The 142,472-nt window shown below is 32.2% G+C and overlaps 10 protein-coding genes and 1 long non-coding RNA gene across 13 annotated transcripts; 4 read left to right on the top strand and 7 right to left on the bottom strand.

The window, feature by feature from the left end:
- Window positions 1-8,967: 8,967 nt before the first annotated feature.
- On the top strand, window positions 8,968-10,011 carry LOC129873449 (uncharacterized). Its single transcript, XM_055948548.1, has one exon. It carries the CDS (start codon window positions 9,157-9,159, stop codon window positions 9,910-9,912), a length of 756 nt encoding a protein of 251 aa, XP_055804523.1. The 5' UTR covers window positions 8,968-9,156; the 3' UTR covers window positions 9,913-10,011.
- A 2,936-nt stretch (window positions 10,012-12,947) lies between these two features.
- LOC129873067 (G-type lectin S-receptor-like serine/threonine-protein kinase At4g03230) lies at window positions 12,948-18,942 on the bottom strand. Of its 2 annotated transcripts, none has more exons than XM_055948068.1 (8): window positions 17,425-18,942; window positions 16,611-17,117; window positions 15,265-15,408; window positions 14,981-15,144; window positions 14,689-14,899; window positions 14,345-14,582; window positions 14,125-14,266; window positions 12,948-13,555 (listed from the first exon to the last, which is right to left on the bottom strand). In XM_055948068.1, exons 1-8 carry the CDS (start codon window positions 18,743-18,745, stop codon window positions 13,214-13,216), a joined length of 3,069 nt encoding a protein of 1,022 aa, XP_055804043.1. In that variant the 5' UTR covers window positions 18,746-18,942; the 3' UTR covers window positions 12,948-13,213. The 2 variants fall into 2 exon arrangements, with proteins under 2 accessions (XP_055804043.1, XP_055804042.1); XM_055948067.1 differs by having other exon boundaries at window positions 14,981-15,174; window positions 17,425-18,940.
- An 8,837-nt stretch (window positions 18,943-27,779) lies between these two features.
- On the bottom strand, window positions 27,780-32,473 carry LOC129875265 (uncharacterized). The gene is made up of 2 exons (XM_055950717.1): window positions 31,521-32,473; window positions 27,780-28,198 (listed from the first exon to the last, which is right to left on the bottom strand). The coding sequence occupies exons 1-2, from the start codon at window positions 31,806-31,808 to the stop codon at window positions 28,046-28,048; spliced, it is 441 nt and encodes a 146-aa protein (XP_055806692.1). The 5' UTR covers window positions 31,809-32,473; the 3' UTR covers window positions 27,780-28,045.
- A 10,405-nt stretch (window positions 32,474-42,878) lies between these two features.
- LOC129872671 (F-box/kelch-repeat protein At1g16250-like) lies at window positions 42,879-43,982 on the bottom strand. The gene has a single exon (XM_055947601.1). The coding sequence runs from the start codon at window positions 43,980-43,982 to the stop codon at window positions 42,879-42,881; it is 1,104 nt and encodes a 367-aa protein (XP_055803576.1).
- Window positions 43,983-49,225: 5,243 nt separating this feature from the next.
- On the bottom strand, window positions 49,226-53,176 carry LOC129875069 (protein GID8 homolog). 2 transcript variants are annotated; one of them, XM_055950498.1, is made up of 6 exons: window positions 53,030-53,176; window positions 52,598-52,757; window positions 52,391-52,497; window positions 50,163-50,294; window positions 49,753-49,909; window positions 49,226-49,596 (listed from the first exon to the last, which is right to left on the bottom strand). In XM_055950498.1, exons 1-6 carry the CDS (start codon window positions 53,030-53,032, stop codon window positions 49,475-49,477), a joined length of 681 nt encoding a protein of 226 aa, XP_055806473.1. In that variant the 5' UTR covers window positions 53,033-53,176; the 3' UTR covers window positions 49,226-49,474. The 2 variants fall into 2 exon arrangements, with proteins under 2 accessions (XP_055806473.1, XP_055806472.1); XM_055950497.1 differs by lacking the exon at window positions 53,030-53,176 and adding an exon at window positions 52,905-52,977.
- A 21,304-nt stretch (window positions 53,177-74,480) lies between these two features.
- LOC129873734 (serine carboxypeptidase-like 31) lies at window positions 74,481-78,831 on the top strand. The gene is made up of 10 exons (XM_055948901.1): window positions 74,481-74,825; window positions 75,404-75,511; window positions 75,611-75,706; window positions 76,156-76,248; window positions 76,329-76,411; window positions 76,993-77,280; window positions 77,512-77,645; window positions 77,729-77,824; window positions 78,223-78,328; window positions 78,429-78,831. The coding sequence occupies exons 1-10, from the start codon at window positions 74,522-74,524 to the stop codon at window positions 78,576-78,578; spliced, it is 1,458 nt and encodes a 485-aa protein (XP_055804876.1). The 5' UTR covers window positions 74,481-74,521; the 3' UTR covers window positions 78,579-78,831.
- Window positions 78,832-84,842: 6,011 nt separating this feature from the next.
- LOC129872251 (TIR-only protein-like) lies at window positions 84,843-86,288 on the bottom strand. The gene is made up of 2 exons (XM_055947170.1): window positions 85,780-86,288; window positions 84,843-84,969 (listed from the first exon to the last, which is right to left on the bottom strand). Exons 1-2 carry the CDS (start codon window positions 86,286-86,288, stop codon window positions 84,843-84,845), a joined length of 636 nt encoding a protein of 211 aa, XP_055803145.1.
- Window positions 86,289-106,462: 20,174 nt separating this feature from the next.
- On the top strand, window positions 106,463-111,883 carry LOC129872306 (COP1-interacting protein 7). The gene is made up of 9 exons (XM_055947247.1): window positions 106,463-106,745; window positions 106,871-107,047; window positions 107,583-107,704; window positions 107,885-107,937; window positions 108,029-108,081; window positions 108,172-108,324; window positions 108,863-109,065; window positions 109,419-111,109; window positions 111,204-111,883. Exons 1-9 carry the CDS (start codon window positions 106,687-106,689, stop codon window positions 111,390-111,392), a joined length of 2,700 nt encoding a protein of 899 aa, XP_055803222.1. The 5' UTR covers window positions 106,463-106,686; the 3' UTR covers window positions 111,393-111,883.
- A 2,027-nt stretch (window positions 111,884-113,910) lies between these two features.
- Window positions 113,911-115,347, bottom strand: LOC129871950 (uncharacterized). Its single transcript, XR_008762351.1, has 3 exons — window positions 115,271-115,347; window positions 115,020-115,063; window positions 113,911-114,148 (listed from the first exon to the last, which is right to left on the bottom strand). It is a non-coding gene; the product is annotated as an uncharacterized LOC129871950 (long non-coding RNA).
- Window positions 114,750-118,759, top strand: LOC129871949 (uncharacterized protein At4g04980). Its single transcript, XM_055946774.1, has 8 exons — window positions 114,750-115,074; window positions 115,294-115,389; window positions 115,487-115,607; window positions 115,721-117,299; window positions 117,397-117,562; window positions 117,644-117,808; window positions 117,919-118,071; window positions 118,176-118,759. The coding sequence occupies exons 1-8, from the start codon at window positions 114,862-114,864 to the stop codon at window positions 118,380-118,382; spliced, it is 2,700 nt and encodes an 899-aa protein (XP_055802749.1). The 5' UTR covers window positions 114,750-114,861; the 3' UTR covers window positions 118,383-118,759.
- Window positions 118,760-122,333: 3,574 nt separating this feature from the next.
- On the bottom strand, window positions 122,334-124,768 carry LOC129875070 (polyphenol oxidase, chloroplastic-like). The gene is made up of 2 exons (XM_055950499.1): window positions 124,255-124,768; window positions 122,334-124,016 (listed from the first exon to the last, which is right to left on the bottom strand). The coding sequence occupies exons 1-2, from the start codon at window positions 124,676-124,678 to the stop codon at window positions 122,545-122,547; spliced, it is 1,896 nt and encodes a 631-aa protein (XP_055806474.1). The 5' UTR covers window positions 124,679-124,768; the 3' UTR covers window positions 122,334-122,544.
- Window positions 124,769-142,472: the final 17,704 nt, after the last annotated feature.

The following is a 142,472-nucleotide window of genomic DNA, read 5'->3' as shown; positions in this document are numbered from 1 at the left end:
TTTAGTATAAGTTGAAATTTTACTATAGTGATAATTTTTCAATTACCTGACTGAAAAAGTAGCTAGTCTATGAAATAGATTAATAATCTATTTTTACGTAAGTAATGTTAGGTGGAACTAAAATTAAGTAGTACATTACATCATAAATCCCTGTTACTCGCTTTGATCTGAATTTAATCAACTATTAAACTTACTAATTATTGGGGTAAATTAGATGTGAATAATTATAAAAAAGAATCAGGATGATTAATCATATTCCATAATGTACTTTTATTTTAATAAAACTTAACCCAACTAGTAAAAGAAAAAAATATGAAAGATTATAATAAAGTGATAAGTATATTCCTCCATTATTAACCAAATATTTTAAATCTCGAGAACACCTTATTTCTCAAAGTGAAACTTTGAGTTACGAATTTGTATTAATCAAATTTTAAAGTAAGTAGGAAATATCATCGAATGGAATTATTTCAGTTTTAATTTCACAAAACTCGGCTATCATAGCAACTGGAATCTAGCCTCAAATATTGTCGAACAAAAAGGGACCCTTGATATAAACAAGTCTACATATCATTATTATTCATTTGGATCATACACTTTTGAAGATTACAAAATACCAGCTATTAGGTACCAAAAAGTTGAATTGTGCTTCATGATGTGCAAGCTCATTTCTTCTTTACATTTTTTTTTTTTTTTGGAGTTGGGTCTGGGAAAAATTAAAAAGAAAATGTGAGTATTCCTCTGTTTGAAAGTCATGTGGTACAACCGAAATTTGAAAGTCAAATTTTTAATTTTTATCATAAATTTAAACACAAATTGCATTATGTTTTTTGAAGTAAAATTTACGTATTTGAAAATTACGTAAAATATATTATATGTTATAATGATTAATAATTTAAAATATTTTAAAGACAAATAAAAAAATCACGATAAATTATTTTTAAATTTGACTCTCAAAATAATAGTACCTCTAATGGCCATTAATTATAAATGTATGTGACATTTGCAGAACAAGTATTTTCTAGCAATTATATTAGTTAATAATTGTCAGAGAGAATAAAAAAACCAAAGAGAGACACATGCATCCTTAGAAAAATTCTAACTTATAGAGAAACACATGTCAAGATAACTTTGGTCAAGTCTGATAAGATTCTAGGCAGACACATGCATCCTTGAAAAATATGAGAAGCTCATATTGTGGTTTTAATTGTTAATTAAGCCTTTTCATAATGTTGCATTTTCACTACATGTGGATTAAGATATCAAGATTATTATGATTTATGATTTATAAAATGGGCTAAATAAATACATGGTAGATTTAACTTGGATTGTGTTTATATATTAGATTTCTTGTTGGTTCTGGAGTACTGATTTTAGTTGAAAGCGTTTTACTTGATAAAGTGAAAATTCTCATGTTAAACTTAGATTAGTCGGACCTTAGAACGGATATCGAACAAATGAAAAATTAAAAAGACCCAGTATCCTATTCTGCGATTTTCCTAAAGTTTTATCTACCCATGTGTATTGTACTATGAAATGAACAAAATTGAATTTGACATCTTTTAATTAGATGAGATCAGATCTAAAATTTAGAATTGGATGAACTATAATATTTCAAATCCAAAAGTTAAAAACTCAAAGAACTGAGTTAATTCCGTTTGTCATATTGTTAATGAAAATCACGAGAAGGAAGTTTTTTTCCCTTGTTTTAGGTCAATAAAATGAAGAAAGGAACATGAAGCGGGAAAATAAATAAATATGTGGGGACGGTTTTGCATTTGAATTCCTTTTTGTTTAATTGCTGTTTCTTGCGTTTTATTGAAATTCAACGTCATCTACGTCATGGAATAAAATTTGACCTTGAAAATGACTTCATATGAAGGTTTTTTTAATCGTTCATCTTTACTTATCCACAATTATAAAAATATTTTATTTTTTTTTTGTAATTTTTAATATATCAAGAAAATACTATTTTTTTATTTTCATGTTTTACTTTTAACATTAATTACTTATTACTCTAATTATTTTTCAAGATCAAATACTAAACAACTATTAATATAGACATTATGGTAAAATCTCCATATCAATCTTTGTTTCTTAAAAGTGTAAAAATCCAAAGTGAACGAAGGAAATATCTTAATTTGACTAGTTAAATTTGCACTAATATATTAAAATCGTATGTTTATATCATTAGTTAATAAAGAATATCATCATGAAATAAGCGGTCAAATTTATGGGGGGTGGGGGTGGGGGAGGGGGCGACACACTTGAATATACTCAAAAAAAAAAATTTGACTTTAATTAAAGAAAACTAAGACGATTAGTTTAGCTAACTTTTAAAAAGAAATCTAGAACTATTTATCAGTTCATAACTAATCATTACATAGTTCGAATGATTTTTTTTTCAATAAAACAAATCATTAATTTTGAGGTAATTGGTTTTGAGCTCCAACCAAAGTACCAAACTACTATAACTATTAAGATTATTATCTTTGGCCTATTAATGTCAGGATGTACACATTACACTAGTTTCATATTTCACATGTACATGTTCCCTGGTTACACATGTGATAAGTGGGTATAAGGACCAAAAACATTTAACATGCTCATGCTCTTTTACTAATTGCAACATTAATCATGATTAATATGCATATCATGGAACAATAATCATTTCTTCAAAACAGAGTCAGGAAAATGTACCAACATAAACACATGAATAATGATATTTATTTGTCATAGGTATTATATGTACTCTATCACTTGCAATGGTTAACATATGCATCATATTAGATAAACACATTTCAGAATTTTGTGTCTCAATATGAATTTCAATAAAAAAGGTTAATTTAAATTTTGTGAGTAAAAATTATTATTTTACTTGCAGGAAAAATGTTTTTTTTTTTCATTTATTGTTTTTTGGAGGTAAAGTGGGGACATCTGGAAAATTCTTCCCCAAAATTTGCCATATTCCTCAAAATTATCAGATGTCCTTGAGGGGACAAAAAATTGTCATATTTTATAGCCAAGGTTTATCTATCTATTTAGTTATTTATTAACTATTTGCCTGATGTAACACTACCTTTGTAAGCTATATTCAATTTGTTGGGGTCACAAATTTTGTTATAATTGGCAAGTGATTCCTTACTTCAAATTTTACATGACATTATTTCATAGAGCTTTTTTTAAAAAAAAAAATAATTGGATGGTAGAAAAGAGATAATTGTAAGGATTTCACGTGATTATGAAAACATAAATAATCTAATAATGAATTCTGTCAATTATTCAAGATTGTACAATTACATAATTTTTACATAACATAAACTACAATAATTCAGTCAAGAAAACATACTGAATCCGTCATTTTATTTCTTGACTTAAGTGCGAAAGTGTTCCTTTTTAATTGTTCTTTACTCTTATTTTTATTTATTTTTTTCTCACCCTTTTTTCTTTTTCTGATTTTTTAATGAATAGAATGATGGAGTATACTATTCTCCTTCTAAAGGCAGAGAGAGACGACCCATAATAAATTATATGGGGAGTTACAACTTCTTTTAACCACTCTCCATCACGTAAGAAAAAAGAGTTACAATACGAATTCATTTCTCCATAACATTCAATTAATTTAGCCTTTTAATATTTATGAAACTGACTTTATTACGTGAGCCACAAATAAAACTTACATCCTCCCACTTGGCACACGCTCATTCATGTAATGTTTTAATAACTATTTCAATCATTATGTGCACGTTTAAAGACAAATTTTTATTTTATCGAAAACATCATTCATTGTGATTGAGTAAATAAACTAATGCGAGTCATGGCGTTTGTATATCACCTCTCAATATAATTTCTTCCATTTACTATAATATTAGTATATTGCCCAACACAATCTTTAAATATGTAATGGTCCAATCATAATGCTTAGTATATCTTCATCTAAGTCAGAACATGTTATCGTCATTCTCAGCATAATGTGTACAAGAGAAAACATAGTTGAGACCTTGTGTCAATTGCATAAACATAATGAAATCTTTACATAAAGTTATTCATTGCTATCAATAAGACCTATTCTTTCAACATGTTCAACAAATGTTTTGGGTGGCAATCCTTTCGTCAAAGGATCAACAATCATAAGCTTGGTGCTAATATGTTCAATTGTCACTTTATGTTTCTGGACTTCTTATTTAACAGAAAAGTATTTCAATTTCATATGTTTAGTACCTTTTAAATACTTATCGTTTTTTGAGAAGAAAACAACTGCAGTATTATCACAATAAACTTTCAGCGGTCTGAAAATATTGTCAACTAGTCCAAGTTCTGAAATAAAGTTTCGCAGCCAATTAGCTTGAACTGTGGCCTCAAAGCGTGCCACAAACTTAGCTTTCACAATGAATGCAGCTATAACAGACTACTTCGCACTCTTCCATGATATTGCTCCTTCAGCTAACAAGAACAAATATCAAAATGTGGATTTTCTTGTATCCACACAACTAGCATAATCTGAATCTGGATATCCAATCACATCAAGATGATTAGATCTTCTATAAGTGAGAATATGATTTTTCGTTCCTTGCAAATATCGCAACACTTTCTTTGCAGCCCTCCAATGGTCCATTCCTAGATTACTTTGATAATGACCCAGCATCTCAACAACAAAATTTATGTCTGATCTCGTACATGTTTGGGCATATATTAAGCTCCCAACGATTGATAAATAAGGAATATCTTTCATTTACTTACGTTTCAATTTATTCTTTGCACATTGATTAAGACTAAATTTATCTCCTTTCTGAATTGGATCGGGACTTGATGAGCATTTTTTCATTTGAGCATTTTTTCATTCTAAATCTCTCTAACACTTTATTAATATAAGCCTTTTAAGACAACCCCAACAATCCTTGTGATCTATCCTAGAATATTTCTATTCCAATCACATAGGATGCTTCGCCCATATTTTTCATTTCAAAATTGTTAGAGAGATATTTCTTGATATCATACAACAAATCAATATCATTAGTAGCAAGCAAGATGTCATCAACATACAATACTAACATAATAAACTTACTCCCACTGACCTTTAGATATCTACACTGATCATCGATATTTTTCGTTAAATCCAAAGGTGACAATAGTTTCATTAAATTTAAGATAACATTGTCGGAAAGCTTGTTTAAGTCCGTATATTGACTTCTTAAGTTTACACACCATGTGTTTCTTTTCTTTAATAGAACTCTTCAGGTTGATTCATATAAACTTCTTTCTCTAAATTTTCAGTTAGAAAGGTTGTGTTCACATCCATTTAATGTAGCTCTAAGTCATAATGAGCTACTAAAGCCATTATAATTTTGAGTGAATCTTTTTTATAGATGGGTGAAAATGTCTCCTTGTAGGCTGTAGCCGACATTATCTTTTTGAGTGAAGCCTCTGGCAACAAGTCTGGCCTTGTGACATTCGATGTTGTCAGTTGAGTCTCGTTTGGTCTTAAAAAGCCGTTTACATCCTACTCTTTTGCAACCTTCAGGTAATTTAACAAGGTCCGAAACTTTATTATGTTCCAAAGATTTCAACTCATCTTTCATAGCTTCTATCCATTTATCAAAATTCTTACTTTTAATGGCTTGTAAAATTGAAACTGGATCATTATCAATTTTCAAATCAATTTCATGTTTATGTAGATATATCAAATAATCATCAGAAATAATAGGTCTTTTTTGTCTTTGAGATTTTTTTAATGCTATTTCTTGTGGTTCATCTACAATAGATTCATTAATTATGACTTCATTGTGATTAACATGAGCATTAATTTGTTATTTTTGTTGATTGTTAGTTTCTACAACAATTTTAGGAACAATAATTTTAGAAGAAGTGCATGGTAGAGGAATATGTACCCTAAATTCTTTAATTTTTACATTGCGTGGTTCTTCACTCCCACTAACTTCACCACTCTCAATGAACCTAGCATTTCATGTTTCAACTATTCTCGTACTATGATTTGGATAGTAAGATCTATACCCCTTTAATTTTTCTGGATAACCAATGAAGAAACCACTGATTGTTCTTGAATTCAGTTTCTTTTCTTGTGGCTTATAAACTCTAACTTATGTCGGACAACCCCAAACATGCAAGTGCCTTAAATTAGGTTTTCTACCAGTCCACAGTTTAAAAAGTGTCTTTGAAGCTGCTTTAGAAACCCTATTTAGTAAGTAAACGGCAGTCCTTAAAGCATACATCCACAATGAAAAGAGGTAAAGATGAATTACTCAACATACTCCTAACCATATCCATTAATGTACGATTATGCCTTTCTGCCACACCATTTTGTTTTGGTGTGCCTGACATTGTGTGTTGAGCACATATGCCACGCTTTTTAAGAAATTTAGCAAATGAATCAGGGTGTTGTCTAGTTTCATCATATATTCCATAATACTCACCACTTCTATCTGACCTGATTATTTTCACCTTTTTGTCTAGTCGTCTTTCTACCTCATTGATAAATACCTCTAAAGTATTTATCGCATAGAATTTTTCATGCGACAAAAAAACATATCCATAACGTGAAAAATCATCAGTAAAAGTGATAAAATATTTTTTCTTACTGAAAGATGCGATATCAAAAGGACCACAAATATCAATATGTATAATTTCAAAAAGCTTTGTGCTTTTTGTGGCTCTTTTTTTGTGTGTTTTGTTTGTTTTCCTTTAATACAATCCACACAAATGTTAAGATCTGTGAAATCCAAATTTAAAAGAATTTCATTCTTAACTAATTTTTTCAGTCTTTCTTTGGATATGTGATCTAAGCATTTATGCCACAAGTATGCAAATTGTTCATTCACCAAACTCCGTTTAGTTCCAATATTATGATGTAAATTTAAAAGTGTTTCGGCAAATAAATTATCAAGATTTAAGCTATCACAAAGAGTACAAGTACCAATAAGACGATTTTGCTTAAACAAACTAAAACATCCATTACCGAAATTAAAAGAGTATCCACTCTTATCCAACTTAGACAAAGAAATTAAATTTCTCAAAAGAGAAGTTACATAACAAGTTTCAAATAAATATAAGTGACGCCCAATATCAAGGATCAAACGATAAGTCTCGATAGTTTCAACTAGAGCCTTCACTCTATTTTTCATATACACAATTTTTTCACACTGGTGTATGATTTGTGTTGTAAGGAATCTCTGTATCATATTAGAAAATGAACAGTACAACTAGAGTTAATCTACCAAGTATTAAAAGGAACGTTAGTTAAATTTGATTCGAAACATGTAAAAGCACAAGACTTACCTTTCTTCTCGAATCATGCCTTACGTTTCAGACAATCTTTCTAAAAGTGTCCAGATTTTCCCTAAAAACGACACTTATCATTCTTATATTCCTTGTTACGTACTTGAGATGAGGACTCTTAACATTATGTTGTACTGTTTTTCTTTAACATGCTTCTTTCCTTTCTTTTCAGCTCCTTGATGACTTACAAAGTTGATAGATTGGGTTCCTTGATTCTTCAGTCTTATTTCCTCTTGAACTAGTATTTCGTGCAATTGATGCACATTCCATTTGTCTTTCATGGTGTTGTAGTTAATTTGGAAAGGACCATACTCAGACGGTAATGAGTTGATGATAAATTGTATAAGAAAATTTTGTTCCACTTTCATTCCCAAAGACTTTAGTCTTGTTGTTGTGTTTATCATTTCAATGACATGCTCATGCATGGTACGTGAACCAGCAAACTTCATGGTGGTCAAAGTACCATTAATGTCCCAGCAAGAGAATTATCAGCAGTTTTAGAGGATTCTTATATATTCATAAAGATTTGACCGCTTTGTCGATTAACAAATCTCTTATATGTAATTCCAAGAAATATACGAAACGATAATTTTTTTTTAAAGTCACTGCATATTATGTGTATAATCCCTTTAGGAATGTAGTAGATCAATTAAAAGGTATTTAAATTGCTTTATGAGTCCATCAAGTATAATCACAATAAACTCCAAATAATATATTACATTCATTAAAAACAGAAATATGTAGTTCATATATGATTCTAACAAGTCAGATATTCACTATTAGTCCAAAAAAATCATAAGTAATAAATAAAAGACACGAGAACAACTTGTCAAGTTCATATTTCCGAAACCGTCATCTTTTCAAATTAAAGAAAAACATTACTTTTATGAAAAATTATTAGTTCCTCAACCTGACCCTTAATACCACATGTAAGGATTTCACATGATTATGAAAATATAAATAATCTAATAATGAATCCTATCAAGATTTCAGGATTGTAAAACTACACAATTTTTACATAACATAAACTACAATAACTCAGTCAAGAAAACATACTTGAATCCGTCATGTTATTTCTTGACTTAAGTGTGAAAATGTTCTTTCTTAATTGTTCTTTACTCTTTTCTCTCCCTTTTTCCTTTTTCTGGTTTCTTAATGAATAGAATGACAGAGTACACTATTCTCCTTTTAAAGACAAAGAGAGAGGACCCATAATAAATTGTGTGGAAAGTTATAACTTTTTTTAACCACTTTCCATTACGTAAGGAAAAAAGAGTTACAATACGAATTCATTTCTCTATAACATCCAATTAATTTTAGCCGTTTAATATTTATGAAACTGACTTTATTACGTGAGCCAAAAATAAAGCTTACAATAATGAGAGGGAATATTATAAGAAAGTCAGCAAACTCAGCTATTAATATTCTCGTTATTTGAAAATTTAAGATTCTAATATATTTTGTATATTAAAATTTGACTTGTTATACTACCTAAAACTTAAAAGTAGAAATCGGAAAATAAAATCATGTATTAATAATTACATATGAATTCTAGTCATTAAGCTTTTCTTAATCACTAATATGATGTTAGGAGTATAATTTTTTTTTGGACGAGAAGTTTTTATTCACTTATATTTGTTTTTTTGGGGCCACCCTTTGTACTTATAAGGAAACTATTTCTTCCTTCACATGAATTCTCACTTCATTGACTCATCATTTCTCTTTCGAGTCTTCTCCATTTTCAAATTCTTTCCCAATTATCACCGCCGTCGTCCACCACCATCGCCGCCGCCATAACCACCGTCACATAATGAAGTAACCTGTTAACCCCATTAGAGGTTTTTTTTCTTCTTAGCTACCAAAATGGGTTGTTGTGTTAGCAGTGGTAACAGCAAACTATTACCTCCGACTCTATCCAATTCTTCACAACAGAGTGAAGAAGAAACAGTGAAAGAAGTGCTCTCTGAAACTCCCAGAATAGCAAAATCAAATCTCTACGCTAATGAAAATAGCCCCAAAAAATCCTCACCCATATCGAAATTTCCCAATACTATGGAAGAAATTTACCATAAAAATCACATTATGAAGAAAACCATTACCTCTAATTTCAACCATCCTGATGATCTCTCTGAAGAAGTATCCGAGATCTGCAGCAGTACTCTCAGTGAGGCGGCAACGGTAACAGAGAAGCGATATGCAGCTGAAGATGACGCTACTGAAGTCCGGCAACGGTCACCGGCGAAGTACCGAAACGGTTCTTTTCAGAGAAGTGTTGGAAACTCGCCGGCGAGAAGATCCGATCCATCTCCGGGTCGGGTGAGATCCGGATCCGGAAGGGAATCTCGGGTACCGAGGAAGGATAATGGGGAATGCTCTAGTAGGAGATCGAGGTCACCGGCGATGAGGACGGAGAATGGAGGATACGGGTCGGGTTTAGGGAGGAGCCCATCGGTGAGGAAAACGGGTAAGTCGCCGGGAAGGGTGAGATCCGAATTGGGTGATCGGATCCGGAAGATGGATGAGAGAGATGGAAATGGAGAAAATAAGTGGCCACCGACAAATGGAAATGAATCACTTGAAAATCCACTTGTGTCATTGGAATGTTTCATTTTTCTTTAAATTAATAATTAATGTTGGTAGCTTTAATGTAATCTTTGGTGAAAAGTTGCTATAATATTAGATTTTGACATTAACATGATGCTGTTTATGATTGAGGAACACTGAGCTATTCGCTCTACAAAAGTTTGCGGATTAAATATAGAGGAATCGTTCAGTTGGCCATTCCTCTAAGTGTCTTTCCACTATGTTAAAATAATTCTAAAGTTTACTTGTTTTTTAGTAAATTAAAAATCAATTATATTTTGTTTTGAATAGAAAATGCTTTAATAAATCTCAATTAAATATGGCAAGGAGATGATCAATTTCAAAATCCCACATCAACAACATTGCCATTGCGGCATAAGATGATCTTGTAATGATAATTATTGTACTGAAGCGATTCTTATTTTACAACAATAAATTTAAGATATGAGCAATTTTCAACAGTTATTTTTGATATTCACATTTTTTTTAAAAAAAAAATACAGTTAGTCAGGCGTATTTTCAACATTCAAAAGAAGAATTGGGTATTCACTAAATATTCGTAAGTTTTAGAGAATGATAAAAGGTAGCTAGTTCATTCACGATTCTTTCACTAATTTGGCGGCACTGTCAGTGTCATTTTGAATTGTTTAAACGTGACATTTAACACGTACTTTGATGGATAAGTTTCTGAAATTTTAGAATTTAAAACATAAAATATTAATAACATTGATTTCCCATGCTATAGAAGTATATAGGATACACCTTAAAAAAGTATGCTAGATTTTATTTTGCACGTAATTATGCCTCCAATATATGTAAATAAATATATCAATCAATCATTGATCAGGTTGAAGTCCCAATTAGAACCTGGCGTTGCTTGGATTGGAATATTAGATTAGTTGTCCCCAACAGCCCTCATGGGGTGTCACATTATTACTCTACTCGTAAATACATGTCGTGTGATAATAATATCGGCCACCATTTCTTGGAATATGTGCAAGTTCATCAAAAAAATTAAGCATGTACCGTAAAAACAAAAAAAAATTACAGAGAACTTCAAATATTAGAAATCCTCAATGAGGAAATTACATTACATCAATCGAAGATTCAAATAGCCAACATCAACGTGTTTGAAATTAAGCATAGTTATTTTATTTTAGAAGTCATACATGCGAGACAAATCTAAAAGGTTGGTTGAATGGTTCACGCGATATATAACTGTTGATCGTAACATAACAATAATTCATAAATTTTAAATCTTAAATCAGATTGAAGCCCATGGAATGAAGTTTATCTTTTTTCATGGTTTTTTTTTATGAGAGGGGGTGGAGCGGGGTAAAGTCAAGTATAAATCTTCTTTGACAAAAAAAATATATTTATATTAGATGTTGAACCTTGTTTGACTTTTTTCTGTTTTTACGTCTTTAATAAAAATCCCCACTAGGGTGCGGAATGGTTTGGATCTATGGTCACAGTTTTGGGGATAAAAAGGTAGGTTTAATTGAGAGAGTGCCAACTGTTGTGGGGATTAAAATTGGTAGTAACAGACTTTGAATCGAAGAAGATACACATGCCTTTATGGGCTGCGGTTGTCAGCAGCTTCTTCATTTCCTTCACACATTCTCATGTGGGACTATTCAAAACCACTAATTAGTAGATGTTGATTTCTCAAATCTTGTAAGTTTTCAAAAATTGTACACTTAGACATTAAATTCAAACACGTTACCCCAAAATAGTAGTGTGGTATATTCCGTATCTATATAAGCTAAAGGAAAGTTGATATATGACTAATGCATGAAGACTATATACCTTGTATACGTACTGAAAATTGTTGGACTAAATTGACACTTGTTATTTGGCAAGTTGTATATAAAAGAGCAAAGTGGTAATGAAAGATGCATGTGATGAGAGTACTAAAGGGGAATGGAGGAAATAGGTTGTTGGGATTTAATTTGATAAGATTGTATATTTATGGCTGTAGACAGCTGGTTAGACCAATGTGAAACTTTGACCAAATCTGTGTACATATCCATGGATCTCAACTAAAACTGTTAATATATGTATGTATGGGGTTCACAAGACAGGATTATAAGTACCATATTTATCACAACTACCTTCACTACTTTACAGAATACATTGCTAATATTAACCAAGAAATATTTTGTCATGTGAATGAATGCTCGAACAAAATATCCAAAAAATCTATTGATGCAAGTAGTTGGAGATATAGAATTTAGATAATATTAATCCTAAGTCGAGAATCACAGGCTGCTGATTCACCTTATATTAGGTTCGCTCGATGTGAAACTTAATTATTTCGTCTTTTCCAAATAAATTCGAGAAATCCAACGAATCCCCAATTATGAATTTTTATTAGTTTACACCTCACTAATTTAGAACAGAACATGCAAAATCTCGAATATCCTAAAAATTGTAACACACAAAACTAATACTAATACAATACAATATAAGGGTCCCCATGGAAATGGCAATAGAGACACTATTATTTCTTCGCTCTTCAATAGTAGATGTTTATAGCCGTTAGCAATTGGACTATATAAACAGTGGTCCATATTTTTGCTATTTATTTATACAAAAAAACTCCTGAAAAAGATGAAGCCGTTAGTGTAATTTATCATTTATTGCTATTTGATCATATTATAGATATAATAAACAAAAATAGATTCCCATGTCAATGTAGAAGGCATTTCACCTTGGATCTATATATACCTTGGCACACAAATGTGCCCATACTTATGAAGTTGACTTGGCCTATAGGACCATTTCTGTGTTGCATATTCAATTTTCATGCGTTTTGTTACAAGCTGCAGTCTGCACATTGCAGTGGCGGTTGCAAAATTGAGATATGGAAGGATAATAGTATGGGTCTCATGATTTTATAGTAGTTATTCTACTTGCAACTTTCATGATAAAACAGGGGGGAAAAGACAAACAAATGGTTTTAAATATATGATATGGTTTCATTATTATTAAGATTCTGATACCATGTTAAATTCGAAGCCCAAAAACAATAACAAGGAAAGCAATGTTTTGGGAGAATTTTCACTATCTTCTCATTACCAATACTAAGTATTTATATACCAGAGAATAATTGTCTTTACTGTTAACCCTAACCTATTAGGCCTATAATTAATACTACAATATACAAATTACCATATTTACATTCAATATGTTATACTTGAGATACACATGAAGTTTGTCATTCTACGCACAATGTTGCAGAATCAAATTCACACAAGCTAGCCTTAGAATATGTATTTAACATGTCCGTTATCGTGCAAAATTTACTAGAATATGCTTCATGAATTACAAGTATCTATCGGCCCTGCACATCAGTGATGGTCAATTCATTGTTGGAGCCAGTGTATGAATTATAATAACTATTATTATAATTATAAGAAGAGGAGGAAGATGTGGTAGCTGCTGTTGTGTAATTTTTCCTTGTGACAAAAGCTGGTTGATTAGGTCTTGGAAGAGGCATGCTTTCACTCCCAAGCATAATTATCACATTTGACATGATTGGTCTATCACCTGGATCTTCTTGCACACATAAGAGTGCTATGTTTATGCACTTTACTACTTCAATTTCATTGAATGTATCTACTAGACTTGGGTCCATTATGTCCAATGCCTTATTTTCCATCCACAGTTTCCAAGCCTGTAATTATATTCTGTTTAGTCCATTAAAAAAAGATGGTATTTATATATATATATTTTTCTTCTTATTTGACTGATATTTAATGATATTATTAATATTTTACCCATGTTGGATCCCATTTATTTGCCAAAAAGTCAACAAAGGTGTACTCTTCTGTTTAAAAATTTATTTATTTTAAGAATAATTTTGAAACATTACAAAATCTTTCCATATTTTTAAAACTCATGCCCAACATTCAAACTACATTGTCACATATGTTGGGACGAAAAAAGGTACTTTATACATATATATGTCAATCTTCACATTTCTCATTTTACCTTTAGTGGTGATATGCTCTTGTAGCCACTAGAATGTCATTGACAAAGGGGCGGAGCTAGCTAGCATGGGAAGTAGACGTATAAGATAAAATTCAACGACTTTCATCCAAATCAGGTATATTTGTTGAGAAATCAACTAAATACGTACATATAGTAAACTTTAAAATTTATAAATTTGAATTTTGAATTTGTTTATGTCGTATCATGTTTAAGATCAGATATTGTAAATAGAGAGAGTATTTTGGTACTTACATGACCCAAGAGGTTTGTGTGTTCAAGAAAATCCAAGTTTCTGTTTCCACTAATGATTTCCAGTACAACCACCCCAAAAGCAAAAACATCAGACTTGATTGAAAAAAGTCCTTCCAATGCATATTCTGGTGCAAGATAGCCGCTGCATATATATCACAAGAAATTAATTTGCATGAATAACTAATGAGTACCACAAAACAAGACTTTTCAAAAAACTTACTAAGTTCCGGCAATTATTCGCGTCTTAGCATCAATAGTTTTTCCTTCAAAAATCCTGGCCAAACCAAAATCTGATATTTTGGCATTCATCTCTTCGTCTAATAGAATATTGCTCGTCTTTAGATCCCTATGAATGATACGTAACCTGGAGTCATGGTGTAGATAAACAAGCCCACGAGCAATACCCAATATAATTTCGAAGCGGATATTCCAATCCAACAACGGCCCTACACTGTGATCTAGTAAGACCAAACCAATTCATGAGCAAACACACGCGCTTCATAAAAAGAACAATTGAAGGTAAGAAGCCAATTAAGTTCTCAGGATAAAAGTAAGTAGACTCACTAAATATACGGGTGTCTAAGCTTTTGTTGGGCATGAGTTCATATAATAAGATCTTTTCGTTCTCCTCGATGCAGTAGCCCAAAAGTCTGACTAGATTTCTGTGTTGGAGTTTTCCAATTAGCATTACTTCGTTTTTAAATTCTTCAGCACCTTGACTAGAATGACTTGACAACCTCTTCACTGCCATTTCTAGCCCTTGAGGGAACTTACCCTGTACAATATTAGCTGTAGTTACAAACATGATTTTAAAAATGGTACAAATAAACTATGTACATGTGAGAACCACCACCACCTTATAAACAGGGCCAAATCCACCTTGACCAAGCCTGTTTGCATCTGAGAAGTTGTCCGTAGCGACTAGTATGCTTTCCAAGTTGAAAAATGGGATATCGATCCGTTTCTTATCATCTTCGGTTACCAAATATTTAGATGAACCTCCACTCTCGGACAAGTACTCTATCCCATTCCCCAATATTATTTTTTTAGCTTCTCATTACATAAAGTAAGTTCAAATTTAGCAGCAAATTCACAATATATATCATACATATATATAAAAAAGCTTGTGCTATTTGTTACCTTTCCTTCTTGCAACCTTTTTTCTATGGTACATTACATAGCAAATGATTATAGTTCCAGCAGCTAGACTCACAGAAATAATCAGGGCTTTCAGATTCAAGGATGTTGCCTTCTCTCCACTCCATGCTCCATGTTCTGTATGCTCTGAACCAAAAGAAATTGAAACTTGCTCAGGTGAATAAAATGGAGGATACAACTAAAAGGACTTGTGGGTGGTGATCCACACCTTCTTAGGTATGCAAACAAAGTTCCTCATTGATAGTTGAAAAGGAAAAGAAGCTACATATACAGTGTAGTGAAATTAATCATGGTGTGAGATCTTCTGCGGAAAATTCTACAGGCTTGGCCCAAAGAGGACAATATCACATCATGTTAAGAGTGTCTTTGGGTTGTTTTAGCCCAACAACTAGTATCAAAGCCAATGGCTTGGAGGGATGGGTATGGAGTTGGCAGAGTGATGGTGTGAGACCCGGCTTAGTGTCTTTTCCCATCTACAGGCGGATTTGATACCTTTACCTGTAGCTTTGAAGGTGCACACAAAAGAAGCCAGTAGTTTGGTGACCGTAAATACTCAGTTGATGTGGGTGATAACAGTTAATCTCAAAATTAACCACGAATACCCGATTGGGAGGGAGATTTGGGGTGTGTGAACAAAGTCTCACGTGAAAGAAGAGAAGAAAACAAAGCTACACAAATTGTTAGATACTCTTAATAGTATAGGGCCTTTTGGACAATACTACACAGTGTTAAGAGTACCTTTGGTTTGTTTTAACCCAACAAGTAATAAAAAGAGTCAATGATTTGGTGAGATGGGTATGGATATGGCAAAGTGGTGGCATGGGACACGACTTAGTGTCTTTGCACGTCTATGTGCCGATTTATTACCTTTACCCGTAGCTTTGGAAATGCATATATAAAAAATAAGCCAGTGGGGCTTCAGTAGACATAAATACTAGATTGATATGGGTGACACACATTTAATCTCCAAATAAGCCCATAAGGTGATGAGTCAAGTTAAACTAAGTTGAAGTGGAGATGATTGGGTGTTGAAATAAAGTCTCACATTGATAGCTGAAAAAGGAAAATAAGACATATAAGGTGTAGCGGTGCTCTTAATGGGGTGAGGCCTTTTGAGAAAAACCAAGCAAGTTTGGCTCAAAGTGGACAATATCATGCAATGTTAAGAGTATCTATGGACTGTTTAGCCAACAATCTGTTGAGCTTAATGAATTAAAATCGACATAGCTACTGAAAATAACTTAGAAGACTAACAACTAAAGACTCTGTAGACTTGTAGTCAAGCATGAATTATAAAACAAGGAGACGAGGTTAGTCTTTTAACATACCTCTGGTACAATTTAAAGCTAAATCATCCCATTTGTAGAATTGATTGCATAGACACCTTCTCTGACCTTGTCCCTCCCTGATGTTGCAACTTGAATTTGGCCAATCCACACAATCTGCAGAAGTACTGCATGTAGGCTCTGGTGGTGGTTTCCACATGATCTGTATTTCATTTCTAAATCCACCAGAACTGAGGATTTGTGATTTTCCTTCGTAACACCAGTTTGTACGATGAAAGGGCAATGACTGATTGAGCCATAAAACTTGAGTTTTGGTATCACATGAATTACCAGCATTTTCTGCATGCACTTGTATTACAAATGTTCTGTTTTCCTCAACTATGTCAATGACAGGATACGAGCCATTCAGTGTCCGGAAACGTGCTTCTCCAGTTAAATCATCACAAGAAAAACTATAATACAAAGGATCCCCACAATTTGGTTGACTGCTCAACGGATAAGGTATAATGTTTGAGCCGCAAGGCTTGCAATTTCTCCTTGTTACTGCTCCTGCAAAATGATAATTATGGATATTCTTGTTATGAACCTCAATCATCCTTGTCTTCACGTTATAGTTGAACAAGATATTATTCTACTTAATGATTTACTCACATTTTTCTTTTTTCTTTTTCGCGGGTTGAGGTGGAGAAAATAATTGGCAAAGGAAGGCCTGTTTGGATAAAAAATATCTGTACCAGACTACATAGGTTGTCCAATGAAGAAAAACCTCTATTTGTCTAAAGTTGATACTGATCTTTCTTATAGTATTAATATAAGGTATGGCCTACAAAGTTAGGCAAATTGTGAAAGGAAGTACCAATATCAGTAATTGCTACGCGGACTGAGAGGTTGAAGCCACCGGTATAGTTCTCCCAAAGATTGTTGAGATCACTCGTCCAAATCCAGCAACTAGGTACAGTTCCCGTGCTAGAAGTTTCTCTGTCTGCTGTTGGTTGTTCAAAATATGAATATGCTAGGCACTTACAGTTTCCTAGACACCCCTTTCTGCAATCTTCTTCACTTTTAGCCTCCACATATGGAATGTCTGGCTCCTCAAATTTCATCAAGCGCATATTTAAGAACATGTCGAATTGTGACTTCTTGTTGCAACTACTAACTGACTTTCTCGAACAACCATCAATATAATTCCCAGCCATCCAATCATCTGGAGAAGAAGGGTCAAATCCTGGCAAACACTTGCACAGTGACATAAACCCACTGTTACAAATTCCAAATTTCCCACACTTTTCATACACACCGCATGGATCTTGCGGTTCTGACCACATCTGAAACCACCCTCTACTCTCGTTACTCCAGCCATATAATTGTATTTCCCCTGAGTAATTCATTAGTAGCCTTATGTAATTAAAGACTGACACAGAAGTAATAGTATCAGTCCTTGTGTTATTATAAGAAGTATTGTGAGACTCCCCACTCGAACTGTTTAACATTGACACCACAAAAGAGGGAATTTCCCTGAAACTAAAGGGATTGGCATAAGCAGCAGGAGCAGAGCCTTTCCAGTGGAGGATCGTATTTTGGAATATGGTGTACTCGGAGTTGGCTGCTTGAGTTAGCCGAAACGTGTAATTTCCAGTGCTGGGATCCTTTTGGGTAATCCTCCAAGCATTCAACTTCAATGCAGCGTTCATTTTCATACCAGGAAGGAAGGTGTCAGTGGGGTTGTCAAAACTTTGCCACAATCTCTTGCCTGACATATCATCAAGTAAAACCAAGTTTCCAGAGTCAAAGAGCTTTGCTGTACGCTTAAAAGAAGATGCATTAGCGAGTTGTGTTGAGAAATATGTGTTCCTCGTTGAGTCCAACACTTTGAGATTACCATCGTCATCAATTACAAGTACCAAAATTTTATCTGATATTGGAATTGGTTTGTCCCTATTGGCTACCCACACAATGGTTTTGGGACTCTCCCGGTACCATATGCCAACATAATTTCTAAATTCTCCATCCTCAGATGTAGTGTTAAAGAGTCCAAGCTCGAATATCTGTCCAACTGACACAAGAGTTTCCCTTTTCTCAGATAATATGTTGCTTGAAGTTATGATGTCCCTAGAATCACATTTCAAGTGACTCAAATACACCAAGAATGCAAAAAACAAGACACTAGTAGCCTTCATGTGGCTAGCTAATAAAACAATGGCTATGGAATATTGGTATAAGTACTGAGAATAATATGTGGTGCTGAGACATTCTGTAAGGAATACTCAAACTGGAACCAATAATTCAATATAATTCTAACTCTATTATTGTTTTCCTCCTCCTAGTCAATTAATTTATCAAGTAAACAGACTTTATTTGGTATGGTCTTCCAATTTCCTCATGTCTTGTTATCAAAATGTTTTGGAAAATATGGATAACAACTTCCTTGAAAATCAGAAAAATAATTTTTCTAGTAAAAGCAAAGAAAACAAATTTCGTAAATGGCATTCTATCCTATATACTCCCTACATGGTTGTTTGCTAAGATTATATGCAAATGCTATTAGTTACGATGTTTCTACTTACTTACCAAAACACTAGAAAATAAGTAAGTACATTATGCAGAAGTAAAAGGAGGCAATGCAGAAGTCAAAAAAAGGGGCTGCCTGCCAGCACCCTTTTTTTGACATTGGTTGTTGAATGTATACAATTTGCTGCCAACAACTCTTACACGTTTTTGAAAACGCGTATACGCGTTTTCATTCTCCTATAAATAGAGGGCCTCTTGCCCTCATTTAAATCATCCCAAAAAGAGAGAGTAAGAATACAAAGAGAGTTTTACACCAAGATAAATATTGTAGTCTTGAGTGTCCTCTTTAGTAGTTGTTCCTTTTACAAGAGAGAAGTGTTAATTGTTGTTTTCTCCTTGTATTTGAGAGCTGTGTACTCCACAAAATATAGTGAGATCCTTCTACCCCGTGGTTTTTCCCTTCTATCATTTAGAGGGGTTTCCACGTAAAATTCTCGTGTCCAATTTATTTTCAATATTTTCATCATATCAAACTTTAGTTGTGGTGCTTCCTCCCCCCAACAGTGGTATCAGAGCCCTCGGTTATTCTGTCTATTTTATGCGAAGATACTATCTGTGAATAGTAACTTTTCGTGAATAGTAAAATTCGGTGAATAGTACTATTCACGTGAATAGTAAATTTTGGTGACGGTACAGTTTGTCACGATTGTTCGCAAAAATATTCAGAAACGATCTAGAAGGGTGTGAAGCAAATAACAATGTCGAGTACAACAAAGTTTGATGTTGAAAAATTCAATGGGACTAATTTCTCATTGTGGAAAATGAAAATAAAAGCGATATTGAGAAAAGACAATTGCTTAGCTGCAATTGAAGGCAGGCCCGCAGACTTTGCTGATGACAGCAAGTGGAATGACATAGACAGCAACGCAGTTGCTGATTTACACTTGGCACTGGCTGATCAAGTGTTGTCTAGTGTAGCGGAAAAGCGGACGGCGAAGGAAATATGGGATACTCTTACAGGATTGTATGAGGCCAAGTCTTTGCATAATAAAATCTTCTTAAAAAGAAGATTGTATACTCTTCGAATGGCAGAGTCCATGTCAGTTACTGAACATATCAATACTTTGAATACTCTGTTTTCGCAACTTACAACAATGGGTTGCAAAATAGAAGGTACTGAACGTGCGGAGCTTCTACTTCAAAGTCTGCCTGACTCGTATGATCAACTCATCATCAACCTGACGAACAATACAAACAGTCTAGTTTTTGATGAAATTGCAGCCGCTGTCTTGGAAGAAGAAAATAGGCGCAAAAATAAGGAAGACAGACAAGCAAGTTCGCAGCAAGCTGAAGCTTTGATGATGGTGAGAGGAAGACCAACGGAACGTGGCCCCAGTGGGAGTCACAATCATGGCAGATCTCAATCAAGAAGTAAGAAGAATATCAAGTGCTACAACTGTGGCAAGAAAGGGCACTTCAAAAAAGATTGTCGGTTCAAGAAGAAGAGTGAAAACCCTGAGCCATCAAATGCTCAAGGGAATGTTGCATGTACCTCGGATGATGGCGATATTTTATGTAGTGAGGCAATATCAAATAATGAAGGCAGAAAACGTTTCGCTGATGTCTGGATCATGGACACAGGAGCAACATGGCACATGACTTCCAGGAGAGAATGGTTCCATCAATATAATCCTATCTCAGGAGGATCTGTGTTCATGGGAAACGATCATGCTTTGGATGTTATTGGTATTGGGTCCATCAAAATAAAGATGTATGATGGCACGGTTCGCACCATCCAGGAGGTACGACATGTAAAAGACTTGAAGAAGAATCTATTGTCTTTAGGACAACTAGATGATAATGGATGTTCGTATAAGACTCATGGTGGAGTCATGAGAATATCCAAAGGAGCGCTTGTAGTGATGAAAGCAGAAAAACTTGCTGCAAATCTATATGTGCTTAAAGGTGAAACACACCAAGAAGGAGAAGCATCAACCGCATCAGCAAGTTCACTTGAAGAATCAACGATGATGTGGCATCGTAAACTTGGCCATATGTCGGAACGAGGTTTGAAGATTCTTGCTGAGCAAAAACTTCTTCCAGGGCTCAAAAAGGTTTCACTACCCTTTTGTGAGCATTGTGTTACCAGTAAGCAAAATAGACTGAAGTTTAGCAGTTCCTCTGCTAAAAGCAAGGAAATACTAGATCTGGTTCACTCTGATGTCTGGCAAGCACCGGTGGAGTCTCTAGGAGGAGCGAAATATTTTGTGTCATTTATCGATAATTACTCTAGGAGAAGTTGGGTGTATCCAATCAAGAGGAAGGCAGATGTTTTTCTAGTTTTCAAAGAGTTCAAAGCGCGGGTGGAACTTGAATCTGAGAAAAAGATCAAGTGTTTGAGGACAGATAATGGAGGAGAATACACTGGTGATGAATTTAATAACTTCTGTAAACAAGAAGGTATTAAACGGCAATTCACGGTGGCATATACTCCACAACAAAATGGAGTAGCAGAACGGATGAACAGAACCTTGTTGGAACGGACAAGAGCTATGTTGGCAACTGCAGGGTTGGAAAAACCATTCTGGGCAGAACAGTCAAAACCGCCTGTTATGTGATCAATCGCTCACCATCAACCGCAATTGATCTGAAAACGCCAATGGAGATGTGGACAGGAAAACCAGCTGATTATTCTCGCTTACATATATTCGGAAGTCCTGCTTATGTTATGTACAACACCCAAGAAAAATCAAAATTGGATCCAAAATCCAGGGAATGCATTTTCTTAGGGTATGCTGATGGAGTCAAGGGGTATCGCTTGTGGGATCCCACAGCCCGCAAGGTGGTAATCAGCAGGGATGTTGTATTTGTTGAAAACAAGATACAAGCAAAAGAAGGTAGCACTTCAAAAGAAAAATCAGAGACTACTACAGTTGAAGTTGAAGAAATAGAAGAAGTTCCAGTTTCTTCTGAAGCAGCACCAGAGCACGAAGAACAAGAGCAAGCTTAGATCGAAACTTCAGAAGTTCGACGGTCAACTAGGGAGAGAAGAGAACCAGCTTGGCACTCAGATTATTCTATGGAGAGTAATATTGCATACTGTCTATTAACAGAAGATGGAGAGCCTTCAACCTTTCAAGAAGCTATGAAAGGCCAAGAATCATCTCTGTGGGTGGCAGCAATGCAAGAAGAAATTGAAGCTCTTCATAAAAATAAAACATGGGATCTTGTTCAATTACCACAAGGAAGGAAGGCCATTGGAAACAAATGGGTCTACAAGATCAAACGCAATGGTAATGATCAAGTGGAGAAATATCGTGCAAGATTGGTGGTAAAAGGATTCGCTCAGAAAGAAGGTATCGATTTCAATGAGATATTTTCTCCAGTGGTTCGACTCACAACAATTCGAGTGGTCCTGGCGATGTGTGCTACATTTGACTTGTACTTGGAGCAGTTAGATGTCAAAACTGCATTTCTTCATGGAGAACTTGAAGAAGAAATTTATATGCTCCAACCAGAAGGTTTTGAAGAACAGGGAAAAAAGAACTTGGTTTGCAGGTTGGACAAATCTCTATACGGTCTCAAACAGGCGCCGAGATGTTGGTATAAGAGATTTGATTCCTTCATTATAAGCCTTGGATACAACAGACATAGTTCAGATCCTTGTGTTTATTACAAGAGATTTGGTGATGAAGACTTTGTTATTTTGTTGTTGTATGTTGACGACATGTTGGTAGCAGGCCCCAACAAAGATCGTCTCACAAATTTAAAGGCACAGTTGGCTAGGGAGTTTGAAATGAAGGACTTGGGACCAGCAAACAAGATTCTAGGGATGCAAATTCACCGAGACAGAAATAATAGGAAGATTTGGCTTTCTCAAAAGAACTACTTGAAGAAAATCTTGAGACGCTTCAAGATGCAAGACTGTAAGTCAATTTCTACCCCACTTCCTATTAATTTCAAGTTATCCTCAAGTATGAGTCCTAGCAATGAAGCAGAGAGGATGGAGATGTCTCGAGTACCGTATGCATCAGCAGTGGGAAGTTTAATGTTCGCCATGGTATGTACAAGACCTGACATTGCACAAGCAGTGGGAGTGGTTAGTCGATACATGGCTAATCCTGGTAGAGAGCATTGGAATACTGTTAAGAGGATCCTGAGATACATCAAGGGTACCTCAGATGTTACAATGTGTTATGGAGGATCAGACTTTACTGTTAAAGGTTATGTTGATTCAGATTATGCAGGTGATCTTGATAAAAGCAAGTCCACCACAGGTTATGTGTTTACTCTTGCTGGAGGAGCTGTAAGCTGGGTTTCAAAACTGCAGTCTATCGTGGCTACATCTACGACGGAAGCAGAATATGTAGCAGCTACACAAGCTAGCAAAGAGGCAATATGGATGCAGATGTTATTGGAGGAGCTCGGGCACAAACAAGAGAAGATTGCTTTATTTTGTGACAGTCAGAGCGCTTTGCATCTTGCAAAGAATCCGGCATTTCATTCAAGGACAAAGCACATACGAGTTCAGTATCACTTTGTTCGTGAGAAGGTGGAAGAAGGCAGTGTGGATATTCAGAAAATTCACATTAATGACAACCTGGCAGATATGTTTACAAAGCCGATCAACAGTAACAAGTTCATATGGTGTCGATCTTCTATTGGCCTAGCAGAAACGTAACATTGCAGTAATTGGGTAGAAAGGATGGTGTGAAGAGTCAATTGATTCTCAATTAAATCTTCAAGTGGGAGAATGCAGAAGTAAAAGGAGGCAATGCAGAAGTCAAAAAAAGGGGCTGCCTGCCAGCACCCTTTTTTTGACATTGGTTGTTGAATGTATACAATTTGCTGCCAACAACTCTTACACGTTTTTGAAAACGCGTATACGCGTTTTCATTCTCCTATAAATAGAGGGCCTCTTGCCCTCATTTAAATCATCCCAAAAAGAGAGAGTAAGAATACAAAGAGAGTTTTACACCAAGATAAATATTGTAGTCTTGAGTGTCCTCTTTAGTAGTTGTTCCTTTTACAAGAGAGAAGTGTTAATTGTTGTTTTCTCCTTGTATTTGAGAGCTGTGTACTCCACAAAATATAGTGAGATCCTTCTACCCCGTGGTTTTTCCCTTCTATCATTTAGAGGGGTTTCCACGTAAAATTCTCGTGTCCAATTTATTTTCAATATTTTCATCATATCAAACTTTAGTTGTGGTGCTTCCTCCCCCAACACATTACTAATCACACCCTGGAACATTACGATACAAACACTGAGAAAAAAATAGTATATTCCTCAGAGAATGGCAATTTTTTCCAACTGGCCAGTGGTAATGTAATTCTGCATTTTTCTACTCCCCGTTTTTATTATTTCATTTTCATGTCTGCTATAAAGAATTTGACTAAAAATCTAACCCCCAAAAAATATCTGGCTAAATGAGCAACAACAGCCAGCAGCTGAGGACGTCTTTTTAATTTGTTTTCTGTCTCCTCACTGGTCCCATAATTGGTTCCTCCAATCATGTACGTACGAGATATAGTATCCAGACGAAAATTAACGATTGGACAACATCTTTTTAAATTTTGCACAAAATAATAGAAAGATGAAACATTAGATAATTTCTTCATATTTGTTCCAACTTTGGTGACAGAGTTATTTGATATCTATTGATGACAAAAAGTGACAGATATTCATGAAATTAATCGAAGTGCGTGAAAATTGACTTGCACACCAAAGTTATAAAAAACAAAATAAAAAAAAGAAAGAGAAAACACCAGAAACGAAGGACCCCTCAACATTTTTTCTATTTTTTTCTTCTTCAATCAACTTCATTTTTTCTTAATGACACATTAATTAAGGTCACATTAATTAATATTGTAGATAAAAAAAATAGTGATGTAGATCATAAAAGTGGAGGAAAAATTTAAAATATTTATCGCCGAAAAATATTTTTTCGCTGAATAAAATGGTGACTAGTAATGATCATCTCCCTCTTCATTTTTTTCTTTGACGTTTTAGTATCTTTTCATCATCTTTATCGAAAAAAATTAAACACCAACGACAAAATTTATTATAAATGTAATGCAAGAAACATCTCTTTGTCGCCGAAAAATATTTTTTCACTTGATAAAATGGTGATCAATAGTAATCATCTCCCTCTTTATTTTTTCTTGTCATTTTTATTACCTTTTCATCATTCCTATTTTAAAAAAATCAAACATGACAAGGAAAATTCCTATCAACTCATTGAAGAAGACCGAAAAAACAAAGAAGTCAATAGAAAAAAAAATTAAAAAAGGAAAGATTGGTAAAAAACAAGGAATTTTGAAATCACTAAATAAATAATCTAGGAATTTTAAACAAGTAATTCTTCATAAAAATATTCAAATAAATCCGTAGGATTGACATAGATAAAAATTGGTAAAAAAGAGAAAATTATTATTTAACTCTTATTTTAAATTTAATTCCTTACTTTTATTCTTTTGTGACTATTACATTTTATTTTATTTTCTCATACAATTAAACAATAACATACATCCTTATCTCATCTCAAATTCACGGAACACAAGTAATAATTAGTTGAGTTGCCTATTTTAATTCATTAACGCATGCGTTATACGAGATTAATATGCTCATTAATAAAGTTTTAAATTTTATTTTTTTAATCATGGTGTATAATAATCTTTCTCCTACTTTATCATCCATTAAATAAATTTAATTGTTTTCTTTCTAGTTTTTATAAGAAAGATATTTTAAGTATGAATTTCAAAGTTTACAATTAATTTTTTTAATGATTAATTGACCTTTAATATCATTGATCCATTATACAATAGTATAATTAAATAATATAAGTTAACGTTCATGAAGTGGTTTGTATATCATGGTTCAGTTTGAACTTCAATTGAAGTTTTTATGTATTTTACGAATATATATATGACCATAAGTATTCAAAATTGATGGCATTATAGTAAGTGTTAACAAGCTATTCTTAGTAGAAAAAATATAGTATAAAGTTTAAGTAAGGTAAAAAAAAATTAAGCATGAGGCTTAATAATATAGCATGCCAACTAGGAGAGAAGGAGACTTTGAGGTGTAAAGTATTTTTTGAGGAAAATAGTGATAGTTAAATGTTATTTGTGTCCTAAATAAAATAAAAGTGATATTTGAAGGCAATTCCCAAAACATGAATAATCATTTAGGGAATTAACGCTTGTAATTATCTTAAAAATTCATTGAATATGTATTCATTGCTTCCTTTTGCTCCGATTAATATGATGCTTTTTGTTTTTCAAGATCCAAATTATGTTAAATTTTGATTAATATTTTTTTTTAATTATATTGACATGAGAGTTGAGACAAATTGCAACTTATAGTATTTTTCATATAACTTTTTTAATAATATTTAAATTTAAATTTTAAAATACTGAGTTGATCTAATCTAGTTTAGCTTCAAAGACTAGTTAAATTGACTCTTATGAAATAAAAATTGGCACATAAATTGAGTCAAAGAAAATATTAATAAAGAATCCAGTTATTTAAAAAAATTAGAATTGAAAATCCATAATTTAAACTTCAAATCATTCTGTCTCTAACTTTGAGTGGACATTTAGTTTTGATCAGAAGCGGATTCAAAATTTAAACTTTATGAATTTGTAATTTTAATTTTTTTTTTTGTGACGACATTCTCAAATATTACTAACTTAATTAAAATTTAATATTAACATATATTTAATGATTTATTAACACACATGAAGATCTAGCTTAGTCCAGCTCTGCTGGAGGATTTAATCTTTTTATGATATGCCCAATACAGAGAAGGAAGCGTAAGAGCCCGTTTGGATGAGATTAAAAAAAGTAACTTTTATGTATGAAATGCTTTTAGAACTTTAAAGTGCTGAAAGTTATTTTTATAAATAAGCAGTTGAGTGTTTGGATAAAAGTGCTTAAATGAGGAAAATGATGTGAATTTTAAGGTTAAAAGAATAAAAAGGGTAGTTTGAAAATTTAGTTAAAATATAAGGGATACAAAAGTAATTTCCATGGTCAAAGAAAATGACTTTAAGTACTTAGAAAAAAAAGTTAGGAATCCTAACTTTTCATTTTGGACTGACTTTAAGAACTTTATAGCTTAAAGTTAGCATTAGGCAAACACGTCCAAAAGTTTAAAATGGGTCATCCAAACGGGCTCTAAGAGAATAAACCCTGGCAGCATAAGATAAAGGCTTTGGTCTAATAGAAAAAGTGTGACACTTTGATCTAAGGATTAATCTTTACGATCGTTGCTTTCAATAAATACCCAAAAACATGTATAATATGTAAATAATTAGTGGATATACATAATACACTAAGTATACATTGATTATATATTAAAATGTATATAATGTGTATATATATTGTATACAAAGTGTGTATAATTTAAGAGTGTTTTGTCTCTAACCTTAGACTTTGATGTAAGGATTAATCTTTTCGATCGTCGCTTTCAATAAATACCCAAAAACATGTATAATATGTATATGATTAGTAGATATACATTATACACTAAGCATACATTGATTATATATTAAAATGTATATATAGTGTTTATATATTATATAAAAAGTGTGTATAACCTGAGTGTTGTCTCTCTGACTGTAGGTTTGCTGAGATACTCCATTATAATACCATGATGTAACTTAGGAAGAGCACTTTTTCCAACTTATGAATTCATGCACTTATATGTAAAAGGACAATAATTGCCTTCCCAATTTTGAACAATTCAATGCTGGAGAATGGACCATATTGACAACAAAGACAAGCTAACACCTCTTTAGCTACATTTCTTTACTGAAGAAAGGGGTACAAAAAAGAGCTAACCAGCTGAGAAAATTCTATGTACATAACCCAAAATCCCAACTGGGAAACTCAAAATGCTCAGGTTACCCTTCATAATTCCATAAAACTGTCATTTCCGATGTTTGCATCATCAAGTTAAGAAGAGCTAGGACGACACGTTTGAGTTGGAAGGATTCTGTTGATGGGAAGGCCATGGATTGCGTTCCGGTTGACAAGGTACAGGAGCAGGATTAGCAATAAAAGTTGGAATGTCATTTCCTGGCATCAAGACTGAAACTTCTCTGGCATTTGTAGATACCTGAAGCAATCAAATATTTTGACGTGTGTTACCTTCATAGAAGATTTAATACAGAGCAATAATATATGTTCAGAGGATTGCTCTCAAGCTCAAGTTCATAGTGAAAGAAAACTAGATGATTAAGAGGTATATAACAAATTGCAACTGATAAAAGAGTTGTTATCGACTTTTTTGCATCTTTCTATTGTCAGATATCCATACTGCGATTTTTAAGATTTTCACTCTCTGAGTTATGTTATCCAAGAGGGACTAGGTGTTTGATCTTGGATATGTATGTGTGTATTTTTTGCTAGAAGCAAGGAACAAGAAGAGTTGAACATCCTAGTCTTTCGAAAGATTATCCAAATGCCAACCAAACCATGAACCATAGCAAAATTATTCGATGTTCTTCTTGCTTTATTGGGCACTAAAACACACAATAATTGTAGGCCAACCTAACTCTGAACATCACTATGTGTGATAATACAATATGTTACCATCTGACTCACTTTAGCTTTCTATATTTTATTTTCCAAAGGTTAATTGTACATGCTCATCTATGATTCCTTTACATTTCACATTATGTTTGGTTGGTGGAATCCAGGCTGAATGTTTTATTTTATGGGGGATAAATATGGGTAGCAATGAGTGCTTTCCAGCACATAAAAATGCCATCACCCCCACACACAAAAGGTCAAGAGAGTTTCTCAAGTGAAAAATCTTTTTCCACTCATACTATTTTTTTTCTTTTCAAGTGAAATGCAAGTTCAAACACTACTTTAACTTCAAAAACCAAATTCCAATCAAATCTGCATCCAAACACCTACGTAGTTTCTAAACTTGAAGCAGGTTAAGCATATTAAGCCTGTTTGTGCATCGGTAAGAAGTATAAGCAGGGACTTAGAAGATAAATCATTTTAAACGTTGTAAAGTTCCACACAAAAAAAAGCACCAGGATAAAGAGAAAGGGGACAAAATTCCCAGTAAAGGAAAAACTTTGCGGATGGTTTAATATAAATCAATTTCATACTTGGAAAAAATGTTGGCAAAATTTCATTGCAGAGATGATTAACATCACTAAGCAAAGCATTACGCTAATTGGAATTGTTCTTTAAGCAGAAAAGAAAAGATTTTACTACAAGAATTGTTAGGTATGACAGCAAAAGGAAGCTATTTGTCTATAGTTACATGTAATAGAGGGTGCAAAGAAGATATACTAGTTGCTCCTGTCCCAAATATTAGTCATTTTGGCAAACTAATTTTTTTTCAAATATTTGACGCTTTATAAACACATTTAGTCATTTATTACTTTCCTTTTCCAAATCTCTCTATAGGATCACTGAAATATCAGAGGGAATAGTGTTGTACGGTTCAAAACTCAGTGGACAATGAGTCCACCCCTTTATCCTTCTCCACAAAATAACATGTTGTCTACTACCAGATTCAAACCTATGACGTGAGCCTAACCTACACATCACAAATGGTGCTCCTACTACTAGACCAAAGATTTGAGGCCAAATCTACCTATATTGCTCCAATAATTGAAGTTTTAATTAACTGAGATATTTAGAGGTAAATGGTAGTTTCGACAAATACTTTTATCATCAAGGGTGTGTTCTGTTCAAAGGAAAATGTTTTCTCAAAAAAAATAAGTGAATCTCTTACTTATTTTCTTGTGTTTGGTACTTGAGCAAGAAATATTATCCTAAAAAATATTTGTATATAATCTAGACAAATATGATATGAGGTGGAGAGGGGGATAGAGGGATGGGATTGAAGATAAGGTGTGTTGGACGACTTGAGGATACAACTAATGCAAAATGCCACTTGTGGGAACTCTTTTTTTTCCTACTTACACTATGGAAGTCATTTTCCTCATTTTAAGAAATTAATTTTTCCTTGAGAAAATGTTTCCCAAAACATTTTGGCCAACCGAACATGGAAAAATCGAAAAAACATTTTTCGAAAAATGTTTTCCTCCGTACCGAACACACCCTAAGATTACTAAATGTCTCTCTTAAGGGGTGTGCGAAAACCCTCAAAGATATAAGATGAATTGGATAAAGTAAACAAGAAAAACAAAGATTTTCTCAGGGCTGGCAACCTGTCTCCAGTCCAGGAGTATTCCATGGAGGACATCATTGACATTGGTGGTGACTGGTGATGGGATATTTAATGGAGGTGATGTACAAGGAGAAGGGGCAAAGCCTTAGTATACAAAAAAAAGAAAAAAAAAGAAAAAAAAAAGAAAGTAGGCATAAAGTCCCCAGATCTTATTAAAGGGACCAACTGAAAAGCTAACTTCTTAAATGAAGAGGGGCCAGGGCCATTGTTCAAACACGAAATTAATGTGAGTGTTTTCTTGCGTATCACAATATGAAGAATATGCACATGCAAATATATAGTTTTATAATTCATAGAGTTCTTAAAATATTGTGTATCATCTTTAATAGTTTCACATCTTGGGATTCTGCTGGAAAGTAGTACCAAGTTTTTTTTTATGACCTTGGTTTGCAAGGCATCTTTATGCACCTAGACTATTCCATAGGATACCTGCCACCTCCCACCAGCAACAAATATCAGTTAACTGTGTCCGCCAAGGATAGGACATATGGGAAGAATCAAATATGTATTCCACATTAATGTTAGTAAGCTCATATCAAACCTCTGAAATGCTCTAAATGACAGCAGTCTTGAAGAAAATCAGTCAAGATTTATGAAGTGAGAATTTACTCTACTGTGTTTCTGCAAAAAAATATGGGATGTTTACCTTAGCCCATCCCCCACCCAAAAAATAAGAAAAAAAATGAGAGTTTGAAAAGGTGAGAAAAAGAGATAGAATATTTTAATAAATAAAAAGGGAAATAAAGGAAAGAAATTTAAAACTCAAGTGACTGAAAATGGCACAGATGTATCAATTATGGTAGAATTTAATCAGTGTAAAGAAACCTGTATGACAATTTCTTGGATGGGACAGATTTCATTCTAATAAACAGCAACACAAATTGAAAGAATAAATACATTGGCACATATTGTATAAATAATCTTTCTAAGAAACAAAAAGGCAAAAATACTAACAACTCATGTAAAATCCAAACAAGAAAGGTTAAACATCAACTTCCAGTTCATCATTTCCTAACCTAATTCACAATTAACATTAGCTACAATGCAAAAAATTCAATGAAAAATTGAGATGCTAATTCAAAACCCCAAATGACCAAATGTAACAATAAATAATCCAACACTTAGCAGAAGACTATTCACACTATTGAAACGGAGTGAGTATTCTCAAGAAAAGACTCTGAAAGTTCACAAACAAGAAATTGATAGCTAACTTACTTACTTTGGGTGTAGGATAGACAAGTTTGGGGTTGAACCCTAACTGAGACTCAATGTCAGCATGACGGCGGTGTCCACCGGAGGGAGTCAATTCCGGCGGAGAAGGTGGTCTGAGGAACCTCTCAAATATAGCCATGATAAGGAACATAGAGATGAGAATAGCAGTGGCAACAAAACCAAAAGAAACAGCATTAACAGAGTTGTCAAAATGAGTCCAATGATCATCTTTTGTTAAGTACATTGGTGAACCAGTTGGTGATGGTGGCCACCCCCAACCCTCTTCTTCTGCCATCTTTTTCACAACCTCACAAACCAAGAACTGCTAAAAATGCAAACTTTTCACCAACATAAGAAAAAGAAAAAAAAAACAAGAACTTCGGAATACAGAGTTTTTTCAAAACCCCACAAACAAAGAACTGCTAAAAATGCAAACTTTTCACCAACATAAGTAAAAGAACAAACAAGAACTTGGGAATACAGAGTTTTTTCAAAACCCCACAAACAAAGAACTGCTAAAAATGCAAACTTTTCACCAACATAAGAAGAAAAAAAACAAGAACTTGGGAATACAGAGTATTTTCAAAACCCCACAATCCAAGAACTGCTAAAAATGCAAACTTTTTACAAACATAAGGAAAAAAAACAAGAAAACAAAGTTTTGGTACTACTAGTTTTTTTCAAGATTTTGACACCATTAAAAAGAGAGAGAAAAACATGAAGATGGGTTGATTTTGAAATAAAGGAAGGAGCTTTGGAATTTGGTCAGAGATGAGGTGAGTGAGGGCCTCTCTGCTGAAATGGTGCAGCAGGAAGACTGAGGGAGTTTTTGTCTTTATCCTCAGCTGTGTTTTAAGTACATACACAAGTTGGAAATATCACCTCTGTTGTTTTATTTGACAGTTAAAATGGACCTGTCTAGTCTCCTCCCATGGCATATATTGGAATCATCTTGTACTAGCTAGGGCCTTTTCATGGGTTATAGTTTTCAATTTTGTTTCAGTTGAGTTAATTAAAGCTATTTTGTTTTCTACTTTCCCCATCTTACTCAAATTATCTGTCCTTATTTATATGGATAGAATATATATCTTTAAGTTATAAATAAAAATAAAAATAAAATAATCCCAATTTCTTTTAATTATTTTTTTCGAATAAAATTTATCTATCATGAATAATTTATTTATTGGGTTTGAAAATAGTTATTTGTACTTATTTAGTGAATTGTTTAACACATATATAGAATCCAATTCACAAGTAGTTTGGATAAACTCATGTAAAAGATGTCAATTGTCAACCTATTTTTTACTCTATCAATTTATCTTTTTATATCTCATTGGCAGGTAGTATGACATTTTAGAAGGTTTCATTAGTTGGAAAAGAACTTTAGGTTATTATTATTTTAATGACTCTTTTGTTTGTCTAAAACAGGAAAAAAAAAACAAGAAAGAAGCAGTTTTGTAAAGTAACTTTGTAAAAAATTAGTGGTGTATATTAATCTTTTTTACCTAAACAGCTGTATGCTTAATCCTTTTTACCTAAATACTAGTAATATACTTCCAATTACAATATTATCAACTAATATGACACAATTACTGTTGCCCATTTAAATATTTCTTATTTTGTGTCAGCATTACTAAATGTTGGTTTGTGCAGCCTCGGGCGGATCTAGGGGTTGTAACAGTTTTCACTTGAACTCACTCAATTAAAAATTACATAATATATATATATGGTAATTTTATTTTTATGTATATATATATATAAATTTTAAATCTATTAAACACAAAACTATAAATTGGATCGGTGGTTTAAGAGGGTTCAAGTCTAAACATTATATTTTATTTTTTGAATTCCCTTAATGAAAATCAAGGATCTGTCAGTATGTATAGTCAGTCTTGTTATCACATTTGAACACATTATTTATTTGTATGTGACACAAATTAATACAACAAGGAAAATGAAGGTACGAGCAATAGAACAGTAGAGTACAACATACAAACATCAAGTCCAATTAAATAATAAAAGGAAAAATTATCAAATTTCACACCTTATATTCTTATATTTTCAATTATTCCCTATCATTTGTAAAAAATTCAAAAATTCCTTTTCTGATACATAGAAATAATGCTGATACATCGCAATTTGATACATTAGTACTTTTCATGATACATCGCTAGTTGATACAAACCAAACACAAAAAGTATCAGTAAAACATAAGTTTTACTGCTATTTTGTTGTGTTCATAATATATTAGGTGTTATAAGCTAATTCATAAGTTTTATTGATATTACAATATTTGGTGTGTATCAACTAGCGATGTATCATGAAAATGACTTATGCATCAAATCGCAATGTATCAGTGTCATTCGTATGTATCAGTGTCATTCGTATGTATCAGAAATCTAGAAAAAAGAGAGAATTTGAATAATTACCAAAAAAATCAGAATAAATTATAATTGATCTTTTTAATATAGAATTTAAGTAAAATACCCCTAATAAAATAAGTTTGAAGTCCCACTTTATTTGTGGATGCAAATTACATGAGCATGCACTAGTAGTGGTATGGGCCCTGGCAGCTCCATTTTCCTAATCAAAGTTTCATATAACATTTGGGCCCAGCCCAATAACTCTTATGCTTCTGTCTAACTTGGAATAGCCACTTGTCTTGTCCTCCTTTTATTTCAAAAAGTCTTACTATTTCTCTAGCAACTTGATACTTTTTAAAAGAAAAAAATTCCCAAATAAATTAAGCATTTAAAAAAAAGTTGTTTATGCAGCATAATTCATTTTATTTCCCCCCATTTTAGGGTATGGTTAGACTGAGTAATTGGAGATGAAAAGGTAGAACAAGAGAATTCTGTTTTTGTGACTAGATCATGCAGTTTAAGTGGTGCATTCTAAAATTAGAGTTTGTCCGAATTGATTTATTTTAGGTGCTTGTAAATTAAAATAAATTTTAAATAGTTTTATATTATTTAAGAAAATAAAAAAATATCTTTAATTAAGTCACTCTTATATATGAAACATGGTTGACATATAGTGAAGATGCTAGTACCCAATATTCCAATATGACAGATCAAAATAAAGGGTTTGATTATATATAGACTATAGTACATATATGCCAAGAGTTAAGCTAATATCCACCATCGACATACATTTTTTTCATACTATCATGAATTTTCTTGTCTGTTTTAATAGGTAGTCTCCCTTATTTCATAATAACAAATCTCCCTTATAGAGATTGATTAATTGTAAATATATTTTAAGTGACTTATTAAAATAAATACTTGTACTAAACTATCAAAGTGAAATATTGAAAATAGGTACAAATTAATCCAAACATCACAATCATTATATATATATATATATATATATATATATATATATATATATATATATATATATATATATATATATATATATATATATATATAAATGTTTTTGGGGGAAGAGGGTATTAAGGAGAGGATGAATGGGAGGTGTGGTATCATCACAAAATTTCATATATCAAGAAGACATGTTAGTGGTCCCTTGATGTGAAAAAAACAAATGCTTTCTCCTTTACTCCTCTTTTGATTCTTCCACTACATGAAGATGACCTGCCTCTCTGGCCCCTCTAATTATATATAGCCAACAGAAATTGCTAAATTTCATCCTTATTGAATTTTCAGAATATTTTGGTTTATGATTCATTCTTTTATTTCTCTTTATGCCTTGCACTAATCTAAGTGCTACATATCATTTTCACTAATCCTATTTTTGTTTTCAATTATCTGACGTCTCATACAAAGTTGCATAGCACAGAGAGAGATGTGCACAAAAAGTTAAATTTCTTTTATGTTAAATCACATCAATTGACTCAAGAAAAAGAAGTTAAGAGTGAAGTGTTACATCAAGTGGGGCAGCTCGTAATTAAGTGAAATCAAAATCAATGAAAAAGTTGCTTCTCAATAATAATAAAGATAATAATATGGTGCTCTTCTATTTTAAGAAAATAATGAAACTGATAGTAACGCGATTAGCAATGATGATATCGAGGAAAGGTGAGTGTTTTTTTGTGCGGGTGGATAAAATGAGGGAATGACAGTGAAATAGTTTAAATATGTGAAGAGAAGATGTGAGGTCCTTGGTGGAGAGATGTGTGAAGTTGACAATGGTGGAGGTAGGTCAAAAATTTTTTAGGATAGATAATTAGACATGACATGATACATCGTCTTCAGCTTACCATGGATATGATCTTAGATATGAAAAGTAGAGAGGTCACAGATTAAAATAGATGGTTAGTAGGCAGTTGAATGTTGCCTTGCTTTTCAACGAGATAGGTTTGGTGGTAATCTCGAGCACCGCATCATCGTAGTTAGGGTTATACAGGGCAAATCGATAAACCGTACCAAATCGATAAACCAAATCAAACCGGAAAAAAAACCCGACTAGTGGTTTGGTTTGACTTGGTTTGGTATTTGGAAAAAAACCCGACCATTATAGGGTTGGTTTGGTTTTAACTAAAAAAAGTCAAATCGAACCCAAACCGACCCGATTATAGATATACTACTTTTAAATTATGTTATACATAAAAATATTTATTAAAATATAATTTATAAAAATTTTTAAAAAAATTTTCATAATTTTTGTTTTCTTTCTTACATTTAGATTTGGACTTGAGAAGCCCATCTAAATAATATACAAAAAAAGCTCATCTTATAAAGTTATATTATAAAGTTAAAACTTCAAATAATGTTCTGCCTCCATCTTATATGTTGATATTTTGTACTAAAACTCTTTTTAAGAAGCACTGCTCTGTGTTTTTATTAGATATTATGAAAAAACCGAAAAAACCCGAAAAAAATTGATATCGAAAAACCCGACTTTTATAGGTTTGATTTGGTTTATAGATTTAATAACCCGATACAAATGATTTGGTTTGGTTTATAAAAAATCTGAACCAGTCCGCTCCATGTACACCCCTAATCGTAGTATTAACCTTATTCTCCTATTTCTTGTTTTATGATTTCTATTTCACATTATTTTGCTATTATTACTATTTTTTTCTCTTCATGTTTTGTACGACATTTCTAATTATTAGTTAGAGTACTATCATGTACTATTTTTTCCATTGTCGTATTTTATTTTTTAGAACCACTCACTATGTTGCTCTTGAGCCTAGAATCTTTCATGAACAATCTCTTAATGAAGATCTACATAGACTTTATTTTTTTCATATTTTATCGTTGTTGTTGTTATTGTGAATAACTAAGGAGTAACCGAATAAAATAGAGGCTAAACAAACCCCAGAAAAGCGTCGATATAAATTGCTTTAATGACGAGGGAAGGTTGTTCGGATGATAAGCACATTTCACTTCAAATCTTAAAATTGTAAATTCGAATCATCAATAAAACAAAAAAGGTGAACACTACTGGGGAGGAGTAGAAAAAATAAATGCTTTAACGAAATTGTTAGGCTTAGTGGTGGCAAATGGGCGGGTTGGGTCAAATCTGGGCGGGTTAAAAATGGTTTGGGTAAAATATGGATCAGATAAATTACAATCCGAAATCATTTTTATGATCTCCTAAAGCAAATTGATGACTTATAAGGGAATATAGCTTTAGGAAGAGGATTTAATTATGTCTCTTACTCAAAGTTGCTATAGTGTAAGAAAAAAATTTCAACAATTGTAAGAATTTCAAGAAAGATTAGAGTTGCTTGGGTGGTTTAATTATGTTAATTATTTTTTTTTTATCCTTTTTATCTATTATTATTGTAACAACCAAAAAAGATTAGAATATTTATCATTTTACAAAATGAAGTAGTAGTTATTTTCTACAATTTCATCCTTAATCATATGACAATTTTAAATGTCCAGTAAGAATAGCTGGATATATATACTATTTATTTAGCACTAGCATTATACTTTAATTTTTCACTTTATCAGCCATGCCTCGAAAGTAAGTATATATATAACATTTGTTTAATTATTAGAATATAATTTATGTGAAAAGATAAAATAAATTTATTTTTTATATTTGATTAATTTCATAAGAGTAATTTATAAAACTCATAATTCAGTAAAAAAGAAAATTAGATAGGTACAACTTTTCAAACATATATACTTCCATTTTTTACCATAAAACATATTACATATAAAGGTAATTAATATAACAGTAAAAAATAAATAAATAATATCTTAAGTTAAAAAGTGGGCTAGTCTTTACATGGTGAAGGAGATTTAACTGTAAGAATGGTTATGTCTAGTAAATTTGGATACTCATTCTTAATAGAAGAAACTCATATTACCCATGATTTATCATTTTAAGCGGATTAAATATGAATAGAGTCAATATTTGATCCATTATTAAAAGTTTCTCATCCAACCCATTTACATATGAACGAATGGAACGGATTAGCAAAAAATGGGTTAGGATTGCCAGCACTAGTTAAGCTGTCATCTTTGTGGTCCCGAAAAAGTTTTTTTATCACACAGGTCAGCAAAATATCTCCAGCTCATCATGCCGACGTGGCATGAACTGTATTCTGTTTGGATGATGAACACATACCGAAAAAAGAAGAAGGGCAAATTAGTCAATGTGAGAAATATTGTTTGTATGAATAGTTGGGGTCCCAACCCGACATGTCAGCTATAAAAATTGTCGGACTTGCCATGTTCCCACCAACAAAGTGGGAAGGTCGTTGTCCCACCCCTCAACGGCTAAGATTTCATCCTATACTCTATAGTTTATTTATTCTCATTTAGCTTCTTCATTCTTTCTAATTTGTTGGTCATATTTTTTTCTCGTCTGTTTAAAAAATTAATTTTAATTTTAATTTTTCATAAAATTAAAAAAATATTTTCAACTTGCAGTTTATTTATTTAAAAGTAAAATAGGACGGTCAATTGAAGAGGGTAAATTAGTCAAAAGAGCGGTGGCGCATGCGGGAAGAACACGGATCATCACACGTGAGATGGCGTATGGCAGTACACAAAACTTACTTTTACGTGCGGGTCTTACTGATTAGGATTGTGGTCAAACATGCATGCATGTGCCCCCTCGCACCCAAATTTAACTTTTACTCGGCGTTCATTTTTATTTTTCATATTTAAATTTATTGTATTCATTAAAAAAATTAATTGACATAGTTATTTTATTATTTTACTAGGTACATAATTCGTGCTTCATGTTATGGTGAGCTAACCTAATTAGCTTACATCTTATTCAATTTATTATGTAGTTGATTAAGTAAATAAAAATACAAAAGGACTTTTTAATTTGATGAAATAACGTATGCTCATTTCGATTTAATAATGTCTTAGGATATACGAATGAGCAAATATTACAATTAAGGCTTTCACACTGCACCGATTGAGACATCTATAACTTACAAAAACTTGTCAACATGTGTCCACATTCTTAATCTATTTGATTTAACAATTTCAAAAAGAGATATATATTGCTTATTCTTTATTTTAACTTGCATCATAAATCAGTAAAAAACATATAGAGAAAATTATACAACTATTAGTGTTAACACTATTACTTTATGAAGAGACAAGAGAATTGCTGATCCATTTTGCTTCTGATATATTATATGCCTTTAGCTATCTGCACGAAACTGATTTCATCACCATTAAACAAAAAAATAGCTCATAAGAATTCTTACCTGTCAAAGTTTCATTCCTAAAATTCCTATTAATTGACGTTTAATATTAAATCTTGAAAAAATAATTTGAAAAATAAGTAATTAATATTAAGGGTAAAACATGAAAAAAATTTATTTTTCTTAATATATAAAAAGTGACAAGTAAAAAGAAAAATCTAATTTTGAAAATAATAAACAAGTAAAAGTGAACAAAGTGAGTAATCCTTGTATTTACTGATCTACTCGTTTAGTGACTCTTTTTTAAAAAAAAAATTAAAAAAAATAATAAATTTATGATTCTTGGAGAAGTATTCTTTTGAAAATCAAATCTAAAAATATTATTGCCAATTGAAGTTTGGAGAAATAGAAGAAGAGAGAGTCGGGATTAACGTTTATGGATTTTGAATTTTATTCAATTTATGGCTTTATTTTTATATAAGAAAAAAATATATTATTTTGATCGCCAAGGAAATACTACCTCACTAATGAGGTTTAAACCCTTCACCTCAAGAATACAAGGAAGGGAGCACCAAGTAAACTATAATAACTCTCTAGTCTCAACCTTGTTAATAATTCGTTTGAGTAATTAAATTCACTTGCAATAAAAAATTCATATACAACGTTTCATAATATTTTTTACAATATAAATACATATTCTAAGTAAAAGTGATTAATAATTTGGCAGTGCATCCGTATCTCGAAACCAAAATGAAAAACATTGTATGACATATCGTTTAAAAAATTGTTTTAGTGACATGTCAAACAATTGGGACAAATCCTCACAGTTTGTCCCTTGGTATCCTGGCAATTGGTCATTGGATTGGGAAGAAAAAACTCCTCAGTCTTTTCTCTTCTTTTAATGAGTTTTTTTTTTCCAGTCAAATTGCAACTCTTTGGATGCTGTAAGATTGATTTAAAGTAATAAAGTTGGTCACTGTTTGCATCTCTTTTTGATCCCTGTTGTCTAGGCCCATATCTATGTCGGATCAATCATGCATCCTCTTCCTGTGGGACTAATATTATTGGAATTTGTTACTTCTCTATCACAAAACAAGTGTTATCTTAAAAAATTATTTGAAAGGTTATCGGATAATTAGAATTGATGTAATTATTAAGGTAATAATTATTAGTCTATTAATTTTATTATCTAGTAATTATAATAATCTATTTGTTTGTTATAGTGTAATTACAATTATTTTATTTAGTTGCACAAGTGTAATTATAAGGTTATATTAAATTTTAAAAATAAAAATTAATTTTCTAAATTTAAAATTTATATTAGACAAATAAGGATCTTTATAAATGATATTAAACTAACTATTAATTAATAAACATATGTTCTTAACTAATATTATAAAAAAATAATTTATTTATATATTTTAAATTAGTATATTTCAAATAATTTAATCAAATAAACTAAAAGTATAAGATTTTTATGAACATCATGAAATGTTTGTTTGAAAAAAATGTTAATATTATAAATATAATGTCATAAAATTATTAAAATATTTGATAAAAAAATAATCTATCAAGTTTAACTAAAAAATAAATATTTTGCAATGTGAAATATCAAGTCAATAGTACTACAACAACAACAACAACAACAACAACCCAGTAAAAATCCCACAACGTGGGGTTTGGGAGGGTAAAGTGTACGCAGACCTTACTCCTACCAAGGTAGGACGACTGTTTTACGAGAGATCCTCAACTCAAAAGAAGCATAAAAAGAGGTCAAATAATGCTAGGAAGTTTAAAGCGATATGGGAAAGCAAAATAACGAATAACGCAAATAACGAAAGCGACACAGATAAAATAGAGTAATCAAAGTACAGAAAGTAATAGAAATATAATAACATAAGTCAGAGCACAAAAAATTATAGTGCGCTGATGCGCTTACTAATACGGAAGAATAACGAGACTATGTACTAGCCTTCTACTCTAATATGGGTCCTCCACACCCTTTTATCTAAGGTCATGTCCTCGTTAAGCTGTAACTGCGCCATGTCCTGTCTAATCACCTTTCCTCAATATTTCTTCGACCTACCCTCAATTGCTTCAATTACACTCAATTGCTCTCTTACCAAGTAATTACTTTGTCTACCAAACATGTTAAAAAGTGTAATTACACCCAATTACACAAAATCGCGATTACATTATAGCTTTCCAAGCATGCTTTTAATAAAACTACGTTCAAACTAAGAAATTAATTTTTTCTCTGTTCATTTTTATTTGTTTAGTATACTAAAAATAGATGTTCATAAATACTTTTTCAGATTGAAAAATCAATAAATTATTTACCTATTTATGTCTATTGTATCTTTGCTATTAGTTACTATTCTATATCTAATATATTTTTCAACGCATTAAATTAATTTATTCAAAAGGTAATATAGTAATATTATCTATATTATGTATTGTTTCTTAAAGTGTGTGCCGAGTTAATAGTGGACAACTATTGTTAGGCAAAGAGAGTAAATACAATTATGTAATAATTTATATTGATTCTATTTAATGAATGTTTTTTGAAAATTGGACATTATTAATAAGATGGAGTATAAGAGCTAGTGTAGTTGTAAAAACATAATGCATATTTTGGATATTCTTTTTTACTTCGTGACACTTGTTTGGGACGGAGGAAGTATAATACAATATTAACTTCATTTGGGACGGAGGTAATACATATTTTGGATTATTTTTTTTACTTAGTCACACTTATTTGGGAAGGAGGAAGTATCAATACAATATTAACTTCATTTGTTCAATATTCAATTTTATTTACTAACATATTCACATTATTTTCGGCACCAAAGAAATTTGATATAAATATGAACAAAATGTGATTTGATAAACGTGAGAATTCGGAACTTATTTACAGATTCTATTTTTGTTATAGGTTGCCGAGAGATATAAAAAGGAAGTTATATACTTTGGGGGCGTCAAGTTTCATTCTGAAATTTGAAAAATAAAATAAAAAATAATTATATTTTTAAAGTGAAAAATGATATTTAAAATTTTTGATAGACTCAAATACCTCTCCTTTTGGCTTAGGCAAGATCCATGAAAATAGGCACTTGGTGCTATGTAAAACAAACATCATTGTATCTTGTAAGACTAGTGAATTGATTGCAGACAAGCCGAAAAGCAATTAATCATAGTTTAACACACTAATTAATGAGTGTCACCAAATCTATTAATCTAGTACTACTACTTAGACAAATCCCCAAAAATAAAATTTTAAAAATAGATTCCATGCTATTAACTTGCTAGGGGAGAACCCTAATATTTTGATTTTAATCTTTTATGGTCCTTAATGGCAATTGACATTTTGTAGAAAAATCAATTGTCAACAAAACGACCTGTTTTCATAGCTAGACCTAATTAGGGACATTGTTCCAACATCATCATTTAATTTATTGGATAATATAAAAAATGTCATACAACCTATTATACTAGTAAGGGGCCTAGCTAGAAAGACACAATCAAATCATGTTTACTTACTCTTTTCTTATTTTAAGCAAAACCATAATGTTTTGGTTGTTTCCTCTAGTGAAGGAAAAAGGGATTTCTCCTCACTTTTTCTTTTTATGCTTTCTTGAAAAGCAAGTGACTGATGATTACTAGAAAAATAAAATAATCTAATCCACGAAGCTTTCGCTATATATGGGATATGATAAAAATTAATATTGTACAATAGCTAAATGGTACAATATTTTTGTTTTAAGCACCCTTAGCTAGCTAGTAGAGTTGGACAACGCAACAATGACTACATAGCTCTCTTTGTCCTTCCACTTGTATTGGTTCGAAGCTCTTCCATGCACCTCCCCTTGAGGACGTGTCAAATGAATATATTGTTGATATCGTTTTTGATGGATCATCAACTGTCTGATAACCTGCCAAAAAATACAAATGTGTTCCAATTGGGGCCATTGTTAAGTATAGTCGATGAATAGGTTGTCCATTTTCTTCAAATGGGAAAATATTCTTTTGCGAACCTTCAACCATGTACCATATATTAAGTTTCCCATCATAAACCTCAATATGACCTTTCCATGCATTAAGACAATCCCCTGAACTAAATAACCTACCATCCACCTCAACAATTTGATTAGCTGGCACATCCAATTGCCACATCCCCTCCACGAGGTCCCACTGTCCCCTTGACATGTCATACAGCTCAGCTGAACAACGGTCAACGTATTGTGAAAACCCTCCACCTTGTACAAATCCACCAACCACGTGGATTTTCCCTTGCCACGTCACGCCAACACATTTGCACCTTGACCTATTCATGTTTGGTAATAAAGTCCATTGACCATCATCAATTAAGGGATCATAAACCTCACTTGATGAAGTACCTCTAGCACTACCTAACATTGATTGCCCTCCAGCTACATAAATCTTATTTTCCTCAACAACATATGCAAAATTGTAACGTGGTACATTAAGTGGTGCACATTTTGACCATTGATTAGAATTAACGTCGTAACGTAACACCAATGACATCACATCAATATCTCTATCGAAAAATTCATCGATTTCATATTGAGCATTTTGAGTTTTCTCTTTTTTACAGAGTCGACCACCAATAATATAAAGCGAGTTCAAGACTGAGACCATCGCAAAGTCCTTTAGTACGTGGTTTTCGGGCAAATAGGGGATTGAAGTTACATAACTCCAAGTGTTGTTAGAAGGATCATAACATGCTATCCAATTTGTAACAGTGGCATCACTTGTCATAATAGTTGAGCAGAATGATGCAAAAATAGAGTACCTTGACGTGGAATTTTCCGGTGAATGAGGCGCTGCTCGAGATGGAGATGGAGAGGGAAGAGAACCCATAAGTTTGATTGAAAAAACTTATCCACACTCGATGTTTTCAAATTGAAAAGTGATGAGAATTGTATTAACTAAGTACTATATATTTGTGTGTGCAAAGGATGTTTTTCATATATGTAAGATTTTAAATGATAAGGCGGAGAACACTATGAAAAATTGTTTGTTAGCATCGTTAAGTGTAGCATCCAATGTTTGTAATCTTATGTTATTAGAATGTATCGAAAATTTTGTTTCTTTTCTGATTGCCTTTTTAAGACTAAGGCGGCTGCTATATATGAGTAAGAGAGGATCTTAATAGGATCTAGCATTTTGAAGGTTAATTTATTGAAATACATTTTTTTCGAAACTAAATACTTTGTATTACTGCATTAACGAATTACTTACAGAGTTTAAACGTATCTTTAATATCATATACGACACAATTCGGATAAAACGTCTATCAAGAGATTTCTTTCAACAAAAAAACAAAAAATTAAGGGTCATAAACATAGTTAAACTATTTTTTTTTTTGAATTTCATCTTTGAACCATTGAAAGTGTGAGTTTTCCACCTGAATTGTGACCCAATAAAAAACTAGCTAGACTTTTATTCAAACAACTAGAAATATAAACAAAATTCACATGATCAAACATATATAATTGAAAACTTCCAAAAAAATAATAATTTACATATCACTTGTATCTCTGCTGAAGTAACCACTCGTACATTTCATAGTCTGATTAATCACCTAACAACATTGAGAAACATCATCCAATGGCTTTCACATGTAGCCTGCTAATTTTGTCCTTAGTTAAAACACTTTCTTGGGCCATATATTATAGACTGGTTAAGAAAATCTTCTCATTTTTGTTTCAACAAGACAACAACTAGACACAAGCGTAAACAGTTGAAGAAAATGACAAATTATCTCTTATATATGGGGTAAGGGTGTACATGGACCGGGTTGGTTCGAATTTTTTATAAACCAAATCAAACCATTTGTGTCGGATTATTAAATCTATAAACCAAACCAAATCAATAAAAATCGGTTTTTTCGATATCAAATTTTCTCTGGTTTTTCGGGTTTTTTCGAGTTTTTTGGATTTTTCATAATATCTAATAAAAAGCACAGAGCAGTGCTTCTTAAAAAGAGTTCTAATACAGAATATCAACATATAAGATAGAGGCAGAACACTGTTTGAAGTTTTAACTTTATAATATAACTTTATAAGATGAGCTTTTTTTGTATATTATTTAGATGAGCTTCTCAAGTCCAAATCTAAATGTAAGTAGAAAACAAAAATTATGAAAAAAATTTTAAAAAATATTTATCAATTACATTTTAATAAATATTTTTATGTATAACATAATTTAAAAGTAGTATATCTATAATCGGGTCGGTTTGGGTTCGGTTTGACTTTTTTTAGTTAAAACCAAACCAACCCTATAATGGTCGGGTTTTTTTTTCAAACACCAAACCAAGTCAAACCAAACCACTAGTCTATTTTTTTTTCCGGTTTGATTCGGTTTATCGATTTGTTGCGGTTTATCGGTTTGCCCTGTACAGCCAGCCTTAATATGGGGTATATTTAAAACAGTCGCTTAATTATATTTCTGAGCAATTTTAGTCCTTTTAAATTCTCAATAATAGTGAACACTTTTGACTTTCGTCAAATATTTTAATAAACTTTGTCAGTTAGATTAGACTTTAGAGGAAAGTTATGAATTTTTTTTAATAGAAATTATATCAAATCCTAGAAACTCAACACAAAAAGCTGTACCAGATTAACCAAAAATCGCAAAAATTGCACCTCAAAAAGGGTATCAAACTCTAAAAACTAGGCCAAAATTAGTAGAAACTTCAAAAATTGCATTCATGCGAAACCTTTATTTCAATAGTTCCATCAAATCTAACTGACAAAGTTTATTTAATAATTAATTTAATATTTAATGAAGATTAAAATGTTCACTTTTAATAAAATCAAAGAACCAAAATTACTCGTGAAGATATTTAATGAACTACTTTTAACCAACCCAAACATAAAAAAATTATTATTTGTTATTTTCTAGTAGCATTGCCCGTTATTGTAAGTGATATTTTTGAGAATCCGTGGAATGAGGTGTATATAACTCCAGTATTTGATTAGCAATCTGTTTCTCTTTTTTTATTTCTTTTGCAATATTCGTGGGTTTTATTGAAAATATTTCATTGATTTTTCTCTAAAACAATTCATAGCATGCAACCTCTACAAGCTATATTCAATACAAGATGTAATAATTATATCGTGAAATGAAAGGAGTAGTCTCTCATCTCTTTGATTTTATAACATATATCAAAACTCTAGCAATTGTGTGAAGCTAGTAAAATGGACATTATATTCTAAAAAAGGAACTTAATTTTTTTATTTTAAAAAAATCCAGCGTTACACATTCCGCAATCACGTAGGATTCAAGAGCTGAAAAAAATTGTATTAAATTAGTAGGAGCGCCCAGCGGACTAAGAGATGATAATGGCGTGCTAATTTTACATAGTAAGTAATATTCAATAGGAGTACTTATGTTAACAAGATTTTATTACTTATAGCATAATTAACCCCACAAGAAAATATTTATTTAATTTAGGTCTGGGAATCCCCCCCACTATGAACTTTGGTGTGCATCCCACTCTGAAAAAGTTGAGGAAAAAAGGTAAAGGGAACAAATCCTAATGAGATACTCTTTTTAAGTAGCAATAAATTAATTATGAGACTGCAAATAGTAGGATAATATATATATATAGTAACACTATTAAAGGGTGCAAATTATATCATGTGGGAATCTAGCAACATTGTAGTTGTCGAACCCAGCATGAATGCAATGCTTTACATATTATATACTACTAGTCCACTTTGTTATTATCAAGAAACAACCTTTTCTTTTTCTAGTAGTATTAGTAATACTAAATCAGTTTCTCGTTTTGTCTATGTATTCTCCTTTCCAAACTGCTTTTAGATGTTTATTTGAATTGAAGGTCTATCGGAAATAATATCTTTTTATCTCTACGAGATAGCTAAAGGGTAAGAATGTGGAAATTGTACCTTTTTAATATCCCACTTATGAAATTATACTGTGTTGTTGTTGTTGACGACTTGCACGTCACAGGCCTACTACTATTATAAACACACTTTCGAGGAACAACTCATTAACGTACAAAGAATTCAGAATGGAAAGTATATTAACAAACGAGCTTAAGTATGCCACGATCATCTTTACTACTAATAAATAATGATGAGTAATCCATTTTTCTTTTAATTTTAAACCATGTAAGTAGTATGAAAGCATTTTATAAGTTTGTGAAAAAAAATAAATTCTACCACGCACAATTACCTTTTGAAACCAATCCTAAATCCAATTTATAAAAAAACCAAGTCAAAATTGTCAAAGCCGGACTCTAGATATCTGAAACAGATAGCAACAATTGCGACTCAAGACGAAGCGATTATGAGGATAATATCATCATTGTGATTGGGTGGTAAGTATATCTTTGAAGATCTGAGAATGGAATCATAGGAAATGCTTCACCCCAAAATTGGGACTTTCTGACGTGAGTTCGAATTAGTTGGGTCCCAGACAAGTACCGCAAATCAGGTGGGCAATCAAGAAAAAAGAGAGTAAGGATTACACAAATCTCATATTGTTAAGAGTTAATTACAGTTTATTCCTACTCTTTTTCAAATTATAAAAAATTCTTAAATTTGGTGAAATCTGGATACATCCCAAAACGTCTCGATACATCGCGTCTCGATTTCGGATACATCCCTCAACGTTTCGATACATCACATCTCGATTTCGGTTACATCACTCAACTGTCTCGATACATCAGGTAAAGTGATGCATCCGACCGATATATCGTGTAAAGTGATGTATCCGAGAATAGGAGAGATTAGGAATTTTTGTAATTTTTTCAAATGGTAGAAATTTTTAGAGAATATGATAAAATATGTTGCGTATTTAGGTAATTTATAATCTGAAGATAATAATGTTAGCGGGCTGAAATAATCTAATTGGGCCCATGTACTTTTTCATTTCAACGGTGAGCTCTTTATTGGATCTGAGAACAAAGCAGTCCTAATATCAATGTGAGCCCATTTGAGTAAAGGAAGGCTCTTTCCTCATTGAATTATGTTATTCCAAAAAATGTTTTTTTTAAATATTTTTTTTTAGGTAACTAACTGTTTTCATTAATCACCAATGACCATTACAAAGCAAGACAATAATCACAAAAAACAACAGAAACTACAAACATATGATCTCTTGTTTCTTCTTCACTTTGACAATTGACATAGTACGCATAAAATTGAGGATCTACATTAGTACCCCATCTCCACAGTCTTTTCTTTAGTTAATAGTTTAGCATGAATCTACAGCCACAGAGTAAACACAACCTTTGATCTAGCATCATTGTTAAACAATACACATTTCCAAGGGACTTTTGACTTCTTCTCCTATCAATCTTAAGTTTCATGTTCTGCTTCTGCATCATAACTGGTTGAATATTAATCCATAATTTTCTAGCTCCCAAAATCTTCCTATAGGCTAACTATCGATGACGTGTTGTTCTTGTAATTAACATGACATGACATGTTGAAGACCATCAATATAAAGTGTCTTTTTTCCATTCCTAAATTCTGAGACTAATCAACTACTCAATGAAAGTGAAACAGATAAACTAACAATTTATCAACCTCAACTGGAACAAGTTCAAGGATTTGATGCCATATTCAAACTAGGAGGTGATTTATTCATGTGGTTAATGTATCTGTACAATGACACTTGAGAAAACACATAGAAGCTTTTTCAAAAATCATGCCGCATTGAACTGGGAAGTGTACTCTAATAAAAACATTTTGTTATGTGTTCAGATGTTCAATCAGAATAAACCACAATTCGAGTATCTATATGAAATTTATTGACAAGTTTAATGGATCATCGATGTATTGACCTTATGGATTAAGCTCAACACCTCCATTAAGCTAGACTTCACTGACGACTTCGGAGTTATATTTGACCTATGATTAAGACACCATTAGCTTCAAAATTTTGAAAACTGTATTTCTTGGTGTTTGGTAAAAGAACAGTTTCGGAAATGCAGAAATTGCCACCTAAAAAAACAGAGACCAAGTGGTTAGTGGTGTATCAAATAAACCATCTACCACCAAATTCCATGTTCTTGCTGGAATAGGTACAGGTAAAAATCACAAAAATTCCAAACTTTCGAAAGGCAACACTATGAAAAGCACAAATGGATTCAGTAATCGTGTAGCCATGATTAATATAGGAAGGTACAACTAGGTCTGTGTATATCGAGTAATGAACTGCACATCTCTCTGCCTATCTAAGTATGCCTAAGAGACCATAAATCAATGAAAATGAATCAACCAGCAACAAGTGGTTTAAAGAAAAAGAGTCCAAGACCTTCTTGCCTTAGCTCTATTCGGGGATGCAATGTGAACCGTGAAGGGAACTTGGATCTTCTTTTAGACAGTGGGATTTTCAAGTGATGCAGTCGACAGATTGGTTATGTGAGGGTAAAAAGCTTTTTCATCAAGCTGGTCCTGTGCCCATATCATCATCTTCAATAGGCTTGGAAGCTTCGGATCTGTTGCATAATCAAAGACGAATCAAGAAAAGAACATTTAATGCCATGACCATCTTTAAATAAATGTTCAAATTAGACATCACTCTTTCCCAACAGAACTGTGTGGAGACCTATATCAGGAGTGATTAAGTGATTTTTAATGATAATGGGACTAACCCTTTTCATGACTTTGACTGGTGAGAATTGCCGCATTTATCTCGCTTGCGGTCTTTAGGCGCTGCGATACATCTAGAAGCTCTCCAACCGGGCATTTAGATACATCTTCGAAAGCTAGTAATGCAACAGTCTTCTCCAAATCTTCTAAGAAGGTTTGCTGTAAAGTTGTTATAATTAAGTTAATAGAGAAAACATGGAAACACTCCCCCAGTCAATAGGTCTTAATGTCCAGAAAATATCAAGTTCAGCCAGACAAGATTAGAAATGCATATGGCATGTGAAACTGAACTGAGAGTTAAGCAAAAGACTTTCTTTTTTTCCTTCGATAATACAGATTGAGTGAAGATGTATTTGCATTGTAAAAGAGAAACTTAGGGAAATTACAAAAGTATTTAAAGACGAATAATTACATTTTCTTCTCCCCTTGGAGCCAGTTCCTCTTGAGCAAACTCCAGAGCTTCTTCAACCTTTCCATTCCTTATCAATTCAATCAGCCTTTGCTGTTGGAGATGGAAAAAGAGTTGGGGATTTGTATCTAATATCTGCATTCGAGAAGGTAAACTCAGGATACAATCAACTCAAACTACCTAAAAATCAGTACTCATTTGCGATAACCTTCTAAGTATCAAGATTTTCTAGGGTGTTAAGCTCACAAGATGACAAGAGAAAAGATACTAGAGACAAAAGGCAAGGCATATGTGTCCACAAAATAACAGAAGAGTGAACCCAAAAAAAAAAAAAAAAAAAAAAAAAAAAAAAACGTCTGGATTCTCAAGGAACATCACATCCCTGATCAGATATCAGCTATGGGAAAAAATTGATATTGGCTACTAAGAAACAACATTAGATTATCTCCTATTTTTCAGGGAAAAACAGAAAAAAAGAAAAGAAAATGGGGGCGTGGAACCCATTGCTATGCATAATAACTCAGGTTAGAAGATTCATCCCAAGTACGAAACTAGATTATGGTCTTTATGGTCTCATCTAAGACAACAATTATAAACTAGTTTCCATGTCATTAACCAAACTGGAAGTTTGCATACACTTTTCAATATAAATAGGAAGGGTTCAAATGTTCAAAGTAAGGAAAGACAATAATTTTTGGGCAGTTTGCATCAGGATCAACTGTCGTCAATTCTGTATTCCTTCAGCTCTATCCAAAAAATATTTCTTTTATCTAGAAGAGGCACATGCTAGAGATGAAGTAGAAAGCAAAAAGGAAAAAGTAAAGGATAGCACAACGACAAAGCAAACTTCAAACATATGTTTACTGGAGTCAACTAACAAGATTCTAATAGTAATTGAGCGAGTATCAAATGCCTTAATTGCTCGAACTTTCACCTAGCATACTAAGGAAGGAAAGATGCAATGCTTATGTGTTTGTTTATATTCTTTAGGTTTTAAATGCAAATTTAAAAAGTTGCATTAAAACCATAAACCTTCCAGATGAAGAATTCTCTGACATAATAACAACCCTCAAGGAGAAGAACTGCCTATTTCATGCTATCTGCTTATATTAAAGAGCTTCTCTGTAGTCGTTTCAAACAGAGACAATTTATTGTTCCCTCAGTTATATGTCATACAAAAGCTTGCTCGAGAAGACTCTTAAGATCCATATGCCAGCATAAAATTCTATGACTAATACTTGACCTTGGAGTTAATGGAGACTTCAGACAAAATTCAAGCTCATAAGAAGGTGATAGGAAAGTTTTGCATGGATCTTGGAAGTCTATAACAAGGGCCAAGCTATTGTTACCATCAGTTAGAAACAAACAAAAATAGGTTCAGAATATGATTAACAGATCCTCTGTAACTAGGGTCAAGGGTATCTTACCACAGATTAGAAGACAGATTAAGAAGAAAGATTAATAGATTCCATCTACTGTTTCCACTAACTGATGGAATGTGCTAGCAATAAAGACTACAAACTTTTCTAAGGATTTAACAGTTACACTGGGAAGTGATCAACAAGGACATTTATTCAACTTCTGGACAGAAACTTAAGTTAACAAAGACAAACCCAATTGAAAATGGAAATATAAATTATAAGACTATGAAGACTGTTGTCCCCAAGAAGATAAACAAATGGTTGATGCATGGTGTGAGTCTAGGTGGATTAGTTAAGGCTCATGCAAGAAGACACAACACTGCGTGCCCCTTCATTTTCCCTCTTCTATTCATTGATGAGCAAACAGTTAAGAGTAAAACTGAAAACAGAAATGAACATTTATCTTCAGTGGCATCGAGATTCATAATGTTGATGTGCCTTGAAAATCGTTCCAGTAATCTTTTTCTTTAACCGAGTGACAGAAAAAAGGTGCTCTCCGCAGCTGATGAACTGTAAATAATTTCTCATCATCTTATGTTCTAATGACTTCCCTGTTTGCTTCCATTCTATTGGAATGTCACTCTTAACACATACAGCTAATGGATCACCTATCTATCTCTCAGACACACACAGGACTATGGAGGCTTTACCATGTTTAACATAAAGAGTGGATCAGCATATATAATAAGAATCAAAAAGCAAAAACATGCAAACCACGAGAAACTCTTAAATTATGCCACTAAATAGAAGATGTGTTTATACTGTGAGCTATGATGCTAGCCACATGTACATGATAATCAGCAGGCATACCTCAGGATTCAAATCATTAACCTTCTCGATTGCATCCTCTACATTACCAGACTGCACAGCCTTTTTTATAGCCATCCGGTCCGTGATGGTAGCAAGATCTATATCAGCTATTAATTCATAAGGAGAAACAAATGTTAAAAAAAACGCAAACAATAACATATACATTTGTATAAAACATAACATGAGCATCTTTCGACATAAGGATACGATCCGTCCCAGATTCCGTTTTGAACTTCTCTGCAGCTTCTACATAACCCTCTGTAACTAGAAAATTCATTACCAATCTATTTGTTTCTTCTTTTCTAATCTTTACATCATTCAGCCTTTTCTCCCAATCATCTCTAGTAATTACTTTCTTTGACGTGGCCTACATATAAATAAATAAATAGATTACTACATTTCACAACAGAATTAAAGTTCAACAACATAATCAAATACAATTAACTGGATAATAGGCGATTAAAGCAGCAAATAACTCAAACACAAACTTCCACACAGAGTAGAACATTATTACTTCACCAGATTCACACATTCAACTTCCAAACAACTAATTTGAAGCAAAACGATTAACCAAGAAATGCAAGATAATTTCTAATTTGGGGGCAAATAATTGACGAAATTAAATTATTGTTTTTTTACCATGACTTAAAATACAGCAAAGTGGCGAAACAGAATCCTGAAAAATGGCATGAGTGTTCAACACTCGCAGAAAATGAATCTGGGGAAGAACTAAGAAGATTATGCAAGTTTCTTTTGTTAAATTAAAATTGGGGAACAACTGTGAAGAAAGAAAAAAAAAGGAGACTGTCACTCAAGTTACCAGAAATGCCCTCGATTATACAAATTTCAAATATTTTAGTATTTTTAAGATAGAGACGAGTGCAAATTTAAAGGTAATATATTAGTATTATCTTCATTTTTAAGTATAAACTTGTCACGAGTCATAAACTTTAAATATTTTATATAACTACATAATTGCACATTGTAGACAGTTCAATCCATTTTAAGTTAATCGCGATTTAGTAGATCTTTTACTTTTGGCCAGACAAATAAACAAATTGAAATTAATTTTATTTTGTTTATTTTTTCTCTATATTCTCACTATGACAAAAAAGGGATAAAGAAAAACGAATAAAATACATGCGACTGCCAATTAGTTAACTTGGTAAAAAACATTAGCTTGTCTTTGATATACAATTTCTGTGATTATACTTTATATTTAAGTTGGCGTGTTGTTTTTGACGAGATAATGATAGATATTGATAATTTTTAAAAAAACGAAACTAACCAATAAAGTAAACAAATAAATTAAAAAATTAGCTGAATATATACCATTTAATAATGTAATCTACAATATATATATATATCAAATGTATAGATAGTGTATCATTTATACTAAATATATATATACACCACACATATAATAAGCATATTTATACACAACATATATTATTAGAGTATATAGATAATTTATATTTTGACTATATTAATAAATTAATCGTCCGAAGAGTACATTTATGTAATTTTTCCTCTTTCTTGCAATCATAAGATTGAATTATCTTATAATGTATTGTATATAATATGAAAATGAAAGAAAACACGTTTCAAAAATGAAAAATACAAGACACTTCTATTCAAGTGTTTTCAAAAACTCAAATTCAACAAGTATTATATATTCTCGTAAAATTATAAACAGATAACTACAACAACAATAACAACTTAGTGAAATCCCACAACGTGAGGTCTGAGGAGGGTAAAGTTTACGCAGACCTTACTCCTACCAAGGTAGGACAACTGTTTCCGAGAGACCACCGGCTCAATAAAAGCATTAAAAGAGGTTAGATAAGGTTAAGAAGTTACGAAGTTCAAAGAGATAAGGTAAAGAAAATAACGAGAGCAATACAAATAAATAGAGTAATCAAAGTACAGAAAGTAATAGAAAGATAATAGCAGAAATCAGAGCACAAAAAATTATAGTACGCTAATGTGCCTACTAATAAGGTAGAATAACGTGACTATGTACTAGCCTTCTACCCTAATATGGGTCCTCCACACCCTCCTATCTAAGGTCATGTCCTCGCTAAGTTGTAGCTGCGCCATGTCCTGTCTAATCACCTCTCCCCAATATTTCTTCGGCCTACCCCTACCTCTTCTGAAACCATCCATGGCCAACCTCTCACACCTCCGCACTGGGGCATCTGTGTCTCTCCTTTTCACATGCCCAAACCATCTCAGTCGTATTTTTCGCATCTTGTCTTCCATCGAGGCCACTCCTACCTTGTCCCGAATAGCCTCATTTCTAATTCTGTCACTCCTGGCATGCCCACACATACATCTCAACATTCTTATCTCGGCTACTTTTATCTTTTGAACGTGAGAGACCTTAACTGGCCAACACTCCGCCCCATATAACATAGCCGGTCTAACCACCACTTTGTAGAACTTGCCCTTAAGTTGTGGTGGCACCTTCTTGTCACATAGCACACCAGAAGCGAGCCTCCATTTTATCCTTCATTTTCCAATACGGTGTGTGACATCCTCTTCAATCTCCCTGCTACCTTGCATGACAGACCCAAGGTACTTGAAACTACTTTTCTTCTGGATGGCCTTGTCACTAAGTCTAACTTCCGCACCAACCTCCTAAGGTGTCTCACTGAACTTGCACTCTAAGTACTCTGTCTTGGTCCTACTCATAAACCCTTTAGACTCCAAGGTATGTCTCCAATCCTCCAGCTTAGTGTTAACTCTATTATGAGTCTCATCGATCAAGACTATGTCGTCCGAGAAAAGCATACACCATGGCACCTCACCTTGAATTTGTCGCGTCAATCTATCCATCACCAATGTAAATAAAAATGAACTGAGAGCTAATCCTTGATGTAACCCCATCACCACTGGGAAGTGCTCCGAGTCCCCTTCTACTGTCCTTACCCTGGTTTTGGCTCCCTCGTACATGTCCTTGATCACCCTAATGTATGCCACAGGTACACCTTTAGCCTCCAAACATGTCTATAGTATTTCTCTTGGAACTTTATCATAAGCCTTTTGTAGGTCGATGAATACCATATGCAGGTCCCTCTTCCTCTCCCTATACTGCTACACCAGTCTCCGCATAAGATGGATGACTTCTATAATCGAGCATCCCGGCATAAATCCGAACTAGTTCTCTGAAATAGACACTCCTCTTCTCACCCTCATCTCCATCACTCTTTCCCACATTTTCATAGTTTGGCTTAGAAGCTTGATACATCTATAGTTGTTGCAGCTCCGGATATCCCTCTTGCTTTTGTATAGGGGGAATCATTACGCTTGACCTCCATTCTTCGGGCATCATTGTCGTCTTAAGGATGACATTAAATAACCTAGTCAGCCACTCCAAACCTACTGCGCTCGCGCTCTTCCAAAATTCTCTAGAAATCTCATCAGGTCTGGTCGGTCTTCCCCAGCGCATCCTACGAACAACACCCTTAACCTCCTCGATCGTAATACTTCTGCAACCCCCAAAATTGTGATACCTCCCTGTATGTTCCAAATCTCCCAACACAATCTCTCTGTCCCCTTCTTCATTCAAGAGTTTATGAAAGTATAACTGTCATCTCTGTCTAATGAGGGTCTCCTCTACCAATACTTTTCCATGCTCGTCCTTAATGCACTTCACTTGATCCACATCGCGTGCCCTTCTCTCCCCCGCCCTGGCTAGCCTGAACAATTTCCTATCCCCACCTTTGTCTCCTAGTTCAGCATGAAGGCGTTCAAAAGCTGCCGTTTTTGCCGTCGAAACCACCGACTTCGTCTCCGTCCTCGCTATTTTATAAAGTTCCCTATTCGTCCACTTCTCACCTCATCCATGCTTTCCATCAACTTCGCATACGCTATCTTCTTTACTTCCACCTTCCCTTGCACTTCTCCATTCCACCACCAGTCCCCTCGATGCTGATTACGACTATCTGTCGAGACTCCCAACACTTTCCTTGCTACAACCCTAATACTACTAGCCGTTCTATCCCACATATTGTTCGTATCCCCACTACTATCCCAAGCCCCCATATCTTTCAATTTCTCTCCCATCTCCAGGGCACTAGCCGTGGTCAAACTCCCATATCTGATCCTAGGTCGGTCATCCCCGACCCTCTTCTTCCTCGCCATCTTGATCCCTAAATCCATCACCAAGAACTTATGTCAGGTTGTATGGTTGTCGATCGGAATGACCTTACAGTCTTTGCACAGACCTTTATCATCCTTTCTGAGGAGTAGAAAATCTATCTAGGTCTTAGCCACCGAACTATCGAAGGTTACCAAGTGGTCTTCCTTATTTGGAAAACTCAAATTGGCTATCACCAGTCCAAAATCTCTTGCGAAATCCAAAAGTGAAACTCCTCCTCCATTTCTGTCCCCGAAGCCAAAGCCTCCATGCACATCATCATAACCTCCCGAAATAGACCCGATGTGCCCATTGAAATCCCCTCCCACGAAAAGCTTCTCAGTAGACGGTATGCCTTCCACTAATTCGTCCAAATCCTCCCAAAAGCGCGCCTCTTAACCTCCTCGTCTAAGCCCGCTTGCGGCGCATAAGCACTTATAATGTTCAATGTGATCCCTTCAATGACCACCTTAATCGACATCATCCTATCAGTGACTCTCCTAACCTCCACCACCTGATCTCTTAAATCACTATCTACTAAAATGTCTATCCCATTCCTATACTTCAATCTACCAGAAAACCAAATTTTATACCCGTCTACCTCCTTAGTTTTATAAACAGATAACTAATTTAAAGATAATTAAATATATGCAAAATTCCAGTTTAATTCAAAGCTTTATGTAATAAACAATATTATTCATAACCACACCCGCCCCACAAATCGCATAAACATTAGTTTAGACAAAAATCAACCCGCTGCCACCTCAATCCTCAGGTTCAGACCAACACCAGCACCTCCATTCCCATCCGTAGAGATAACTTTAGCCTTTTGGATACCCAATTTCTTTGACTTCCCAATCGTAAAAGGTTTCTCATTTAATTTTTGGCTTTTAGCAAGGAAAAAAAAACATTTGATATTGACAAGAAAATAAGCAATATTGACCATATATTTAATCTTTGAAGAACAACTCGTGTGTTGCTACTTTCCATTTGGAAGCACTGTTTACTGGTCTAATAAATAGCTCGTTCCATTAATTTCTTTTTAAATTTATGGGTTCTTTTCTTATCAAATTCTGCTTGCCACTCATAAACGTGACAGACTTTACGTTTAACAAATTTATTTCGAATCTTTTCTTAGTGTTAGCTTGCTACAATTAGAAGAGGAACATAACATGTATCCTTTTCACTTTAATTTGTTGACCTGACGTAGACTTAACAAAAACTTCCTATTCAAGCTTTTTTTTTGGTTTTCGACTTGGAGCCCATGGAGCTTCGACTAAATTCGGATTGCATACTACATATCTCATTCGGGAATGGTGTTCCCAACATGATGAAATTATATATAACAATTTAGAAAACCATTAATTTAGATTAAAAATTTAAATTAGGATGAAACAAACATGAATATATATATATACACACTACAATTGATACGCACGATTATATACCTATTCCACTTGATTTAGATTGAGGCTTATCGAATGGTATATTAGTACTCCGTCCGTTACAATTTTTTAATTTTATTTTATTTTTGGTCCATTTAAAAAGAAATGTCTCTTTTTTAAAATAACATTCTACATATATATATAATTTAAGACTAAAAATTTCAAAAGTCTTTTTAATAAAAAATTAAATCCCATAATAAGCCAAAATCAGATAAATATATTGAAATAGGAACACTTTTGGTTTTAAATTAAATTCATATTTTAAATTTAAATTTCAAATATAAAAAGATAATATAAAAAAATTTATAAATTACAATCATTCTCATATTAATATAATAAAAAATATTTCTTAAAATATTTATTAAAGTTCATATAATTTAAATACTCTTAATAAGCGAATGTAACAAATTAAATGAACGAAGCATTATATTGTATTCTGTTCTCAATTATATCCCACTTGACCTTTTACTGAGCAAGATAATATAGTATATAGTTAAAAATGATTGCAGAGAATTGAAAAGGATAACGTTAATACAAAGAAAACAAAATAATGATTCAGACACCTAGAATGCCTACTTAGTGGGAGGAAGAGACTTTATATTAATAGTTTTTTTTTTATCTTAGATGACACGTGTCTATGAATTTCGTAGGTTATATAAAATCCATACCATATGCTATATTACTTATTTTACATTGAAATGGTTACACTCAGATACTTGGTGAAATAATACGTAAAATTGATTCAGACACTATATATATAAAAAAATAGTTATTTCTATTTGAGTTGCATTGACCAGAGATAGACTTTGCTCAGATGTTTATAAATAGTTAAATGTAAATTCAGATATTATTATATAATAATTTGAAATAATTATAAAAATTCATAATTTTAAATTTTGAATCAACCTTCTCACTTCTTTGATGTTACTTTGAATTTATAATCAATTGAGAGAGAGTGCTATGTGGTTCAAACTGAAATTTGTCAATGAAAAGTGGTCAAGGAAGATGGCTAATTACATTTTCCTAAAGATCATAATACCTATATGTAGTACATGTTTATAGTGTACACTAATCAGTAATCATGCTCCCAAATATAATAAAAACTTGAGGATAAGGGAATTAAAGCAAATAGAATTGCCTTTGAAGTGTGCTAAATCATTAAATAAATAAAATAACTTAAGAGGTCATATCTTCTTTTGCTAGTGTTGGACTGTTGCACTACAAACAAGAATATAAAGTGGTTATTGGAACTGGCTAATTACATTTTAGTTGTTTGTTTTTATTTAGTTTGATGTTCAATCAGTTTTTTGCATCTCTATAGAAATTCAACTAATTTAAATTATATTCATTCACAAGTAAATTAAAGTCTGAAAAACTGAAACTGAAGCGGAAATTGATTTTTTTTAATAAGATAAGTATCAAAAACACATTTAAATTATTCTTTTTTTTGAGTTACATACTTAAACTATTGAAAGTGTGAGTTTCATACCTAAACTATCGCTTCTTAATTTGAGAAACACACCTCTCTCTTTTATTCTACTCTCACTATGGTGTGTGTGCTACACTCTCTTTTTCATTTTAAAAAATTTGTCATATCACACTTCACATAGACAAAATATTTCACCTAGACAAAACTTAAATAAATTCTTAGAATTAGTTAAAATTAAATATTAAAGTATTACTATTTACCCTCAAAAAAATATAAAATATTTTTATTACCCACTCCACCACTTTTTCTCACCATACTCCCCCCTCCCCCCAACTATTTTTGTTTTATTTTTATTTTTTAAATTTCTTTTATAAAAGTTTTTTTAAAAAATTCTTACTTCATCTTCCCCCTCCCCCTTCAAATAATAATTTAAATATTATTTTTATATATTGTTTTTTAAAAAAATTCTATCCCACCACACCTAACCCTTCGCTTTCAATTATTTTTTTTTCGCTTTGTGTTAGATACATACACATGATTGAGAAAATATTTTTAACTTTTTTTAAAAAAATTATTTCATTTTAAAAAATATAATTTCGTTTTTTAAAAAATAATTTCTTTTTTGGGGGATAGAAATACTTTAGTTTTAACTTTTAACTAATATTACTAGTTTATTTAATTTTTATCAATGTAGAATATTTTAGCTATGTGGCAAAAAAAATAGAGAGATTAGAGATTGTGTATTACACACCATTGAGGTGCGTTTCTCAAATTAAGAAGTGATAGTTTATGTATGAAATTCACACTCTCAATTCTTTAGATATGAAACTCAAAAAAGAGGGATAGATTAGATGTGTTTTTAATACTTATCTTTTTTTAATTAAAAAAATACGCAAGATCATGTTTGGAAAATATCGACCTATATCGCATCACAAATAATAGCCCCATACGAACATGAAGTTAGTTAATTAAGACCATCATGACATTCACGCAGGGGCTGTCAGATGGACTAGCTCTCCCATCTGAATGTGATCGCACCAGTAATCGAATTCGAACAGAGTACAAGCATCACAAATAATAACGCATAACAAGTAGTGATGTATGTAAGCATATAATTTTCTTAAAGACTTAGCAAACTAACATACAAGTCATATATATACAGGCTGTGAGGCTGATGCTTATCACAATTCATATCCTAATTAATTATCCATGCAAATAATCCTAACACAAATCTCACATTTAGAAATCTCTCTCCTAGATTTGAAAATTTCAACAAACTTAATCTTATCAAATTAAACAGTCGATTATAAAATAGAGTAAAAAAGAACTGACCCAATCCACCTAGTTAATTTTATTTGAACTTTTCCTTTTAATAAGAGTAGAAAAAAGTAGTCTACTTATTTGTTTGACCAAATTAAATGGCTTGCTACCAACATAGGTTTGATTGCTTCATATTTAATCAGAAGTTTCGGGTTAGAACTTTGAATATAGAAAAAATATTGTTGGGAATGTTACCTCAGAATGAACCCTGCAGTGCACAATTTAAATTTAATTAGGGTTCCACAAACTTCGAATACCGAATAAAATATCAAAAAAAATAATGAAATGGCTTGCGTTTCCTATAGCATCAGTGTCGATAGGTCTAACGACCCCCACTTCCTTCCATTTCTTCTTCCTTCCACTTTATGTCTCTTCATTTATTTGATTTTTAAACAACAACGGCTTAAAGCTACCATGCTTTTCTCTTTTCTTAAAGGAACTTTTTCTCAAGTAATTAATCTATGTACATTACTATTTGTCTATGTTGAATTCAACATGAGAAGAGAGTAATTTTGAATATTCCATCCTATATAAGTAAGAAATCTACAAAGAAAAAAGCATCTATTTGATCAATTAATTTCACAAATTAATTAATTTTTTTTAATGTCATTGATTTATTGGAAAGACTTGGGGGTCAACTGATGTCCCCCTAGGATATTGAGAATCTGTGTCTTATGGATTACTATTATGTTAAATCATCTGTTTTCACATTAAAGACAACATTCAAAAAGATACATATACCCATTTATGCTTAAATGCGAGTCATATGAATAGACTTGTTGACAATTACCTCTCTTTGTCTTTTTGACACGCCATTTCTTGACTCTTGGCCCTGGAATGCCTCAACTATTTCCTTTTGCAAAAAGACTGTCTCTTCAAAACTTTATTCCAGTCTTTTCTTATTGTGAAAATTGCACATGAGGAAGTTAAATGGGTGGATTAAGTCGAAATTGAATAGGTTCAAATATTACTTTGGTTGAGATAATTGGATAAGGACTGGCTAAAAAATAATTATCTGTTTGACTTAGCTTATCTAAAACACTTTATAAGCTGAAAACAACTTATAAGTTATAACTTATTTTTATTTTTGGTCTGTCTTAGATAAGCTAAGTCAAACAGACCCAATTATTTTTTTTAGGCTTATTTTAAGTACAAAATGGTTTTAAGTTGGCCAGCAAACACTAAAAAAAACTAAAAAAAACTTATAAGCTGTTTTCAGCAACTTACAAGCCAATCCAAACGGGCTCTAAATCATAATTCAGTTTGCTCAATTCTTAATCATTTTTAGTTCTTTGACCGTTTTCTTGCAACTTGATTAAATATCAAAGTAATTATTTTCCTTTAATTATGGCAATTTCTAATGTATTAAACAAAATAGAGTCTGTTTTAAATATATTTTGACAAGTTTTTGATAAGCTCATAACTAGAGCTGTGTATAACCTCACAACAATGAGAAGGTTTAGACGAGAGAGAAGCAGTGCAACAGAGAAGAACAAGAAGCAGAAAAACAGATGAAGATGATGAAGCATAAGAAGAAGAGAAGAGAGCAACTACATTGTGTAGAATATTATTAGTTTTCAATCAACTTTACATGTGTGTGAGTGTGGTGCATTTATAGATCACTTTGTAGATAGCTTCTAATCTCAACAACCTCTAACTAACTCTAACAAACTCTAACAACCTCACTTAACCATGGTAGCTTGTTACCTTCCCTATGGTTAACACCCCCCCTCAAGCTCATGGTTTGATGGTTTGAACAAGTTCATAACTCCAAGCTCATTCAATAGCATATTGTGTTGTGCCTTACCAAGACTCTTTGTGAGCAGATCAACTAGTTGATCCTTAGTGTGTATAAACTCTATTTTCAGCATTCCTTGATTGATTTTCTCTCTTACAAAGTGACAATCAATGTCTATGTGTTTGGTTCTTTCATGAAAAATAGGATTAACTGCAATCTGAATTGCTGCTTTGCTGTCACATACCATGGTTATAGGCAGCTCGATGTGTATTCCAAGTTCTTCAAACAGTCCTACAAGCCATGTAACTTCAGCTGCACAGTTGGCCATACTTCTGAACTTAGCTTCAACTGAGCTTCTGGACACAGTCTCTTGCTTCTTCGACTTCCAGGATATCAGTGCTCCACCAAACTTAACCAAATAACCAGTTACTGATCTCTTTGTATCTAAGCATATACTCCAATCTGAGTCACAGCAGGCAAGAAGTTTGTTAGTGTCTTCTTCTGGCATCAATAATCCAAGTTAATGTGCATATACTGACTTAGGACCTGAACTGAGAAGGCTAGGTCAGGTCAAGTATAAAAGTCTTCCTACTAATCTTTGATTTCTTCTAGGATCCTGCAACTTATGATCTTCATGTCCCTCATTCCTTTTGATATACTCATCATATTGCACTAATGTCAATTTCTGATTCTGTTCTAGAGAAGTTCGAAGAGGTTTGGCTCCCCCTAGGCCATATTCATCTATTAGTTCAAGAGCATATTTTTTTTGAGACATGTGAATTCCTTTGCTTGATCTAGCACATTCAATACCTAGGAAGAATTTGAACTCTCCAAATCCTTCATCTTGAACTATTTTTGTAAATCTTTCCTTGTGTCACTGATGATAGAGTTACTGCTACCTGTGATCAAAAGGTCATCTACATAGACCAGTATATCATCCTCATTATGTCTAGTGAATAGTAAGTAGTCATAGTGACTCTGATGGAATCCCAACTGAAGCAAAGACTATGTTAGTTTGAAGTTCCACTGACTTGATGCTTGTTTGAGACCATTTAGAGACTTGTGGAGTTTGTAGACTTTAGATCTCCCCCCCATCTAGCAAACCCAGGAGGAATTGTCATGTATACATCTTCTAAAAGATCACCATTGAGAAAAGCATTGTGAACATCCATCTGATCAATAACCCAATCCTTAGATGCAGCAAGAGCAATGATGAACCTTACAGTCACCATCTTAGCCACAAGGCTGAAAGTCTCACCATAATCAAGTCCCTCATGTTGACTGTATCCATTAGCCACTAATCTGGCCTTGTACTTCTCTACTTCCCCTGTAGACTTATACTTGACCTTGTAGATCCATCTGCAACCAATAGGCTTTTTTCCTGGTGGAAGATCTACCAGACTCTAAGTCTTGATTTGCACCAATGCATCAATTTCCAGCTGCATTGCTTGAATCCATTGAGGGTCAAGAGCAACTTCTTTATAAGAGAAAGGCTTTGAGATGACTGAATAAGCTTTGAGACATGAGGTATAAGAAGGAGAGAGATGTCTATAGGTAACATAGTCAGACACATGATATACACAAGAGTGGATTTTAGGCTGAGTGACAAAGTCCTGAAGCTAGAGAGGTGGTTTGGTTGGTCTAGAAGACCTTTTGGGAGGGACAGGAACTGCTGTAGGAGGTGAGGGAACAGCAGATGACAAATTAGAAGAGTTAAAAGTAGGAGTAGAGAAAGGGATTACAGGTGCATGTGGACTGGATAGTGAAGCTGGGACACTTGAAGTATGTGGATCAGCAGCAGGTGGGATGAAGGTTAAGACTTGGAATATGGGATTGGATGATGTGTGAAAGTTGCTGAAAGGAAATAGGTCCTCTTTGAACACAACATGCCTGCTTACAAAGAAGGATTTAGAATGCAAATCATATAGAAGGTACCCTTTTTGTGACAAAGAGTAGCCCATGAGAACAACAGGTATGGCTCTAGGAGAGAACTTATCTTTGATAGTTGGACAGGTGGCATAATACAGGCAACCAAAGGTTCTGATATGAGAGAGGGAGGGAGGTGCTGATACAGTAGATCAAAGGGAGACTTATAGGACAAGAGTTTGGATGGAAGTCTATTGAGAATATAAACAGCAGTGGTAACACATTCTCCCCAAAACTGTAAAGGTACAGATGCCAAGAACCTTAAGGCTTTTGCCATGTCTAATATAGTCCTGTGCTTCCTTTCTACCACTCTATTTTGTTGAGGTGTATATACACATATGATTTGATGTCATATCCCAAGACTTGACAACATGGACTGACATGATGAGCTCATAAATTCATCCCCATTATCAGTTCTAAACACTTTGACACATGTAGAAAATAGATTGTGAACTTGAGCAAAGAAATGTCTCAGCAAAACTATTGTATCAGATTTAGATGTGACAAGAAATAGCTAAGTAAACCTGGAGTAATCATCTACTATAGTAGCAAAGTATTTCATTCCATGATGAGTAGGCACCCTATATGGACCCCAAACATCAAAATGCACTAAGTCAAAGATTTCCTTTGAAGTATGAGTGCTTACAAGAAATAGAACTTTAGTTTGTTTAGCTAATGGACACATAGTACATATAGACTGATCAGAGACATCTACACCAGCAAGGCTAGAAGACCTCCTTATTATATCACTGGAAGCATGTCCTAACCTTCTATGCCACAGTGCACTGGAATCAGAACTACCACACGTAGTACTACATAAACTTTGAGTAGGAGTAGAATAGTTGAAGCCTTCCTTAAGGATGTAGAGTCCTTCATCTTCTCTACCAATTCCCTTGACCTGTCCATTGTAGAGATCCTGGAAAAAATAAAGTTCAGGAAAGAAAGTTGCCATACATTGAAGTTCCTTAGTTAGCTGAGACACAGATAACAAGTTGCATTTGAATTCAAGAACAAAGCGAACATTTCCAATAATTTGATCCCCAAGGACTTTTGTGTTACCAACATGAGACACTAACACTGTATTTCCTGTAGGTAGAAGTACCTACCTTCTTTCAGACTCAGACACTGAGGTACACTTATCTAGCAGGGCTGATTGAGATGTCATAGGGTTAGTGGCTCCTGTGTCAATTATCCACTTCTTATTCACATATTTAGACACTAGAGCAGATAGAACTCTACCTGCAGTGGCTGCTTTAGCAGAGTGCTCTCCACCAGTGTCACTTCCTTTGGCTAGTAGCTGCAAGATCTGTTGATATTGATCAGCTATGAAGAAAGTTGCAGGTGGCTTATTTGCTGCACTAGTTTCTTTATTGTATGATGAGCCTGCCCTTTGAGTAATTGAAACTTGGTTAGCAAAAGAACTAGAGTTAGATGTAGAATTAGCAGTTTTCTTCTTGGATCTCCAGCCAACTGGATAGCCCTTGACTTTAAAACATTGTTCTTTAGTGTGACCTCTGTAACCAAAAACTTCACAAGTGATAACAGACTTCTGTGGTTTCTGAGGATTATACTGAGGCTCATAATGAGTTCTACTTAGATTACCACCACCTCCACTAGGTGGATGACCAAAGTTACTACTACCAATACTATGACCACTCCCTCTTTTTTTGACTGAACAAAGCAGTGCTTTCAATCAATTTAGGAAGGAATGATCCTTTATAGCTAGTGTGTGCTATGTTCCTTTGACTTTCATGATCTATGACAATAGAAAATGCTTTATTCAAGTTTGGAGTTGGTGACTGCATTAGAATTTGTCCTCTGACTGTAGAGTAAGTTTCATTCAGCCCCATTAGGAACTCTAGTAGCATTTGGTATTCATAATGATCTTGAAACTTCTTAGATTCAGGACATGAGTAGCCTGGACAAGGCATAATTGAGTCATATTCATCCCATAGTCCTTTGAGAGTAGTGTAGTAATCTGTAACTGTCAGAGTTTCTTGACTTAGACTGTGAATTTTCTTATAGAGTTGATACACATGAGCTCCATTAATTTTGTCAAATCTTTTTTTCAGATCACACCACACTTTGTGTGAATCACCACCATACACAATAGTCCCTAATAATCCTGGTCGAATAACATTCATGATCCAGGAAAGAACTACAGCATTACACTTCTCCCCAGTAGTCCAAACTTAGACTTAGGAAATTTGCCATCAATAAATCCAAGCTTGCTCTTCCCCAGAAGTCCAATTATCATGGATCTACTCCAGATTGCATAGTTCTCAGAACCTATCAGTTGAAGGAATATTAAGGAGCTACCTAGAGTGTCATTTTGGTGCAAAAATAGTAGATGATTGTGATCAATGTTCAGAATTATGAGGTCAGGTGTTACATTGCTTGCTCCTGTGTTTGGGTGGAGGTTTTCAGTACCTAATGTTCTGGCTGCAACTTCACCTACGTTCACCATTGCAATTGCTTCGAACCTGAGTGTACTGCTGATTTGATACTTACTTGTGATTCAAACACTTTCTAGGTTTGAATCTAAGTATCTGTCTGCACTACTTTGACTACTCTATGGATTGATCTAATCAGACTTCACCAACGCTCTGATACCATAATAAGATCATAACTGAAGCTGTGTATAACCTCACAACAATAAGAAGGTTTAGACGAGAGAGAAGCAGTGCACCAGAGAAGAACAAGAAGCAAAAAAACAGATGAAGAAGATGAAGTAGAAGAAGAGAAGAGAGCAACTACGTTGTGCAGAATATTATTAATTTTCAATGAACTTTACATGTGTCACTACTAAAAAACTGTCAAAAAACGATGCAAAAAAGTGACGGACTGCGTCGCGTTTTTGATCAAATTCGACGGAAAACGACTCTTATAATAAAGCGACGGACTGCATCGCAAAAAGCGACGGACTGCATCGCCACTAATTTTTTTTTAAAAAAAATATATAAATAAAAAATGACGGACTGTGTCATTTTATTTTTAAATTTTTTATTTTTTTTCCAGTAAAGTGAGGGACAAAGGGTCCCTGTCCGTCGCTTTTGTTCTTGGTGTTCTTGAAAATTTCCAAAAAAGCTCGCTTTTCTAAAAAAAAAAAAAAAATTCAGAAAAGTAACGGACTAAAGGACCATGTCCGTCGCTTTTACTATAATATTTTTGACAGCAGAAATCAAAAGTTTCTGCTTCCCACCTGCAATTAAAATGTAATTCAATAATAATCAATACAATCCAATCCAACACAACTAACCAATCAACAAAATACACAATATACATCATAACGAACATAATTAAACACTCAAAACGAATGAAGTCATAATATATTAAAGTCTTTCAAATTTAACAACTTAAAGATCATATATTATCCTACAATAATTCAACATTTCTAAAATGCAAGTTGGATTTTATTAGACAATTAAAGTACAAACTAATTCCAACGAGTAAACCAAATCAAATCTAAGTGTCAACACTAGATGGACACAAATTGATCTTGCAAGAAAATCAATTTTGTCATCCTAAAGTTCAAGTTCTAAAATCTAAGTTCAAGTAAAAAAATCCTAAAGTTCAACTTAAAAATTCTAAAGTTCAAGTTCAAAATTCACAACTTAAAGTTTACATGCATATACTTGAAAAATTCAAGAATTCTCAAGTTCAGCATTTCTAAAGTTCAAGTTGGGTTTTTTCTAAGTTAAAGTACAAACTTTCAAATTTCAAGTATAATTAAAGTTCAAGTATCTAAATTTGAGAATTTATACAAACCAAAAAGGTTCCTAAGCACTTCAAAAATTCTAAAATTCAAGTTCTAAAATCTAAGTTCAAGTTAAAATATCATAAATTCCAAGTTCAAAATTTAAGTTGAAAGTTCACAATTTAAAGTTCATATATTCTACAATAATTCAACATTTCTAAAGTTTGAGTTTAATTAATTCTTAAAAACCACAATTCAAGAAACCAAAGTTAATAACTTCATGAAAAATATAAATAATTCACAATTTCTAAAGTTCACAGCCTAAGTTCAAATAAGTAAATGCTACAGCAAAAAAAATCTAAGTTCAACTTAAAAAATCCGACCTAAAGTTCAAGTTCAAAGTTCTAAATTCAATACAAGTTATGATTAAGTTCTAAGTTGTAATTAGAAGCTCTAAATAAGTTCTAAATTTCTAACTTCTAATTAACTTCTATAATTACTTTTTAAATCTATTGTTTAACTTCAACAATACTTCAATTCAAACTAAAAAATACCCAAATTTACAATCTAATTCAAAAAAATCCAGTTCAACTAAAGCCCAAAAATCTTCATTCACTAATTCACAATTAAATATACAAACTAACAATGTTAGTAACTTTATGACTTCAAAAACACTTCAACTCCAACTCAAAAAAATTCAAATCACAAACTAATTCAAAATACCCCAATTCAAAGTAAAACCCTAAAATCAAAGCTATAGTTTTTTATTCACTAATTCACAATCAATGTTACAAATTAACTATGTTAACAACATATATTCAACAACATAAATGAAATAAACTAACTAACAATTCAAAATTTTCTCAATTTACAAAAAAATAAAACCCTAACTAAGTTTAACAAGGAGAGAAAAAGAGAAGAGAAAGAGGGTCAGACGGAGTACCTGAGAGAGAGGGAGGGACGACGGCAACGGAGGTGGGATGAGCGTCGGGGTCAGGGTTTAGGGGAGGGGATCGAAGAGAGAGAGTTAAAAGAGTATAAAAAATAAAAAAAGGGAGAACCTGTGGTTGATATTTAGTAGGGGGCGACGGACAGCGTCGCAAAGTCCGTCGCTCCATTTAAAAAAATCTGACCAGAAAAGCGACGGACTAAGCGATGCCGTTCTTCGCTATTTTTAAAAAAAACAAAAAATTATAAATAATAAAATAAAATTTTATAAAAAAATTATTATAAATTAAAATTAAAAATAAGCGAAGGACTTCGTCGCTTATTTTAAATTAAAAATATTTTTTTTTATTGAAAGCGATGGACGGCGTCGCCGTTTATATTAAATAATTAATTATTAATAAAAAATATTTTTGACGCAAAAATCCGCCAAAAAAGCGACGGACTTAGAGTCACCATCCCTCACTTTTTAAAATAAAAAATAAAAATATAAAAATATAATCGACGGACGGTGTCCCTTTGTCCGTCGCTTTTTACCATCGACGCAGTCCGTCGCTTTTCTTTCCATCATTTTTTCATCATTTTTTAGTAGTGTGTGTGAGTGTGGTGCATTTATAGATCACTTTATAGTTGGTTTCTAATCTCAACAACCTCTAACAACCTCTAACAACCTCTAACAACCTCACTTAACCATGATAGCTTGTTACCTTCCCTATAGTTAACAGTTTTGTTATCGTCAATTTGGTTACATATTTAACCCAAATTTAAATACTTTTAATGAATTGGCTTATATTGCGTATTTGCATTCAAATTAGCTCGACATAACAATACTCTCTTAGTTATCTTCAATTTAGTTGGATCATATTTTGATGAACTAATTTTAATGCCATAATTTCACCTATAATGATGAGACAACCTCTTCCTTTTTATACCTTCCACTAGACTAAGATAAGATTAGATTACAAGGTATCCCCCAGCAAGTGCATTGAATCAAACTATCAAGGATCAACAAACTGCCACGTTATTAATTATCATTTTAATAAGATATGAGTTGGATATAGATTAACAGTGTAAAGGCTATTTAAGCATATTAATTTGCTGTTTCTGATGAGTTTCTCTACTACCCGTATCCAGTGCATTATAGAATTTGAAGAGCCTAATCATAAGCATTATAGTAAAAGATAATACCTAGATTAATTCAACTACTAATTACTATTGATCCTTATGTTCTGTCTATGTCATTTGACACTTTTCGAGAATTTCTTAAAGTTAACTCTATGACATTGGAGAGGATTGATTATAAGGCATGAAATTAAAAAGATAATGAATTTAAGTTATATACGCAGGTACCTATGCTATTTTACCTGATCACATGCGTCAGACTTAATATGAAGAGTTATATATTGTAAATTTCTAGTATAATTTTCCTGATGAAAATTTGATATGCACTATTCTATTGGTGCACAAAAATTAAAGTCCATAGATAATAGGGAAATTGTTCTTATAGCTTCCAAAATGACTCGATTTTGAAATTTCGTACAAATATACCCATAGCTAAGTCTTGTATTTTTCCATGTCATCAACAGAGCTCGAACATGAAATGAGTGAACTCCAAATAGTCAAATTCTTTATGATTTTTTTAATATTTGTCTTTTAATGTTTAATATAATTTAATTATACACTCACCTTTGAGCTCATTAGAGATCAAGGGCAAAGGCATTTTTTTTTTGAGACGAAAATACTTATCAAAAGTTAAATGGTAGACAAAATTACTCAATTTCAAATAATGTGACAAATTTAATGCTTTTCCCTGGATAATATGTCCAACCTATTGTTCTCTTTACTATCTTTAAATAAGTTATCAAGGGACCACAGTAGCATAGGGTCAGTGTGTCAAATTAAAGTTGAGAAGAAAGAAAACATATCTTTCTTTTCTCTAATTTTATTGCAGGTTGAACACTGGCAATGTCCTCCTTTTCGAGTAAATTATGCAAAAGATGCATCAATGAAAGTTTCCAAACCATCGTAAAATCAGGATGTGAACCTTTTGAGTTCTAAACCCTAGAATAGTGAATTTTTGTATTTGGACTATATGTAGCTATTAAATTCGACCCAAACTCGTACAGTAAACCTTCTAGCTCCGTGTGCCTAGAGCTAGTAGATTGAAAAGATCATGGCTTGAGGCCACTACTAAAAAAAATATTATTTTCCTACTAAAAAAAATAATGTTCAGTAATTCTTCTCGCAAATATTTTGATTGAATTAATAAAAAAAATAGTAATATTATATAATGCAAATTTTTCATTGATTCGCAGTGGAAAAATCTTTATTTCTAGTGGTGGGCATATATATATATATATATATATTTGTCATTATTATACCACTAGAGAAAGGACTTGCAAAAACTATTCTAACATAAAGTGGTGGATGATAGGTAGAAGTTTTACTTGTAATAATATTGTTCAACCAAATAAAGTTGGAGTCCAACTCATTATTCACATCCAATTAATTAGTTGGTTGTTGCACTCATTATTTTTTTTTCTTTTTTTTCATTCTCTCATGTTCAGATCAAAGAGTCATAACGCACAAGGTTCGCCACAAAAATTACTATATTTTCTTCTCTTTGATGATGAGATTCCCAAAAGCTGCTGAACCTTTTTCTGTATGCCAATTGCCAAACACCACCAATTTTATTAGAATATATGCCAATGTGTCTTTCCACTTGTCATTTCCTTAATAAGAAACATGACATACAACAACATAGTGAACATGCCCCCAAAAAACTAAAATTATGTGCGCACTTATTAGTGTATTTTAGTAATAGGTAATCTGTTTTATTTTATAGGTTACTAATCTCATAATGACATATATAGTTATCGTTTGGGTCATTTGATAATGTTAAATCTTTTAAGTAAAATTAAAAATAGAGAAAAGTTAACTTTTACATAATGATGCTTTTTTACACTACTGAATCACCTAACAGATTAGAAATTGCGAAATTCATGACGAAGGTCGGCCGATGAGAACGGATCAAGGGAAGGAATTCTAGGTTGGTAATTAGCTCCTAAAGAAGGGTGTACATGACATGACCTTAAGTTAATTCTACGTCGAAATAGAAGAGAAAATTGAAGAGTTGTACGCCCATTTCTAAACTCGATAATGACCTATCCCAAGAAATAGTTATTGGATCAAAACAAATAACATGTATCATGAACTTTGAGTCATGACAGAATTTTAAAAACGAGATAGGTAATATGTTATAATCTATTAATATACACAATAGTATAAAATTTCTGTAATAATTTAAATTGAATAAACAGAAGAGCCAATGTGGTTTGAGCATTTCTTGTCATACTTGATTCTTGTTAGTGACATCACCACAGTAGCTAGCATTGACGTTAAAATTGGTAGTATTAGATACGGATAAGAGGAGATGACGTTAATTAACGTTGTGGTCTAATGTTAGGACACGGATAATTCTAGGATTCCACAACTCTATTTGTGGGTGCTGCCAAGCAGGTCACATAATTGGTTAATATATTCACCCTAATCTAATCTATATTTTAATAAAAAATCTAGCTAGTTAGTATTATTGCTTCTTGCTAGCTGTTCTATATTGACCTCTCACCACTCATGTATGTGGAATTCACATATCTGTTTGAATTCTGCCTACATGTTATCCAACTGAATTCAATTTTTTTAATAATTAAAATATAAATTTATATTAAAAATTGCATTAAATTTGCTCTTTAATAAATAATAAGTATAAATTCATAATTTTGAATATATAATGAATTTAAAATGCTAAAAATCTTTAAAATTGAATACATAAGACTTATATTCTGAATCCGTCTCAGGATCATTGGCTAGTCTAATGCGTTTTCCTATTTTATGGTTCATTGAACATTATTATATTCTATCTTTAACTAAAATTTTGATATGCTTGGGAGGAAGGTTTTCTCTTTTATAACATACGTGTTGGAAATATTTATTGGGTTGAATTTAATCATAAGAGGTGCTAATTAGCCCCCTTTTTCCGTATTAGACGACGATTAGGGTTTACAGTACGAGAAAATGCTCTGCATTCCTAAAGGGTATTTAGGTTGGGGACAAAAGGAATTCATCCCATTTTGTGAGGATTTTCGACGATGATACGAGTTGTGATCCTCCACTTTTTGCTATGAAGAAACTCATAAATTAAATCTCCTAATCAGTATTTACAATTGAAATACTATCGTACGTATTTAAATAAATGGAGTTTTGATATTGGAGATCAAATTTGTTTCTCATGTGTATCCATATTATGCAACCCTTTCTTGTGCACACTTCTTTACAAAATATAATTCAAATGGTAAATTGACTAAACAACTCTTAGTTGTTATTTCTTTTGAAATTAGCAATTATTTCTTGTTTTTCAAAACCGAAACTATTTTGAAATAACTATATTTAACAAACGTGACAACGGAACAAATAGGAGCTTAATACACTCCGATTTCCTTATTATTGTGTTTGATTAAATAAGGACTCGTCTTTAGTTTAAGTAATATAATATACTCCGTTATTAGCGTAAATAATTTTTACAACATATCATGCATGTCATCATTATGTGTTTTTGCAGGTAACATGTTTTGTTTTCAAGATTTCAAATTTTACATTTTAAGGAGACTGACTTATAAATACGAAATATCATTTGACTAATCCAATGGCGTATAAAATTATTTACTCTATATTGTTTGAGACTTAAACTCGATCTTCATTAAATTATATTACTAGATCTTTTCATCCAACGTTTCTTTGCTATTTTTGTAATATGACATTCCTAAACTTTTAGTGGAGAAAGGTATAGGGGTAAGATCTTCAAGTGTGAATTAGTAGTATTTTATACATTGTGGTTAAATAAAATGAGTTAGTAATGACAATAGAGCAATGTTAAAGTAACCCTTTTGGTCATTTGCTCACGTGATTAGTCACCCAACAACCCACACACATTAAAATGGAGACTCCACTAACCCTTTAATGTCCATGCAAATTAAACAAATTAAGCTCTAGAATAAACCTGCCTAATTAAAATCTATGTCAGATACCATAGTCCATAGTCTTGAGATCTATTTCCAATTTAAAACATAAGTTTGGTAAATAGAGGGTCACTAGTCACTACTAAAAAAATAAAGAATTAACAATAGACAAATCTCTACTTAAACATAAAAAATCCATCGTTAATCCCATTTAGCTACCAGCAATATATATTAGCGACGATGTACGTAATTAATTCCATTTTATTTTTTTTGCGGTGTGTTTCTAAAATTGAGTCACACCTTATAGATAATGGGTTTGTTGATAAAGTTTTTTTTTTTGTTGGTACATTTGCTCAAAAAGTGCTTTGTTGCCACCACTATAAATAGATAGGTTGAATGTCGTGTACTTGCACTCTTAACAAATACTACTAGTTGCTTGTCTAGCTCCAAGTTGATTTATTATATATCAAACATTATGTTTTCCCAATATTCTCTGCTTCTTATTATTACTATTATTTGCTTAGTATTAGTTTTGGAGCCACTAAAAATTGATGGACGACGTTCTCATGAATTGTCCAATAACAAGAAGTCTTATTCTTCATGGGGCAGCAGTACTGAGGATCTTGTCACTGATTTGCCAGGACAACCTAGTGTAAATTTCAAACACTATGCTGGACATGTCACAGTAAATGAGAACAATGGAAGAGCACTCTTCTATTGGTTCTATGAATGCTCAATTGACCCCCAGGATAAACCTTTAGTGCTTTGGCTCAATGGAGGTAAGACAAAAATTAACGTGGATAAAGTTCAGTAATCATACGTGTAATGACATATTAATATTGTAATCGTCGCGGTAAGTAGGAAAACTATATGTTGATTTACTTATGATCAAATTTTTTGGTTTCATTGAGATGGTTTCTTAGACATGCCAAGTTTGCATGATGTTGATTATGGCAGTTTATATTAAGCACAATTCTTGGATTGAGAAATCGATATAATACTCCGTACTCTGTTTGATGGTAACGGAATTTGGCATTATTATATCTTTTTGACCAATATTCAAGCTTTGTAGACAAGATTAATAAATTATCTTTGACTAAAAAAGAAGCTTGGAAAACAATAGAAGAAATTCCTTATCAATGAAATTAATATAATTCCACTAGCTAGTCAAACAATTTAGCTTTCATTGTCATGCTAATCCCTCCGTTGCAATTTTCTTTTCTCTTACTTTTCTTTTTAACCCGTTTCATAAATTCCGTGTTAAGTTAAAACTAGATAAATAAATTGAAAGATGAGAGTATTTGATTATTTGATCTTTTTTACTTTCCTGATATGAGGTTGACAATTAATGTTTCAGGTCCAGGATGTTCTTCAGTGGGATATGGAGCAACTCAAGAGATTGGGCCTTTTCTTGTAGACTTTGATGGTTTTAGCCTTAAACTTAATCCTTACTCCTGGAATAAAGGTTTAATTAATATATGCTTTATCATATAAATTAATTTACATGCATACATTTCTGTGTGTGTTTGTTCTTAAAAACTAAATTGAAATAATATTGATACAGAGGCAAACTTATTGTTCCTGGAATCTCCAATTGGTGTTGGGTTTTCATACTCAAATACAAGTGGTGATTATCATAACCTTGGAGATGACTTCACTGGTGAGATTTATATTACTTCCTCAATTTATATAATATATTTTGACTTGACACATAATTTAAGAAAAAATAATTAAAACTTGTGATCTAAAATTATTGTGTGACTATAAATTATTTTATTAAAGAAAAAATGCATTTTAAAGTTAAATTGTTATTAAATATAAAAATTTATCATATTTTTTTTATAATTGACTAAAAAAAAGTGATCCATATAAATTAGCGGAAATACTTATTTCCTTCACTTATCTATTTGTCATCTTTTAATAAGTTATGTGTACTATCTGTTTCTCCAGAAATATCTTATGTGATGTTGATATTTTGTCTTAATGCATTATGTAATATGTATTGTATTCCTCTACAAATACCTTACATGTGATGTTGATATATATTTTACTCATCTTTCTATTTTTCTTTTGTCCTTTTTCCCTAACCTTTTTGGACTGTTTTACCAGCCAATGACACATATACTTTTCTGCACAAGTGGCTTCTCAAGTTCCCATCATATAAAAAACGGACATTTTATATTGCCGGAGAAAGTTATGCAGGTATTCTATATATATATATATATATATATATATTATGACTTTTGAAAGTTTCAGGTTACATTTTGTTATTTTCTTGGCAGGAAAATATGTACCTGAGTTGGCTGAAGTCATTGTTGACAAAAACAAAGACCCTTCCCTTTTCATTGATCTCAGAGGAATTCTGGTATGTATATTTACTCTCTCATTCCATTTTACGTAATATAATTTAAATTGTGTGGCACAAAATTTATGAAAGAAATGAATATTTTAGAAATTTATCGTCCAAAACATGTTATAACTGGTGGCGGAACTAAGTAGTGTGCCCCAAGCCCTTCGTGGGAAAATAATTATACTATGCAAATAAAGTAAAAATGATTTTTTTTGTTATCTTTGAGTTATTGACTCTCCTTGACATGATGAAAAATTCAAGTATAGTGGTAAAGAGGGGTTCAAAATTGCTTAGGTCATGTGTTCAAATTACAACTGCATGTGACATTCTACAATATTTTGTAATCTCCTTGTTTAAATTTCTAGACCGGACTCATAGCATGTGTGATCTTAAACATGACACAACATCTACTATGTGCTTATAAAATATTCTCATTAAAGATAAAAAGGCAGAAAGTAACAAAGTTAATTATTTTCAAATTTAGAAGTGTATTCTTTTAGAACAAACTAAAAATAAAAGCGTGTCACATAAATTAAAACAAAGGAAGCATATATGATCCTTCATAAATTAAAAAAAATGATGTTGATGTGGTGCAGCTAGGTAATCCTGAAACATGTGATGCAGAGGACTGGAAGGGTCTAGTGGATTATGCTTGGAGCCATGCTGTCATTTCTGATGAAACTCACAAAACTATTTCTGATTCTTGTGATTTTAATAGTGATGATACATGGAGCAATCAGACTTGTAGTCAAGCTGTTGATGAAGTCCTCAAACAGTACAAAGAGATTGATATCTACAGCCTTTACACTTCAGTATGCATAAGAGACACTGCTAGTACTCAACAGCAAACCACACAAGTCTTATTTGATACCAAGTCTAAAATGGTAACTTAATTTGTCTATTTTGCACTACATTTAACTTCTACCGTTCTACGCACTAACTTTGTCTTGAAAATAATCTGTTACAACAGATAAATGTGATTTGATAATGTATAGTATATAAGTTTAACTCATCGTACACATTATTTAACTTCTATACGTAATCTTGAAAATAAAATATAGTACGTTATTTTACATTAAATCTGATATACTATATATTATTGATGTTGTAATTAGATGCCAAGGATCATGGGAGGATACGACCCCTGTCTTGATGATTATACTTCTTCTTATTACAATAGACCTGATGTTCAAAAGGCTCTACATGTTATAAGTGATGGTCAACACCTCAAAAATTGGAGCATCTGCAAGTAATTATTAATGAATTATTTATTTATTTTAAAAAGATCTCTAAATCAAAGAAACTAACAAAGTTTAATATTTGAATATTCAGTATGTCAATCTTTGGTAATTGGTCAGACTCAAAGGAATCAGTTCTTCCTATTTATCACAAACTAATCGATGCTGGACTCAAAATTTGGGTCTACAGGTAATATATTACCCCTTCGCCCCAATTTATATGATATGGTTTAACTGGACACAGAGTTTAAAAAATACTTTATAATGTTTCAAAATTATCCTTGAAAAGAGTATAATTTTGTATACTTTTTGCCAAATAAGTGAGACCTAATATGAGTAAAATATTGATAGTGTCATTTAATATTCGCTAAATTTCTATCTTTGCCTCCCCCCTCCACACACACACAAAAATAAATAAATTCATCTTGTCATATTTTACACATTATTAATTGGGACCTAACCAAGTTATTGGTGCTCTTTTACAAAAATGTACTACACGTCATAAGCTATAAAGTGTGGCTAAATATTAATACTAATAATATTGTGGTCTAATTGTACTCATCCTCATGTTTAATTTGGTTTGCTCAGCGGAGACACTGATGGAAGAGTTCCTGTTTTGTCAACAAGATATAGTTTAAGTGCCCTTGGTCTGCCAATTTCAACAAAATGGAGACCATGGTACCACCAGAAACAGGTACCTAATTAAGATCTCGTGATTTGGTATCGTTGTTATTCTCTTGTACTTAATATTATCTAATGCATATTTTATTATTATTGTTATTATTATGTATTAGGTAGGAGGATGGGTTGAAGAGTACAAGGGGTTAACATTTGCAACATTTAGAGGAGCAGGACATGCGGTTCCAACTTTCAAGCCTAGTGAATCACTTGCATTCTTCACTTCTTTTATTAACGGACAATCTCTTCCTTTCCAACGTATCTAATTAAGGGGGACTTTAATACGTAGAAACACTATTAAACCTTCTGATGGAGATAAGAGTGAGGTAAAAAAAAATATTAAGAAACTTTTTTTTTACTTTATTCTACTTCTATCTTCATTAGATCTATATATTAATTTCCCCTTTTAATCTTTCAAATAGAAGGAGTGGATAATTAAAGTACTCTAGAGTGAGGGATTAGCACATGACGATCGACCTTTCTCCAAAGCAATATAAGGAGAATTTGGTTTATGAATAATGTAATGGCTATCTCATAAATACGATCAAGTATAAGAGGATATTTTGTGGCTTAAACTCCGGGACAACTCAATGCATGAGGCAATTTTGATTTCACGCAGGATCTAAAAAAGGGGTGTATTCACAGTCAAAAATTCATTAAACAAGAGCAAAATTCAAAACTCAATTATTTAAATCTAATGTCGATATCCTAAATAATTTAGGATCCATAAAATTTGAAACCTGACTCTGTCGATTGGCTGTACATCTGCACCCTATTTATTGCTGGTGTGTGTAATTGGGCAAACAATATAATATTTCATGCGGACGACTTATTGACAAGCTGAAAGGCTACAGAAAGAAAAAAAAAATTAAACATTGTTTTATAGGGATAAATGGTCCTACATAACAACAAAGGGGTACTTAAAAGGTTCTACTTAACCTTAGGCTCAGATGAGATTTATTAGGGGCCACTTATTTATCAAATATTATTATTTGCTCCCTACTTTAGATATTGAACTTCACTATTGATGAAATATTAAAATTAGTCGTTTTGAGGAGTATTTGAAGTGAAAAAAAAAGGGTTTTAACTCACCAATCTTCAATTTTTGTTTCCAAGAGAAAGTTCATACTCTTAAACAAGATAAATAGTTTGATGGGGAAAAAACACATAAGTAAAAATGACTATATTTCGAGGAATTTGTTTTCCGGTGAAATTGTTAGAGTGGGTTAAGTCTACATTGATTGAAGAATGGACTAACAGTTTACTTATATAGACTTGGGCAATCCTTCCTCATGAGGTAAATTTTGGATTAAGTTATGCCCAGATGTAATATCTTATACAGAAACACATTTTCACCCCGTTGTGTCTAAAAGTTTGATCAAATTAAAACAAGCTTAGTTTTTTAAAAATTCAAGTAGATTCAGTTAAGAGTTTCTAATGGGCTGTTCAGGCCCATTAAGGATTGGACTAGCTGTCATGGTCCAACAACCTGATTAAGAAATTAAAGGAAAATTTTCATAAGTAACGCTATTAGCTTTCACTTTTGTAAAATATAGCGAGATTTTTTTATTTTTTTTTGAAATGTAGAATCATTATTCTTTTAAAATGTATCAATATACATTTTATTCACGTGAATACTAATCGAACCCTAACTAAAATCTCACGGATACCATATCTGATTATTGTTGTATAGATGTGTAATGTATGTATGTGTTTTCAAAGCAAAAGATGGATGTGTATGTGTAAATATGTGAACACATTAATTGTGGGATCCAATGTATGTGTTTCAAATGTATGTGCATGGATTCAAAGATGACTATTTCTAGTGAAACAATCTCGATTTTTCAGCAACTAACTGAGACGCCAATGAACTTTGGCAATAACAAACAAGTGAGGTTGGGTTGAGAAATGTTGGTTAGGGTTCTTAAACACACACACATATATATATATATATATATATATAACTTACTAATATTTTGTAATTCTTTAAAAGTACAATGCACTATAAAAATAATAAGGGAGTAGAATACGTGTACCACCAGCTAATATTTCTACCGGGGGAGTTTGAGGCAGCCCCATTTTTTACATATACTTGTGCTTAAAGTAATATATTTCTAAAAGTTTAAAAATAGTCAATTTTTTGTGGATTGAAATAAAATTAAAATTATTGCAACGAGGAACTCATGTCTTCCATTCCAATAGTCATTTTTACAGTTTAAAAGAATCTTTCTTCAATTAAAAAAATAAATAAATCATTCTGCTACCTTAAAACTATGGAGTAAAATTTAGCACCTCGAGATACTAGAAAAACGAAAATCACCTAATTATTGAGCGATATTTGTATGTAATGTTTGAGAAAATCTAGGCTATGGTCGCGTTTTATTATTTTTCTAATTATTATTACTATTTCGATAATTCATTATATTTATCCCTTCCAAAATATCCCATAAAATTAGACGATGCATAGAAGTAGGGGTGTTATGGGTCGGGTTTGGTCGGTTATTGGTCCAAATCAAAATCAAACAAATTTAATCGGTTTTTAAATTATTAAAATCAAACCAAATAAAATAAAATATACATCCATCGGTTTGGTTGTTATCGATTTCAGTTTAATTTGGTTTGATTATTCGATTATTAACCATACATAAAAATAAAAGAAACGGTCCATTCAAAAGAGAAAAAAAGACAATAATTAATTCAAAAGGAAATAAATTGTCTTTGTGCCATTTTTGATATTATAATTCTTATACCAATACTTCAATTATGTTTAACTTTCTACTTATATTGTTAGTTAATCCAATGTACCAAACAATATATAAACTTACTAAATAATGCATAAGCTAATGATATTGTTGCACAAATAAAAGACGCATCATTCCTTACTTTTTAAAAATTAGCATGCTGCATTTTTGCATAAAAAGGTATTCATAAAAAAAATATTATGTATATATAATTATGAAAAAAATTATATATAATTTTTCGGTTCGATTCAGTTATTTTATTGATTTTTTAATAAAATCAAAACCAAACCAAATATTATCGATTTTTAAAAAATATAAAACGAAACCAAATCAAACCAAACCAAATAAAAATCGGTTTATTTGATCGATTTAATTTGATTTTTCGATTTGAATTAATTTTTACCCAAATGGTAAACACCCCTACATAAAAGATTATGTTGTGAATCCATATTCATATATTAAAATTTAAAAGGGATAATAAAACTCGCAGAAAAAGAGTTCACTCCAAACTAGTAACCAAATGGAAACAGAAACAAAAAGTTTGTTTAGCTTTATTAAACTAAACAAAAAAAAAAGAAGGCAAGTTCATAACATAAGCCATAATAGATTATTTTCCTCGATTATAATAGACATCTTTTTCAAGGTTTTAAATTGAATTTGTCATATTCTCATCTGGATTGATTCATCTTAGTCGTATTCATAACATATTAGCATGACTTTTACATTAGAATAACAAACACAAATCAAGAATGATATCTTTCTTTCTATGTGTCCTTTTTAATTGATACATTAAAATCAATAATTGCTGCCAAACTTCAAAAATAATTTAACCTTAACATTTTCCATTTTTCTCTTAATGCAAAATTTTATAGCCGTATAAATGTTATGATACATTTATAGCATAATTTTCAAAAGCCTTTAACTCAAACAAAAGTTAAGACGTGTTAAATTTAGATCCACAAATTTAAAAACATTTCATTTTATTCTTAAATTTCGTATCTAATCAGTTACTAAAAAATAAGTGGAGAATAGATATGTATATATTACAAACAAATTGGTCTCAAGATTTGTACTATATATATCCCTAGAGAAATGGATCAAACAAGATCACATAAAATAAAACAAATGAAATATATATTTGTATATTTTGGAAATAAAAAAATATGTTTGGTCTCAAAAACTATAAATAGTTTGTCCCAAAAGAGTGGGATTTATAGAAACTTCAAATAGACTGAGTCACAGATTTTTTTGCCTCAGCACACCAGGCAGACTGACCTTTTCTTCTTCTTCTTCTTCTCTCTTTTTTTTTTTCCAAAAAGGGAAAGTAAAGTACCAGGAATTGAAGAACAACATAAGACCAAATGAAAAAAATTAAAAAGGGAATATTATCATTTTAATCATCAGAAAAAGGACAAAATAAAATCAAGACTATTAAGCCGGGCGGTGATGGTCAAAAATAATGAATTAATGTCGGCTAATGTTTCATCGAAAAATTAGTATGTCGTAAATTTTATGACAAGCATTTCATCATGAATATTTATCGGGAATTCTTTTAGTCAGAGGTGTGTCAATAGACATTCTCCATAACAATATTTCACTAGGATTTAATAAGTTTTTTTATTATAAAACTAGGAGTCATAATCTAATAAAAATTTATCAACAAAATAAAAATTAATTTAAATAGCGGACAAGTCAATTTTGATTGAATCAAAATAAGCCGATAGATGTATAATACGTTTATAATCGTGTATAGTTTATGTATGTCAATTAAAATAAATAAATAATAAATTTACCTTGCTATTTAAATAAAGATTTCTTTATTAGATCAACTAGATGGAAATGAATGTTTGAATGGTCAAACAATTTATAGTAATGGACTATTATAGACATTCAACTTTGTATTGTCTTTCAAAATGTCATTTAATTTTGTACAGTTATTTTCTATAGTTATCTCTAGTATCTTTATATACTAGTGTCATTTGGCTTATACTAAATCGGATCCAAGCTAAAATTAAAATCATATTTCTTAGTTATTTCTTTTATTTTCTTCTACTCTTACCTTTTTATGTTTGTAATATCAATTCGATACTCCTTAGAAAATTTTAAAATATTAAAACATAAAGAAAATTATCTGAGAGTTACAAGAGTATATATTTTTTTTAGTTAATACTTTAGACTTTCAAAAAAATAATCAAACAAATACATGCACGAAAGCTCTTTCATTTTTTGTTTTACGGAAATATTTTGAGATTATAATCTCTAGTTATCCAAATTGAGCTTTATCATATGTAAAATTAGTTTCATTTTTTTTTGAATTAAAGTCATATTAACTAACCAATTATTTTTTTACCAAAAAAAAAAAGGTAACCTATTTTTTGAAAAATATATTATGATATTCAAGAATATTTTTGAGATACAATGAAATCATTGAAGTCAACTAATATACAAATATAGAATTTTAAGTTATATAATTACAAAATTTGATAATGCAATTAAAATACTTTCTAGTGCTCTTTTGAATTAAACAACACAATTATTTTTTGAAAAGTTCATGAAAATATTTCTTTTTTATTACTTTTCTTCCCTTTTCTTCCAAAAGAAAGTTAACCATTTTCCCCTAAGTTAGGGTAAAACATTAATTATCCCATTTTGCAAAAAAAAAAAAAATATTAAAAAAATGTGGAGATTTTACTTTCTTTTGCAATTTTTAGTATTATTTTCAGTTGAAGAGTTAAGTTGTTTTTTTATAACAATAAATTTTTTAAACATTTTCAAAATATATATGAAATTAATACTTTATAGTTCTCCTTGTTAGATAAAATTCATGTTAAAACTTAAGAGTGTGCACGTTAAATAGATTAATCAACTTTCGTACTTTAAAACTCTTTTTTCAATTGTGACGAAAGAATTAAGTTTAATATTTTTGATAGATTTAATTTAATACTAGTATTTAACAATGCAACATTATTACTACCCAAAATTCAATCAATTTTTAAAAATATAACATAAAATTATAACTAAAAACTAAAAGCATCTAATTGTACTCTCTTGTATCATATTTGAAAACTATATGAAAATACAAAAGTGAGTTTCTCTATTATTAATAATAGAATAAAATTGCTTAGTTTATATAAAATTCATTAAATATTTATGATAATTAAAAATCAATTGATATGCACAAAGAAAGTTTGAAAAGTCTTTATCATAAGTGCTTAAATGACTTATTCTATTTTGTCCAATTGAAAGGAATTTTTTTTACCACAACAATATCAAATAGGTCAAACCTCAAAGTACAAAAATATAGAATTAATACCTAAAATATTGGACTATAAAAATTTGAGATTCTCTCTCTATACATATATATAATAGTAAAAACGAAAACTAAAGAACAAAAAAGTACATGAAACGGAGAAACTGTTCTTGAATCATCTATGCTTTACATAACATTAATTTGATGGATTACATAGACGACAAAAAAATCTGAAAACATTACAATTACACGACAAATTATTGAAGAAAAATAAGATGAATGAATATTGAATGTGTTAGCTAGGAACAAGTCCTTTGGGTCTTCCTAAAGGACTTCTGTTAAGAAAAGAATTAAACTAATTAAGAAACAAATTAATGAATGTGAATCTATTATATTTTATTTTATTTTACCCTTTCGAGCTTCCACTTTTTTTTGCTCTTAAGATGACTAGAAGGTGAAAGCCTGGAAGGTGCTTATCATCCGAGCAATTCCGTCTTGTCTGAATTTATTGTATTATATATCCTCTTTAATTTACTTCATCAATAGTTGTGCAGAAGTTGTTGTCGACGAATATACTTTTTTCTGTTGATGAACTTCTCTCTTTCTACCTCATACAAGTTCTTCATTATTGCATCTGAAGCTTTCACCAAAAATTCCGACCAATCCCTTCACAAAACAAAATTATATATATACCCATGTTAGATTATAATAATTCTAATATTGATGTATAAATCATGTTCAAACAAGTAATAATAAAGTTTCTACAAAACCAAACTATATATGTCAATGAACATTGTTTTAATGTTCCGTATAATTTGGTTATCCATTCTACTTTTCAATAATAACAAAATCATAATACGCTATATGTCACACGAATTTCAATTAATATTAAAAAAAGTTCATATTTTCAAATATACTCTTAAAATAATGGTGTTAACTCTATAGTGCACAAGAAAATTGCACCTAAGAAGGTAGCCTATTTGGTCAATAAAGCAGAAAGAATATCATGAAAGACCAGAGTTCAAATCTCAAAGGGAGATTTTATTTTTATTTTTTTAAAAAAAAATTGGTGATTTAGTTGCACCGGTAGTGAAAGACATCAGGTAATTTGAAAGTTTAGGTGTGTGCATTTTTTTTGCCTGAATATCACCATTATTTAAATTGTGCAAAAGGAAACTTTGACACTGAGGAAGTATATTAGTATTCGTTATCTCCGATCACTTTATACGATAGTGTTAAAATTTAAAAAAGAATGAAAGACTTTTTAAAATTTGAGATCTATAACGTCATAAAAATATTTGTATAAATTTAAATTTTCTTATTAACAATAAAATGAAATGTTTAATGTTAAATTATTTTAAAATAGTGAAATAATACGTATGACGTTCTTCTTATAACACGTTAAAATTTTAAAAAGGAAAAGTATGATACATGAATTAGAATGCTAAATTTAACGAAAAAATTGTACGTACTCACCCTTTTAAGGTATCAAATGTGAGTCCAACGGTGTATTTTGCCTCCTCAAGAGCCAAGTTAAATTTCTCCAAATCCTTATTTGGAAAATTAATATTCAAGTCCTTAACAACAAGCTCAGAAGGCTTTACATCACAAAAGACAGGTATAATCCTTTTCTTTGATTCCATCATTAGAGACAACTCATGTAAACAAAAATACGAATCACAATACTGAGGTGAGAAAATAGCCACCCCAATTTTGCAATGGCGAATCGCGGGGTCGATTTTATCGAACAATTTGTCACCGGGCTTCATGTTTTTGCTGTCCAAAAACGGACGAAGCCCGATATTATTTCTAATATGTTCGTATAACAACCCCGCGACATTTCGCTTCGTGTCGATTCCTCTGTGGTTTATGAACACATCGCACGGTGCACGATGTTTCACTGGCTCGAGTTGTTTCCCGAGCCGGAGAATTTGATTGCACACATTCTTGGCTGAAGAGGAAGAAGATGATATTGAACGTTGCATGGCCCTATCAAGAAGTTAATTAAAATGACGTTTTTGATTTGTTTTATTTTTGAGTATTGAATGAGCATATAATATGACCTATTCTCCTACACGCTATTTATAGTAATGGATATTTGGTAAAAAAATTAAAATATGCACTTTAAATTCGTATGTTTGATCGTCAATTTCCTAGGGTCTTGGCTACTTTTCTACTATTGAGATTGGAACTCAAGAAAATACTAGTATTTGCTTTGACACTTGACAAAGAAGGAAGAAAAAGAGTAAAAGCCTTTGAATTTTTTGACTCTCAAGGGTTTTGTGGAGAGTTTAATCCTTCAAACACGCTTTTTAGGAGTATTTCAATTTTTAAATACCCTTTTTTACACACACACACATATATATATACCACCTTTTTTTTTGGAGTTTGTAATAACAAGAATTCTTGAATTTTCTTCAGTTTTCTTTGTAAGAAATATTAGAGTTATAGACACACAGACACATATATATATATATATATTAATAAATATTGTATGTTGATTGTTATCGCACAAAAAATAAAAAAGATTAACCCAAATTAATATAATGATCTGTTAATTAAGGTTCGGACCTATGACAACTCATAAAGTAAGAATTTTTATGGGTAGTATTCGGATGAAATCTCTATTTTAATGATGAATTATACTAGAATTACAGAAACTTTATGTAATTATAAATAGGGTTATGATCCCCAGAGCACTACTAAAAGATGAAAAAAAAAATTGAAGGACTACGTAGGTTAATGATTTTTTAAAAAAAAATAAAATCGACGGATGTCCGGGATGTCTCGGCGAAGATCTTCGATCCGTTATTTTTGACGAAAATTATTTTAAAAAAATTTAAATTATTTTCATAAGAAAACTGACGGAGTTCCTCTATTTTTTATTATCTTTTTTCACAAAAAATCAAAGGACTTCATTGGTTTTTTTAGGGGCAAAATCCCCTTAAAGAGCATGTGTGGTCTAGTTATAGAATTGTTCAATGTCATAGCAAATACTTGTGTTAGATTCCAAGGTGCTACCTTTTTATAAATATATTTATGCTCGGTTTTTTAAAATTTATATCATATTTAATACAAGAAAACCAACGAAAGCTCCTCAATTTTAACCGAGGCAGTCTGTTGGTTTTTTTAAACTGGCCCATTATTTTCCGACATAGTCAAGTCTGATGATTTTGGATCTGATTTAGGCAAAACAAAATTGAGATTGTCCGTAGAATTTGGCCTTCATTTTTTAGTAAATCAGGAAAATTTTATTATTTCTTTCTCATATATACTATCCTTAGTAATAGTATCATATTTAGAATTCCAAGATCATTAATAAAAGTAATTTAATAAAATGCATATCTAAGTAAACCTTTTTCCTAAGGGTTGCTTTAAGTTAACAAGAATCAATTGATATGGAAAAGATGACGTGGATTTCATCTTCAAAATTTTCATTCCAACATTTTATAATTTCCATGATATTACTTCCTTTAAATTTTTTTATTTTTGCATTTATGAATCCATTTTGGGAGGTCAGATTGGTCAAAAGTGGGAAATTACCGGATTTTCTAGCATCAGATCGATCGTCTCCAAAATTTCGTTTCCAATTTTAAGTCGAAGTCGGATGTCTATGACTATTCAATATATGAGCAGCCAATATTTAATTACATCTACCTGACTTATAACACTCCAAATAATACCTTCTTCATATCTTATAAATACAACAACATACGACGACAACAACAACAACAACAAATCCAGTATAATCCCATCATATGGGGTCTGAAGAGGGTAGAGTGTACGCAGATTATATTGTATGAACAAATATCGTAATCATAGTTAACTGAAAAATAAAAAGTTCAGTTGTACAATTTTAATATTTGAATATAAAAATATAAAATGAAATTAATTAATGGGTACCATAATTTGTCGGAAAAAACTTTTCTTATCAAATTCCAAAATTTATTCACTTAACTATGATTGTGATTATGATATTGATTAATATAATATAATTTGGATCTTTAAAAATTAAATAAGATACATGTCTCTCATCTAGATGTATACTGAAATGGAGAGAAAGAATAACGGAGAGGAGTCGAATCCAATATTTAAATGATATACTGAATTGAATATTTTTAAGTAACGTTTATAATTAAATAATTTTGACTGTAGATATAGAATTACAAGAAGTTGTTTCCATGCCCCTTGCTCAAGTAACGCAAAATTAAACTACAAAAATGACTGTTAAAAGTAATAATACGATGTTTGATCTAAACTTGTAAAAATTTGAAAGAGATGAAGCTGTGTAGAAAGAATGTCTTCACTGTATATTTATTCATACTGTGTATAATACATTTATATGGAATTTTACAGTGGTTGGAACAGAGACAAAAGGAAATGGTTATATTTTGTCCTACTTGAATTTGTACAAAAACTATATTCTATTTGCCCATAATCATATGGGCATAATCATATTTAAATATGCATTGTAAATTTAATGTGTATATATATATATGGGTTGTAGTATTTAAATATGTTGTGTGGATGAAAATTAGGCCACATGTGTGTGGATGCCTACTAGCCACGTAGTCCTGCAAACGTTGGGAACTGAAGAGTTAAACTCTTCAGTTTGTTTGCTTCTTTCTTCTTGCACTCTCTTCTTGCTTCTTCTTGTGCTGCTTTCTTCATCTCTTCTTCTCCTCGTTTCTTCATCTCTTCTTCTTCTCTTTTGTCATGCAGATGCTGGACTTCTCCAACATCCCCCCTCAAGTTGGAGGGGAGAGTGATGACCCCCAACTTGTGTAGAATCGTCTGGTGAGAAACCCCAGAAAGGGGCTTAGTGAAGAGATCGGCAAGTTGGTCTTTAGAGGGAAGAAATGAAAGGGTGATCAGACCGGATTGAAACTGTTGGCGCACAAAATGGCAGTCTAATTCAACATGTTTGGTGCGCTCGTGGAAGACCGGGTTGCGAGCTATATGGATGGCAGCTTGACTATCTGAGTGGAGCGGAATTGGTAGTGAAATGGGAACTGAAAGATCCTCGAGAAGGCGAACTAGCCAAGTAAGTTCGGCAGTAACACGACGCATAGACCGATATTCTGCTTCGGCGGAAGACAAGGAGATCGAGATTTGTTTCTTCGACTTCCAAGAGATCGGAGCACCTCCGAGGGTGAAGAAGAATCCACTAACCGATTTACGAGAATCCTTACAGGATGCCCAGTCCGCATCGCAAAAAGCTAGTAAAGAAAAGGATGGATTGGAAGACAGGAGTATGCCTTGACTTGGATCGGAGCTCAGATATCGTAAAACTCGCAAAGCAGCCAAGAAATGTGACAAACAAGGTTGTTGCATGAATTGACTTAGAGCAAGGACAGCAAATGACAGATCTGGGCGAGTGTTGGTCAAATAATTCAGTTTGCCTATCAAATGGCGATAAAGAGTGGGGTTTTCCAAGCGAGGACTATCATCAGCTCGAAGCTTGAAAGAGGGATCGAGTGGAGAGTTGACTGCACGCAGATGAGAGACATTGAATTCATGAAGCAAATCCATGGTAAATTTGCGTTGATTCACAATAAATCCATGGTCTTCTCGCAAAATTTCCATGCCAAGAAAGTGGTGAATTTCTCCCAGGTTTTTAACTTTGAACTCTGTATTAAGAAAACATTTGATATGTTTGATTTCATTCAAATCATTCCCGGTAAGAAGGATATCATCAACATATACTGCTAGGATGGAAATAAGTGTCCCATTGAGTTTGAAAAAGAGAGAGTAATCGTTTAAAGAAGAGGAATAGCCTTTGAAGGCTAAAGCTCCTGCAAGTCGAGCATACCACTGCCTTGAAGCTTGTTTTAAGCCATATAGGGACTTCTTCAGAAGACAAACATGATTAGGACTAGGAGGTGTCAGTCCTGTGGGAAATTTCATAAAGACCTCTTCTTGGAGGTCACCATGTAAAAAAGCATTGTTGACATCTAGTTGGGAAACAGACCACTTCTTCTTAGCTGCAATGGTAAGTAAGCACCGGATAGTGGTCATTTTTACAACAGGTGAAAAAGTTTCTCCATAATCGATACCTTCTCTTTGTATATCCCCTCGTACTACTAGTCTGGCCTTTAGTCTTTCAATGCTACCATTTGAAAGATGTTTTATTTTGTATACCCATTTGCAAGGTAAAGCTCTCTTCCCTTTAGGTAACAAGACAACATCCCAGGTTTGATTGGCTTCCAAAGCCTGAATCTCTGAGTTCATAGCCTCTCTCCATGCTGGATGTTGAGAAGCCTGGCTATAGCAACTAGGCTCAGTGACATTAGAAAGAGAATGAAGTAGCTGCTGATTGTTGAGGGATAAGGAGGAGAAAGCATATATGTTAGCCTTATGAGGGTGATCAAAACAAGCTTTCCATAGATTAGTGAACACCACACTATTGCAAATGTAGTCTCTTAGATATCCAGGTTCATGAGATATCCTGCTAGACCTTCTTGGTGTAGCTGTTATAGGATCAGGGGTAGCAGTATCTGCTGCAGTAGAACTTGGATAAGTATGGTCAAGATGTGGTATAGTAGGTGGGGGAAGTGTAGATTCAGAATGTGTGCTATAATCAGAAGTAATGGGTGGAGGTTCTGAAGTTGTTGTTGAAAAAAAATCATCAACAGATGGGTCTGAGTGAATGTGAGGGGAAGAATTAGAGTGATGATCTGAGGAAGGGGGGTTGAAAAAAATAGGTGTGTGTGAGGCATCAAATGAGTTGTAAGGAAAGTGTGATTCATGAAATTTGACATCCCTAGATACAAAAACTTTATTTGTATCAAGGGACAACAGTTTGTATCCTTTCTGCTGTAAAGGATATCCGAGTAAAACACAAGCAGTAGCCTTCTCATCAAACTTGTTTCTTCCTTGTGCCAGGGTGGAAGCATAACATAAACACCCAAAGCTCTTCAAATGGTCATAGACAGGCTTCTGTTCAAATAGTACTTCATAAGGTGTCTGTCCCTTTAGAACACTAGATGGCAGTCTATTGATGATATGGGTAGCAGTTAAAACAGATTCTCCCCAGTAGCACATAGGCAATTTGGATTGAAACATCAATCCTCTGGCAATTTCTAAGAGATGTCTATGTTTTCTCTCAACAGTTCCATTCTGTTGGGGTGTAGCTACACAAGTCAATTGATGCAAAATCCCCTGAGAAGCAAGAAATGCTGATTCTTGTGTGCCTTTTCCCAATTCCAAGGCATTGTCAGACCTGATCATTTTGACCCTAACATTGAATTGCCTTTCTACCATAGATAGAAAATTCTTCAGTACAGGAAAAGCATTACTCTTAGTACTTAGCAAGAATGTCCATGTGCCTCTACTATAATCATCTACTATGGTGAGAAAGAACCTGAATCCATTGTAAGTACTACACTTGTAGGGACCCCAAGTATCTATATGAATGAGATCAAAAATGTGTGTGGATTTTATGCTGCTGGTAGGAAAAGGTTGTTTAGTTTGTTTAGCTCTAGGACAAACATCACAAATAAAATCAGAATTAGATTTAGAAGGAAGAAAACTTAAATGCTTCATTACTGAAAATGGGAGGTGTCCCAACCTCACATGCCAAAGTTTTACATTAGGAGCAGCATTAACATGTACTGAATTAAAAACTGAAGTTGATTGTGAGTTGGGATTTCTTTCTTTTGGAAATGAAGGTACATCACTTGAATTAAAAACAATTCTAGACTTGTCACTATTGGAATCCAACAAATAGAGTCCCTCTTTAACTTCACCAAAAACTTGAGGACTCTTCATTGAAAGGTCCTGCAAGAAACATCCAGTAGCAGTGAATAGGACATTATACTGAAACTGCACACAAAACTTGTGAACTGAGAGTAAATTGTACTTAAAATCTGGCACAAGTAGCACATCAGTTATGACATGTCCTGGTAAAATGGAGATACTTCCTACATGGGTGACACTTACCTTGAAAGAATTAGGTAAGTTAATATTCAAAGGTATAGGGAGAGGATTTAGAAATAAGAAGGAATTGGGATCAAAACACATATGTTCTGAAGCTCCTGAATCAATTATCCAAGTATTTTGTGCAAGATTAGCTAGTACAGAATTTGAGTATTTAAGAATGGTACCAGCCATTGCATTTGGATTGATTCCTGCTTTTCCTGTTTGTGTCAGCTTGCTTTGCTTATATATCTGCATCATTTCTGCAATCTGTTGCTTGCTAAATTGTTCCTCAAGGATTTCATCATTGATTCCAAAATCTGTCTTCCCAATGTCTTCATCTACCTGCTGAGTCAAACTTGCATTTGCCTTAATTTGTGGCTGATAGTTCCTGGAGTTAGTGAACTCAAAATCTGCAGGGAATCCATGCAGCCTGTAGCAATCATCATGCATATGTCCTGTCTTTCCACAGTAAGTGCATGATAGATTTGGGTCATATCTTTTCTTACCCTTAAACTTGTTTTGTGGCTTGTCAGGTCTCTGATTCTGGCTTGGATTGGTGTACCTTTGATATGTGTTTGTCCCTCTTATTGCTTGGTGTTTGAATCTCTGTCCATTTCTTCCCTGTCCACTAGCCATGAATGCTGCAAATTCAGCAATCAGTTTGTTATTTGGCTGTTTTGCTTGACCTATTGCCATGAATGATCCAGAATCAGAAGTGAGATTTGTGTTTGCATACACTTCTCTTTGGTTTTCATCCTGTAAAAGTAAGGAATATGCAGCATCTATTCCAGGTAAGGGATTCATCATAAGTATATTTCCCCTCGCCTGAGCATATACATCATTTAGTCCCATTAGGAATTGAATCAACCTTTGATCTTCCAGTGATTTTGTTAATTTTGCTTTTCCATCACAAGTGCATTCACATGAGCAACAGACAATCACATTTATGCCATCTAACTCATCCCACAATCTCTTAAGTTTGGTGAAATAACCTGCAATGTTACTATTTCCTTGCATTAGTCCTGTTAACTCCTTTTGTAGGTGGTAGAGTTTGGCACCATTAGATTTGCCAAATCTTTGTTCTAGACTGTCCCAAAGTTCTTTTGCAGTTTTGGAACTCATCACACTATCTGCAATATCCTTAGACAGTGCATTTGATATCCAACATATGATCATATCATTCACACAACTCCATTGCTCAAAGTCTGCAGATTTCAGATCTGGAGCTTTGCAGGTTCCATTGATAAAGCCAAGTTTCCTCTTGGCTGATAAAGATAAAAGGATAGATCTCCTCCAACCAGGGTATCCTCTTCCATCAAACACAGCATTGACTAGAGCCATACCAGGTGAATCTGAATTGTTTAAGTGATAAGGATGGTTACTTTCATATGTGATTCCTGACTTGACTTCAATCGTTTCAGGCATTCTGGTTTGCTAGGGACTATGAAGATGATTTTGATATTTTGACACAGATTTGGATCGAGCTTAGGATCGCTCTGATACCATGTAAAAATTTGAAAGAGATGAAGCTGTGTAGAAAGAATGTCTTCACTGTATATTTATTCATACCGTGTATAATACATTTATATGGAATTTTACAGTGGTTGGAACAGAGACAAAAGGAAATGGTTATATTTTGTCCTACTTGAATTTGTACAAAAACTATATTCTATTTGCCCATAATCATATGGGCATAATCATATTTAAATATGCATTGTAAATTTAATGTGTATATATATATATGGGTTGTAGTATTTAAATATGTTGTGTGGATGAAAATTAGGCCACATGTGTGTGGATGCCTACTAGCCACGTAGTCCTGTAAACGTTGGGAACTGAAGAGTTAAACTCTTCAGTTTGTTTGCTTCTTTCTTCTTGCACTCTCTTCTTGCTTCTTCTTGTGCTGCTTTCTTCATCTCTTCTTCTCCTCGTTTCTTCATCTCTTCTTCTTCTCTTTTGTCATGCAGATGCTGGACTTCTCCAACAAAACTCAATACTGGGAAAACGTGGCAAATTGACTGGGTAAAGATAGAGTATTCTATACTTCTTCTATCTATCTATAGAACAACAATAATTTATGACCCTTCAAGGCTTCAACATACTTCTCTAATTGGTAGTCACGTTGTACTCCCTTTAGTCCCATTTTATGTGCCTGCATTCGAATTTCGAGAGTTAGATGAGTTATTCTTTTACTATAATTTTTTTATTTTTTTTTAAATATTTTAAATTGTCAATTATCATGATTATAATATTTTTTATGTAGTTTTCAAGTATATAAAATTTATTTCAAAAATCTTAAAGCTTATATATCTAAATCCACAATAAAAATGAAGAAATTTTACTCTCAAAATCTGAATTACGACTCACAAATGAGATATTCCTATGTTGTCTCATTAAAAAAAATACTTAAACTTTGTCAGGATCCTATGACATTCGTTTGCACTTTTTTTCCTATTTTATGTTATTTTTAAATTTTTATCCCTCAAGATAAATAACTTTTTCTTAAGTCATAAGTTTATATATTTACATCATAATATTTCAACAAATTACGTTTAGTGCTATCTTTAAAAAATTTATGCCCCGTTAGCTACAAATTCGATTGCTAATGGCAAAAATTATAGATCAATTTATTTATAGAACAAATCACACCATTAAATAATCCTATTTTTTCTCAAAGTGCAAATCATACCATTAAATAATCCTATTTTTTCTCAAAGTGTAATTTGATTTTTTGGGGGGCTGTCGGGGGAAGCCCAAATCGACTTGGTCAAAAGAAGGCTAATATGCACGAGGGAGATTTATAATTATGTGCGCTATTCAAAATTTAGACATTTCTGCTTTAGTAACACTAATATATATGGACCAAATATTTAACAAAAATTGTATTGTATTTCTTTTGTTATTTAGTTATTGACCTAATGCTCGTCATTCTTAATTATCAACAATAGAAGACAGGAAAACCAACTTGACCCTGGGGCAGATAAATAGTAAAGGCACTCAATTATTCAGAAATTCTAAGTGTTTTCCCCACCAATATCCTATATATATATATATATATATATATATATATATATATATATATATATATATAAAAAAAAATTATGTATTGATAAATTTGAAGGAAAAAAAAAGGTAGAAAATGTAATAAATTTTTACCTTCTATTAATATGAGGATCGTTGTAATAATTGAGAAATCAAATAGTGTTTAGTTAATTTTAGCATCCTTTCTTATGTGGTTACCCTTTTTATTGCCTCGTTTATATTCCGACGATTATCGTGAACATTTACTATTCTTGTATTTAACTTTTTTATTTCTCTTTCACTATTTTTATTTTTTCATTATTGAATATTCTAAAGTCCTCCTAACGGTCAAACCTTTTGTGCATTATGCAAAATCTATTGTTGTGTATTTATAAAAAAGATCAAATTTATTTTTTTGTGTCTTCTTCAAATTTCAAATACTGCAACAAATCAATATTATTTCAATACCATTATATAAACTTTCCAAAATTTTGAGTCGAATTATATTATTCTTACTTTATATTATATTTTTTAATTCAAAATTTACATTGAATATAAGGTCTGCATACATCATATTTGCTCCAGACCTCACTTGTAAGATTACAATAAATATGTTATAACTATTCAGTTTATACGTGTCAACCAAAAAAAAATAAGACCTCGCTATAAAGTTTGACTTTAGGCCTGATCTTATTGAGACGATTCTAAATGTAATTGAAAGTTGATTTACTTATGTCATAGACAGACTTGGACTTGCACTAGGATTTGGGGTAGTAAAAACTAAAAAAATCTTTGCGATATAGGCCTATAGACCAAAAAATTATTCGAAAATACTCCTCTATTTCAATTATTTGTTCTATTGTGATTTAGTACAAAGTATAAAAATGTAAAAAAAAATAATTGAATCTTATAATCTTAAATTAAAAATTATCGTACATGTTATGTGATTTACCATTTTAGTTTTAATTTCACTTATTACGAAATGATTGCCGGTAATTATTTATTACTTAGATGGAGATTATGGTGTAAAAATTATTTTTTAGTGTTTGGGCATATAAAAATAATTACTTTTTAAAATGTAGCAAAAATGAAAAGAAAATATATATATTCTCTAGAATGAAAGTAAGTGCAAAAACAATTAAGAAGAGAGAAAGAAATGAAGATGAAGATCTAGAAGGAGAGGACTCTCATTGAATCATTTAGAAAAGTGTGTAATTACCATGAGTGTGGGTGCTACTTATAGCTAGCACACTTGACTTGTAACTAACAAACTCTTTACTAACTTTATAAAGTTTGTTACAACTGATTCTGTTAAAAAGACTATGCTGCCCTTAACTACTTTTAACAACCTAACTTTCATCTACACCTTCATATCACAACACTCCCCTGCAAATTAGGAGGAGGTGCAAAAATATCAGCACTACTAGTTTGGCCAGAAGGTGTTCATGTTGTGGCCTTGACAATGACAATCATTTTGTCAAAATATCAACTGGTTGCTCAGCAGTAGGAAAATAGTTCACTTTAATCAAGCCTTGTTGTATTCTTTCTCTTATAAAATGGCAATCAATTTCTATGTGTTTAGTCCTCTCATAGTACACTGGATTCGCAACAATCTGAATGGTAGCCTTGCTGTCACAATAAACTTGAACTGGTAATTGTACTTCAACATCAACTTCTTTTAGCATTTTTAGTAATCATACAAATTCAGACATTGTGGAGGCTAGGCTCCTATATTCAGCCTCTGCTAAATTCCTGGACTCAGTGATCTGCTTTTTTTCTTTCCAAGACACCACAGAATCTCCAAGCTTTATTATGTATCCTATTACAGATCTTCTTCTAAGTGGGCAAAAAGCCCAGTCAACATCCCTTGTCCAGGTTGTATATCTAATTATCCTTAATGCAACATCCATGTGAGACTTCTTAGGTTGTTGTAGGAAATGACGCAAAGTTTGAGTACTAAAGGATATATCAGGCCTTGTCATATTAAGATACAGAAGTCTTCCTATCAATCTTTGGTACATTGTCTGATCGATCAAAGGATCATCTGAAGCCTCTTTAGTTCTATTCACATGCTGATCATACTGCTTAGATGTTAGTTTGACATTAATATCAATGGGAGTCCCTGCAAACTTGGCTGCAGGCATTCCAACTTCATCTATCAATTTAAGAGTTTTTTTTTTGATGCATTAATATACCTTCTGCAGACCTAGTGAATTCAATACCTAGAAAGTACTTTAAATCACCTAGATCTTTCATCGTAAATGTCTGTTGTAGAGCCTTCTTTATTTCTTTTATCAGCTTCAAATTGCTACTAGTCACTAACATGTCATCTACATATACAAGTACAATGATGATACCTTTCTTTGACTTGTTGATGAACAAAGAGTAATCATATTGACTTTACCTGAACTTCAGTCTGATATGAGCTTCAGTGAGCTTGTGGTTCCATTGTCTTGGTGCCTGTTTCAATTCATGTAAGGACTTTGTCAGTCTACATACCTTCTCCCTTTGACTGACAAAATCTTGAGGAAGCTACATATAAATTTCATCCTCTAAATCACCTTGAAGAAAATCATTAAACACATCCATCTGATGAATATATCAATTCTTAGATGCAGCAAGTGCAACTATAGATCATACTGTAACCATCTTAACCACTAGTGAGAACGTTTTCTTGTAATTTATGTCCACTTGTTGACTGTAGCCTTTAGCAACTTACCTTGCCTTGAATCTTTTTATTTTCCCTGTGGACTTGTATTTTACCTTATAAATCCATCTACAATCAATAAACTTCTTACTATGTGGCAAGTCTATAACTTCCCAAGTATTGTTGCTCTCAAGAGTTTGAATTTCATCTTGCATAGCATCCACTTATCTCTTGTCCTTTACTGCTTCTGCATACGTAGTATGTTCCTTAATGACTGAAATGGCTGCAATATAACATTGATAGGTAGAGGATAAGTGAGCATAACTCATGTAGTTGGTCATTGGATATTGAACTTCCTTGTTGATGTTAAGAGAGATAAAATCTTTCAATTAAGAAGGAGGTTGTGTTGTTCTGATAGACCTTCTGATAGTAGGTGCAGCTGCATCATCTTGAATTGCAGATACTGATCCTTCAATGAAAAGTTTAATCTCTGAATGAGTAGTCTCATATTCTTCTATAAATGAATTTGGTGCAAGCCAATCATTCTCCTATTCAACACCATTAGGCTGATATAACATAGAATTGGTATCTACTGATACAGTAGGTCATTCATCAAGACTAATAACCTCAGAGGCAGGCTGAGGGAAATCTTGAAACATCACCTCTGATTTCTGGAAAGTGTCTATAAACATCAGTGGTGTCTTAGATTGTTATAATTGTGAAAAATAAAATACATCCTCTCTGAAAATAACATTCCTACTGATAAAAAAAGACTTATTACTCAGATAAAATAACAAATATCCCTTTTGGAGTTCAGAATATCCCATATGAACTGCAGACCTAGATCTAGGCATCATTTTATTGTGTTCAATAATGTTTTTAGCAAAACACAGAAATACAATGGTTCTCAAATGGGATAAGTTTGGTTTGAAACCATAAAGTCTCTCATAGGAAGTTTGATAGTTGAGGACACAACTAGGTAATCTATTAATCAGATATGTTGCAGCTAATATATACTATCCCTAAAACCTCAAAGGTATTTTTGCCTGAAATCTTAGAGCTTTTGTCACTTCAAGTAAGTGTTTGTGTTTTCTTTCAGTCACTCCATTTTGTTGTGGAGTGTGTAGGGACAGGTCCTTTGATGAATAATCCTCAATTTCTTAAATATGATTTCACAAACTGAATTAACAAATTTTGTTTCATTATCAATCTTGCTAGGTTTCTCAAATTGAGTTTTTGTATATTGAATGAACATTTTCAAAGATACACATGCATCAGACTTTTGTTTAAGTAGAAACAACCAAGTCATCCTTGAGAAATCATCAACTATTATAAGAAAATACTTGTTTCCATCTACAGTAGGTGTACTATAAGGGCCCCACAAGTCTATATGAAGCAATTGAAAACAATTACAACTTTTAATACTACTAAAAGAAAACTGAAGTCTTGTTTTTTTAAGCATAAGGACAAACTAAACACTTAGACACCTTACAAACACTTTGTTTATTCATATCAAACATTCTACCAAGTAGTATTAAAGACACATGACCCAATCTTTGATGCCACAACTCTATATCTTGTTCCTTAGTACATGAATAAACCTTGTCAACAGTCAATGCAGAGTCTTCTGTATTAGTATCAGCCTTGTGAGTTAACTTCCTCCAAAGCAACTTCAAACCTCTTTTTTCTTTACCAATTTTCTTCACCTTCCCATTGTAAAGCTCATGAAACTCACAAAAGTCAGAAAAAAAAGATACTAAGCATCCTAATTTTTTTGTGATCTTGCTGACAGACATCGGGTTATATTTAAACTCAGATAAGTGAAACACATTTGTAATAAGGCTTCCAGTTGACAAAATGGAGGAACCAATATGAGTGAGTTGAGTAATATCACCATTTGGTAATCCTACATCCTTGGAAACATTCATTTGGGTAATAGATCATTTAGTTAACATATCCAACCTACACACCATATGATTTATTGATCCTATATCCATGATCCAGACTTCACTATTTTCAGATACAAATAAGGCCTTACCTGCAGTGTTTGATGTAAAGTCTATTTTCTGATTCAGTATTTGAACAATTTGATCATATTGTTCCTTTGAAAATGTGCACCCCTGAAGTAACCTTTTCACTTCATTCTCAGCCTGATTACTTTCTTACTTTTAGTGTCATTTGCTTCAACTGACAATGTAATATTAGAAGTATCCAGCTTTCTTTTGCCTTTTCATTCATGCATAGGAACACTGGTATTCATTCCATAACAAAAGTTGACTTGGTGAGACTGACTATTAATAGAAAAATTAACATCATTTGCTGTAAAATTTGAGTTAACAGTAGGAGCTTCCTTTTGGACTTAAAATCAGGTGGATAACCTACTATCTTGTAGCAAAATTTCTTGATGTGACCTTTGTACTAACAGAAATCACAAATCAGTGAAAAAATCTTCTTGAACTTCTGAGATACTCCAGAACTACTTCTCACTTTTGAGTACTTAGCATTAGGATCAACAACTACTGAATTCAGTCCCAAATTATTGCCAACAGTATTCAGTCCCAAACTACTAGTCTGAGTAATAATTGACTTCTGACTTTCATCTCCTACAATTAGTGCATATGCCTAATTGATATTAGGTAGTGGATTCATCATTAGAATCTGACTACTTGGCTGCTGATATGATTCATTTAGTCTCATTAAGAACTGATACAATTTCTGTCTATTCATATGAGCTACAAAATCTTTGAATTTATCATAATTGTAACAAGGAGCGGCATTAAGACTTCAAACTCATCCTACAAAGTCTTGAGTCTAGTATAATATACTGAAATAGAAGTTGTCCCTTGATGCAAGTAAGCAATTTTTTTGTGCAAACTATAGGTTCTAGATCCATAAACTCTATCAAACCTCTCTTTCAAATCATTCCACACATCTAAAGCAGTTGATGCAAAAGCAATACCACTAAGTAAATTTTTAGACATTGAGTTCATTACCCATGACAATATAATTGTATTTACTTTCTCCCACTGTCCCCATAGTTCTTCTTCATAAACCTCTTTTCTACATGATCCATCAACTAGTCCTAGCTTATTTCTTCCCAACAAGGCTAGTCTAATTGATCGATTTCACAATGTGTAATTCTCAATTTCAAGCAATTGAAATGAAATGATACTTATTCCACTGACATCTGTAGGACTAGGAAAAAAGGGTGATTTTAGTCAATACCTTGACTTGCCATAGAACCACCATTTGAAGAAGACGTATCAGTGTTTTGACCATTTGAAGAAGGCAACTCTCCTGTTTCATTACCAACTGCCATTGTAGAATCTCCAATCAATTTTTATCGCGGAAGCAAGCTCAAACAATTTGAAAATTCTCCTTGATCCTCTGATATTGATCCTCTGATCTGCTGACCAACACAGAGCTTTGATGAATCTATGGATCAGATACTTGATCCTATGATTCTTCAATTGAAAAAAAAAATGTCTCTCATAGTATTGACTGTGATGGCTCTAATACCATGAAAGTAAGTGCATAAACAATTAAGAAAAGAGAAAGAAATGAAGATAAAGATCTAGAAGGAGAGGACTCTCATTGAATCATTTAGAAAAGTGTGTGATTACAATAAGTGTAGGTGCTACTTATAGCTAGCACACTTGACTTGTAACTAACAAACTCTTAACTAACTTCATAAAATTTGTTATAACTGATTCTGTTAAGAAGACTGTACTACCCTTAACTATTTTTAACAACCTAACTAACTTTCATCTACACCTTCATATCACGACATAGAATATTGACAAAAGCCCTAGCTAGCTCAATTATATCAATACAAGTTTACCACACAAAACTGTAAACTCGACTTCCAAGTTCCACCAACCTTTGCCCCCACTCCCTCTACCGCTTCGTTTCATTTTATATAACAGTAATTAATTAGATATAAAATTGTAAATTTATAATTTAAAATAAATGATAAATTAAATATTTTATAATTATACATTATTTTATTTTAAATATATTTTAATTTATATTAGTTAAAAAGAAAAATGTATCATAGAAAAAGAAAGAGTAAGAAACAATTGTAGTCTGTAAGCTCTATATAATTTATTTACTTAGGTTGTTGCCACAAGCTAGGCAGCAGATCGAACCCCACAATACTAATCAATAATCCTAATATACAGTACGTGTTGGCTGCTATACAAAGTTATTTGTGCCATCAATATAGATTGTAGTGTAGTAATGAGATTGTTATACCCTTAATCAAAAAATTTGGGTTTGAATTCTGAGTATGGAAAAAAATCTTGTTGGGAGTGTCACCTCCAAATGAATCTGTGCAATCCGAATTTAGTCGAAGCTTCAATGCGGACTCCGAATACCGGATGGAAAAAAATTATTTGTGCTTAAAGCTAGCGACCCAATGAAATTATTTTATATTTATTAATTTTCATTTTCTTTATTGGTAATGATTTAAATTAAATGTCACTACCCTTGCAAGTTGCTAAAAGCATATATATTAGCTGGATCATGGCTGTCTTGAAATTACGGTTAAATGATTTGGACGTCTTTCATTTTTATAGCCTTCTATATTGTAATAAATAATGTGAAAATGATGGATTTTGCCCTTTACTAGCATACATTATAGTTGGGGTTTTGATGAGAATCCTACTTTTAGTAATTAATTAAATGAAGCTCTTTACCCCCATTATCTTTTGCTTTTCTAGCCTTTTTTGGGTCCTCTCTAATTATGATTCACAAAAAGAAGTTATATTTTTAATTTCGTCTTTTTGTATAATAAACATTAATATCCTTTGATAAGTGGATTTTTGGGATTGATTAACTTTCACAGTTTAAATGTAAAAATTTGTCGAAACTTTACGGTTTCGGTGAAAAAAATCTGACATGTTCTCTCTTGTTTTAAAATACAGTATTTTGTTGAAATTTTATTTTCATATTAAAAAGTGATCTACTTATACACTCAATATTTGCAACGAATTGGCTAAAACTTTATTAGCAATCCAAAAAATAACTATCTGCCAATTTCCTCCTATAATACTGTATTGAGTTGGACATGCATGCACTTAATTTGTAGCACGTAATTTCTACTTGCATTCCAATGTCCTCTTTAAAATGTCAGAACCAATTTGGTACAGAGCAAAATATTTTTCAATGATCGACTGATTAAATATTATGAAAAATAGAGAAAAATATCCATATATTAGCCCTCAAAAGTAAAAAAAAAAAGCGTCTCTTAAAAACAAGAAAAATGATTTTTCTAATGAAAGTATAAAAAGCCAAGTTTCATAAGTAATATTTTATGTTGATTGTCTTCTCCCTATTCACCCAACGCCCCAACCCCCTTTCCAAATCATCCCCCCCACCACCACCACCGAAGCCACACTGATCTCCACCCATCCAACCACAATAATATTTTGCTAGATTATATAAATATTTTTAAATATTATTTTTTTATTTATTTATCAAATACTGAAAAATAATAAGCTTCTAAAAAATTACTTTGGATAATATTTTTCATGAAAACATTTTCCTAATTAAGTTGAGCAAGAAAATAGATACATCTCTTTATTATTAAGTGTTTCTCACTTTCTCTTGCATGCCTATTTTTATTTGGACAAAAGAGTTGACGATAGACGTAGCTATTTTTATAGTACTAAGATTGTCAACTCTTGTATATCACAATGCTAGACTATATTATATATTTATTTCTACATTAATATGGAATGATCCCCCTCTGCAATCTTGGATAGCACACTTTGTCACTCAAACATTCAGAGAGAAAAAAAAAAGGTTATTTGAGGAATCATGCGGGATTTGTCATCTACTATAACTTGATTGTTCCTACCTTTGATCAGAAGCAAGCCAAGCCACTGTGCCTTTTTTCTTGAAATTCAGATGCCCAAGTTTTTTATTAAAAAAAAAAACACGATTCACAATTGTTAGATAAGAGTAAAATCTACGTAAATTCTTTCTCCTCAGACTTTACTTGATAAGATCAAACTGAATATGTTGTTGTATATGAAACAATTTTTTTATCTCTACGAGATAGTGATAAGGTCAATGTACACTTTACCCTTTCAGACTTCACTTTGTAGGATTTCATTGGATATATTCTATATGACAAGTTGACTTTCTATTATTCAAGTCACTAATTTCATTTATTAAGAAAGAATCGATCACTTTGTCATCAATCTAATTTGATTCATCTATTTTTTTCTTGCTAGAAGAGTTGAAGGGATCACACAACATATAATTAAGGGGAAGTTAAAAGAATATTTACAGCCCTTAATTAATCAACATACGTATTATGTATTTGCTGGTTATTTCTGGGGGTGGGGGAGGGGACTATTTAAATTAATTTTCTTATAATTAATCCTAATATTTAATCCATTTCTCTTAAATCATTTGTTGTTCTTCGCTTCAAGAGATTCAAATTATGTGAATTTTGATCAATATTTTAAAATATATGTTTTAATCTTATTGACATGAGAAAAATTGTAACTTATAGTTCTTTTTGTATAATTTTAAAATAATGAGTTTGATCTAATCCTATTCAATTTTGAAGATTAATCAAATTAATTAACTCTTAATAAAGACATAAAAGATTGACACTGATTTTGGGAGGGAGAAAATACTTCTAACTTTATGTCACTAAAAATTAGCAAAAGATTACATATGATTTTTTTCTTATTTTTCACAAACGGGGCACAAGTGCCATTACTAGTTTTGGGGCTTTGGTTGGCAAAAACAGTTTTCGCGCAATTGACCGACCCGTCATTTCTTTCCTTCAATAATGCCTTCGCTTCACCTCAAGACGCTATTTACCAAGGAAAGACTACCTTTTTTTTGAATGAAAGAAGTGATTTGTGGCCTTAAGAGAATCAGGAGATATTTAATAGTTTGGATCGAGCATCTAATCTTATTAAGAGTTGTCCTTTCAGACCCGAAATTGGTGAAAGAAGGATTTTAGACTTTCATAATAAGGGCAATGAAATTGGAATTCAAACTGAAAGTTGCTTTCCCCGGATGCGGAATTGAAAGAACCATGCCTTTTTTCTTAGAAAAGCCTCCTCATCAACTCTCTATCTTTAGCCTAATGTTTATACTATCCATGAACTGCATGCATGAATTTCCTTTGTGAAAGGCTCAAGAGTACACTGAATTAGAACAGCCATTGGACCGGATTTGTCGTAAAATTGAGATTATTTCGTTTCCTTCCTTATCAAAGAGGGGCCCAAAAATTGGATGGGGTCAAGATGCTATCGGGCGCTAACGGCTGACTCAAGTGACATGAATCTCAATGACAATGACCAAGAATTGACAATTGGTAACGTAAGTAAATATAGAATACACGTAATTCCACAGAAAGATTTCTTTTTAGAAAGTGTTCAATACTCATTTTGGAATTCGGTTAATTCAGATTCACCCCAAAAAGTCCACTTTAGAGTAAAGCACTTCCTACGAAATGAGTCTACATACTCAGTGCTCAAACTTAAGACTTATGAACGAATATTTACCACTCCACCACGCTAATCTTTCGTGGTAAAAGAAAACTATTACTATATGATGTCAATTGCATGTTGAGAAGATAACTATAATGTTAAAGATTTGCACTTTCACAAGAATATAATTAACAAAAGTGAATTAATGAGTGATCCACCCAATAATTAAGATGTAATTAAATTAAAATAATCGCACTCCGACACCATCAGTCCATCTTCTCATCAATTAAGTGAGACAGTGAGGTTAAATTAGAGGTAGACCTCCCAACTAATCCTAATTAATTATATCTTTTCCAACTCATCTACATGTATTTTCTACCTACTATTATTTCTAAAATAAGATTTAAAAATATGCAAACATGATGATTATAGTCAAAGATCTCAATTCATGGACCCATTAGAAGGAAAACAATCCTTTTAAAGATCCTTTAAAGCAACCACAGACAAATTATGTTCATGCATGATAATATATTTATAAGATTATAATTATCAAGAGAAAAGTTAATGATATAATTAAAAAGAAAACAAGATTATTCACTCTTGAAAAAAATGACATACCATTTACGTGACACGCTTTCACTTTTAATCTATTATAAAAATAATTTAATTTAAAACTTTTTATTTACCTTGAATAAAATTACTTATACTCACACGACTATTTAAATTTATTTTAAATAACTTTTTTTTATAATTACTAAAACTGTATGTCCAGTCAAATATTATATTGAACGATAGAAATTACTAATACACCATTTTAATTACCAGCTTTAATTGCAAAATGTTGAGCATAATAGTATGTTTGACATAAAGTATATACTCATATATATTAAAATATTGAAAAGACAAAATGAAAAACTGTCGGTTCACTTAAATTTACATTTTTTTTTAAGAGTGTCTATAGATTTTTCTTTAAAAAAAAATTCATGAAAGAAAGAGTGAAGACAAAGAGATAATGGGTACTTGGAATAAAAATCAAATAATTGAGAGGGGAAATGTGGGGCCCACTCCCATATTGTCAAAAAAAATAAAAATGCTTATAACCTATAGCTCACAAGCTCAAAAAAAAAAAAAATCTCTCCATGTGCAATTCTTGCCATTTCTTGCTGGCAATCTCTTCCATTTACAGTTCATCTTCAACAAAAAGATTTCTCAATGTCACGTTCTTGAACATGTCTTTGTTCTTTACAACCATTTCTTTTCCTATTTGAGTTTCATCTTTTTTCTTTTTTTTTCCCCCATTTTTTCCCCCTTTCTCCACTAAGCCTGCTTTAGTTGAACATGGATTCCAAGACCCTTCTTGATTATGCACTGTTTCAGCTCACCCCAACTAGAACAAGGTTGGTTTTACACACACACCCCCCAACCTTTCTCCCCTTGGTTAACTGTTTTTTAGCTTGTATTGTTATGGAAACTGATAAAGATTTGATTTTTTTCTGTTTTTGGTTTGTGGGTATTGAAAAAGATGTGATCTTGTGGTGTTTTCTGGGGGTAAAAATGAGAAACTGGCATCTGGGTTGGTGGAACCTTTCATTTCTCACTTGAAATTTGCTAAAGATCAGATTCCAAAAGGTGGGTATTCAATCACTATGAGGCCACCTTCAACTCATGCCTACTGGTTCACCAAAGCCACATTCCAAAGGTATAATTTTTATTTGATCTTTGAAAAGTTTTAAGCTTTTAGTAATTTTGTCATTGTTCATTAGTACCAACATGTTAATCATGTGGAACTTCTGGAATTGCTGAAAGTTTCTTGCAGATGATCTTGATGGTAAATGGTTGATTGATTATGATGTAGGTTCTAATTAATGCAGGCTAAATAGGAGAAAGAAGTAGAGTTGTTTTAGCATTATCATTATTGGCAAATTGGTCATAAAGCATCACTAGATTGTGATTATGGGTTTAAAAAGTAGAGTAAATTTTTATGGACTTTTTGCTAATAACTTCACTTATCCAGATATAATTGCTCATTGGACTTTTTGGAAACAGGGTAGTGTTGTTTTAGCATAATCATTCCAATATTGTTTTTTTGCATAGTGGAAGTTATACTCTAGTTGCAAACTATTAGGTAACTGATTACTAAAGAACGAATTCTTGTTGGATCTAGCATAAATGTGAAGCTGATGCAATGGAAGACTCAATTTTATTTACTTAGGCTTTTGTTGCATTCGTGGCAGATTTGTACGCTTTGTAAGTACACCTGAAATTCTTGAGAGGTTTATGCGGTTGGAACGAGAGATCTCACAGATCGAGAGTTCCATTCAATCCAATGAATGCGCCAACAGCAATTCAGAGGAAGGTATGTTCAAGACATACTGATAATTTCGCCTTCTGTAAACATGAAATTAGATAAGCATTGTCCATTAGATGTCAATTCTAGATTTCTTCTTTTTATGATAAATAACATTTGTACCTTTCTCAGTAGAGTTCCTACCACATTCAGATTGGGGCTAATATACATTTGTCGCTTGACTTGCAGGAAGCTCACCAGCTAATAGTGAGAGCACCAGGAAATCAAATGATTCGTTCAAGGTATTTCACTTGATCACAGTTAGATTTTGGCTAGTGATTTCCTAGAGTCTAGTAGCTCATTAGAAAATTTCACTTTGATGGGTTTTTCTAGGCAAAATCTGAAGTTGAAGAAGCTAATAATGCCGCACCTAAAGAAAACTCCAAGTAAGTTATCTGCCCTTGGAAGCAGCAGTGAATTGTCAATGCATCTCCACCAGAGAATCTTACAGAGTTATTTGTTTTTTATCGTTTCAGGATTCACCTTCAGCGTCACCTGGATACCCGAAAGGCATTACTTAGGAAAGAGCAGGCCATGGCTTATGCACGTGCAACAGTTGCAGGCTTTGAGATTGACCAATTGGATGATCTCATACAGTTTGCTAATTCTTTTGGTGCCTTACGTCTTAGGTATGATAGAGTATAGTGTCTTCATAACCTACATTTTGTAGCTTGCGTATGTAGATAAAGAAAAACAGCAGGTGTAAATTGATCACCGGTGTTTGTCTTTGACTACTTTAGTTGGAAGAAATATGTATGGCAGGTTCCAATCATCATTGTGAACCTTTGTTTCCATTCCAGTGCATAACAGAAAACAGAGTCTGGAGGATATCTGTGGCCTAACAACCAAAGAAATCTCTTTTTGGGGAGTGCAAAGTGCATCATCACACATTGTTATGTTTATCCTTCTTTTTGTATGTGTGTTACTCTTAAAATTTGCTGCAAGGTAAAATGTAAAATGGTGCATTTATATTGATTTTCAAGGGAAGTATCTCCTACACATGGAACTAGAAAACTCCTATGTAGCTCTTGACGATGATATAATAACAAGCTTCTACGTCTTTCACTGTCTACATAATACTGTATGGGAGGATGTCAAGATTGAGTCAACTGTTATAGCTCTATTTTTTTTGTAACTTCAATTTGTGTAATCTTATCTTTCTTGTAGGGATGCATGTGTTGACTTCAAGGAACTTTACAAGCAAAAGCACACAGATGGCCAATGGATGGATGAGGTAGCTGCAATGAAGGCATGTACGCCAGTGGATCTATCGTACTTGGGAAATCAAGGTGTTATTCTTGCATATGACAATAATGGCTCTTTGGATAGTTCTGACTCGAAGGAATCAACAAATTCAAATGGTGTCAAAGGTATCCTATCTATTCTTCCCTAACATTAATTTATTCAATTAGATTTTAGTGTAGCTGGTATTTACATTATCAGCAGAGTCAACATCTCTCTCATGTTAATACCAGTCAAAATATAAAAGGGGAACTTTTACTTAATTATTGTAATTTTGACTGATTAGTTTCCATCTGTGTGCTTAGATTAATTTCATGGTAGAAGAAAGGATTTGTCATAAGAACTAAATTAGGTAGTGTTATACATACCGATGATCAATGATCAAGAAACATTTTATATACCAATGTATGTGCATATAAATGTATGTCTGCAACATAGACTAAGCTTCTTTTTTTGGTAACATCAACTGCTAAATGTGCAGATGAGAATCTTCCTGCATCAGATCCATCCATGTCAGCAAAAGTTCAGATGCAGATGCCATGGCAGAACCAGATTCCTCCATATATGTACAACTTTCATGGCCCAGCTCAACAGATGCCTTTTGCTGGCATGCATCCTTTACAATACTATCCAGCACATATGCAGTGGCCACAAAATGTAAATGGCTCAACAAATGGTTCTGTTAGGGACTCTCACAAACGATCAAAGAAGAAGGAGAAATCTAAAGAACATGACAGTTCAGAAGATGATGAACAAACTGAGTCGAGTGCCTCTGATTCTGGAACTGATTCAGATGAAGTTAGGAAGCATGAGAAAAAACATTCTTCAAGGGAGAACTCTCATACTAAAAAGCACAAGAGGAAATCCTCAAAAACAGTTGTTATTCGCAACATCAATTATATCACTTCCAATAAAAAGAATGAGGAAAATGATGGATCTTCTTATGATTCTTCTTCAGCAGAATCTCATTTACTCGATGAAGATTCTATCAAAGAGCAGGTAGATGATGCTGTTGCAATACTGGAGAAACGTCGCAACTCAAAAGGACATAGGAACAAGAATAGAGGACATCAGAATCTTGATGTTGAGAATGAATCAAATGGTTACAGCAACACGGACCTAAATGAGGGCATGTCACCAAAGTTATCTGAGAAAGCAAAAGGAAATAAGGCTTGGGATGCGTTCCAGAATATTTTGATGAGTCGTGAGGATTCAAGTATGAATGATGAAAGTGACCATCTACCTTTGAACTTCCAGGATGAAGGCTATGGGATCAAGAATTCTGGTGAGAATGTCAGAAGAGACCATCTGACAACTGATGATTCTCTTCTCATGAGCAAAAATTATGAAGAAAATGACACAAAGGTTAGCATGGTAGATTTTGCCAATGGTGAGGATATGAGGCCAAGTTTGAAGAAAGGAGTATCTGAAGATGTGCGTCTTCTATTTTCGCACAAAGAACCATCAGGAGGCAATACATTGGGAACTCCATCTGATTTTGGTTCTGAATCCTCTGCTATTAGAAAGAGTAACGGGGAAGATTGGTTTGTTGTCAACCACTCCGGCAGTTCAGAAATTCAAGAGGCTAAGCGAATGATATTTGACAATGACAGTGGCATGTTAACTCAGAAAAGTTCCTCTCAAGTCGAAAGTGAAAGAGCTGCTCCTATTGATGATTCTTTCATGGTACAGTCTCGACCATCTTTTGATGATCATTATGGCTCTCAGTGGAAAACAGACATTGGCATGGATGCAGACTTGGTTGCCGCAGCAAATGCTGAAAATGGTGATGCAGTGTCATCAAAAACCAAGCTTAGTACATCTGGGGCCAGTCAACCTGATGACCTCTGTGTGGTGCTTGCAAGAGACTCTAGTTTGGATCCTATTGAAGCATCTTGGCAACCAGAATTGGATTTTCAGATCGAAGCTTCTTTCATTCAAGTTGATAAAAAATCTTCTGCAGTTGAGGCAAAAACTCCTCCTATTGAAGAAAATGTTCCTGTGAAAGGTAAAAGCACAACCAAGGACGGTCTTGCAAAGACCGGGAAAGATGCAAGGTCTAAAATCTCCCCAGGATCCTTGTCAAGGAGCAGGATTGATGCTTTAGCAAAGAGCAAGAAGATGTCTCCTCCTCCTAACAAGCTGACAACCCAGAAGAGCAAATTAGATCGGGTACAACAATAACCAGTAACCTCATTTTTTCCTGGTTTTTGCCTCCATTATTTTTATCTTTCTTATATATCATGCATGCTCATTGTTTATATAGGAGGAAGAAATGCGTAAGAGAATGGAAGAACTAGTGATCGAGAGACAAAAAAGGATTGCAGAAAGAAGTGCAGCTAAGGGTTCGTCCCCAGCAGCTTCCAAGAAAGGGCCGTCAGGAAGTAAAACAGCTTCATCAAAGATATCACCTTCATCCAAAGTTCACACATTTCCAGTGCAGGTTAAGCATTAAGGAGAACTCCATCAAGGAAAACTATGATCCGACCTTAAAATGTTTGATTGTTTTGCACGAACTTGGAACATCCACAACTCGTTGCTTTGTGCACATTGGACTATTCACAAATATATCTTGGAGAAATAAAATATTTTCGATGGAAATTAGAGATTCTTTGTTTACTAGGACAGCCTTGCTTGCTGGTTTAATGCAAGTTATATCTTCTCATTTATTTAGACATTCATGTCCCATCATAAGGTTTTGCCAGTATAGTTGATTGAGGCTTTATTATTATTTGTATACTGCTATTCGTTCATATGTTGTGTAAAGTTATTTGTAAATCTATCTGTGAGTTAAAACTTGTAATAGCAAATCTTGTTTCTTGTTGCTGAATAAGTGAAGGTAGGATTTGGTACTTTCTGGAGTTGTTACCATGTACTATGAACATCTGTCTTCCCATAATTATTCTTGATTCATATAAGTTTTGTATAATCCTCACATTTTACAAAGTTGTGGAAGCCAATTCTTTGACAGGATGATATATGAAAGGGGACAGTTTTGAAATCACAGGAATTGTCAAAGATTTCAACATCTATCTGTACATTTATTTATTAGTACTTAATTACTTGAACTGTCTCTTTATTTTGATTTGGGACAGGCATGTCCTAAATCACAAGTCACCACTAAGACACACAATATAGAAACTTCCATCTTTTCATATATTTTTTTCAGTTTGATTTCTATTCAAGATCAAAGAACCAGTTGTTTGAACATGTTAGTTTATTAGGTAAAGCACCAGTTGAACTTTTCAAAGTTCGTACTTGTCCAGTTAATGTACCATTCTTAATTTCTGTCCCTATGACAATATGACATCATCATCCATGAGCAATTTTCTCCATTCCCTTTTCCCCTTCATTGTACCCAAGTTTTTTTTTTTTTTGGTAAGGTTGTACATCATCATCCATTAGTCTTTAATACGTTTTGAAGCTATAATACAGTGGACAAATGATCGTTCCAATAGCAGTATCAAACTTTCACTAACGGAATTCAAAGTAGAAAGAAGTAAATACATGAAAAATTAAGAGGATTCAATATCTATTACATATAAAAATAAATTTAACATAATATATATATATATATATATAATATTATTTTTCAACAAAAATGATTCAGATAAACTCCTTGCTTACCCTAGCTCCCATCCCTGAGGTCAGTTACAATGAAAGTGAGGCATCTCATTGATGACTGTCACAATATTTTCACAATAAATCTGGTTGTATAAATATCTTTTATATCATTCGCCCCTTATTTATCGGGGTGGACAACCAGTTGAGTAGCAAACATGTTTTTTTATCACTAAAAGACTCCTTAATTTTCAGGAGCTTAGATAAACTTATATCTAGAAGTGTACCCATCAGATACAGCTCAAAATCATTTTAAAAAAAAAAAAGAAGATAAAAACAACACATATTAACAAACCCAAAAATTTAGGGGTCATACACGGTTTGGCCTCAAAAAACCAAGAAAATTAATTTGAATAATTGACCTCCATCATTTTTTTTTGTCTTAACACTCTCTCTCTATTTTGGTAACAAAAGAGAGAAGAAGTGTTTGTCCATGTGATAAGTTGGATTAACCAATTTCCCAGTTGACTCCAGAGCTTGTCCATCATATCATATTATTATTCCTCTTTTGCTCTGCACGTTATATGAGTCTTCTTTAATTTATCAATTTTCCTACAACTATTAATTACTACCTTATTTTTTAATCAAATATTAATCTTGAATGCTCTTGTTCTTCTTCCTCCTCCAAAATTCTTTTAATCATATCTATTATTATATTTTTTTTCATTCACCGATTTTTTGCGTCAGCGAATAATATTTATGGTTTTTCAATTGTCGAAAAAACAAAGAAAGTTGACCTGGTAAAATCATTTTTTTATTTCTTATTATTGTGTTTTTCTTCAATCTGGTATAAGGCTTGGCATTACTCATTTGAAATGGCCATTGGGGCATGCTTTGGTGTGCCTCCTTTCTTTTCACGCAGGAAGCATACTAAAATATTTGAGGTATTTTACTTTTCTTTCTTTCTTCTTCCATTTTCTCTTAAATATTTTCTTATTTGTTGTCTGAACATGTTATGATCATCTTAAAAAGAATGTAAATTTACCTTGATCCTGGATTTTCAATATTTGTAATAATTCCATGCAAAACCTCAAAGATTGCCATGTTGAATTTGGAAGCTTTCTGCCAATGTTAATTTCTGTTTTCTTGGAAATCCAAGTGCATAATCAATTGTATCACAAGGTCAAACAAATTAATTAAGCAATAAAACAACATAAACAATCAAAAGAATTCTCCTCATAAAAGGTTTTGAATTGAGAAGAGAGTTTTATAGCGTAAATATATGATAAATCCTTAAGGAAATCTCAAAAATGTTTCATTAAAAAGTTTTATAGCCCAAATATATTAACATATGATAAATCCTTAAGAAAACCTCAAAAATATTTCATCAGAACTTTCTTCCCTTAAAATTTCTGATGTTGTCTGAACATGTTATAACCTTATTGAAAAGTATAAATGTTCTGTCAATTTGTGCATGAAAAAATCCTATATATACCAGAAAGCTAAATCCTACATTAATTTTTCACTGCTATATTCCATGCAAAACCTCAAAGGTGGCCATGTTGAATTTGGAAGAAGATTTCTGCCAACATTTCCTTTTTGACTCCATGTTCCTTGTTTTCTTTCTTCTTTTTTTTTTTAAAGGAAAACCTAGTGATTAATGAATTGCATCATATGATGAAACAGATTAAGAAGAGCTAGAAGAAAAAAAAAGATTAAGAGGAGAAGATTGCATACAACAATAAGGTGATATAGAACATGTTTTGATTAGAGAAAACCAGTTTTTGCTTAAGGAAAAAAACAGCCAATGCATAATGATCTCTGACAGAAACTTGAGAAGAAATGTTTCTTTCAATAAGAAATAAACAATGAAAAAAATCACCTTGCAACTTATTTTGGACATACTGAGCCTGGTTCTGTCATAGATGTGAATTTTATGATCTTAGTATGAACAAACATAGAAAATTGGTAGGATGCATGAGAATAGTTTGAATATGGTGTATTAGTAATGCTAGTATTAGTTATGCTGAGATTATTTCTTATGCATTGTTTGGTTTGGTGAATTAAAAATAACATGCATTGCATAATTTCTAAAAAAAAACATTAGTTAACAAAAATATCTTCCACAAATATGGTGGAAAGAATGTGAAAAAGGTTTAGAGAGGCAACTGTATCTTTAATCAGCATTACTAATACCATGGTTTCTCATGTATTAGTTATACATAGCATAATATTAAATAGAGTATATAACTTATGCTTGTGTATTAGTAATACGCAAATCTAATGCATGCATTATTTTTTCTAATTCATCCCCTACCAAACGAGCCCCAACAGTAGTTGACAAACATTTGCAGGAAGAAGACATGAAAGAGACAAGGAGAAGTCCTATTGTTGAAAAGAAGAAAACACCTCCCATAGCAGTATCAAAAAGTTTTAAATCCAAAGGTTCTATGGTTCGCAATTCATGTAGAGTAGCAGGAAACTTCATAATAATGACTGAGCTTCGGAACAAGATCCTCACCTTGAGAGACTTGCTTGACTTGTCCCCTTGTATTGGCTCTGCATCTGTAAATGAGGTACTTTTCTGTTACTTGTCTTCAAAACTCAAGCACAATAACATTCTGTGAAAGGTCTTAACGTATATATAATGAAGTATAAATGAATTGTACGCCATCAGCATACTCAAAATGGTTATAGCAGGTTACTTTAACGTGATGGCAATGTAAAGAAGGTAAACTCTGAAACAAAAAGAGCAAAGCAGAATTTGGTAACCTCTGGTGAAATTTTTTCCACAGCTGCTGATTTTGACGCTGAAAGATCTGCAACAACTGTATCCTACAATCAATCCATCTATTTCTTTGTCAAAAATTGATGAAGCACCGATGCAGCAGGTTACTATTTACTCGACTGTATTAAGCATTACAAGTTCAACGTCTTGCTATAGAGGATACACAGTTTACTGTGCTAACCAATTGTTATATTTCTCAGGCACTGCAATTCTTTTTTGATACTCTGATATCAATAGGGGAAATGTGGACAGGCAATGATGAGTGGATGGTCAAATGCAAGGAGGATTCATTCAGTAAACAAGACAATTTGGAACACTATGGTACGTCATACAGTTTATTGCAACACCAAATAGAAATGTTGTCCATCTATTATTTATCTCTTGGATCTTATGTAAGATAATATTAATGATCTTTTCAATTACAACCAATTTAGGAGTGTTATTGCTCGATGACATGATTCAGCTAGCCAGTGAAAGGATGTTTGATATGATGGATGAGGATGAGGACGAGGACGAGGACGAGGATGAGGATGACCAGATAAGATATGAACGTCCGTCATTCAACACGTTTGGGAGGGTTCTTTCTGAATCTTACTCTAGTGCCAAATCCTCCCTCTCGAGTACTCCAGTGACCCCAACTTCAGTTCTCCCTGAGTTAAGGAGCAAGAAGAATACAAAGGCATCATACTCTCCACCACGTCTTCTGCCACTCAGGGTTCAAGCAGTTGGCAAGCTAAATCCTATTGATGTAAAGCGCCTCTCTTTCCATATGTTCCCTAATGTAGCAGCTCAAGATTCAAATTTTGTGGTTCAATTAACAAAAACAGTTAATGAACAAAAGTCAGATGTAGAGGCGAAGAAAGATTCTCAAGTGAAAGGCAAAGATGATAAGGAATTTGGGCAAGATTGTGAAATGACAGACTTGCCAGATATTCTACTGACTAGTATGGATGCTGAATCAGAAAATAAAGGAACATGTAAAACTGATGCCAAAAATAATCTACCAGTGTCAGGACATGTTACCTTGGATGTGCTTTTACCTCCTTCACTTCCAGAACAAGGAGCAGGGACACAATCACCGCTCACTTTATCGTTGAATGTCATAGACTCACAAAAACCAACATCTACTCTGCAAATTTCTTTACTCACACCAGATGGAGACTTATTATCGAACCAACCATCGACTTTTGCACCAGCAGCACCACAACCACCACCTCCACCAGTACCCAATTCATCAGGGAATGCAGAAGGGTCAAGGCCTGCACCATTATTAGCAAAACCAAGTGGTGCTCCATTGCCTCCTCCTCCTCCACCATCTCCCATGACATCAGCCAATGTAGCAACACCACAACATCCTATGAAGTCAATATCTGCACCCCCACCACCACCACCACCACCTCCTCCCATGACAAGAAACGAAATAACATCTCCACCTCCACCTCCACCACCTCCCATGACATCAGGAGTGACACCTCCCCCGCCCCCACCACCTCCCATGAAATCAGTAAAAGGAGTGGCACCTCCCCCACCCCCACCACCTCCCATGACATCAGGAAAAGGAGTGGCACCTCCGCCACCCCCAACACCTCCCATGACATCGGGACATGTAATATCAGTTCCGCCTCCACCCCCACCTCCCATGGGATCAAAGGTTACTACCCCTCCACCCCCTCCTCCCATGGGATCAAAGGCTATGACACCTGCACCCCCACCTCCACCAATGACTTCAAATGGAAGAATGCCAGAACCACCTCCACCCATGCCAATGGGAAAAGGAGCTGCACCTCCTCCACCACCAGGGTTTGCAGGTGCCAGGAGCCTAGGACCTAGGAAAGCAGCCACTAAATTGAAGAGATCATCTCAAATGGGAAATCTTTATCGACTTCTCAAGGGAAAAGTTGAAGGATCTAGTTTTGATGGTAAATCAAAGGGGAGAAAGGGAAAAGCTAGTGCTAGTGCACCAGCAGGAGGTAAGCAAGGAATGGCTGATGCATTAGCAGAGATGACAAAAAGGTAATATTATTGAGATCCTCCAACAGATTATTGAGTAGAGGTGAAACTTTCATATGCGTTCGATATATCTTTGAAAATTATGTCATATATGTCTCAGGTCGGCATACCACCAACAAATCGAGGAGGATGCTAAAGTACATGCAAAAACAATTAAGGAGATGAAAACAGCGATTGCCTCTTTCCAAACATCAGATATGTCTGAGCTTATTAAGTTCCACAAAACTGTAGAATCCAACCTAGAAAAACTAACGGATGAATCTCAGGTTTCATATATATATCTGTTGTATACATATTTCTCCATGATTCCCACTTCAGGATGTTGGCTTAAAGTAATCTTGATATAGGTGCTAGCAAGGTTTGAAGAATTTCCTATCAAGAAGTTGGAAGCATTGAGGATGGCTGCAGCACTTCACACCAAGTTAGATTCAATTGCCAAAACTCTACAGAATTGGCCACTAGTACCACCTGTTGGACAACTTCTTGACAAAGCTGAGAGTTACTTCAACAAGGTAAAACTAAGTTCGCAGTTGAAAACTTCTCACAATGTAGTTTAAAATTCCTCATGACACAAATTTTTATACTTCCATTAGTAGCTCTAACAAATGGTTCTATCATCTAGATCAAAGGAGAAATGGACACATTGGAACGGACAAAAGATGACGAATCCAAGAAATTTACAAGCCATAAAATCCACTTTGATTTTGGCATTCTTGTGCGTATCAAAGAATTGATGGTGGATGTTTCCTCCAACTGTATGGAACTGACTTTGAAGGTTAGCACAGTGTAAAGCATGTAGAAAACGTAGTAATTCTTGTGAAATCACTAACCTTCATATTTTAGTGAACATCTTTTGAAGTAACACTTGAACTGAATCAGGAGAGGAGAGAAGCAAAGCAAACGGAAAATGAAGGAGCTGGACCGAAAAATGATAGTCACAAAAAGGGATCAGCAAAACTTCTATGGAAGGCTTTCCAATTTGCATTCAGAGTCTATACTTTTGCTGGTGGGCAAGATGATCGTGCTGACATGTTGACAAGGGAATTGGCTCAAGAAATTGAGACAGATCCTAATCCAGAGACATAAAGTTTATAGTCATTTTTTCCACAAAAAAAAAGAAAAAGAAAAAAAGAAAAAAAGATCACTATAGGTGTCAATATATATCGGCATTAATGCACATAGACGCTTTTAAGAGGTTTGAGCAATTAGAATAATGATGCTTTCCCTGGCAGGTGTTCTATAGATGTTTCTTGAGCTGTGATTTCATGCATATTACTAGGAGCGAAATGCTAGACATTATATTCTTTTTTGTCTGGGGGACAGAGAGAAGTGAGCTAAACTCTAGTTTTGCTCTATCACCTGCAATACATACAATATTTATTACACCTTTGTGACTGGTTTTGTAGAATGTACATAACTTTGTCATTACTTTCAGAATTTAAAAGTATACGCGTGAATGCTTATGTTGTTTTGTATAGTCCAGGTTTTTCCTTGTTTCTGCATTTTGTATGTCACGCTACTTTCCAGGAGTTTTCAGACTTTGAACCTTATTAATTTTTTGGTTGTCAAGCAGAGTTTAGTTAATCACTGTTATCATACATCATTATCACTTTCATTCATCTGATCTGCACCTGATTACTAGGAAGAATTAGTTAATGCACGGTAATAACAATGTTGTTTCACACAATGTTTCTCACCCAACACATTAATTTCTGAAACTCAGAAAAAACAATGTTTATCCAGCACAAGACATAATAGTGAATGAATATGCATAAAATTTAGGGGACAATTTCAAATATATACAATAGACTAATTAGTTTACAACAAATATAGCCATGTTTTATTTACATTACTTATACATGAGCTATATATTGAATATACATTATGATACACTCCAAAACTGAATATAGTTTTACTATACATGAAATATACTCTGACTATATATGCCTATACAACGAATGATCATTTTTTTGATAATTACTTTTGCCGAATGGCCATGTGACGTAATTATCCCTAAAATATAATTTATTGATCTCTTCAATTTTCCCCTGTCCGTTTTGAAATCCTAAAATATTGCTTACTTTTTAACATCCATGTACAAACAGAAATACATTACAGAGTTGAAAGTTTTTGGAAAAAAAACAAACTAGTACATGTCTACACTTAATAAGCGCCATTGTGACATAGAAATAGTAGGTACAGGGTAACTACACCTACTAACTTTAATTCTTGAATCCGCCAATATCTATATATAATACACAAGCAGATGGGATGAATATTTTGTTAGCATCAAATACAAGAGATCTAAATAAGCTGCTACCATGTATGGAAATTAGAAATCAGAATGCAACTAACTTTATGAAAAAACAAAAAAAAAACTCTTTAAAGCACAAAGACAAACACCTGGTGGGCTTCTTCGTTGGAAATCACATTCTTTTAGCTACGTAGTATAGAGAAAAAATGAAAAAGTAAAAAATAATTATTATTTTTAGTAAAAGGAGTCGAGCACAAATACAAGAATGACAATTGGGGCGGAGAGGGGCTGACCACTTGGCCACGGGAAGATTTAAGGCCAAACAACAAAGCCTATTTATCTGTCTTTTCATGTGTTTTCAAAATTATTATTTGTGTTAAATTTTGATTATACATATATTTGACACATTCAGATATATATATTTCGAATATATGAGGTCAAAATTAATTAAGTGTAATTTCTAGTGTATGTACATGTATTTTAGAATGTATTTGAGAAAGTACTGATATTTTAGAATATATCTGATATCACGAATATATTATCTATTGTAATTCGCATGTATCTAAAATACATTGACTCTCTCACGGGGGTGTCAAAATGAGCCCAAATATAGGTTGACTCACCCAACCCGCCCAAACTTTTATGGGTTGGGCTCAAGATAATTTGTATTAAATTCAATCTCAACTTATTCAAGCCTTAATTTATTTTAAAAGATTCCTAAAAGAATCTTCAATTGAGCCCAACTTAATCTACAATTTCAACTCATTTTAAGGCTCTTTATTTGTGTTAGTATAATGTATGTTCTCATATTAAATGTATGAATTATTATCTATTTTATTTCTTTTAAGATTAATCTGTCCATTTGTAAATTTTTATTTTTATTTTCATGAGTTGAAATTTAATTGTGGTTATAAAATGTAAATAATAATATGTTAAAATTATTGAGATTAAGCGGGTCAAATTGGGCGGGTCATGACCCAACCCGAATTTAAGCCCAATCGAGTCCAACCCATTTGAGCCCAAAGTAAATTTAGACGGGTCATGACCCAATTCAATTTTTATTCCAACCCATTTTAATATTCTCAATTTCAACCTAACTTGTCCATTTGACACCTCTACTCTCTCACTTGCCTCCATTGTATTTTGCTCTCCTCTCTCGGTCGCCTCTCTTTCTATGTATCTATAGTTAAAGTATATATGATAGCAAAATAAATATATCTATTTGTATTTGTAATGAAATTATGTAATTATTTTAGATTATTAAAAAAATAGTAAATATTATAAAAATATTTACGTAATTAAATAACTTTGCCAACATAAAGGGATGCGACAGGACGGATAAGGCAAAAGATTACGTTTCAAAAGAAAAAACAATGGGTTAGAGTATGTCAGGGACAGGTCCGGGTTAAGAGATGGATCGGGTAAAAAAAAAACCAAACCGCTAATTATTGCTTTATCAAAGTAGCAGCCTTTGCTGATTAAACAAATGAAAATGAATTTTAATAGAGACTATTTTTCAAACATATACTAGGAATAGTCCAGTACATTACCAACATTGTAAAATATAGATAATGGTTCTTTATTTGTATGGACCACTAGCAAGAACCAAGTAATATACAAGTTCTTGGAATATATATTTTTTTTCCAATGAAAATCGCATATTTAACATCTCGCTCCCGAAAAAATGATTTATTTTGTTTTGCAAATCGGTGTTTATTTCGATGTTTCTTCAACAAAATTCATGCATATATTTGACTGGAAAACATTTCAAAAGCAAATTTTCAACTGGAAAAGTATCCGTAAAAAATAAAAGGCTTTGAATAAATTAAATTAAAGATAGAAAAAAAAAAGAGAGAGAAAACAATATAAAAAGTGACTAAACGTTGGCAAACTTTGAAAAATGCTAAATGGGGTTAGGCAGGATAGGTTAAGGCTTTTTCCGTCTACGCTACCCTATTTACATCCCCAACCAAGTAAAATGAAATGCAGGAAGTATAATTTAATACAAATAGGGTATTTTGGTAGATGGTAAAGAGACAATTTACAGTATTTATGTCTGCATCAGTTATATAATATTTGATAATTTATGTATTATCTTATACAAAATAAAATAAAATAATTAAAACAACTGATACTCAAATAACTAAAAAACAATTCATAATTCTAACAAACTACAAAAAAAAAACAATTAAAATTTAAAACTACATTAGAAAAGGTGATGGAAAGTCCAACAGACGTGCTTTGATTCTTAAAAAGTAATTAACTACATATCCTTAGTGGACTATAGCATCTAATTTGACAAGGATACATGTGTGTAAGCGTCGAGCCTCGACGCCCCCACAAAAAAGGTACACAATATATGATATTTTTCTAAGATTGCGTGAGTTGTACAAGTCTTCGAGAAATTATATTATACATTTATACTTGACATTTCATATTAGTTGCGGGGCGAATTTATATGTTAAAATGTCTAATGAACACGTTAATTTGTGGTTTCTTTTATTATAATTTAGGTATGTTATGTATTTAGTTTTTAAAATTGATATAATATTATATTTGTTAGCACTTTGCTATAAAAAAAAATTACTAAATAGTGCACTTAATTAAATATTATGCTATTTACGTTAAAGATTGGAGATCAATTCTCATAGTTCACTTTTTATAATAAGTAGTGCACACATATTTTAAATTTTTTAGATATTACTTGATCCTTAACCTAGCACACCCCCTCAAAGAAAATAGTTTCTCTCTTTTTTTTTCCTCGTCAAAATTAGACAAACGAGTGCATAATAAAAATATCCAACCACTTTTTCTTCCTTTATTCCATGCAAAGAGTTGATTACAATAGACATAAATCAGAAACACCGTGTGTCCACGAATTACACTGTCCAATGCAACATTAATCAGAAACAGTGGGATACTAATTAAAGAAAATACATCAAGAAAAATGCTTAATTATTTGAGGAAATGAAATGATTAATTAAAATTAAGTTTCTAATCCTCAAGGACAATCTTTACGCCACCAATTTTAACAGCACCAGAACCATTCTTGGGTACAAAAGTCACCAACACATTCTCATCATTTTCAGCATCCAAATCTTCCAATAACTCAGTTATAGCTAATTTTAGCTTCGTTTTACGTTTCGAATTCTTCTCACCCTTACCATGACTATGATGAGGTACATTCACAAAACTTCCAGCAAACTCAGCATTTTCTGGTGATATCAATGTCTCATCTTCATCATTAATCAACACATCAAACTTAACAAAAACATCAGTCTCCACTTCAAGCCCTTCAACAACTAAAATCTCTTCTTTCTCATTTTTCTCCTTCTTGTTCCTCTTTTTCTTATTTGGCCTTTTCACCATGACTTTTATCACATGGTCAAGTTTCGTTGGGAATATTTCTTTTGGTCTTGGAAAAGTAATAACATTATCATCAGCTGCTCTAGCTTCAACGAGCCTCCTTACGCTACTCAGCGCCCTTGATACCCTAGGCGTTGGACGCGAATTTATCCATTGATTCGTTACATTTTGATAAACGTATCCAAGTTTGCTTGAATCCAACACATCGCTAACCCTAATACGTACCATTTGTGCTTTTTCGTCGTAAAATAAAAATGAAGTGTTGAGAAAATCGGGGTCGGCGAAGTCTTGACGTCTACCACCTAGGGTTTTCCAGACACTCCATAATCTATCGATATTCGAATGATGAGCATAGAAAATAGGGTCTCTAGCAGCTGAATAAAAATCTCCCATGTTTTCAAAATTAGCTTGGGTTCTATCACCGGTCCAAATATGAACCGCACCATGAGCCATGTTCTCGAGGGACCCACCTCCACCGGGCAAACCACCAGCGCGGTAAGGGTCCCCGAGGAAAGTCTCGGAAGTTCTTCCTAGAGATACCATTTGCCTATACATGTTTGTGAGATTTTGAGAAGTTTGTTGAGCGTTACTTATGTTAGAATCGGTACCATTGAAGTCCAGATCGACCATGATAGGAGGCTGATGCCTCCGATCTCTTAGTTGATCGTATAGAGAAGAAGTAGTGTTTGTGTACATTCCTGGAATGCGCATGCCATCAGGATGATCCCAATTCCAAAATGGCATCGCGAAGGTGGGATCGTTGATTAAACTTCCCAAGATTCTTTCGAAGAAATAGAGATAACAACGATGAAATGGAAGAAAAATCCAAGAGGAATGAACTTGGAGCTCCGAATTTGGGAAACCTAGTTGGTCATAAGCACCATCGCAATAAGCACAATGAACATTTGCTTGTTGCTTGAAGCTACGTGGATCATCGTCCGGAAGTTGTTTCATCAGCTGAATAGCTCTGTTGAATTTCTCTATATAGGCGTTATCCACGGAATGAGCAGCTGGACGAGTACGGAGTGTGGGGGATGATGGAAGCTGGAAGTCGATGATATTCCCCGTCATCGGAGGACAACAATTGACCCGTGCTGCACCTGTTAAAATAATTAAGATGAAATGACTTTAAGCTACGTGTGAAAATAACATTTCTTAAAAAGATATTGTTCCTATATTATTTTAGAAAAAGAAAGAAAGAAAAAACTCTTTAGATATAAACAAAGCCTAGCCAAATTAACTTACTTCATATAGAAAGTCTAAATTAAACATGTTCGTTTAAATTTTTGTGCGATAATCGGACTTATATATTTTACAAACTATCTAACAATAGCGCACCTGGTGGCAAGTCTGCGGGGCCACATTTGGTAACGTCAGGTCCGTCCACCGGAGCCGCGAACGCCAAAGGAAGACCACCAACAAGAGTAGAAGCACCATAAAGACCTCCTAATCCAAGTAGCACGTTTCTTCTATCGATCATATTGCTTGAAGAATAGCTACTTTTTTTAGAAATGTCAATAGGTGAGTTATGCTCATGATTATTATCATCTATGGTTTTGCATGAGACTTGGAAATTACGATGGCCATTATACTTTATAATTGAGGAAATTTTCGATGTCTTTGCAAAGAAAGGAGAAGAAGAATGCAAGTTGGAAAAAGTGGTGGTGGTTGAAGAAGAGAGAGTATTGGTGGTGGGGAGTGGAATGGAAGACATTTTTTTTTGCTTGTTTGAGGTGTACTCATGAACATCTAGGGCAAGCATTTATATAGAATATGGAGCATGCTAAGGGTGCTTTTCTTCGTAATTAACTTGTGGGTAAGAATAAAGAAATACTAACTAGGAAAAAATCATAACGATCTATATTTCTTCGAGTAAACAATTCAACATTCAAGTACATCAGTTTTTTTATAGCATTAGTGTTAATATTAGATCACGGGCCCTTTCTCGAACCCTGCATATAGCAAAAGCTTAAATGCACCGAGCTGCCCTTTGAGTGTTAATATTAGATCAAATCTAAAAAGTACGTACATACATTAATACTCAATTTTGCAAAAGACTTCACAGCAAAGCCGTCGTTGCTTAAAAATAAAAAATATTAATAGAGTTTAGATATAGCTGATTAGTTTAATGACTTTCAACTATTATCTACCGTGTCAAAATTTTTAATTTGCTTAGACTTTTCAAAAATAAAAATAAATTGCTTAGTTTAAAGAAAACGAATAACTTTCAACAATTGTCTGCCGTGTCAAAATTTAATTTGCTTATACTTTTAATTTTTGATTTACAAGTTGGAATGCAATCTCAAGAGGAGGCAGCTGATGAAGCTTCAAAGCCTGAATATATTATTCAACATCATGTAGTAGATATTGATTTGCCAATATTATATATACTATAGCTCAAGAGGTATATATTCAAATCACATAAATGGAAATTAACAAATACTCCATCTATTCCATATTAACTGAATTTTTAAGATAATACACATATATTAGGAGAAGTATTCAAGGACAAAATTTGAACCATATTTTCTTCTATTATCCTTTTATTTAATTAGCCTCATAAAGATGATTAAATATGAAATCATAAATACAAATAATCCCTTATTGAAGTATAATTTTGTAAGTAGTGTAGTTTAACTCCTAGAAAATTATAAAACTTCATTAATGGAAAGAATAAACATGAAAAAAAAATTAAAATATTTTTCTTAAACTTACAATTAAACTAGAATAATGAAAAAAATCCTAAAAATTCAGTTAATATAGATTATGGAATAAAAGGAGTAACTAATATATCAGGTTTACATTATTTTCCGGGTTTCGCTAATTAAAAAAGGCAAGACGTGCAGCCTTAACGAGACATCAACCGATCATTACAGCGGTGAAAATAAAATTGGGATAGTTTAATTAATTATTTTAATGACACAATCTAATTTACAAAGCTATCCTTATCTTTCTCCAATAATGTCCCACACTAGTAAATTAGATGCAATTAATTAATTATTCCATCCGTTCTAATTTAGTTGTTATGTTGCGTTTTTCGAAAGTCAATTTGATTAATTTTTAAAGTTAAATTATATTACTCTAACTCAATATTATAAGTAAAAAAAATAGATATTCAAAAACTATACGAAAAGTACTATAAATTATAATTTTTTTTATCAATATGATAAAAAATATATTTTAAAATATTAATTAAAGTTCATATAATTTAACTCTAAAAAAAATGACAACTAAAATGCACAGAGGGAGAAGGAGTAATAATTAGGGGCGGCTGTTAAAAATCAAAACTCTAACAGAAAAACTACTAATAGATTTCAAAAAAATAATTATGCCTTAACTTATTAAATATTTTTTTTATTAAATTGTTTATTATTACTAAGGATAAATTAATAAAAAATTATGAGATTTTAAAACTTTTGGAACTCGTAATTTATCAAAAGTTTCTCTCACCGTCTATATTTAACATGGCACATTGTCCATGTTGATTTGTCTATGTTTGATTGTGTAATTCCTTTATGCATAAATTGAGATTCACATAAAAGGTAATTCCACCGTATGTGTTTGATTTAGCATTATAGGATAAGAGGCGATAAATAAAATAATTTTATTATATCATCTTTAATTATTTTAAGTCATCTAAATATTGAAAAGGAACACTAACACTTAATAGTAAAGGGTAAAATAAGTATAAATTGATGTAAATAATAGTTTGATTTTTTAAAAAATAAACAAATAAAAATGGATATTTATTTTTAATATATTAAATAAGTAAAAATAAACGACCGGAATGAAGCCGATCATTCTAAATAATTTATCCTATATGCAAAGCTTTATCGAATTTAAACACGAAAACAAGTAGGTAATGGTGGTTTTCAAGTTGCACTAGTTTTTTAATTGCGTGTTCATGATGATATCTACGATATAAATTAGTATTGCTTTCTTCAGCTCAATCGATGTTTTCTCGTTGTTCTAAAAATGACCCCATATTAATTATATGGAGATGTAATTATAATATTCGTAACCTGACATTTCCTAAGACTGGAAAATTAACACGGGCAGAAAGAAAAATAGAAGAGGAAAGGAAATTAAACAAGAAAAGAAAAAGACAAGAGAATGATGCAAGAAAAAAATGAAAGAAAAAATTTGCAAGTATTTATATCATAATTTCAAATTAATACGTGGATTTGCCTCTACATGTAACTACTCGTGGTACATGAATATTTGGTGATCGTAAAAGTAAGGCAAACAACTTAATTCTACTAACATATGTTAAACCACATATACAATAAAAAAAAATATTTATACCATCAATATACAGTATAAGTTGAATCCGCAAAGAAAATACCAAAAAAATAAGTAGATAACCTAAAAAGCAAACTAATCGAAAAGAGCTTAGACCAAATTGTCAATGCCAAAGGTTGCGTTTACAAAAGCATTACCATTATCTTTTCAAACACTTAGAATTGCGAAGTTGTTATTAATTATTATGATTTCTATTTTATATAATTAATATATTACAATATAATATATAGTTGATGGAAAGCCGAAATGCACGTTATTTCATGGTTTTAGTCAACAAAAACAAACTAAGATTTTGTGATTTACCAACTAATAAATAAATTAAGAAGTTCATCTTCTTCCCACTTGTTTATCTGAAATATTAAAAATACCAATATGATATTGGATAAATAACAGACATCAGATCATGAAAGTTTAATAAAGGTTGAATAACATATAATTGTTCAAATTCTACAATTGTTTATACATTTTTCATTTTTTTAGTTAATCAAAGTGACAGATCATGATGATACTAGCTTTATCTAGTATTCGAGTTTTTTAGTTTTCAACATATTCGAGTTTACACATAATGACAACAGTATCTTCAAAGATGGATATGCTCATAATTCCTCTAAATATATTCATGTAAGGTATTATATTCTCCTTGTTACAATTTAAATATTACGTACGTGCCCTTTTTTTTTGTTATAAAGGCGGAATATTATAAATAATGTCTCGTAATAAAAAATTGGGTCACCGTGGACCGACAAACACTGCTAAAAATTCACTATTCCTTTATTGATTTTTTTTACTGGAAAATGTCCAGTGAATATTACTGTATATATTTGATTGAATTGGTGAGAAAAATGTAGTGTTTTCATACGGAAAAAACTTAGAAAGCTTTTCAATACTTTAATAATAATCGATTTTTTATCATGTGTTTTTATAATGAACTAGTTTGGTAGAAAATAGATGTGTATATCATATTTTATAACATAAATTTTTTATTTGATTCGCGGTGAAAAAAAATATTTGTTTCTAATAGTGAAAGTGTTTAGGTTTAGAACATTATCTATATTATGTTCTTGGTATACTAGGCGATACTTTACCCTTAATTACTTAATTACTTATTCTTCAAATTATTTCTCGAAACTTAAAAATAAACATCAATTAACATTAATATTGTAATAAAATACTCATATCCATTATTATTTTTTGAGAGACATGTAAAATTCAAACTAGACAAGTAAAAAGTGAACAAAGTAAATAGTTCTTAGCTAGCATGTTATTTTGCACCCTTGCGTTACATTTGATCATTGATATCCCAAGTTGCGCCAAGTACCTGCATTCATTTACTATCAATAACTTACACCTAGAGGATTTTCAGCCAAGACAATGAGCACCTAATTAGTACGTTCTTAATTGCTAATTTAAAATGAATGCTTTAACTCAATATTGAAATAGCACTAATCATATAGTTAGTAATCAAGCACATTGATATAATGATATTGTCTAAATTTGAAAGATGATATAGCTTCATTGGTCAGAAGACTTACATCATTTTGAAGATGAAGATTCCTTACCTAATTCTTGTCTTATAATTCCAGGAATTTATCATGTGAAAATTGGCTTTATGAATCTTGCGTTTGCCTAATTTCTCTTCATTGACTTTAATTAGTAACCACTTGGTTGGATTTTACGTGTTGACAATACTTTTAGAACATATCAAATTGTCCAAACTAAATCTAGATTAGTCGGTCACTAGGTTTCAAATATAAAATAATTATATACAAAAATTTCCAATTAAAGAAATAATTATTCTGAGCTGCCTTTAGATTTTAGTCCATTAAGTGTTTTTTACCGGTATGCAAGGGTGTAACACGAATTATTATCACAAACTAATTATAATATTGAACTTATAGTAAAAGAGATCCAAATATATTGTGATATTCAACTATCGCATACACCTGTGTCGTAGGCATAGAAATTAACTACAAGCTCTGCTAGACGCGTGAGAGAGTAAATTTTTTGCCTCATCTGATGACTTCAATGGTAAAAACCATTAAAATTTCCATTTATTTTTATTTTTTCCTCTTCTCAAAATATTTCTCTCTTCATATTTATTCTCCCAAAACTCTTCTCCTCCATCACTTTCAAATTTCTGAGATCTCTCTCTTTGCCATTATTTGTTCTTTTTTTCCGCCTATAATTTCTTTCTTCTTCATCTCTCTAAAATTGCCATTGATGAATTTATGAATTGTAATTATAGGGTTGTTTGTGCACGTGGATGTTCTTCAATTGTGAGAATTTCATGATCAAATAACAATTGCAGATGTAATTAGACTACAACTGATCAAGATTATTTGAGGAAACAAACAAAAATACATATAAGAGAGTGGATAATTATTTACTTACTAAATTTTTTAGGTGGGATCGAAGAAAAATCCATCCGAATTGAGTAAAAGCTTCATCCTAATTTAGTGATTGTACTATCTAAGGAGAAAACATTCAAATAGCTAAGCTAAAAACATTCAAAATTAATCTACGCTTAACTTAGACTATTAGACATCTTAAAAGTGATTATTTGGAGAGATCATTTGGGTAAAAGAGAGACGATTGGGTAATTGGTTGATTTGTGTGAACTAAGGAATTAAATTAAAAGCTTTTGAAAGAGAATAAATATTAAAGAAGGTGGGGTATTATTTATCTATGTGGATATTTACATTGATTGTATTTTCAGCGTGTCATGCGAATATATACACGATTAAAAAATTTATACGTTGCAGGTGTACGCGATAGTTGAATAAACAAATTTCAGGGGTACATAAGACAAGAGATAGTTTAACTGTTCACTATATAAAAAGCTACAAATTTAGGGAAGACTTTAGCTTTTCTGTCTTTTTTTTTGGGGGGTTAAACCACATAGCTAGTTCCTAATTTCCTATTGAAAAAAAAATGTAATATCTCAAAAGGAAGGATTCATATTAGTCATAATTTTATTGCAAATTAGAGTAATAGATTTATTGTGATGAATGCCTAGCCTTGATTAGCTCTAACGATCTATAGCAAATCCTACCATTAATTTTTAGTCATTATCATTACAAATATATTCCCTCCTTCAATGAACCATTATTTCTCATTCAATTTTTTATTATTCCAATATTATATCTCATTCAATTTGACCAAATGCAGCAAATTGATATTCATCTTAGATTATCTTTAGTCGTTTATCAATATTGACATTAAAGATCTGTTTAGAAAGTTACCTTGGTGTAATCACTATGATAGTAATTAACAGCATAGTACTTATACAATCTAGTAATTACGATGATTTATTTGTTTATTACCATGTAATTATAACGTAATTACAAGTGTACTGTTTGGTTACACAAATAAAAGTTAATTATCTAAACTTAAATTCATATTAGACAAATAAAGGCTTTTTTAAATGAAATTAAATTAAATATTTAAGATATATATTGTCTTTTGAAAATATATTAATTAATAAGCATACGTTATTACTAATATTATAAAAAACAATTTATTTATATTTTTTAAATTAGTATATTTTTATTAAATTAATCATAAAAACTAAAAATACATAATTTTTTTGAGCATCATGAAATGCATGTTTGACAAAAAATATTAATATTATAATTAAATATAAGTCATAAAATTATTAAAACATTTGACAAAAAGATAATCTATCAAATCTAACTAAAAAATAAATGACTATCAAGTCAATACTACTAAAATAAATGAAACTGAAAATATAACATAAGTTCTAAATTTAAAATAATTTTTTTAATGTAATACTACTCTTATGTCAAATTTCAACATAACGTACATAAGTATGATTTAAAAGAAAAGAAAACTCTAAGTCTATAACTTTATTCAACAATGACTTCTACTTTAATTTAAAAATTAGAACACTAACAAAATTATGCTAATGAAAAAAATAAACATAGAATTAAAAAAAGGGTAATACGAAAAATTGCATGGAATTACATGAAATAAAAGTTGAGAATGAGAACGAAATGAAATATAAATAATAAAAAATAAAATATATATTTTTAGAAAATATTAGAATAATAAAAATAATAAGAATTTCAAATAGTAATAAAAATAAAAATAGAAATAAAAGTAAAAAAGTAATCAGCTTGTAATTACACCAATTCACAACCTCCCCCTGAGAATTGGAGAGTGTAATTATCCACTGCCAATTACACCCAATTACCTGTTGGTAATGTAATTACATGACCAACCAAACATGTCAGATAGTTAATTATACCTAATTATACCAAATTCAATTATCAGAGTGGCTTTCCAAACAGGCCTAAGTAATTTGTCCATCGGACAATATCTACAAATTGCAAGTTTCTCATTTACAAAGGAACTGTGATTAAAAAAACAATCAAAAAAATCTTCTTATTCTCTTTAGTATTGAGTTATTTATCTTTGTTTAATTTCTGACTCCTAATTTTATACTAGAAGAACTTGTTGAATTCTGAGGGATACATCTACAACGAGTGAAATATTCTTAAGAATAATACCGTGTCAAGAGATTTGGTGATTTTTCAATAGTTTCCAACCGTTTCCAACGTCTTTGAAGTTCTAGGAATATATATGTTTTATACAGCTTGAAGATTATGCAGGAATAAAATCATTACCAAACCAACCTTCTCAAAAAATAAAATCATTACTAATTCAAAATGAATCCTTAGAATTCGAATATTAATGGTACTTCCTTCTTGTCCAAAAAATAATGAGAGCTAGAATCTTGTTTTGTCGAACTTTGAAAATCTAACTTATTTTAAAAAGTCATCTTATTGGAGAAAAAACTTTATCTATTGAATTGTTTTGTCGAATTAATCACTCAAACTTTTTAATCTTTATTCGAACTTGATGTTAAAAATGAGATTACTTCTAATGAACTCTAGAACTACATAAACAAACATAGTAATTGATCAACCAGGGAATACATTTGCATTATAAGGATTCAACTGAGTAAATCAAGCAAACTTAAATTGATGTAACATGATTCTATTCGTATGTCTCTCGTTATTTATTTAATTTTAATTTAGATCATGATCTAAAAATTCTTTTTGATCAAATTGAAAATCTTAGGAGAAATCCATATAATTAAGTGATTTGCAGTATTATTTAAATTTTGACCTTGTTAAAAAAAAGGTGGCAAAAAATAATATTTTTCATTAAAATTAGGGACCAAATCCTGACAAGTTATCATAATTTCATATTTGTTATTGGACAACACTCATAACATGTATGTTATGGTGATCGTTCAGCAAAATAATCTATTCCCCATAATACAGAAAACATGGACTAAATTTAAATAATAGCCTATTCAAGGGGACATTTGCATAAATCAATCCTTAGCAAAGCTGTCTGCAATTATATTCACGAATTTATGCCGGGTATTCTTAGGAAACACACCCATTTAAATTTATTATCTTGTTAACAAAAGTTTAAGAGATTAAGATTCTTGCCAAACTTATAACTAGGATGGTTTGGGTAAAAATCGATTCAAATTGAAAAATCAAATTAAACCGATTAAATAAATCATTTTTTTATTTGATTTGGTTTGATTTTACATTTTTAAAAACAAATAATATTTGGTTTGGTTTTAGTTTTGTTCAAAAAAATTGAAGAAAGAACCGAACCAAACTGACAAATTATATACAAATTTTTTATAATTATATATACATAATATATTATTTCTTATAAACACTTTTTTATATAAAAAATGCAACACGTTAATTTAAAATAGTAAGGTATGATGTGTCTTTTATTTGTACAACCATATCATTAGCTTATGCATTATTCGGTAAGTTTATATTATTTAGTACATTGACTTAACTGACAATATAAGCAGAAAGTTAAACACAATTAACATTCTAGTATAAGAATTATAAGAACCAAAATGGCACGAAGACCATTTTTTTGGAATGAATTATGGTCTTTTTTTTCTCTTTTGAATAAATCAGTTCTTTTATTTTCGTGTATGATTAATAACCGAATAACCGAATCAAACCAAATCGAAACCGATAACAACCAAAATGATGGATGTATATTTAATTTGATTTGGTTTGATTTTAATAATTTTAAAACTGATTAAATTGATTTGATTTTGTTTTTCACCAATAACCGACCCGTGAAGACTCTGCTTATAACTAAAATGGGATTTGATTTTCATAAAAAAAATAAAGTAAAACTTATTTTAAAATGATATAGCATTTAAAATATTAAGCCTAAAAAAATATTCAAACAACATTAAAATTGTGTAAAACTAAGATACGACTAAAAATAAGGTACTTACACCAGGAAATGGCTGCTTCTCCCCTTCTTCTCATTGTTTATTTGTGATTGTAATTGTGAGGATAATGTTCCATTAGGTTTATATTGTATATCTTTGATGATTCGAATTGATTTGGCTGTAAAAAATTGAGGAACACCATTGTTGAACTTTTTGTGCTTAAAAAATTAATTTGTTGAAGAAGAGAATGTAGGTTTATTATTTTGTGAATGTTTAGTATTGTTTTAATGATTGAAAATTAATTGTTGGGATTAATATTAGAAGGTTGTATTAAAATTAATTATTGAGATTAATATTAGAAGGTTGTATTAAAATTATTTGTTGGGATTAATATTAAAAGGCTATATTAAATTTGAAGTTATTCAGGGTTAATGTAATTTGGATTGACTTTAAAATAAAAATGTGTTAGTTATAAATTCCAGACTACATGTTATGATGATCGTCAAGAGATTTTGGCACAACTCTTAATTGATGTCCAAAATTTCAGTCACAAATGATGAACGAAATATTCACCATCGACATTTATGGCCAAGATTCCAACAATCACCATAACATGTTTCGAAAAATCTTCCCTAAAATCATAGAAGAATTTCTGACAACTCATCAAGATTTTTTTTCAAAAAGATTATTTTTTTAATAGATCATCTTTACATGTTGTGAGTCTTTCCCAATAACAAATATGATATCTTGATGACTTATTTTGTTCCTAATTTTAATGAAAAGATTATACTTGCAACTTATTTTTTTTAACAAGAAGCACCCTAAGATGCTATTCGTGCAAATCACCTAATTATATTGGACTCTCAGTCACAATAACAAATTATGAATTGGACCTCGATACTACTACTTTCTCCGTACTACTCCAAAGGCACAAAAAAATCATTCATTGCTTTTTTCTATCATCCTAACGGAATATTACATTACACTATAAATTTGAGTTCAAAATATTTTGTCATTGGTTGTGTATATTTTTTCCCGTATACGTGTACTTGGTTCGAATTGAAAGCATATATTCTAGTCGATTGGGTCATGTAAGAAATGGGTTTTGCCCGATGTGGTGTTTTATACTTATTACTTCATCAATAAAGTACCAAAATTTAACCCCCCAAAAAAAACACGTATTTGTTTCAATCGAATCCATTGAGCTATCATCTTGTATTTGATATATTTAACACATGTGAGACCTTGAATTTTTTATATCTCAAATTTAAACATCTCTGACTTAGAGTTGAGTTATAGCTCTTCGGTAGAGTTATAATTTTGTATCTGATAGATTTAAAGTTTGACTCTCAGACGTATCTATTTTTCAGAAAAGGGTGGGGTGGAGTGGAGGGGAGGGGCGAGTTACATATTTGACTTGTATATTGTATATTAATATACATAAAATATATATTTATTGACTACTATATTTATAGACGGCTATTTATATTAATTTCTCAAACTTTTTTTCCTTCAAAAATCTCATCTCCCCCATCCCGAAAAACATAGGAAAAAAAAAACCTTTAACACAGTTAATTTCCAACTATGTAGTAATTCAGAATAATCAAATTAGCAAACATTACATGGTGGAATAGTTTGTGCGTGTAATGAAAACAAATCTGGTATGTTTTATGTTGGGCTAAACCAGCAATCCTTAGACTTATAAACTACTTTTTCTAATCGTGACGCGTGGTATAGACCAATAAGGCCCATCTTGGTTGTCTTGCTTGTTTATCTCTTTAGCCTCTCTTTTGTTTTTGATGATATAAGACACATTTAATTCTTCTTTATCAGAAAGTAAGTTTGAGCCTTGATGATGTGACGATAGCAGATATTTCGTAGAATTACTCACATATGTATAAATTGATTTAGATACTATATTTGTAAAAAATGCAATTTTATTAGGAAAATGAACTCATAAAAATAGTCTCTACAAGTTTTATGTGGAACTTGCACAGAGAATTATCCTATGTTTCTTTGCTTTTAATTGTTGTTAATTAATAACATCTAGGATGTTCACTACTTTTATCATTTGTGGTTTTAGATATGCACATGATTTTTAATAAAACAAAGGAAACGATATGTTCGGGATTCGGGAGTTGGATCTCGAATTGAGCTCGGAAGTCGGGTTTCGATTTAAGCATCAGGAGTCAGATCTCGGATTAATATCGAAAATAGATACCTGAGTCTTAATATTAAGGTGGAAAGTTGAGTTATCCTACTTTTGAGCGGTAAGTCATTTTTCTTAAATTTGAAGAAAATAAACTAACTTAAAAAATATTTTTAAAAACACTTAAACCAGCTAAACATGAAAAAAAATTGAATATGTTTTTCAGAAAAAAAAACAACCTATTTGCATAGACAAACCTCTAAACTTTACTTTCAAAGGAAAGGAACCAAAAATAATGATTTCAACTGAACTTATTAACTGGAACAAGTTATGCCCCAATATTAGAGTAGCAAAGGAGTTATTAACAAAAAATATTTTGCATTTAAGATTTAAATGGGGGGGGGGGGGGAATAGTTAAATTTCATATAGAATCATTTTGTAACACACTTTTATTTTTGTTGTTGTTGCTAATGTGTGATGTTAGTGCTTGGCTAAAGATTGCACTAACAAAGTCACACAAACAAATGACAAATTGTGTTATCGTGAGTGTAATGATAATGAATTATATGACAATTTTGCTTTTATTTTAAAATTAATTTGTAGAAATAAAAAACACATTAAACGTCACAATTCACAATCTGTTATCAACCAAGTAAATTGGTTGTCCACTTCACAATGGTGGATAGTCTATTTATTTTTTAAGTGGGTAAATTGCCCACTAATATTTCCCTTCACTTGTATATATGGCTATAAATATAGCCTTCTTTATATTCTCTTGCTCTTCTTCCTTTATAAAATTGTCAAATTAGTTAGTTTATAATACGTTATCAGCACGAAACTCTAATTTTTTAGAAAATTAACTTTTATAGCAGGTATATCTACTAAAGAAATTTAATTTTTAAGTTGTCTTTGTTACTTTCAAATTAATTTTCATCATGTCAAACTTATCAAAATTGGAATTTGTGGCACTTGATATTTTTGGCAAAAATTATTTGTCATGGGTACTTGATGCTGAAATCCACCTTACCGCTAAGGATCTTGGTGATGCTATAATTGAAGAAAATACAACATCAAGTCAGGATAAAGCAAAGATTATGATTTTCCTTCGTCATCATCTAGATGAAAGCCTGAAAATGGAATACTTGACAGTGAAAGATCCACTTGAATTGTGAAAAGACTTAAAAGGGGGGTATGACCACCTCAGGGCAAAGATATTGTCAAGGGCTCGTTATGAGTGGATGCACTTACGGTTTCAAGATTTTAAAACTGTAATTGAATATAATTCTGTTGTATTTAGAATAACTTCCCAATTAAAATTCTGTGGGAAAACTATAAATGATGAGGACATGTTAGAAAAGACACTAACTATTTTTCATGTCTCTAATGTAATATTACAACAACAATACCTTGAAAAGGGTTTTTAAAAATACCCTGAATTGATCTCATGCCTTGTGGTGGCTCAGCAACATAATGCCCTTTTAATGAAAAATCATGAAGCCCATCCCACTATAACTGCTTTGTTACCGGAGGCAAATATGGTAAAAGCACATGGTCGACTTGAAAGAAGACAAAATAAAAATCATGGCCACAATAATGTGCGTGGACGTGACAATGCCAGAAGACGATATAATAATCGTCGTGGTGGTGGTCAACATAAAAGGGAGAACAATATCAGTTCTCAAAATGACCATTCAAAAAATAACTGTCATCGTTGTGGCATGAAAGGCCACTGAAAAAATGAATGTCGAACGCTTGAGCATTTTGTAAGACATTATCAAAATTCTTTCAAAAGAAAGGCAAATAGAGGTGGTGCCTCTTCTTCAAATGCTCGGATAGAGTCATACTTGGCGTTCAAAAATAATGTTGAGGCAAGGCCTTTGCATAATTATAATATTAAAGCAAATCTGGCTTTGAGGAATGATGATTTTAATGACCTCAATGATATTACTCATTTGGAGTTTGAATTTTTTTTTAAGGATCTTAATTGATGTTTAATTTCATGTTTTTCAATATGTTGTCATTTTTATGTACTTTGAATTATCGTATTTTTACGTTTATGTATTTGAAAAAAAAAAATTAGGGCCACATTTTTATGATAATTGTATATTGTTTATTACATTATGCTATTTTACAATGTTGTAATTAATTACAATTGGTATGCTATTATTTAATCTTAATATCAGACTGTTACTAAAAATAATATTCGCTTTATTTAATATCATTATACTAATTATTTATTCTTATTAATGTTTTAGACATTAATATTATATAATGATTGTATTATTTTTGTCAATAAACAAATTAGCTTTACATGATGAATAATATTATATTAATATTTTATAATTTTATTTATTTTATATTTGTTTTTAATACTTATGTTTAATATTTATTTAAGGTTAATATGTATATCTTGCCATAAACATTTTGAATTCTAAGTTCATTAAACTAATCCACTAGTAAATTATTAATATAAAATTATGTTTATTATTAACGTGTCACACCTCAGTTTGTTAATTCTTATTCTAATAATTTGGTACGTTAGGTTCATATTATCAACCATTTTTATGTGTTTCAAATTCATTACAATATAATTCCATAAACTAAATTATTGTAACATTCATCATAATTGAATCATATAATTTTTTAAATTCTAAATTATCATAATTTAACTTTTAAGAAAAAGAGGGTACTTATGTTTTTCTAGCAATATTGTTACTTATTTTATTTTTTATAATGCATTTTTATTTTATGAAGATAAATAAATTTCTCAGACTTCAATTGGATTCAAGATGAATAATGGAGATATGCGCCTTTTGAATAGTGCCACAACTCATACGATATTAAAAAAAAGAAATATTTCTGTCATTTGATTATGAAAAAGGCCTATGTCAATACAATATCTGATAGTACGAAATTGATTGAAGGCTCTGGAAAAGTGGCCTTATTACTACCTGGAGGAATGATATTGGTAATTGATAATGCATTTTATTGTAGTAAGTCTCAAAGAAACTTGTTAAGTTTCAAGATTATTCGCCAAAATGGCTACCATATTCAGACTGCAAATGAAAAAAAGGTTGAATATCTTTATATTACTATAATAAATATGGAGAAGAAAATTGTGCACGAAAAATTACCTGCACTTTCTTCTGGGTTGTACCATACAAATATTGGTACTGTTGAACCACATGTCATTGTAAACAAAAGGTTTGCTGATTCTAATGATTTTACCATTTGGCATGACCGTTTGGGCCATCCCGATTATAATATGATGCGCAGAATTATTGAGAATTCACATGGACACACTTTGAAGAATCAGAAAATTCTTCAATCTAAGGAATTCTCTTGTGTTGCTTGTTCCCAAGAAAAATTGATTATCAAACCATCAGCAACTAAGGTTGGGATTGAATCCCCTGCGTTTCTAGATGTATACAGGGTGATATATGTGGGTCAATTCACCTTTCATGTGGACCATTTAAATATTATATGGTCTTGATAGATGCATCTACAAGATAGTCACATGTGTGCTTATTATCAACTCGCAACATGGCTTTTGCGAGATTGTTAGCTCAAATTATAAGGTTAAGAGCACAATTTCCAGATTATGCAATAAAGACAATTCGTCTTAATAATGCTGGTGAATTTACATCTCAATCATTAATGATTATTATATGTCGGTTGGAATAAAAGTTGAGCATCCGGTCGCTCATATCCTTACTCAAAATGGTCTAGCAGAATCATTGATTAAAAGCCTCCAATTGATAGCTAGACCATTGCTAATGAGGACAAAACTTCCTATTTCAGTATGGGGGCATGCTATTTTGCATGTAGCAGCACTTGTGCGCATAAGACCAACAAATTATTATGAATTTTTTCCATTACAGTTGACGTTTGGAAGAGATCCAAATATATCCCATCTTAGAATATTTGGATGTGTGGTATATGTCCCAATTGCTCCATCGCATCTCACAAAGATGGGTCCCAAAATAAAATTGGGAATATATGTTGGGTATGAATCTCCATCTATTATAAAATATTTAGAACCTATGACTGGAAATTTATTTACGATAAGATTTGCTGATTGTCATTTTGATGAATCAGTATACCCAACATTAGGGGGAGAACATAAGCAGCTGAAAAATGAGATAGATTGAAATTCATTGTCACTATCTCATTTAGATTCTGAGATAGATTGGAATTCATTGTCGCTATCTCTTTTAGATCCTCGAACAAATCAGTGTGAGTAAGAAGTTCAAAAGATGATTTATTTGCAGAATATTGCAAATCAACTGACAGATGCATTTACTAACCTTCCACGGGTTACTAAATCGCATATTCCAGCTGTTAATGCTCAAGTTTGAGTTGATGTCCCGGTAAAACAACTTGTTCAGGCAAATGAGTCTAGCCCACGCTTGAAACGTGGAAGACTAATTGGTTCCAAAGATAAAAACCTCGAAAAAGGAAAGGAATAAATGATCAAGATGATTATAATTTGGAGGAAGATGCTCAAGAAGAGCGCAGAGACACAACAAATGGTGATACCACCAAGGAGGCCCAAGTACTTGAAAATAATGAGAATGAAGAAATCTCAATAAGTTATGTCTCGACAGAAAAATGGTGGAACCGAAATGATATTGTGGTCGATAATATTTTTACTTATAATGTTGCCATTGAAATAATGCAACAAGATAAGGATCTTGAATCAAAATCTATCGATGAATGCAGACAGAGAAATGATTGGCCAAGATGGAAGGATGCAATTCAAGCAGAGTTAACTTCACTTGAAAAACGTAAAGTTTTCGGATCAATAATCCAAACACCTGAAGGTGTCAAGCCAGTAGGGTACAAATGGGTTTTTGTGCGTAAACGAAATGAAAAGGGTTAAGTCGTAAGATATAAAACACGACTTGTAACCCAAGATTTTTCGCAAAGTCCTGGCATTGACTATATGAAAACATATTCTCCTGTGGTGGATGCAATTACCTTCAGCTATCTAATGAATTTGACAGTTCATGAAAAAACTTGAAATACACTTAATGGACGTGGTCACTGCCTATTTATATGGCTCATTGGACCATGACATTTTTATAAAAATTCTCGAAGGGTTCAAAGTGCCTGAAGCATACAAGGATTCTCGAGACAATTGCTCAATAAAGCTTCAGAAATCCTTGTACCGGTTGAAATAATCAGGGCGAATGTGGTACAACCGTCTTAGCGAATATTTGTTAAAAGAAGGATATACAAATGATTCAATTTGCCCTTGTGCCTTTATGAGAAGGTCTGGATCTGAATTTGTCATGATAGCAGTATATGTTGATGATTTGAATATTATTAGAATTCCAAAAGAACTTTCAAAGGCAGTAAAATATCTGAAAAAGGAGTTTGAAATGAAAGACCTTGGAAAGACAAAATTTTATCTTGATCTACAAATTGAACATTTTACAAATGAGATATTTGTCCATCAATCAGCATATACTAAAAATATTTTAAAGAGGTTTTATATGGATAAAACACATCCATTGAGTACCCCAATGATTGTGAGATCTCTTGATATTAATAAAGATCTATTTCGACCTCATGAAAATGATGAAAAGCTTGTTGGGGCTGAAATACCATACCTTAGTGCAAGTGACGCATTAATTTATCTTGCCAATAATTCTAGACCAGATATAGCTTTCTCAGTAAACTTGTTAGCAAGATTTAGTTCTTCCCCAACACAAAGACACTGGAATGGAATTAAGCATATATTCAGATACCTTCGAGGTACCATTGATATAAGATTGTTTTACTCAAATAATTCCACGTCATAATTGATCGATTACGCAGATGCGGGATATTTATCTGATTCCCATAAAGATCGATCACAGACATGCTATTTATTTATATGTGGTGGTACAACTATATCATGACGTTTAACAAAGCAAACTATGGTTGCCACATCCTCAAATCATGCAGAGATAATAGCCATTCATGAAGCAAGTCGAGAATGTGTTTGGTTAAGATTAATAACTCAACACATTCAAAAAACATGTGGCCTTTCTTTGATAAAAAATGCTTCAACAATATTGTATGAAGACAATGTTACATGTATAGCTCAACTGAAGGGAGGATACATCAAAGGAGACAGAACAAAACATATTTCACCAAAATTCTTTTTCACTCATGATCTTCAAAAGAAGGGTGAAATAGATGTCCAACAAATTCGTTCAAGTGACAATTTAACAGATATGTTTACCAAGGCATTGTCAACTTCAACCTTTGAGAAAATGAGATACAAAATTGAAATGCGTCTTCGAGATGTTAAGTGATGTTTTCATCAGGGGGAGCAAAATACGCGCTGTACTCTTTTTTCCTTAGCCAAGGTTTTATCCCGTCGGGTTTTCCTGACAAGGTTTTTAATGAGGTAGCACTCAAGGCGAATTACAAGATGCGTGTACTCTTTTTCCTTCACTAGAGTTTTTTCCATTGAGTTTTTCTAGTAAGGTTTTAATGAGGCACAACATCTATGGATGTTCAGAATAACAATGTATATTATTTCTTTTTTGTAAAGTTTTAATGAGACACATTTCACGTGGACATCCAAGGAGGAGTGTTATCAACCAAGTAAATTGGCTGTCCACTTCACAATGGTGGATGGTCCATTTACTTTTTAAGTGGGTAAATTGCCCACTAATATTTTCCTCCACTTGTATATATGACTATAAATATAGCCTTACTCTTCAATGTAAAAACACACAAAAGAAGAAAATTTCTACTACTCTCTCTATATTAATACTTTCTTTATATTCTCTTGCTCTTCTTCCTTTATAAAATTATCAAGTTAATTAGTTTATAATACAACCAAGACTTTAGGGAGAT

Source organism: Solanum dulcamara, chromosome 11 (genome assembly GCF_947179165.1).
Source record: "Solanum dulcamara chromosome 11, daSolDulc1.2, whole genome shotgun sequence".
Taxonomy (NCBI): Eukaryota; Viridiplantae; Streptophyta; class Magnoliopsida; order Solanales; family Solanaceae; genus Solanum; species Solanum dulcamara.
Note: the sequence above shows the minus strand (reverse complement) of the source record. Positions and strands in the feature narration are given on the sequence as shown.

Bases quoted from the DNA above. Each gene is read 5' to 3' on its own strand.
- LOC129873449 (XM_055948548.1), top strand. From the start codon at position 9,157: ATGGGTTGTTGTGTTAGCAGTGGTAACAGCAAACTATTACCTCCGACT.
- LOC129873067 (XM_055948067.1), bottom strand. From the start codon at position 18,745: ATGAAGGCTACTAGTGTCTTGTTTTTTGCATTCTTGGTGTATTTGAGT. The intron at 17,118-17,424 runs GTACTTCCTTTC...ATCATTTTGCAG, and splicing joins CGTAGCAATTACTGATATTG to GAGCAGTAACAAGGAGAAAT. The intron at 14,267-14,344 runs GTAAGTTTTTTG...ATATATATGCAG, and splicing joins CGAATAATTGCCGGAACTTA to CGGCTATCTTGCACCAGAAT.
- LOC129875265 (XM_055950717.1), bottom strand. From the start codon at position 31,808: ATGGCAGAAGAAGAGGGTTGGGGGTGGCCACCATCACCAACTGGTTCA. The intron at 28,199-31,520 runs GTAAGTAAGTTA...TGATTGCTTCAG, and splicing joins TTGTCTATCCTACACCCAAA to GTATCTACAAATGCCAGAGA.
- LOC129872671 (XM_055947601.1), bottom strand. From the start codon at position 43,982: ATGGGTTCTCTTCCCTCTCCATCTCCATCTCGAGCAGCGCCTCATTCA.
- LOC129875069 (XM_055950497.1), bottom strand. The intron at 52,498-52,597 runs GTATCCTTATGT...ATGAATTAATAG, and splicing joins AACGGAATCTGGGACGGATC to CTGATATAGATCTTGCTACC. The intron at 49,597-49,752 runs GTTAGTCCCATT...ATTATGCAACAG, and splicing joins CAGTCAAAGTCATGAAAAGG to ATCCGAAGCTTCCAAGCCTA.
- LOC129873734 (XM_055948901.1), top strand. From the start codon at position 74,522: ATGTTTTCCCAATATTCTCTGCTTCTTATTATTACTATTATTTGCTTA. The intron at 75,707-76,155 runs GTGAGATTTATA...CTGTTTTACCAG, and splicing joins CCTTGGAGATGACTTCACTG to CCAATGACACATATACTTTT. The intron at 76,249-76,328 runs GTATTCTATATA...TTTTCTTGGCAG, and splicing joins TGCCGGAGAAAGTTATGCAG to GAAAATATGTACCTGAGTTG.
- LOC129872251 (XM_055947170.1), bottom strand. From the start codon at position 86,288: ATGCAACGTTCAATATCATCTTCTTCCTCTTCAGCCAAGAATGTGTGC. The intron at 84,970-85,779 runs GTGAGTACGTAC...TGTTTTGTGAAG, and splicing joins ACATTTGATACCTTAAAAGG to GGATTGGTCGGAATTTTTGG.
- LOC129872306 (XM_055947247.1), top strand. From the start codon at position 106,687: ATGGATTCCAAGACCCTTCTTGATTATGCACTGTTTCAGCTCACCCCA. The intron at 107,048-107,582 runs GTATAATTTTTA...CATTCGTGGCAG, and splicing joins ACCAAAGCCACATTCCAAAG to ATTTGTACGCTTTGTAAGTA. The intron at 108,325-108,862 runs GTATGATAGAGT...TCTTTCTTGTAG, and splicing joins TTTGGTGCCTTACGTCTTAG to GGATGCATGTGTTGACTTCA.
- LOC129871949 (XM_055946774.1), top strand. From the start codon at position 114,862: ATGAAAGAGACAAGGAGAAGTCCTATTGTTGAAAAGAAGAAAACACCT. The intron at 115,075-115,293 runs GTACTTTTCTGT...TTTTTTCCACAG, and splicing joins GCTCTGCATCTGTAAATGAG to CTGCTGATTTTGACGCTGAA. The intron at 117,563-117,643 runs GTTTCATATATA...ATCTTGATATAG, and splicing joins AACTAACGGATGAATCTCAG to GTGCTAGCAAGGTTTGAAGA.
- LOC129875070 (XM_055950499.1), bottom strand. From the start codon at position 124,678: ATGCTTGCCCTAGATGTTCATGAGTACACCTCAAACAAGCAAAAAAAA. The intron at 124,017-124,254 runs GTGCGCTATTGT...TTATTTTAACAG, and splicing joins CCCCGCAGACTTGCCACCAG to GTGCAGCACGGGTCAATTGT.